Source organism: Balaenoptera acutorostrata, chromosome 4, assembly GCF_949987535.1.
Source record: "Balaenoptera acutorostrata chromosome 4, mBalAcu1.1, whole genome shotgun sequence".
Taxonomy (NCBI): domain Eukaryota; kingdom Metazoa; phylum Chordata; class Mammalia; order Artiodactyla; family Balaenopteridae; genus Balaenoptera; species Balaenoptera acutorostrata.
The window spans coordinates 150614070-150755513 of NC_080067.1; the positions used below are offsets into that span (position 1 = coordinate 150614070).

The following is a 141444-nucleotide window of genomic DNA, read 5'->3' on the forward strand; positions in this document are numbered from 1 at the left end:
CCCCTATCTGCGCCCTTGAGTCCGCCTGGTGGACCACCAGCGCCCCAACTGCATTCAAGAACTAGTTTTCCCTATCCAACCATTTTCTGTCCTGAGTAGAACTGCAGCCTCGAGTTGCTTTTTCTGGTCTTCGATGTTGCATTTCCACAGACGCTTATCATACCGTGTGTAGATGTTCTCGGTGCAACCGCTGAAGAGCCAGTGAATACAGAGAGAGGAGTCCGCTTACTGCCCGGCTGCAAGAGGCTTTGAGTGCTTGCACCACCAAACCCACCGACCCGCCACCACCGTAACCGGTCATCTGGACTCGCTTCTGCTCTCACCCAGGGCGCCCCTCGGGGCCTGGGGGGCGTGACCCCACCCTCTCCTCCCAACACGCCCCGAGCTGGCCCCGCACAGGCCGGACGCACCTTCGCGTCCCGCTCCCGGCGCGCCCTCCAGCGCAGGGACTGTGCGGGCCCCACGCAGCAGGCGGCGGGCGGGGGTCTCGTGGGCGGTCCCCGCCGGGTACCCCCCCTGCCCTATCGCTCTCTGCGCCCCGGCTCCCCGTCCCCGCTCCCCGTCCCCAGCGGGCCGTAGAAGGAGCCCGGAGCACCGTGCGCGCGCGCGCCCGTGCTGCGTCGCGGCGTCGCTCCCCGGCGTGCGCGCGGCCGGCGGCGGGGGGTGCGGGGAGGGCGGAGCCGACACCGAGGGCGGAGGGTGGAGGCTGAGGCGGTGGCTGAGGCGGCGGCCGGTCGGGCCGCGCTCGGGGCCGCGCTCGGGGGCGCGCTCGGGGCCGCGCCAGGCCACGGCCAGCGCGCCGCAGCCCCGGGCGGCCGAGCGAAGCTCCGCAGACTCGCGGTCCGAGCCTCGGTGCGGCGCGGCGCGGAGCGGCCCGCGGCTGAGGTGAGGCGGCGCGGCGGGGGCGGCGGGGGCGGCGGGGGCGGCGAGGCTCTGACACCGCGGCCCGACCACGCCGCCCAGCAGCGCGGGGCAGCGCCGCGCAGCGCCGTGGCCGCGTTTATGTAAGCGCCGCCGGGCAGGTGGTGAGGCCGCGCCGGGCGCGCGGCTCGAGCGGGACCAGTGCTGCCCGGAGCGCTGTCCGGAGGGGCTGTCCGGAGGGGCTGCGGGCCGCCTGGCGACGGGCGGTTGCGCCCGGGACGGCCCCGCGTCTGCTCCCCGGGCGCCGCATCTGCGCGGGATGCTCTGCGCCGCGGGAGAGCGAGGCTGCGCCCCGGGATGAAGCTGCGCCCCGGGGCGCGTACGGGGAGTCCGGGGATGAAAGGGAGGCTGCGCCCCGGGAGGGGACACTGCCCCTCGGGATGAGGCTGCGCCCCCGGTAGGGGAGCCTGCGCTGGGGACAGCCCTGTCCCCTCCCCGGGAGTGCCGCTTCTGCTCCGGATGCGCTGCGCCCTACGGAGGGAAGGCTGCGCCCCGGCCACGAGGCTGCCCCCGGGACGGCCCCCCCGCCCCCGTCCCCTTCGGGAGGGCACCGTGTCCGCGCGGGGTGCCCTCCTCTGCGGATAGTGCACCCCCGGGGGGAGGCTGCGCCCACGGTGAGGCTGCGCCAGGCACGGCCCCGCGTCCCTTCCCGAGGGCGCAGTGTCCGCGTGGGATGCTCTTCGCCGCGGGCGTCCCGGGGCGGGGAAGTTCCCGCGGGTGCCGGCCGTCTGGAGCGATCCGGAACAGTCTGGGGCGACTGGGGGCTCGAGGTGAACTCTGACGTGTTCAGATCTGCGGTAGGAAAATTACCGGGTGGTGAATGGGTCTGGGGGAAGGTGTCAGAGTGGGCTGTGGACGCTAAAACGGGTTGGAGTCCCAGTTGACAAGCTGGGGAACCTGAAATGTGTTCGAATTCCTATTTATATGTCGGAGACCCGCAGCGCCGTGTTTGGTTCGCGCTTCGTATTTTTGGCCAGCTGGTTTGGGTTGTTACTTCTGATAAGGTGACTTTCTGATAGTGGTTAGCTTTCAGCCCTCGAAGTATAAGGAAAAGTGGCTTGGTGTCAGACTTGCTTCTCTACTCTTAGTGCCCTAATCAATTGATGACCAGTAAGTTTTGAGATTAGAAATATTTAATTAATCCTCTTTGTTCTCTCTTAAATTTGCCGTATGTTTTATTCCTCTGAAAGGTGCCATCTAGAGCTGCATTTTCCGAAGACACCGGGCTGTGCTAAGAGCAGTCCTGGGCAGTGTCTTTTGATTGCCAGCTTTTCTTTGAGGCTGAGATTCTTTTACCTTTTTGCTGAGGGTTTCCCTGAGGGGAAAGGGAGAAGGCAAATGCAGAGGTTGGCTGGTACCCTTCCTCCTGGGTGTGAGAGTTAGCTGCCCTCCTTGCAGGGTCCCTCCAGGGACAGGGTCCCCTCCGCAGGGTCACCCCCAACAGGGCTCCTAAGTATCGCTGAGACTCACTGGAGCTGTCTGGCGATCCTGCCCTGCCCAGGTGAAGGCAGGGACTCACTCGGGCTCTGCAAGGAAAGCATTGTCTGTGAGCAGTGCCCCGTTTGATGTCTGAAGGTTCCTGGGACTGAATAGATCCAGCTACACCTTCAACAAAATTTGAAGCTGTAGTTGGAAAAAAAAAAAAAAAAAGGCCTTTCTGCAGGGGGCAGTGGTGAAAAGAAAATTGGTCCAGCTCTGAGAAATTGATGACACATGTATCTCGAGATGCTGCGTGCTCATGAGGTCAGTCCTGGGAGGTGAAGAAAGGATAATTAGCGAATAACAGCTTCCACAAAAAACTTACTGGCTTGTAGGCTACTTTAGTCCTCTGTGAATTTACATGTCTTAAAAGCATTTCAACTGCTTTTAGATTGGAATAAGAAAATTTTTAAAATTTATATTTGTCTGGTGAATGAACAAAGCAAACTAATTCATTTGGCAAGTACTGAATCCATGTCGTGCTGTGCTGGGCCCTCCCTGTTTTTGGCTCCTGGGATACAGTGCTGAACAAATTAGGCAGAGTTCAAAAAAGTTCAAAAGCTGGCAGTTTGTTTTATTAAACACTGTTATAGCATTACATTTTAAAAATAAAATTTATACTTTCAGTTATAATATTTAAAAATGTATACCACTGAAATTTTTATTTATAGATTTGAAAGTATAAGCGTGCACACTGTACACTCAAAAGGTACAAACACATAAGAAAACCTCGTTTCACTCCATCCCTAGCTGATCAGTTCCCTGTAACTGCTGTGACCAGTTGACTATGTATTGTCCCAGCAGTAGTCAAAATATATACACTGTTATATATATGTTTTAATATAGTTTTTAATATTTGCTGTAAGAAACAGTGCTGCAGTGAATATTTTTTTATACATGGGTGCAAGCAAAACCCACTAATCATTTTTTATTAATCATCAAAATTCATTAGCTGTAAGCTGTATTTAAGTGCTGGGTTTTATTCTCTTGAATGCTCTGCTGAGCTATGTAAGTACTTAGTACCAAGGAATTTATTTAAATAGGTTGGAGATAGTTAGAAAGTACATTTTGGAGATTAATAGGTGAAGTTATACATTTACCAGCCTATAAAAAACTTGTTTAAGAAAAATTGTCAGGGGAATTCCCTGGTGGTCCAGTGGTTGGGACTTGGTGCTTTCACTACCGGGGCCCTGGGTTCGCTCCCTGGTTCGGGAACTAAGATCCTATAAGCTGCGTGGTGCGCCAAAAAAAAAAAAAAAAGAGTCGATCTTAGTATGAAACTGAAGCGCTTAAAGAGGTCCCGTTTATTGGAAAACTTGATTTTTTTGTGTCAATTTTCTAAACCACAGATTTCCAAACCTACAATTCGGTGTGATAGAAATGCTGCTGTTTAAAAACAAAACAAAACAAAACAAAAAAACTTTTAGAAAGTATGTTCATAATACGTGAGGTAGGAAAGGCAAACAGTGAGACTTTCGTTTAAAAATTGTACGTTAAAGTCATTACGATGTCCTTGTTCCTCGAGTGCCTTTCTTTGGAGTTGCGCTTTGTTTGGAGTGTGGACCGAGGTATTCCCCTGGCCTTGCTGCCTTGCTTGACAACAGTTGGTCCCAGGCCATTAGTACCAAATTATCACATTTTTTTGGTGGTCTCATGAGTACTGCCGGCTGCTCTCCTCCTGTATGTGTGTGCAGTGTTCTAGGAGTGTGCCAATAAACGACTTTGGTTTTCAGTTTGTCTTTGTGGTGGATTTAAAATGTGAAGACGGGGCAGAGATTGGGGCGGAAGTAGCTCGGAGGGGCCTGGTATTTTTATGGGAAGTGCAGTGACACTGTTTGCATCTAGGGCAGACTTGTTTCGCTCATGTGGTCGCCCCACAGGTATTGGTATTTACCATGTGCCAGGTACTGTTCTAGGTGCTGGAGACGGGAGTGAACACAGCAAGGGTAGTTCCTACCCTCTGGGGGTTCACATTATGGGGGAGATGAGGATCATAAACCCCAGCTAAAGTCCTAAGTGCTGGCCAGAGAAAACCGTAATTTGAAAAGATAGATGTACCCCAATGTCCATCGACAGATGAATGGATAAAGTAGATGTGGTATATATACACAATGGAATACTACTCAGCCATAAAAAGAATGAAATAATGCCATTTGCAGCAACATGGATGGACCTAGAGATTATCACACTAAGTGAAGTAAGTCAAAGAAAGACAAATATCATATGATATTGCTTGTATGTGGAATCTAAAAAAAAAAAAAAAAATACAAATGAGCTTATTTCCAAAACAGAAATAGACCCATAGACATAGAAAACAAACTTATGGATACCGAAGGGGAAAGGTGGTGGGGAGGGATAAATTAGGATTTTGGGATTAATGTATACACACTACTATGTATAAAATATATAACCAACAAGGACCTACTGTATAGCACAGGGAACTCTACTCAATATTCTGCAATAACCTGTATGGGAAAAGAATCTAAAAAAGAATAGATATGTGTATATGTATGAATGAATCACTTTCCTGTACTCATCTGTACTCCAATATAAAATAAAAATTAAAAAAAAGTCCTAAGTCCCAAGAGGGGCAAATCGATCTAGCAGGTCGTGAGGTCTGAGGAAGCTGGGCGCCACCTGGCTGGGTGCTGGCTCAGGGAACTCTAGAGTCACAGCCTCAGGCCCAGGGTCCAAGCTTCCTGTCCTGGGCTGCTAATAGGCCGGAGCCCAGTGTGGCCTAGGGGTGGGCGGGAGGGTGGCAGGGAGTGAGCCCAGAGGCTGGAGGGCTGCAGCTTGTGGGAGCACCCTGCTGGGGTATGGAATTTAGATGGTGATCTCAGCCTTCCTAGGGCTGCCTGCCTGCCTGCCTGCCTTCCGAGTTGACTTTAGAGTTTTGGACAACAGAATGACATGATCTGATTCCTCTCTGAGAAGAATCACTCCAGCTGTTTCGCAGCTACCGTTTATCGGGAGCTTGTGGTGTGCCAGGCCACTGAAGCGCTCCACATATATTAATTAAAATCTCATGGCTGTCTATAAGGCAAGCGTGACTCTTAGTCTCCTGCCTTACATGTGGGTAAAGCTAGGTGCAGAGAGGCCACAGATAAGCGGCAGAGGGAGTACTGCCCTGAGTGTCCGCGCCGCAGGGACTCTCCCCCTCCCCTGCCCTACGCAGGAGGGGAGCATCGGGGGCCCACGGTGATCCGCTGGGGCCTGGCACCAGGGCAGGGGTGGGGAGATCAAATCCGGCTTCGTTTGTAAGTTGCGGCAGTATGTTTTGTACTGTTAACAGGAAAATGTTGCCAGTTTGCCTGTGACACAATGCTTTCCTCTCACTTAGGTGTCATTTATTGAAAGAGCTCTTAGACTTTAAGCATAGACTTTTAAAATCATGCCAGTCTTGTGCTTTCATGAAAAAGGAAGATGTGAGTGAAATAAAGTAATTATAAAATGTCTTCCCCTTTAGAATTTGGTTCCTCCAAATCAGCCCCACGGCATGGTCCGCTGTGCTGTCACCGTCTCTTGCCGAGGTGGCATTTCTCACGACTGCACCACTGCTGTCTCTGGGACGCGTCCAAGCTGCGGATATACGATCCGCGAGTTTGGACGCTTTCTTGATCCTACCGGCAGGTGTTAAGGAGAGGTTTCCGGTCCTTAAAGGATTTGTGGACTGACCTGTTGATGGGTCACATTGCCCTGTCAGTCATGCGTCCTAGAGGGACGGCTGAGTTTGAGTGATTACTCAGAGTTCCTGCCCGATTTCAGAGTCGTGAAGATGTGGGAAAACGCGGGTCTTAGAACTGAGGCACTGTGGTGTGTTTTGCAGGCGGCCCATCGGGATTGCCAGTAGTCTCTGCAAGACAGAACAGCCCAGAGCGACCCCCAGGTCGTTGGCTGAGGAGCAGGCTGGCGAGGCTGTGAGGTGGGGAGGTGGGCCCACGGGTGGGTCTCTGTCCCACGCGCACCAGGCGTGTGAGCTTGCGCGCTGTGATCCTCCTGTGCTTCAGTTTTCTCTCCCGTAAATTAGGAGGAAGAGCAGCACATGGTCTTCTGGGGTCGGTGGGTCGATAGCTGAGCTAATGTAAAGGGCCTAAAATAGTACTTCACTAACGGTGCTTAAGAGGGCTTACTTTGGTTCAAGAAGAGGTTGGGGCCAGATATGTAAATTTGGGGGTCATCTGTGTACTGCTGATGTTTGAAACCGTAGGCCGGGCTGTAGGTGTCCACACAGAAGAGCAGGAGGGTGCAGACTGAGCCTGGGGGCTTTGGGCAAGGGGTCCACAAGAGGGGGAGGGTCCTGGATTTGATAAGAGGCGGATGGCCTTGCAGTGGGGAGGGCTGTGTGGAGGGAGGGGTGGAGAGCATCGAGTGTGGAGGATCCTCTGGAGGAGGACAGGGTAACGGGACAGAAGCCGGAGGGTTGTGGGCTCAAGGGAGTTTTTATTTTTGTTTTTTAAGTGAGAGTGATTGTCATGTGTTTTGGGCTGACAGGGATGATCCAGTGGAGAAGGACAGAGTTCTAGCGCGTTGGGAAGGGACAGTTGCAGGGGCACAGTCCTTGGGCCGGTGAGAGGGGGTGGCCGGAGGGAGGAGCAGGGGCAGTTCAGCCCCCGGAGCGAGGCAGGACTTCTGTGCATGAGAGCCTTGACGCACTTTGAAAATATTTCTAAGAGACATGCTGCCCCTTTGAAAGGAGGGCATAAAATAAAATATAATTTTGTGCTCAGTCCAGGAAACTTGGGAATTGTGCTGTAGGACTTAGGATCTAGTTTCTTATTAGCTTCTGGTGCTAAACACACTTTGGGACATCCTTACAGAAGGATTCATGTGGAAATAGCGTTTTTCTTTATTAAAAAAAACTCACTCGTCTCTAGAAGTATCATCAGCTTCACTAGAAGTTGGCACCTTTATTCACCAAAAATTTAGTACTACTCAGAGGACTCAGCAGACTTGGCTCCTGATTCGTGCTGCATTTGTCTTAAAGCTCTGGAGGGAAATGCCAGTTTTGCATCCAGGACGGCTGCCCCCACCTCCTGGGAGGTGGGTGGTGTTGCTTTGGGCCCCCGTAGGCTTAAGCCCCACTGGGGCAGCAGCACTGGCTTCTAGTTGCCTGGTAAAATGGTAAAACATCTTCCCTGCATGTCAGTTTGTACTGCTTGTGGTTATTTGTTTTTTTTTTTCGGGTTTGGAGTTTCAAACCATCAACCTTCTCTGTAGTTGAATCAGCAGGATGAAACGCACGAGGCCCCGGACCCCTTGCGCTCCAGCCGCGGGGTGGCCTGGGGGGAGCTGGTTCCCACTGCTCTGCCTGATCACGTCCCCCTGCCCTGCGTGGATATGGACAGGTTTGGCTGAGGGCCTTCCCCGGCTGGATGCGGGAGGCGGGAGAGGTCTCTGCCCCTGGGAGCCAGCCTTCCCTCAGGGCGACCCGGCCAGGTGGGGCGCCCACGTACTGAGCCAGCGTGGATGCTGCTTATTGGAGTGGCCTCTGTCAGGGCATCCGTGGGGATGCCAGCTGTGCGGGCTCTCCTGAGCCCAGGAAGGGCTGGCAGCGAGGGGACGAGGGGCCCCGGAGTGAGATGGGAGGCCCTGGCGGAGGACAGAGGCCTGGTCGGAGCTGTGCAGGGCGGCTGGGAGGAGAGAGCAGAGGTGTCGGCTGACGGGTGGGGTCCAGGAGAGGGGGGGCCTGGAGGGTTAAGAAGGGCTCTTCGAGCTGTGGATGCTGAGACCAGAGGGATCTGAGGTGGGGATTCTTATCCCCTGGCGTGTGGTGTGCAGAGTATTTATTTTGATGCATACTTATGTGTGATCTGTCAGATATATCATGTATTGTTTGTGAAGCACAGGCACACGTGTGCTTGAACTTCTGTTGGGTAGGACTTCGCTTCTATCCGTCGTTCCTCACAGTCCTCACAATAGACATTTCATTGCACCTATTTTTCAGATCAGGAACTGACGGAAGAGGTTCAGTAACTTCCTGGGAAAGTGGGATGATATTTAGCTGACATTTATTAAGCTCTTACTATGTGTCAGCCATGGTGGAATCAGTTTAATCTAGTTTACTCCTGATGATAATCTTAGGATTATCCGTCTTGTGGAACCATCCTCATCCCCTCTTACCTGGCTTACCTGAGTAGCTGCCTCACAGCCCCTCCCTGCTCCTGTCTGTTCAGATCCAAGCCTTAACTGGAGGATAGATCAGAGCCCTGTACCTGCCCTCATCTCAGAGGTGTCCTCTCCCACTGCCCCTCTGGCCACCCCCTCCAGCCAGGCCCTTGGGGCCTTGCCTCCGGCTTTCTGGTGGGCTTCGCTCCTCCATACCCTCACCTCCTCCCCACTGAGTGCCCTGTTGTCCGTTCTGTTCATCTGCCCTCTGTACCCACCACTCCCTCCCTTTTGTCAGCCTGCCTGGTAGAGTGGAAGCCTCAGGAAGGCAGGGGTCTTGTTCTGTCTTTATCCTCAGGGCCCAGAACAATGACTGGCAGATAGAAGGCACTTACCACTGTTTGTTGAATGAATGAATAACTTTTTCTTACTTTTAATGTAGGTAGTAGAATCTGAACTGAGGCTGCTTGCCTCTGAAAATGTGTTTTTTCTGCCTGAGCATACTGTACCCCTCCCCCCGCTCCTATTGTACTTGGTGAATCAGTCATATATTTATGCCCCATATGTCTGTGTTATCTCCAGATTTCTGTGCTTTTCTTTGTAGAACAGAAACATTTATAAAACATTCAAAATTGTTCTAAAACTATAAAGTGCAATATAGCAAATTAATCTGTTAAAAACAGAGAGTCCTCAAGTTGAAAAAAGAAATAGCTCTTGTTCTGTTAACTGCTTTTAGGTGACATGTAATTGAAATGCATTGTCTTAAGAAATAACAGTACCTGTTGTAGAGAAGTAATATTCATAACTACATCTTGGTGAAAGTGAGAATACTTTGAATAATTCCAGAAGGTTTCAGAAAAGCAGCCAAATAAAATAAAAAATACTTAATTCACCATGGAGGCTCAGAGGATTTAAAAATTGGAAGGAATGTAGCTTCACAGCTGTTTGGTAGGGGAGCCAACAGAAGAGTTGACTGGAAATTGGGACACTGGGCCCTTCGTCCCAGCCCAGCTCTGACCTGGTGGGCTGTCCGCCGCAGGTTCCTTGAGTGTGAAGGGGGTGGTCTAGTTGGTGATGTCCAAGGTCACTCCATTTCTAGAGGACTGTTGTACGTAGGAGTCGAAAAACAAATTCTAAGTGCTTCGAGGATCATTCAGTCGGATGTCAACAAATATTTAACCTCTGAGCAGCCCTGTGTGAAAAGCACGCGGTGCTGGTCACTGCGGCGGCTTTGGGTGCACAAGAGGCTGGCCTCGGCACAAGGTGTCCTGTCACCTCCCTCTGGACCTGCAGCTTTCCCAGAAGAGGGGAGCAAGGTGGGCCAGCAGGCAGGGCCAGGGGGTAGAGTAATGGGCTCTGGCTTAGTGAGAAAACACCAGACCCCGGGGAGCCCGACGGATCCCTTTCTCTGGTTTCTCACTCTTAGGGGACGAGACTGTGTTAAATGTTGAATTAAATTGGGCGAGGATTGGTTTTTCAGGTTTGCAGGTCTCGAGCTTGTCAGAAATGAGTAAAGGTAACGCAGTAGTAGGTAATATTTCATCAGTCCTCTTGTATCCGGGAAGCGTTAGAAACTGAGGGCATTAACACATGCATTGGGCAGGTTGGAGAGTACGGTTCAAAGTTGCTTTGTGTTTGCGCCTCTTCTCACGGGCCGTGCTCACAAGTCCAGTTTCTTTTCTCGTTTTGGTTGCCAACAGCCCAAGTTCCCTGCTGCTCCAAGTGTTCCCTCGCTTAGGGTGAGTGATCTCCTTGAAGAAGGAGTTTGCTCAAGGACGTAAGGCAGCCTCTCATCACCCGCGTGAGGCCGAGAGATGGCACGGTTCGCAGTTCCCGGTGGGCCGCTGTCACCTCCCGATGCCCAGCTCCCCTTCTCTCAGCGCCATCCTGGCACCTGCTCAGGCTGCTTTGCTTGGGGGTGAGGTTTTGTAGGTGTCAGGAGGGCACAGCCGGCCTTGTCCGCGTGCTGTGGCAGCGCGAGGACAGGGGACTTGATTTCTGGCTTCTGCCTTAGGAAGGGGAACTCACCCAGGGAGATATGCCCGAGAAGGGGTGGGTGGCTGCTGGGCCCCCACAAATGCAACCCCTGAGCGCTACGTGAAGGAGGCTGGAAAGCATAGTTCACGCAGACACTCACCTGGTGTAGCCTGAGCACGAACCGCTTGAAGTCCGTCTATGGAGGTGTAGTTCCAGAGGCTTAGGTGCTCGGGCCACAGTTTAAATAGCAATGGTGTGGCCTGTCATGTCTGCTCTCTTCTAGGTATGAATGAAATTAATTACATCAAATGCACATTTATTCATCTTGATCATTTTGAATTTGATTCCTTTTCAGAATAGGAATCTACCCAAAATAGTAGTCAAAAGGAATTACTGTTCTGAGTTGGTCATCTGTGTTAGGTTTTACCATATGCCTGTTATGATATAGTGTTCTTTTGGCGGGATACTTTGGAGGATTATCCTTTCTTTCTTAATATATTAAAACTTCATCTTCATTAAAAAGCTATCTAAACGTTTAAAGTTCCTCATGTAGTGATTTTTTAAATTAACGGTTCCAGGGAAGTAGCAGCACAAGCAGTAAATAGTGAAGACTCACTTGCTGCAGGTAGAAACTGGTACGGGGGTTGAGGCTGAAACCCTAATCCAGGAAGATGTGGAGTTTGTAGGAATGAATTGTAGGATGTCAGAGCTGCGAGAATTTAGGGCCACAGAGTTCAGCTTAGATTTGACCATCAGTGAAATGCTATGGAAAAAAACCTTTTCCATCAAGTGTCAGCTGGTTTTTAGAAGTGATGAGATGACCACCTCTGTGTCAGGACTGCTGGCTTGTGGTCCTTCTGAACAAGTGGTCCAGTGTCAGCCACATGCAGACCAGGCTTAAATCTACATCTTCTGACGCCTACTCTGGGGTGTTTTCTTCTTTGTTTTTTTTTGGTGTCACGTAGGAGATGGTTTTCACCCACGTGCACATGAATGAGAGACGTATTTGATCATTGCACAGTGACGCTTTCTATTCTTTAATTTTATCCTCTAATGAAACCGAGGGTATTGATGATATTTCCAAAGGAAGAGCAGGTATTGTGTAAACCAGCCCAGTGCCCCTTACATTCTCCCTGAGCGATCTGCCCTGGGCGTGCGCGGCACAAGTAGGAAGGAGCCGAACTTGATGAATTTCAGCGTTTCTCACTGGAAGCCTTGCTATAGGAACCGGAGGCCTTTCCCTTTAGTTAGCCAAGACTTTGAGCCATGCCGTAGCCCGGGAAAGGTGTGCTGGATTTGGATTCGTGGGGCAGAGCTCTGCTGTGAGGGAGCCGTGCTACGTGCCTGCGGCCCTGTCCACGGCAGGCGTGTGCTTTTCACAGGGAGACCCCCCCCGCCCAGGTGCCTGCCCAGCCTCACTGGTGGTGGAGAGAGACTATACAGATGGTGCGGACGGTCAGCCTGCGGTCCGAGCGTCCATCTTTGAGTGATCGGGAAGATGTGGGTAGGAAGTACAGCTGGGGCAGGCACTGGGGGAAGCTTTGTTTTCTCTTGCTTGAGAAGCTACCATGAGATTCACCCTCAGTAAGTAGAGAAGTCAGCGATTTTCATGAATTTCTAAGCTGTGCAACTGTTACCACAGTCCAGGTTTAAATGTTTCCATCACCCCAAAATGCTCCTTGTGTGTGTTTGTGGTAAATTCCCATTCCCACCTCCAGCCACTGGCAACCACCGATCTGCTTTCTGTTTCTCTGAAGTTGCCTTTTCTAGGCATTTCATGTAAATGGAATCATGCAATATGCAGTCTTGGGCTTCCCTGGTGGTGCAGTGGTTGAGAATCTGCCTGCTAATGCAGGGGACACGGGTTTGAGCCCTGGTCTGGGAAGATCCCACAGGCCGTGGAGCGGCTGGGCCTGTGAGCCATAATTACTGAGCCTGCACGTCTGGAGCCTGTGCTCCGCAACAAGAGAGGCCACGATAGTGAGAGGCCTGTGCACCGCGATGAAGAGTGGCCCCCGCTTGCCACAACTAGAGAAAGCCCTTGCACAGAAACGAAGACCCAACACAGCCATAAATAAATAAACAAAAATTAAAAAAATAAAAAAGATATCTTATTAAAAAAAATATGCAGGCTTTTGAGTCAGGCTTCTTTCAGCTCACATAATGTTTTTGGGGTTCGCCCATGCTGTACAATGGATCAGTAGTTATGGAACTGCTAGGTGGTGTTTTGGGGGGAGGCTCCGAGGAGCTTCAGTTCTTCATGTCTCAGCGCAGAAAGAATTCAGCGAGAGGCAAAGTGATAGATAAGAAGTGATTTATTAGAAAAGGACACTTGTGAGTCTTACAGGCGGTTGGGCGAGAGGGTGCCGTGACCCGAGAACTTAGTGGGCTACAGTTTTATAATCAAAGGAAAAGTGGGAGGGGGAAGAGACCACCATCTTCCTCATTCTTGAGTAGATGTCATGCTTCCATCATCAGCTCCTCCTCCTGGTTGCACTGGGGAGTTTTCTTGTCTCTACATGGTCAAGCCAGGACTGTCATGGTGCAATGGAAAAATTATTTCAGGTCTCAGTACAGTGAGGGTCTGAAATGTCACCTTTCCATAAATTACTGTTTTTTACGTGTGCAGAGAGCATGTCTTAGGGGTCATTAACTTACTGAGCTCATTGGGCAGCATGTGGGTCTCATGCCAACATTGTTTTATTGTTTTGAGGCATGGCTCATGCTTCTGTTACATGGTTTTGTGGTTAAGCAAACCTGCTTTCTTGAGTGATCATTAACTTACTGTTGTCTCCCAAAGCCCCCTGAAGTTCCCTGTCTGTCTGCAATCCCCTAATGGCATTTCTGAGCGATTTGATTATCCTCTTCTATCCCTGTCAGTTTGTTCCTTTCAGCGGCTGACTAGGACTCTGTTGTGTGGGGGTCACACACCTTTTTTAGCTCTTCACCAGGGATGGGCGTTTGGATCGTTTCTGCTTTCTGCCTCTGTGCATAGTGCTGCTCTGCGCGTGAGCGAGCACATCTCTGTGTGCACAGGAGCTTGGAGTGGGGCTTAGAATGACAGCACGTGTGACGCTGACAGCACAGCTGCCCGTGGGACCCCTGGGCGCGCTCTCAGGTCTGTCTCCGCGACGTGTCCTGCACGTCTTGAATAGTGTGGACCTGTTACTTCCGGGATGAAATACCGTGGACCTGAGGTCCAGCAGAGGCGACCAGGGTTTCTTGTTGTGATGCCCTCTGTGCTCAGTGTAGGACAGAGGAACTCTTCCCCAGTATTTGGTTTTTCCTTTCACTCATCAGAGGAAGTCAACGAAGAACTATTAGGCATGTTAAAAACCACACTCAGCCTGCAAACTCCATGTGCTCAATGCTTTGCCCCTGCAGTCCCCTTCTAGGGATTCAGCCCGAGGACACGCCTCCAACAAGATGAAAACACAGATGGAAGTGACCTAAATGTCCAGTCAGGGGCCGGTGGATCGACTCTGGGTGACCACGTCACAACGAGCCGTGTGGAGGGGTGGGTCTCTGGCGATTTCCAGAACATGCAGGAAGGGAGCAGGGCTGAGTGCCAGAGGGTATCGAATGAGCTCCCTTCTCATGAGAAAACATGCGTATCTGCGCCTCCGCGCAAAAGGAAAACAGGAAGGAAAATCAAGGACGAAAGGGATTGGGCCCTGCAGGGGCCGGGGCGGTGGGGGCTGGAAAGGAGAGGGGGGCACAGGTGGCTGGAGGTGTGGGCGTGGGGCTTCTCTGAGTGGACGTCTCAGTACAGCCCGACTCTGGGAACCGTGGACCCCAGAACAAAATACATGAACCTCAACCAGGACTGGGGGGACCCAGAATGGGATACAGACAGAACCAAAGCTCAGTGTAGGACAAAACAATAACAGAGCTACAGCAGGGGTGGGGTGGGGAAGAAAAGAATCAGCTGGATTTTGGAAAACAGTACTTTTCTAGATTCTGTAAAGCCACAGACAGAAAGAGCTGCACACAGTAACTGCCCAGAAACTGTTTCTCTGGGGGGTAAGGTTGCGGTGCGGACGTGTTCATAAGGATGGAACAGTGGGTGTGTGGTGGGAAGAAGTTGCGGACGAGGGGAGGGGACAGAGGAGCCCGGGCACTGGGCTGGAGCCAGGTGTCAGTGTGCACTGCAGTTTTGAGTGTTTGTCCATATGCCAGACGGTGCAGAGACACAGATGTTGGTGCTCAGGCCGCACAGCTCCTTATCCAGTCCCCCGAGGGCACCCAGGTGCTTTCTCCGAGCAAAGAAGAAGGGATCCTCCAAGAAGATGCGACTGGACCCCCTCGTGGTACAGGGAAGAGCTCAGAAAGGACGGGGCCACGTGGGCGGGGAGAGGGTCAGAGCTGGTGGCTCTGAGCAAGGGCATGGGTGACGATGGTGTTGGCTTATAACCCGTAGAGTAAAGGAAGCGTCCATCACTCTGCTGATACACATGAATAACAGTCAGTAAGCAGGGAGAAGGGGAGCCGAAGAATTCCAGTTAATCAGCGGGGAAGGAAGGAGGAAATAGACGATCACCCTGAGGCAGACCCCAGGGCAATAGTTACTTTAGACGGGACCCAGGACTGGCGCTAAATTAGTGAATGAAAGTTTGAGGAGAAACAGGATATTTTTCTAGTCTCAAAGTTATCTCTTCCCCACGTTACTTATTTATTGAAAAGGGAAAAGTAGTAACTTTAGAGTGGAGAAAGCCAGCAGACACCACCTCACCCAGGAGATTGATGTGATAAGACAGGTCGCAGTCATAGCCTCTCCCCCACATGGGCATGGGCCCAGCGTAGACACCAGGAAGCGGCAGGCAGGCCCCGGGAGAGGGTGTCCTGAAAACACCTGGCCAGGGCTCTTCACCGTCCACGTCCCGAGAGATGGGCTTGGAGGGGCCTAAGGAGACACGCCAGCGAAATGCAGTATGGGCTTTCGAGGGGGTCCTGGGGCAGAGAGGATGTTAGTGGGAAAACTGGTGAGACTGCGGTAGTGGAGCTCACGGTACTGTCCTGACTTTGATCATTGTTCAGTGATGCCATAGGATGTGACCCTTAGGAGAAGCTGGGTGGGGGCGACGTGGGAACTCTGCGCCGCTGTCCACTGTCCCCACCCCCGCCGCCGCCGTCTGAGCTCTCCTCGACTCTGCCTCGGGAGGGAGGGTTCAGCGCCGTCCCAGGGAGAAACACTCTCTTGCCTTCTTACTGGGAATTCTGGCCACCTCGAGCCCCAGTGCGGAGCATTCTGGAGACATGCGTCCCGTACCCGTGGTGCAGAGGGGCATGCTTCTTCCAAAGGGGGCATCGGAATCTCCTGGACCCGGTGGGAAGTGGCGCTGTGACCAGAGGCGCAGGTTGGGAACCTCGCACATGGCTACAGGGGCTTTCCTAGGTGTCCTTGGTCTTTTGATGTTATTATTTTTTTCCAAAGAGAAATTTAAAATTTTTATATATTCAGATTTATCAGTCTTTTCCTTTACAACTTGGGTTTTGAGTCCTGTCTAAGAACACTTTCCTATGTCAGGAGTCATTCCTCCTTAATTTCTTTCAGCAGTTTTATATTCTGTTTTCCACATTTAGCCTATTAATCTGTGTGAAGTCTGTTTCTATTCAGTTTGAGGCCAGGATCTAATATTTTTTCCTGTTGGCTAGACAGTTGCCTCGGTCACTGCATGGTCTGCCCTTTGCTCAGCGACCAGAAATGCCACTTGTATCCTAGCCTAAATTCCTGCTTCAGAAGGTGTCGTTTCCTCTTGCTTGTCATTGTCGGGTACCAGCTGTGGAGTTTTGCATGTGGATTGTGTCCCCAACTCATCCTGGGGAGAGGATCACGTTGTGCAAGCAATGCCTCTTCCTTTCTAATTTTTGCACCTTCCCCTTATTCACTGGCTGGAACTCGTGGTGCCAGGCCGAGTGGGGTACTGGGACAGTGGTGGCGACCAGCAGTCGCTTCTCTGGTTCCAGCTTCACTGTGGACGCCTCCCATGCTTCCTCACTGAGGGTGACGTTTACTGTAGTCGTTTTGTACATGCCCTTCACGTAGTTAAGCAAGTCGCCGTCCCACTTTGCTGAGAGTTTTATTAAAAATAAACTTTATCATTTACAGCAATAGAATTTTATTGGTTGCTTTTTCTGCATCTGTTGAGATGGTTGTATGGTTTCCCCTCCTATCTGTTAATATAGTAAATTTCATTCATAGATTTCCTGATGTTAAATATTCTTTCATTTGCAGGAAAAACCTTACTTTACTCTTAACACTGACAATTAAATTTGCTATTTATTTTAATGTTTTTTCTTTTTTAGAATGAGTCCCTCCTCTCCCCCTCATCCCATGTGCTTTTTTTGAGACATAGTTTATGTACTATAAGTTACTGCAGTGGTGTGCTGATAAATGCTTAACAAATGGCTTTTTTTGGGGGGGGGGACTGTAAAAAGCCCTGATTTGTAGCATTTGCCAGTTTCCGTGGCATAAGTGTTCTCACCATTACCTGTGTCAAGCTGCTGATGAGCTAGCTGTTGGCTGTGGCCCACAGAATCCCTGAGATGGAACCGTCCTCTCTTGGGTGCTAGGAGCTGGCCCAGCTGCTGAGAGCCCGGTGGGCAGCCTGGGGATGGCCGTGCCTGTGTGGCTCACATGACCATCCGGATGTCCTCCGTGGCCCCCCCTGCCCACCCGCATCAACACCGCACCTCCCAGGGGTCTGCCCTTGGCCACCCTGGGTCCTCACCTCGGTCACGTTGCGTCCTCGCTCTGTCTTTAGACCTAGCGTTCTGTCCTGTGCGTTCCTAGCACCTCATTCCCCCCGAGAACCGCCTCGGCCACCTTGTTTAAAGATGGTAACATATCGAGCTCACAGTGAGTTTTATTGAAAAACGGAGCATCTGACTCGTGATTACTATTGTGGCGCTAACTTTATTAGAAAACAGTGTGGGTTCTGTGATAGTAACTTTCCTTAAATCTGAGGGGCTGCTAGCATCATTATAATCATGTAACTTTTCATCTTCCTTAGTATAAATTAAGGCTTTTTTCATTCATTTATTTGTGCAGTCAGTCAGCAGGCATTTTTTGAGCGTCTACTATGTGTCGTCATTTGGATTCCAAAGGTGTAGCAGTGGGTAAAGAACCCAGTCTCTTACCTCATGGAGCACAGGTTCTGATACACCTTGAAGTTGTGCGTCTTTCTAATCTTACCATCCTTGCCCGTTTTCTCCTTGCTCAGACATCTACTTGTCTTTGCCCCTGGTGTTACCTTAAATCAACCCTGAATTCATCTGATTTCTTCCACTGCTTCAGTTTTGAAACTCCCTGCTTCGATGCTAGTTGACGTTTAGCTTAACTACTTATATAATTATTTCTGCTTTTACCAAATTTTCACAATGAAAAGGCAAAGGTGATTTTGACATTAGGAGAGGTCAGTGTTTTAAAAGGGTTGCGACAGTAGACTAACTGGAGAAGTTTAGTGAGGTGACACGCTTCATGGTGTGTGGCCTGTTGTCCGAGGAGGAGCCAGGGACGAGCTGACATCTTCCGCTGCAGTTCTGGGGGGGTCCGAGGGCTGCTCCCCACCAGCATGGTCTCTTCTAGCTCCCGATGGCGTTAGGGTGTGTGGGGCTGTGCTTCTGGCAGCTGGGCGCTCCGACGGGTGGGAGCCTGGTCACCGAGCGCTCTTCCGTGTTTGCCGCATGCCTTGGAACCGTGTGGGGTGGAGGAGGGGGGGACCCTGTGCCCCTGTGGGCTGCAGTCCAGGGAGAGTGGCAGGCTTCCCTGGGGAGGAAGAGCTTGAGGGCCTCGACCTGGGGTAACTGGCGTGGAGGGCAGGCTGGGGAATCGGGATGCAGGCCAGTGGGCCTGAGAAGTTCACCTGCCCGTAGTTCTGCCAAACTGATCGGGAGTTCTGCCTTTTTAATCCTTTGCAAAATTAGTTTGTTTTTAATTTAAAAGTCAGTATTTTATTTTGATAAGAAAAAATAGTCTAGTTTATTTATTCAAGCAACTTCGAACACCTCAGAGATCAACTTCCCTCCTTCCTCTGGAGAGGCTGAGGAGCAGTCGAGCGCATGAAAGCGCAGCACGAGCGGCTGTTGCGCCTGGCCCTCGCGCAGCCACCTGCGGAGAAGAACCTTCCGAGGAAGGACGGGTCACTGCGCTGCTGGGGCCGCTGGTGCAGAAGGTGTGGCCTGGCCCTCGGTCGAGATCCAAAGCCAGCACCCGTTCTTGTTCCTCGCCCCTTCCCGCTTGACACCTTCGCCCTCTGGGGTCTCCGTTGAGGATGGACAGAAACTCGGGGGTGACTTGTGACCTCTCGGGGATGCTGACCGGGCTGGCCCTCCTTTCTCTTTTGACCATTTTGCAACTGGCTTATGAGGGAGATTTAAAAATGGATGTCAAAGAAAACATTTTTCATGGGAATAAATACCTATTTGGGGGGGTATAGTTATACCTTGGAATTTAGTCTTTGAAAATAACAATTATGGGGATCAAGTCTTAATGTGAAGGTTGAATCCTCATAGGTTACCTTTAAATCTTAGAATCAGAATTCAGGAACCCTCGTCAAAAGTAATTTTCCATTGTTGTGCTCCTACTGGATTTTTAAAAATGGCTACATCTTATTTATTTGTACTTAAATGTATGTCAGACGGATACTAATCGTATCACAGAATAGGAAAAACAAAACATCTTTCTATAAATATTAAAGTAATGAGCAAATTAGGGATTGTACAAAAACACAGTAGATGATGTGGAGGAAATCAGTGAAGCTCTTAATGGCTTAAATCTAACTCTTGAGTAATTATTTAAAAACTTTTAGTAAGTAAAGCCTCTCAATCCTATAAAATAGGAGTAATTCATCATCACACGTTTGTATTTTTAGTTCTTTGTCTTGAAGATAGATCCTGGGTCCTAAAGATACCAAAACTAGTATCACATCTGGTTTTCTAAAGCCAAGGAAATCTTTAACCTGTTTTCTGGAGCCAGCAAGGTAATCTGTTACTAGGCCATTGAACCCCTTTTGGGGAGTCTCAGGTCATCCCCTCCCCCCCACATTTACACAGTCGGCACAGTGAAAACCAGGAAACCCAGGCTCTGAGATAAGCAGAGTCTTGGGAGGACGGAAGCAGCTTGGCTACTGACACACTGTGGGGTCACACCCGCCTGCACGTGACTCCGGCCAGGAGGGGCCTGGCGGGACCCCGGCTAGGAGGCACTGGGCCCCGAGGTGCAGAGTAGCTGCTGGATGCTGGCTTCCTTCGCACTTCCCGGCCGGCTCCGGAACTGGATCCAGGCCGCGGGGTCCCTCTCATGCCCTGGGCACCGCTGTCCCAGCTCAGCTTACACTCCCGTTGGCCGCTTTCCAGAAGCGCCCGCCGGCATCCGTGGCGATCATCGATGATCATCGGAAGAGAGAAGCGGGGATTCTGTGGGCGCCGCCCTCGGAGCCTCCCTGCCGCTGTCCTCTGACTCCGCGGCCCTGGAACCACCTCGTCCTCCTCGGTGAGGCTGTGGTGTGCACGACTGAGGCTGCGGTCTGTCACTGTGGGTGCACGGCTGTGTCTGAGAGGAGCCTCTCCTGGGAGGAGGCCTGGGGGCACAGGGCCTGGGGAGGCACAGGCCGCGCTGGGGGGCTGGAGGGCTGGGGGTGCGGGCGCTGCCGGCGGGCCTCCTGGGTTTCTCAGAGTCCAGAACCCCCTTCCTCCGCGTCCCCCTCCCATCCCCCCCGCCCCCTGCTAAGCACCTTAGGGCTGGGCTTCGTGTCCCCGCAAATGGGAAGCTCAGAAGAGGTTCAGTAAAATCTAATCGAATAACTTGCTTCAGGCATTTCATATTCAGGGTGATTTGTTTAGTTGCCTTCTCAACTTGTGAGTCATCTGATTATTTGTATGGCCCTAGGTGATTGTAACCTTTTTATTCAAAGCGTTTTAAGAGGTGGTTTCTTGTTTTTCATGTTATGTATAATGTCCTCTTTGATAAGATGGGTTTCTAGTGATTTTGTGTATGAAAAGTGAGGCTCTTTTCAGATATAGAATAAATCAAATTATTTGTTCAGAAACGTCCAGAAGTAGATTTCACAGCTCTGTGAACAGCTGGGTTTAAAGCACAGTCTTTAATGTGTATTTCGAGTCTCATTAAAGACCCAGAAGATCAGCTAACGTGAGGCTGCTTGCCTGTCTTTTTATTGAGGGCAGGGCTTCCCAAGTGCTGTGAGCCCACTTTGGACCTAATGCTATTGATAGTTTGTTGTCCAAAATTACCTTTGCATTGGGAAATCTTTAAGTAAAATTTGCAAAGTTTTGGATTCATTCCCTAGGGTGCTTTTTTTTAAAGCTATAGATGTATAAATTTATTTATTTATTTATTTATTTATTTTTGGCTGTGTTGGGTCTTTGTTTCTGTGCGAGGGCTTTCTCTAGTTGTGGCAAGCGGGGGCCACTCTTCATCACGGTGCGCGGGCCTCTCACTGTCGCGGCCTCTCTTGTTGCGGAGCACAAGCTCCAGACGCGCAGGCTCAGTAGTTGTGGCTCACGGGCCCAGTTGCTTCGCGGCATGTGGGATCTTCCCAGACCAGGGCTCGAACCTGTGTCCCCTGCATTGGCAGGCAGATTCTCAACCACTGCGCCACCAGGGAAGCCCCCCTAGGGTGCTTTTGAGGTGGATCTGGTGGAAGATGTCCTTTGGATGTGTTGGCACCAGCAACACCAGGTGCCCTCACTGCTGTCTGGGCTGGTGTGGTCGCCAGTCGGGACACCCCCTCTGCCCGGAGAAGTAGCCCCCGGGCACCCGTGTCTGCCTCGGTGGGCCCTGTTCCCGCCTGGGGCACAGGCGAGCTCATGGTCCTCGGGCGCCAGCCCGGCGGGTTCTCTGTGCGCTTGGCGCCTCCCGCCTCCTGGCCCCACTGTCACCATCTCCTCGTCTGTTGTGGTCATGTGGGCTCGCCATCCCTCCACGTGGCTCTTCCAGCCCCCAGTGACCTGTCTGTGTCAAGGGCAGCGGCCAGTATCCTGTTCCTGTCTTGCTCAGGCCGTGCCAGCCTGGCTTCCCTCCTGCCCCTCCCGCCCTCAGCCCGAGGCCACACTCCCTCCTGCTCTGGGTGCCGGTGCCTCCCCCGCCCCACCCCTGCTGCCCGCAGGCCTGCTGCCCTCAGCCAGGCCTGCCAGCCTCTCCTCCCAACGCTGTTTCCGTCTTCCTGCTAGAGCCCTGCTCGGAGCCACGGGTGCTCCTCCTGGACTTCGCCGGGCCAGGGTTTGCTCTCACGCAGCCCACCCTTCATCTGGTCCCTGTAGGCATCTTCCTGGGGGCACATCCCGTCAGGAAGCCCCGCTGGCCCCCTTCCTGTGACTTCCCATCACACCGGGGGAAGGGCGCTCCCTTAGGAAGGAGTTCACAGTCTGCTCCCCGGCCTGCTCCCCTCCATTTTCGCTGTTTGCTGCTCCGGGCGAACCCAGCCCCACCCCAGGGCCCGGGTGTCTGCTGTTCCTCCCGCGGGCGACAGTTCCTCCCCAGGTGCTCCCCGTTCAGCCGTCCCCTAGTCGCTCCCTGGCCTCCCCCTGTGCCGTTCTTGTCTGTGCCCCGGGGGTGAGCACTCGACAGGCCCTGTTTGTTTGCACGTGTGCTGTCTGTCTCCTGCCCTGGCATGTGAGCTTCTGGAAGCCAGAGGCGGTCCTGGCCACTGGTGTAGCAGGGCACTGGTCCCGGGCCCGGTTTGGCTCATGGTTGGTTTGGCGGCAGGTAGCAGACCACCTGGCTGCTGAGGCTTCCGACTCCTGGGCCTCCCGTCGGGGCTGGGACCCTCCGGCTCGCCACTCTGCTGTTCCATCGTCACGTGTGGCTCCTTGGCCTTGAGGCGGCTGTTCTCAGGGGAAGCAGGGGGACGGGGTCTCTTTCAGGGGAGCATTTCAGGAGCCCTGCCGCCACCTCGCCGGCAGGGAGGGTATCATGCGGGGCACAGACCGTACTCCCCAGAATCAGGCTCTGCGAGGAGGGGTGAGACGGTGCGGGGGAGGCCAGGGCCTGCCTGGCAGGGGCTTTAGAGTATGAGCTCCTGTCGTCCGCACCCATCACTTCCCGGCGCAGGTTCCGGCCAGGAGAGAGCCCCACACCCCATAGATGGGCCGACTTTATGGGAAATAGAGGACGGGGCACTCATCTTTCATCTCAGATTAGACAGACAGACCCACCTGGTGGCGAGCATGGTGGGGGCAAGTGCAGGTGCCCTCGGCAGGGGCGAGCCCCTTCTGCGCAGCGACCCAAGGACACAGTCCCTGGGGTGGGCCGCCCTCCCTCCAGACCCTTGTTGCCCACGCCTCCCTCCTCGGGGACGAGCTGGCGTCTCCCCACAGGGTGACGGGAGCAGGAATGCGGCCCCCTTGTCCCCCGTGGGCTTTGCCGTCTCCCGTGGGGGAAGCCTGGATGCGGGGCGGCCTTGGGGACGGCGGCCCCGGCCCTGTCCTCGGGCAGCCCCCGAGGCAGCCCCCCTGGTACCTCTGCGGGCCCCCCCGGGGGACCTGCTGACCCTCGCCCCCTTCTTGCTGCCTCTCTCTCGGCTTCTGAGGAGAAACCCACCCAGGGTCGATTCCAGGACAGTCATGAGAGCCGAGGGGAGCCTCTGGGGACACTCATCTGGGATTTGGGAAGAGTCCCCCCCACTGTGTTTCCTGCAGGGAAGGGGCTGGAGGACTGGGTTTCCTCCACAGCCCCCAGAGGTGGGCGAGAGCGGGGGGACAGGCCCCTTCAGTTCTTCGGAGAGAGTGTTGTTCACCGCCAGGTGGTCCCAGTACCTTCTCTTTGTTAGTTGATAGCGAAAGAGCATAGCTTTGCTGGAAAAGTGGAGGTGGGAGTGGGAGCTTTGCTGGAAGTCTGGGGTGCAGAAGAGGAGGCCGGCGGAGGGTGTGTGGGCCACCGCGGGTCGTGGTGTCTGTCATGAGAAGTGGGTGAGCCACTGTGGCGGGGGTCTGCACCCAGAGTTGCGGTGTGGAAGTTTCGATGGTGCAGGCTGGAGAACCAGTGTGGGTGGGGCGAGGAGGTGGCCTTCCCGGAGGGAGGTGATGGATTAGGGCAGGTGGAGAGCTTGGGCACGTTTGGGGCTGCGCAGGGTGAAAGGGGGGTGCCTTTGCCTGGACAGAGCTTGCAGGAAGCCAGCTTTGGCGGCGGGAGGGCCAGAGCAGCAGGTCTGTTCTGGACACGCAGCTTGGATGCTCAGGCGGTTTTGCTTTTCCACCTCCAGCTCCCCACCGGTGCTCTGGGCCCCTGGCCTGCCAGGCAGCATTTTGCACCTCCCTCTGCAGGCTGACGTTTCACAGGCGGCCCAAACTGAACATTTGGAACCAATCACTTTATTTTCCTAAATTTTCTACCCTTTTTCCTCCCAGTGAATGTCACAACACCCTCAGTTGCTAGAAACACTTAATTTACCTTTTTCCCCAAACCTTATGTTCAGGGTTTTAAAATATATGTTAAAAAACTCACCTTTAAATTGTAAAAATTATTCAACATACAGAAATAAAGCAGCAGCATTTGAAGGTTCTATGAGACCATGTATGTCTGATCTCTGGGTCATTCGTGGGGTGTGTAGGAAAGCAGAGTGCACAAGTGGGCTTACTCACTGGGCCTGGATTTGGGGATGATCTGCCGTCACTGTGTTGGCCCCTGTCACTTACTGTCCCCAAGTCAAATGTAGCCACCAGCTCTTAAGAGAACTTGCAAGTTACAAGAGATCTGTTGGTGGGAGACCTGGCCACTGCCCATCACCCACAGTACAGAGAAAGGCTTTGCACACCACCCAGTTGTTTTTTGACTTTATAATTTAATGAACCAAAGTAAAGGTAAAATATCTTTTGATTCCCAGGTGCCCAGATTTCCTGAGCCACATCTTCAGTTTGCTGGGATTGTCCCATCCCCTTTCAGTCTGTTCATGGAGTGGTGGGAGGTGTGACCTTGGCGTCCATGTGCTGCACACCGGTGTCCGTGGGGTTCTGCTTTCTGGGTCCGTTTCTGTCCGTGAGGTCGAGGCGTGGAAGCCGGCGAGGCGCGGGCGCTGTGTCCACGCTGGGCAGGCCCTGACGTGGCGCCCCTACCCGAGGACCAGCCGCAGAGCGAGTGGGCCCAGCGGGGCCAGCAGGGCGAGCGGGCCAGGCACAGGGCTCGGGCCGCGGGCTTTGAGCTTGATGCCGGGCAGGGCCCGGCTCTCCGAGGTGTTGCCCTCCGGGGTCGGCGTCGGGGTGGTTGCACTGTCCGTGGGCTCCGTGCAGGTCTGCGCGGGCAGGAGCAGGGCCACCAGCAGTAGCAGCACCGGCGTGGGCGGCGCTGCCATGGCCGTGCTCTTTGGCGCGTCCCCGGTCTGGTCCGGTGGGGCGGTCGCGGCCGGCGCTGGGTGAGTCTGCTCGGCTGAGACCTTCTGGGGGTCCTGTCGGGCGAGGTCTGGGCCGCTTCACCTGGCGAACTCGCTCTGGCTGCTGTTAACGGCGTGCCCCGCGCCGGCTGCGCGCCCTCGCCCTTGCGTTCCGGAGCCGCCGTGCGCGCACCGCACCGTGCCCCGCGCGCCCGGCCCTGGGTCAGGGGCTTATCAAGCCGCCCGCGCCAGGCCCCTCCCACCCGCGCCGCCCCCTCCCGTTTCCTCAGAAACCCCGCTTCAGATATTTTAGGGGATACCGGAAAACCTTACCTCCTAAAGTATACACACAGAGTTTTGGTTTTAAAAACCTTGAAATTATACTTTTTCTTAAGTATGCCTGTGATATAACTAAAACATTTTTTGGCTAATGCTTTGGTTTTGCTAATGTATAACATTTACTTCCTGCCCTGGAGTTTAAGGGGTAACTCATTTCTCAAGTAAATCAGGGATCCTTTCGCTTTGGGGAGTTACGGTGAGCCCCACCATCTTTCCAGCTGTAAAACTTCTCTCCCCAAGCAAAGCGTGTTGTGAAACTTTCCAAATACTGTGTACTCCACAAAAACATTTGAATATTTTGGGTGCTCGTCATGTTAGTAGACCAGAGTCTCTGCTGATTGTTAAATGGGAAAAAGAGCAACTTAAAATTGTGTAAGAGAAAAAGAGTAGACGCAGTGGAATGTCCTTTGCCAGACTCGGTCCACTCTAAAGCGAGCATGCTTTGTGTTTATTTCTAGTTTAAATCAGAATTGTTAGTATTCTTTTTCTTACTTAGATTTGGTCTCTACTTGTTGACAACACAAGGGTTTAATTTTTTTTACATTTTTAAAAATTATGGAAATAATCCACACCCTTGGAAGTAATTATGCAGGCAGTTTAAAATGAAAAGCTTAGGCTTCCTCCCGCATCTCGCTCCCTGCAGGCAACCCTTTCCACAGGACCACCCAGTCAGTGTCCAGCGGGGGGAAGCCAGTCCCCCAGAACAGAGTTGGGGTGCTGTTACCACAAGGAGGAAGATGGATTCAAGGTAGGCTCAGCTAGCTGTCTGCCAAGTGTATTTTTTAATGTGTAACTGCATGCTCCATAAACGAGCATATAAAAAATAGTGAGGGTTCCTTTCTAAGACTGCAGGAAACACCCAACATGATCCTGGAGCCCCTGATAGTGCCAGGAAGTATGGAAGTGCAAAAAAATACCAGCCCCCATGGATGGGTGTAGCAGGGGGACAGCGGAGCCAACCGAGGGAGCTGCCAAGGGCCAGAGCTGGAGCCGGTTCAGCAACAGAACACAGTCGTATTGGATCATGGCCCGAAGTATAAAGCAAACACCCACGGGTCCAAACAGACATAACTAAGTGATTGATAAGGAAACGGGGGAAGAGGAATCTGCTCTGCGAGAGAATCCACGTGGTTCTGCAGACACTCCGTCCTCGGGGAGGGGAGCGGAGCGTCCCCCCTCCTTGGGTGCGGGGTGTGCACGGCGACCTCCTTCCAGAGGACAGTGGGGAAGGGGGGAGCAGCTGCACAGCGGAGAGACCTGACAGACACACCTGCGCCAGGTGACCAAGGTCAGCGTCCACAGTGTAGGTCACGTGACAGCACGCACCCCGGACGGGACGTGATGAGAAAGGCCCTTCCCCTCTGTGGACTTCACTGAGGGACGTCCTGAAAAATGTCTGACTGGCCCTCAAAACTGTCAAGGTCATTAAAGGCAAGAGGTCTGAGAGACTGTCAGAGCCCAGAGGAGCTCTGAGGGGACACATGACTACATGTCACGTGGGGACCTGGATGGGGTCCTGGGACAGCAGAAGGACACTAAGGAAAACTGAGGAAGTCTGAATAAACTACGACTTATTAGTTTCCTCGATAATAGTTTATTAATATTGGTTCATCAAGTGTAACAAACACAGCATACTAATGTAAGATGTTAACAATAGGGGAAAACGCGGTGGGTATGTGGGAAATTGCTGTGTTGTCATCTTAGCTTTTCTTTAAAATTGTTCTCAAAAATAAAGTCTTTAAAAAGTGTTTTTTAAAAAAGCTAATAATTCTGTAGAAACTCCTTTTGTGTCCTCACCCTCTGCCCTAAGTATCAGCCCAACTTTTTTTTTTTTTCTTTTTGGCTGCGTTGGGTCTTTGTTGCGGCATGGGGGCTTCTCTCTAGTTGAGGTGTGCGAGCTTAGTTGCCCCACGGCATGTGGGATCTTAGTTCCCCGACCAGGGCTCGAACCCGCATCCCCTGCGTTGGAAGGCGGATTCTTTACCACTGGACCACCAGGGAAGTCCCTCAGCCCGACTTCCGTGGCAACTGTCCGCTTGGTTTTCTCGTAGATTCATCACCTTTGTTTGTTGCCCTGGACAGTGTATCTTGTGGTTTTGCCATTGCAAACTGCGCTCAGCAGGGAAGGGTCAGATCGCCAGCGAGGACTCCTGGGCGAGGCCAGGGTCTTAGTGACTGTGGGTTTCCAGGGACTTCACTTGCAGGCGTCCCTCCGGCAGTGTCTTCACTAAGTCACACAGGTTTATACATTTTTCAAAAGTGAGACTTTCAGTCAGTTGGGACTGCGGCCAGCCCCTTCCACTGGCTCCCCCCCCCCCCCCTCCTGTGCTGGGAGGCCTTGGATGGCCTTGGACATCTGTTGCGAATCCGCCCAGAGGAAGCCGCACTGGGGGTGTGTGTAGTTGGATTTAATGGGACACAGGTGTGTGGGGCTGGTGGCTTCTGTGAGGAGTTAAGGGCGTCCAGGTGCCGTCAGCTTGGATGTTGGAGTCGTTCTGTGCAGCTCGGGGTGTGAAGGACCAGGGCCAGTGGAAGGGGCTGGTGCCCGCTGCACCCAGTGACCTCAGGACCCCAGAAAGGAGAGGACAGATGGGGGCAGCGGAGGCCCAGCTGGGGTCTGGACAGGGACCGCTTGACTGCGGCTTGGAGAGGGCGGGAGCGTGGAGGCTGGGGCAGGAGGGGGAGGTGTTGGAGGACAGGGTCCCCGGAGCTGGGAGCTGAAACCCTGTCCTGCTTGCCGGCAGTGGCCTCCAGCTAAGGCGAGGTGTCCGTTTTGCCAAGTGGGACGCTGTGAGGGGCTGGAAGCACAGGAGTGTCGGAGGGACAAGGGGGCTCTGCCTCGCCGGGCGGGCAGCCCGTGGGGCGCAGATGCCACACTCGGCCCTGGCGAGCATCCTGACAGCGGCCCAGGAGCTCTGCTCGGAGCTTCGCCTCCACACACGCTCCCCTGAGAGGCTTTCTGGGGTGACTGCCGGCCGCGAGGGGTCTCGGGTTTGATGACCTTAACACGCAGGCTGCATTTCCCCCAGGGGGACATCCTCCCAAATGAAGGGCACGGGTTCCGAGTGTAGGGTCGGCGGGCAGGGTGGAGTGGGAGAAACTCGCCTCCCAGCTCAGGGTGAGGTGCCGGGGCGGGCGATGTCTGTGAGCTTGCTGTGTCACCTCCTGTGTGGTTCTTCTGCTGCCTCAGGTGCATCGTTGAGCCTGCGATTTTCAACTTCTGACTGTGTCGTTTGTGTCATTTGTGTTTTTCGAGGAACGTTCGGTTTCATTTTGGCCCTTTGGGTGTGATAACCTAAGGTGGAAGGCCAGGTCTCTCATGCTGGTCACCTCGAGGCTCTCAGAGGACAATTAACTGAACACATTCTAAACGAGAGAACCCCTGAGAGTTAGCCCTAAGGAAACAGGGAAGTATTTTGAACGTTGTGCAGAATAAAGCACCCGAACGTTGTGTTGGTTCTGTGCTCTCTGGTACACCAGCTTTACAGGAACCTGTGTAAGTGGGTATATTTCAGTAACTGACCACCTTTATGAAGACCCCCTGGGGCCTGTGGGAGGATGCGGGACCGACCAGCCTCGGAAGTGCTGAGACCCTTGCCCTGGCCAGGCTTTCTGGACCTGTCGGGTGCGTTCTCTTTTCACAGTAGGCCCTGTCTAGAAATTTTGGCTGAAATCAGCTTCTTTGCTTTTTCAGTCTGTTTTGCTAGTGATACTGTTGCTTTTGTTCTGTAAAACAGCTGCGGGGGAACATCAACAGTCTGGTGTCCATTCTTTCCTGAGGAGAAAGCTACGTGCCATTTCACGTTTCAAGATTCTTTACTTCTCAGCTTGCTGACAGAGTTGTTCTTAGATTTTCAGCCGTTGTCAATAGTGTTTCAAGCTTTCAAAGCTGGTTGCTTTTTTTTTTTGCTTTTTCACAGCAGTATTAATTCCTTTCTTTGTCTTAATTGCAATTGTATCCTGTAAAAACGGGCTTATTAAATTCCTTGGGAGGTTTTTTTTATAGGTCCCTTTCTCCACTTGCCTATGATGCCTGCTGAGTTTAAAGCCCTTTTCTGGGGTTTAACAAAGCTCTCTGTGTTCAGGGCGGGTTTTGGGCCTGTTTCATGTTGCAGCCTAGACTAGTATATTAAGTACACATGTAGTCTGTCAGTTAACTCATCATTCTAAGTGTTTTCACGATCATTTCTCTACAGCCGTCCTGATGCGTGAACTCGCACAGACCTGACCGATGCGGGGCCTAGATTAAGTTTCCTGGGTGTGGTCTCCATGGTAACCCCTGGAGAGCACCCGGGAGGCCGTGGACCTTTGGCATGTTTGCTGACCCCTTTTCTCTTATTCTTCTAATAATGAGTGACTTGGGAATTAGAACAACAAATTAATAAAAAATGAATTTTCCCAGCAACATAAAAAAGTTCAGCCCACTTCCCTTTTACAGACCGGGTTACTGCGTCTGCGGTGGACATGGGTCCTCCCAGGGGAAGGTGCCCCGAGCCAGGGAGCAGCAGGATGAAGGAACCCCACGTCCCCCGAGAGTGAGCGTGGAGCCGTGGCTCAGTGTAGGGTTGGTGAGGTGTAGAATTGCTGGAGTACTGCAGTCGTGGAATGGGAGTCAGAAATGTGTTTTCTCTTTATTTCAAATTCTAATAGAAGTAGCATTTAGAAATCTAAAACGATCTCTTTTTCAGGGTCCACAAATACCAGTCATTCAGTTTGTCCCACATGGCAGTTTTGTTTTTCTCTATGAAAAAGTCTTAGCAAAGGTTTAAATAAGAGCCAGAAAAGTAAAGAAGGTTTTATTGAAAATGAATTCTAGGTGCTCATTGGCCCTCCCCCCTCCACTTGTGCTCCCCACAGCGGAGTGGGGCTGGCGGTGGACCACAGGGAGGGCGGGAGGCGGAAGCTGCAGGAAGCACGGGTGTGCAGTGTGACTACTAATCACAGTGTTCCTACCGGCCAGGCTGCGAAAAGAACAGGAGGACACAGAGGCGTGGAGTTTGGACGAGAGGACGTTAGCCGTCCCTGTTTGCAGCTCCCCCAGCAAACCCGGGCGGTACTGTCCAGCAGAACCTTCCGCAGCGCTGGGGTGGGCTCCGTCCTCACCCCAGCACTGTTTGTGCAGAGGCCACCACGCGGAGAGAATGGCCCAGAGGATCAGTGAGGAGAGCAAGTCACATAACAAAGGAACCTGCCAGGGTAGCAGGAACACAGAGCTACTGCGCAGACGTGAGTAGTGCTGTTCACATACACAGAGCTAACCGCTTAGAAGTTATTGGGGAGGGGACAGCCCCTGTACCACAGCAGAATACTTAGGAGTAAACGGAATAAGCACTGCTCGAAACTTGAGTGGAGAACATTCCACAGATCCTCCAAGTCACAAAAGTAGCCTTGAGCAGACAGAAGGACATACCTTATTCTTGGTTTGGACGTCGCAGTATCACTGAGGTAGCGGTGCTAAGTAAGTTTACAAATTTAATGTGATTCCAATAAAAATACAAACTCCAGAGTCGTTTTTTTCCCTTGGGCTGGACACGTTGATTCTAAAATTGACAGAAAAAGAAGCATGCATGAATACCTAGAAAACTCAGAACAGAAAGGGCTAAGAAAAGGGCATTAACGTGTCCTGGAAAGCCTCTCTAAGAGCGGTAATGTGGTGATGGTGCAGGACAGACACAAACAGACAGAACAGGCAGACCAGTGGACCAGAAGCCCAAGTACAGATGGAGATCTAGTGTGTGATTAAGAGTGCTGGGTCGGGATGAACTTTTGAAAAAGTGATTTGGGTACAATTGGACACCATTTTGTAAAAGACAACATTAGATTTATGCCTTAGACCATGTACCAATGGATCCGAGAGCTGAATGTGAAGAGGAAACTATTCGAGTGTAAGAAACATTTGTTAGTGTAACCTAAGTGTGGGAAAGGCTGTTAAAAGTATAACTCAGAGTTTAGGGTCCACAAAAGAAACGATGGTGAAACTGATGACATTAAAATACTAGAGCGATGCCAAGCCTCTGCCTGACCAAAACAGCAACACTGTCAGTAAGGTCAGATGACAAAAGGTCATTTGTGAGAAAAATCTACACAACATGTCATTAATATTTTAAAATTGTGGGAAGTGAAAGGCCAAAATCCTGTAGGAAGATAGGCAAAAGGCATGAACAGACAAGACACACACACACACACACGCGTGTAAAAATGGCCCTTCAGCTTCACTGAGGTACCGTTTCTCACACATCAGATTAGCAGAAATTCCAAAGCCCTTTTGAAAGCTGTCACAATGTACGTGCTTAGTGGTGGTGAAGGGGCCTCTTCGGCTCCACAGAGAGCGCTGAAGTTCACGGTGGTTGATTCTGAGCTAACCCGCGGTTGGCTGTGAAATGGACTTTATGATGAAAGTGACAACTGTGCCCCTAGATTTCGTCGTTGTTAGGTGCTGACCACAGAGTGGGCGTTTGGGAAGCTGTGTGCACGAGCTGCTGGGCCCCTGGGCCCCCTCACGGGCGCCGTCGGTCGCTCCAGGCCGTTTGTCCTTCCGTCATCCCCACACTCGGGAGTCCTGCAGCTTAGCAGCTGCTGCTCTGCTGCCCTTTGCCTTCGCGTGGCTCTGTGTTCGTTGTGGATTTCACACTCTGCTTGGCAGGAGGCATCCGCCGTGGGTGTGCAGATTCGGCGGCAGGGCGGTGCCCTGTCTGTGCAGTGCGGCCCCCCGGCCGTCCACGAGCCGGGTCACGCCAGGGGGCCCGCCCGCTCAGGTGGCCAGTGCGGAGAGCGTTGGTCTGTCTCAGGAACTTGACCTGAAGAAGTCAGACGGAGAGGAGGAGAGGCCCGTCTGCAGGTCAGAACCTCGTCTCGGGCTGGGCTGGAACCTTTCGTCCTGAGCCACAGGCCCGGCCCTCCAGCCGCCGTCTCACCGCAGACCCCCGCTGCTGGCAGTGGACTGCCTTCTCTGCTCCTGGGTTTTGGTTAAAGGCCGACGTGTTTTGATTTAAAAGCTGATTTTGTGTTCCAAGTGTGGACCTGAGAACACACGGCCTTTTCACGCAGTCTGGCGGGGCCCCATGACGCTGAGCTGCACCGGTGCTGCCTCCAGCCCTCCTGTGCCCAGTGGGCGGTGGCAGTGCGGGGAGCAGGTCCCGGGCCAAGGCCCCTTCCAGGCCGGGAGCCGCGCCCCTCTCCGTACGGGGGACGTGGGGGGCAGTGTCCGTCCTGCCAGCCGCCCGTGGGGCCGAGGCCTGCTTCTCACTGGGGGTCCAGCATGGCCCTGGGCCGCTTCCAGCAGTGGGACAGCAGCCTCCCCGCCCCACGCGGTGAGACCATACCAGGGGTCAGCAGTGGGAGAGGGTGACAGGGCCCACCCTGCAGTGGGCCCTTCCTCCCCCCGGCACCGGGCCGTCTCAGCCCGCCCCTGTTGGCCACAGCCCAGCCCGGACCCCGGACGATGCATTTGCAGGGGAGAAAGCGGTGATTTGGGTGGATGAGGGGCCTGGCAGGTGTGCCTGTGCCCCCTCCGTCCCCCTCGTCCTCGCCGCTGCAGTGCGGGGCGGCCTGCCGTCCTTTACAGGCTGCGTGGCACTGCCCGTCAGAAGCTCCCGTCCCTGGCGTCTTCCAGCTCTACGTGCCAGGCCCTGAAACTTCGTTTCATTTGGGGACCGTCTGGAGGGGAGGAGAGATGCCTCATCATGAGTAGGTGCCTCGTCCCTGGGGCCACCTCCCCAAGTGGCTCTAAGAATTAAGGGGACGTTTAAAGCAGCGCCACTAGCCACACGTGGCTGTGTACATTTACGTTAAATAGAAACAAAAGTTGGTCGGCTCAGGCACACTGGCCAGGGAGGGGTGGAGTGGGGGCAGCAGGGGGCAGCAGGGGGCAGCAGGGGGCAGCAGGGGGCAGCTGGGGGCAGCAGGGGGCAGCTGGGGACAGCAGGCGGCAGCAGGGGGCAGCAGGCGGCAGCAGGGGGCAGCAGGCGGCAGCTGGCGGGGGTGAAGGAGCAGAGCCTGGTGCGTAGGTCCCGGGCGCAGTGGCGGGCCTGGCTGCTCAGCCTCCCTCTCCTGTGGGGCGTTGCCCCCGTCACCCACAGGCTTTTTCTCCTGTGAGAATCCTGTGCTTCGCTGTAGAAAATCCAGACCATAGAGACGAGCAGAAGAAAACAAAAGAGGTCATCTTGCCACCCCGAGGAGACCGCAGTGACCTTCTGGGGCGGGGCCTCCTCGCGGGCTCACGTGGGCTCACGGACGGGCGTGCCTTGTACCCGAGACCCGGCTGGCGTGTGCACGGCCGTGGGGCACACGTGGCGCGGCTGCTCTGCTCTCATCACAGATCAGGGAGCTGAGGGGGACTAAGCGGCTGCCGGGGGCACGGCTCTGGGGCAGAGTCTGGGCCCCGGGCTCACATGTGTGTCACTGCACAGCCACGCCTGACCGCGTGTGTGTACATCCGAGCACGCTCACACGGGAGGACGGTGGCACCGCTGGCCTGTCGAGCGCTGTTTCCGTGTCGTGAGCCGCTCTCTTGGCCGGGTGGGTGGTGTTCCTCCTCGCCCCTCCCTCTGGGTGCTGGTTTGTGCTCCTTCCTCGCACCCTTCTAGCACCTGGCCTCCTGGGACGGGGCCCTCCGGTTGTTGAAGAGTGCGGAGGTGGCCACAGTATTTTAACCCAATCGTGCGCCTTTTGCTTGTTTCCGGGTTTGCTGTTCAGACCAGTGTTTTGCTGTAGCTCTTAGTGTGCTTTCGGCTGTAAGTATAGAAAAGCCGCCTCAATCTGAGTTTCAGCAAAAATAGTCAGTTTACTCCTGAGGTTTCCTTGAGAGTCCTATAGCAGATCATTCCAGAGCCGCTCGCCAGCCGCACAGTGAGGAGTTTCTCCTTCGAGCTGCGCAGTGCAAACGCAAGGCTCACGACCCAGCCCGGAGTCAGATGTGAGCGTGTATTTATATCCTCAGCCTTTCTCCAAAAAGCTCAGACGCTTTTCTTTCCAACTCTAGCTTTCTGCTCTATTAGCTAGTGCAGGGAGAAAAGAAGCTCAAATTAGTCAGTTTGCTTTGTATTTATTTTTACTTGGCCTTTTCACTTCCAGATTTTGAGAAGAAAATGTGAGATTCTTTTCTCTGCATAATTTTCTTCCTTGATGAGAAGCCACTTTGAGCAGTAGACTCTCTGAAAGTGGTGGAATTAACCTCAGGGTGACGTGTGCATTTTCCGTTCAGGAAACAAACTTTAAAATGTCGATCTGTTTACTTTATGAAGTAATTATTAATTCTTTTTTCAGTAAATTGGAAAACAGCGCACTTGCATCCCGAGTAGCGCTGGTGTTTTCCACACAGTCCGGCAGGTTTCCAAGACAGAGGGACGTGGGGTGGTTGCTCGTGAGGACCATTTTGTCAAAGAGCCAGATGAGGCGAGAGTGCGTGGGATTTGTTTACTATTTGGTTTTTATTTATTTGTTCTTCAGGAATTGAACTAAATACTTGTCACTGGCAAGAATCTATTTTAATTCAAGTCCTCACCTATAGCACTTTGAGGGGTCATCCTAATCTATTTAAGCACTCAGCCATCCCTTTGGAAATTCTAACAGTCAAGGAGTTGCTAGCATTTATTGCACCATTGATATTTCTATTTACAGTTGCTGTCAGGATTCATTTTATTTTGAATAGGTGACAAAATTTTGACCATTGTTAAAAAAAGGTAATAAACAAACACGTTGAATCTCATGGTATGTGTTATGAAAACAAAGATTCCTGTCCTGCTTCACAGAAGCAAGGCAGGCGCCTCTGTCCCTCTCTGTCCGGGAGGACACCCGCCGTGCCCTGCTGACACCTCCGCTCTCCGCCTGCTGTCCGCACTCTCGTGTGAGATGAGGGCGCTCCCGTCTCCTCAGGAGCCTTTGTGCTCTCACTCTCCTTCCTCTTCCACCTCATCAGCAGTGACTTTTAAAATGATTTGTGTTTGAACTGTTGTTGAGAAGCATCGCACACGGGAACGTGCACAGGCCATGGATACGCAGCTCAGGGTGTTATCACAGAGCAGACTTCCACCCAGGCCAAGACCCTGAGCGCTGGAAACGGAGCCCTGCCACCCGCAGCCTCCCCCGGCCCCCCGCCTCAGGCAGCCCCGCCCCAGGTGGAGCCCCCGGGCCCCCCGTGGGTGCGTCTGCCGAGGCTCTGGGCTGTAGGTCTGCTTCCTTGCTTGCTTGTTTTATACAAATGCAGTCAAAGCACGCACTTTCGTGTCTGTTTCCTTCTGTTCAGCGTTATATGCGAGGCTCCCTGTGCTGTTGGAGTTTATGGCCATGTGTAACATTCCACCGTTTGACCATCATTCTACTGACGATGGATCGTCAGGCATTTGGGGGCAGTCACGAGTAAAACTGCTGTGGCTGTTCTGAGGGCGGTGGACGTGCTGACCCGCGGCCCCGGGCGGCTCTCCTGTCCCCGCGCTCCCCGGGCCTGGCTCCTCTCCTGTTCCCGCCTTGTTACACTCTCCCGCTCCGCTAGGCGTGAGTGCCCGGGGAGGTGGTGGAGGGGGCAGTGCTCCGACACCGCTCGTGGTACACCTTCCCCTTTGCTCTAAAAAACAAAAGACACTTTTTTTCCTGTGGAAGTTGTAGAAATTGGCCCATCATTTTCCAGTTCTGTCTTGGGTGTCTTTTCCGGAGTTGCCTGTTCTATTTAGTTTTTCAAAGGCGTAAGCAGGTCATCACTTTACCGTAAGTGAGGCAGGTGCCCAGGAGCCACGTGGAGGCTTTGGGCGGCCCGGGACCTGCCGGGACGCCTGCGGGGAGGGGAGCCGCTCTCCCTGGTCATCGTGCGGAGCTGCGCAGGAGACACGGCCCCCTCGTGGCCCATCTCTCTGGGCGAGGTGGGAGCGAGGAGCAGCCGGCAGGCGTCTGCAGACCTCCCTCTCACCTCCCGGCTGGGGACGGGGGCTTGCGCTAAGAACGGTGACCGGGCAGTGACCGCCAGAACGGGGACACCTGCGGTTCGTAACTCCTGGAAGATGGCATGGGGAGTGGGCGTCCTGGGCAGATGGGGTCAGATCCCAGAGCAAGGCCGAGGGGGTTGCCGGAGGATGAAGGGTGCACTGGAGTCGTGGGGGCCAGAGGGGCCGTGGGAAGGTCGCCGGGGCTGGAGGCCGGGGTGTCTGAATGCCGCACGCCCTTGGACTCTGCGTAGTTTACATCCGTGAAGAGGGAAATCTACTCGCCTCGCTTGAATGCTTCCCAGGGCTATTTGGGGGGACAAGATGTGCAAATAAAATTTTAAAATATTTTATGAGACGTTAATTGTTCACCTTGCCCTCAACTCCTCTTGTTTACTTTTGATGGGCACTGAAAGGAAGTGCTTGGAGAACTTCCTCTCTTAAAACTACCAGGAAATGGCCTGGGACAGTGGAATTTATCTAACAGAGCGTCTGAAACGTGGTCCGTGGGTGACACCTCAGAGGGTCCTGCCTGGAGGTGCCTCTGAACTACTGAGAGTTCTTTAATATTAGCCACTGTTGAAATAACTCCTTACGACTGACACAGTTACATCCCAGTCAGCCCTTCCTTGACAAGTGCAAAGGTCAGTTTAGCTTAGCCACTTCATAACTTTCTCAGAGATTTCAAGTTGGAAGTCACAATTGGCTATTACTTTTGTGAGCTTAATCTTTACTGTTAAGATTAGTCATATATACATATCACATGTATGAAGATTAATATTTAGTTAAAAATACCTTCAAACACCTGTTAAAGCACCAGAATTCTTTTATAAATTGAGGAAAACCATGTGATCTAACACGGTTAGTGGCATAAAGTTTTCTTTTAACGAATCCCAGGATTAGTAGACATCGCCTGTGTATCGGTCAGAGGTTACCACACTCAGTAAAAAATACTGAGCACGTTCTTACTAGGCAGTGGCTTGGGCCTGAGAATACCTGGAGGTGTTCTTGGCTCCTGCCCTCAAAGGCTCCGGCCTGTTAGATGGCACCCAGATAAAACACAGATCGGAACAGGAGGCAGGCAGGGTTCACCAGGTACGGCAGGTGTTGGAGATCCATGTGGCATGCTTTCCCATGAGACCACAGATCACCCCCAGGATGCACCTCAGGGGCTTGGAGCGGGGAGGCCTTCCACCCTCGTGGGGCAGAGGGGCCTCTGGGCGGCGGGAGGGCTTCGCAGTTGCCGGGTCTTCACGGAGGAGGTAGTACTTGAGCGGAACATTCTTTTGGGGTTTGATTGTACTGAATCAAATATTAAAACTATTCAACATCACTTAATTTTTGTAGATTACGAGCATGTCGGGGTTTGTTAACAGGTGGTTTCTGTCCTCACCTGGTCGTCCTCGTCCCCCACTCCGTCCGCAGTGCGTGAACCCTGCGGAGTCCCCTGCCTGGATTGTTGTATTCACTCCCTGTGCAGCCCCGGGAGGTGGGCATCTGGGAGGGAAAGCCTGGAGCCTCTAGGCCTGGGGAGCTAGATTTTCCAGCAGGCACGACGCCAGCTCTGTTCCTAACCCGGCACGCGGGTCACACCGATCCGCACGGAGGCCCTGTGCTGGCTCGCTGGGGAGAGGGTCCAGTCACAGCAAAGCAGGATCTTGGGGAGGTTAGCTTCTTCCAGCTCCCAGGTCGCTTACCCAGCTGTGCAGGCTCAGGAGAAAAGTAAAGTGACCGGCCATCTGGTGACAAACAACATTTTGAACTGAGTTCCATTTCTTCATCCCAGAAATGCAAAAATACATGTTTTTGGATATTCGATCTCATGTGTTGGTGCTCAGGGAGAGGTGGTCCGCTCTCGTCCTCTGGCTGGTCACAGAGTGAGTGACAGGTGGGCCCGTTATCGAGTGTGAAAACGGAGTAGCAGCGGTGCCCTCGCTGGAGCTCACGGTTGGGCGGTGGGCGTTCCCACGTGTGCGTTTCCTGAGTTCCCTTGTTATGAGGGTGCTGACTTGCTGTGCCTGCGCGCCTTTGACTTCAGCACGATCCCCCTTCTCCTGAAGCCTTGGGTTTTGAACTTCACATGTTTAAGAGTTGAGACATCTTTTTTTATTTGTGTCAGTTAAACCCGAGGATTCTTGCAGAAGTCATCAGCTTTGTCTGGTAGGTGAGGACAGTTCATTTGCTCTGAAACTCCAGTGTTGGTCTGCAGTGCTGTTGTGTAACATGTATGTCTTGGGGCTGAGCCCAGAGCCGTGGCCTTGTCCGGAGTGTCTAGTGCCTCACCTGAACTCCAGGGCAAGGGCATCCCCTGACCTAAGTATTAGGGACGCAGACTTATCCATTAAGGGAATTTATCTCGTCATTTTCTGCAAATCCAAAAGCTGAGGAGATAGGTATCTGTTAACTAAATGACTTGTCCATTGTCACCTCTTTATGCGAGGACCCGTGCTCTGCATTTTTACTGTGGAGACTCAGCCCTTTTGCGTGAGGGTGGATACCTGGGGGAGAGATGCTGGTGAGGGTGTCCCCAGGGCGAGGCTTCTCCCAGTTCAGCACAGGAACAGCTGCTTGTTTGAGCCAGTTTTGTCATATAAACAGGGTCAGACTGAGACTTGGCCTTGTCCGAGGGCGGGGGCTGGCGGGACCGGTGTCTGTGCTCTCACGCAGCCACTGTCCCTTTGCCTCAGCTGCTGTCTTTGAAGAACACTTCTTGCATTTCCGAGTTTCTTTTACGTAAGATTTTATATTTTATTCAAAAACAAAATATGCTCATTGTGGACTCTGTGTACTTTGCAGAGATGCGAAACTAGGAAGAAGGAGGCACGTTAATCCCATTGCCCAACAGCAGCTGTTGCTACTAACATTTGTCTGTGTCCTTTGAGCTTCTTTCGTATGTGTTTTATTTTTTCCCTAAACACAGTTGATAGGCTGTTGCTCCTCTACGTATGTCTGCGGGCCTCTTAGATCACTGGAGCAAGATGTGGTACAAATTAACAGCAACAACTGGAGAAGTGGTTTATATTTTCGTTTTCAGGGTATAACAACATTTAGTAAGGACTTTACTGAAGATGTTTTCTGTCCCTGCTCTTTTGATCCCATGTGGAATGGACAGCATTATGCTTCTGGGATTTCCTCCTCTAAGGACGGGGGCGCAGCAGAGAGGACGCGGCCTCGATGCAGCGCTGCTTCTGGCCACGTTCTTCTCCCAGGACGCTTTGCCCGCTGCCCTTTTGAGTTTCCAGGGAGGTCGTCTCCAAGCGCCGTGGCGTCTTCCCGCCACAGCTGCTCACCCTCCGGGCCGGCGTGTCGGGCGTGTGAAAGTGTGTGTGGCGGGGACACGCAGGAGAAATGCAGAAGGAGGCAACTGAACAGCGCTTGTCAGCACCGACTTCTGTGCTGTGTGTGGCTCTTGCATCGTAGACGTGGGGGATTTGTGTTATGTATGTGGCATTTCCATGATGTGCATGGGACGTCTGTTGCATACGTGGGATTTCTGAGATATATGTACATACTTACCATATAGGTGTGATTCGTATGTGGAGGTTCTCTGTGAAATCCTGGTTTAGTCTCTGCACCATTTTGTCATATACCTTCGTCATTACACCATGGACGTGTTAGTACAGAGGTACCTCCCTCTTCTTAGGACTGACACATTTTATCTTTTTGCTTTCACGGTAAAAAATAGTTTTAAAAGCATTCAATTTTATGTAACTAATATAGTGCTCATAACTACTTCACTTGTTACAAGGAGAGCTTATTATTCTGTCCTACAGATGCACTGCAGTTGTTTAATACACCCTGATGGATAAGGGTGTCCTTTCAGTTTAACTGTTTAAAAAAAAACCTGAAGTGATATCTGCACGTGGTATAAGAGTGTACTCAATTTATAAAAGAACTCTGGTGCTTTAACAGGTGTTTAAAGGTATTTTTAACTAAATATTTATCTTCTTACATGCGGCACAGCCTTTGAGTGAGAATGAAGTTACACGTTCCCTCTTCCTCTGTGCTCTCCCCAGAGGTGAACAGCTGATGGTGTGCGTCTTCTCCCTCTGCTTTCATGTCCTTCTCATCTTTACCCCTGTCACTTTGTCTCGCTTCTGTTCACGTGGGGAGCCAGCAAGCAGTGCCTCTCTAGTTCTTGGCTTTTATGGGTTATATTTTTAGATTTATATTGACAAAACTTAAAACATTTGTAGTCTGTTTCTCATCTGTCATTAAGCTTTCTGTGCTTTTTCTACAGCTTTAGTCCAGAAATGTTAACGTAAGGAAAGCAAAGTGTATAGTATTATGATAATATAAATATATTTTACTGCAGAGCCAAATAGCTTGACTGGAGAAGGCAGAAAACGTAATTCTGCGTCACAAAGCTGTTGCCCAGGAAAGAGGATGTGCAGACGGAGCCTCCTGATTTCTTTTCGGGCTTCGGGGCTGCCTCTGGCTGCTTCAGCTGCTGTGGTTTCTCACATCCCATGATGTTCGTTTCTTAAATTCCGTTTTTGTTTTGCTGGCGCACCTCCTTAATCCACTTTTTTTTTTTTAAATAGATCTTTATTGGGGTATAATTGCTTCACAATACTGTGTTAGTTTCTGTTGCACAACAGAGTGAATCAGCCATATGCATACACATGTCCCCATATCCCCTCCCTCTTGAGCCTCCTTCCCATCCTCCCTATCCCACCCCTCTAGGTCATTGCAAAGCACTGAGCGGATCTCCCTGTGCTATGCTGCTGCTTCCCACCAGCCAACTATTTTACGTTTGGTAGTGTATGTATGTCAGTGCTACTCTCTCACTTCACCCCAGCTTAATCCACTTCTTTATGGAACGCATGGCTGAGAGACTTCTTGGGTTCCTGCATGCAGTGTTCAAACGTGGTTTATTTGTTCCCATACTTGATTGGTAATTTGGCTGGGTCTAGAATTCTCGGTTCATACAGTTTTCCCTTGGAACTCCGAAAGTATGCTCTAGTGTTTTCCAGAGTCTGGTGTTGCTGGTGAGAAGTCAGATGGCAGCTCGATGCTCGCTCTTTTGCAGGTAGATCTCTCCTGCTCTCTCCTTCTCTCCCTGCCCGTGGCCTCCAGTGCTGATTATTTGACTCAGAATTGCTCTTCGCCCTGATCCACTTCTCTTCCAGGTCCAAGTGACCATACTTGGACCCCCACCCCCACCCCCGCCGCCTTGGAAACCTCAGACTGTCTTTGGAGAGTATTGTCAAGCTGTGGCCCGGGGGTCATACTCCTGCCCTTGGCTCCTTGCTCTTGGGAAGCCCTGCGCTGCTGTCTTGCAACGGCTCCTTCCACTCCAGCGAGTCAGCCTGGGTCCACCTGCTTTCTGCCATGAGCGACCATCCCAGCTTCCTGGGCTGCGAGCCCCCTTTGTCATTTTTCAGCACTATTACGGCTCCTTCACGGCCAGAAAGTACCTCTTCTGACCTTTCAACAGGGCCTTGGGAAGAAAGGAAGGAAGATGTGGACTTTGTCACTATTTACAATGAAAAGTCTTTAGATCACTGTTAGTGGCAAGGTTCTGTACCTTTGAACGTCTTGAACGGGGGGGTTTTTTCTTTCCCCTGGAAAAATTGCTCAACATTATCAAAGAATTGGGAAGAAATTAAATGAGCCAGTTCCAGTAAATTTGTCAGCAGCATATATAAATCTTTTAAGAAACGTGTTGTACTTTCACTTGTCACTTTGTATTATGTAAGAGTGCCCCATAAACTTAAAAATAGCTGGGTAAAAAAAAAAAAAAAATAGCTGGGTAATTTTGTTACACTTACCTTGATAGTGTGTTGCAAGTTAGTTAAATTTCGTATACTGGGAGTCAACACATTGCCAGTAAATGAGACATCTCTACCTCATTGTACCCCTACAATTCAGAGGGGTTCTATGCATGTGTTTTGCAGTAAAGTTGGAGTTGATTTATGATACTGGTAAGTTTAGTTTTTGAAAAATTATCGTTCCAAAAAGCTGACAAAATTTTCATCCCTGTGTATACAAACAACCCATATTAAACTAATGTGAAATGATAAAAGAAAGCTAAAGTTATAACGATAAAAATAACAATAGTAGCCATTGAAATCCATGGTAAATTAAAGCTATTGTCGAAAATGAAGTGTTCTTTCTGAACGTGGGGCGCGTGGCCCTCTGCGGGCACCTGTGCTGGGTGTGGGGACCACACTTCTGTCTGCAAACTCGGGGACACCCCAGGTGTGGGTTAGGAATTACAAATTTGAGTGCTCCTTAATAATTCACTTTATAGGTTACCATCAACTAGTACTGAAAAAAGAGAGGCTCTGATGTTTTGTTGGTTCAGTGCCAAAGAGAGGACCGGGTTTGGGTTCAGGCACAGCCAGTGGTTAGATCCTCGCCCGAAACGGGATGCAGGCTGGGGCTCTTTGGGCGTCTGACTGAAGCCCTGTCTGTTTTCACTGGAAAGATGCACCTGGACACACAGACACACCGTTTTGTGTCTCATTTCACTCTTGCCACGGACTTGGGGACCCTCTGCACCCCTGCTCTAGGAACAGGCGCCCAGCGGAGGCCGTGCCACGTGTGGAAAACAGGGGACAGGGGCTGCATGGCCGGCTGGCTGTCCCCCCGCCTCACCCTGTGGCTCTTCTCACAACTTCCTGACGGACACACTGGGATCTTCCGAGGACGCCGAGCCCTGTCACCCTTCCTCCTCCCCAGGGGAGAAAGCGGGGGGCGGGGGCTTTTATGTGCTTGGTCTTTATTTTCATGATTGGCAGAAATACTGTTTTTCATCCTCTCAGCTTCTTTATTCCTTCTCTCCTTGTTTTCAGTTCTCTTCCACAGTGGAGTTCATCACACTAATGGACGTTGAGGGAAATGCCAATTTGGGTTACTGAGGAGTCCGAGTGAAAGCGCTCTTGAGTAGAAATGTCACTGGCGACGTGGAATATTGATTTATTTTCAAAATTCAGCCAACCGCCCTTTCTTGGTATGGACACGTCCAACTTGGTTGTGATGTGCTCTTTTCCATACGTGCGTGGGTTTGAATTTGCTTGTATTTTGGTTACGGTTTTTGTGTCTCTGTTTGTAAGAGAAGTTGGCAGTAGTTTTTAATTCCTGCAGTGTCCTTGATGGGTTTCCAGCCAAGGTCACAGCGGCTGTGAGGACAGTCAGGAAGCGTGGCCTCCTTTCCCTCCTCTGAGGGTCTGTGAGGTTCACGGCCGCCTGTTCCCACCTTTCTTCTTTCCCGCTACTCTCCGCGACCCCCTCCTCCTCCTTCTGAGATGGACCCTCGTGTGGCGCTGCTGGCAGAGGCCCGAGGTGCCGTTCGAGACGTCTTGGCTTTTCTCACCGTGGAAGGGGATCTGCCCCCTCCCCTCCCACTGGCGGGGGTCTTACCATCCCTCCCGGGCCCCGGGCCTCCTGCTCTCTGGGGGCTAAGTTTATAATAGTTAACTTTCATTTTATTTGCCCGGGGAGGCTGGTCTCCCCACCAAGGGAGGTTCTTTCCTTCTAGGGACCTGCCCTTTTCTCCTCTCTGTTCCCTAACCAAAGGGCATTTTCTGGTTAAAAACTTATATTTAGTTCATCTTATGGAAGAGCAAGGAGACAGATTTGAGAACTTTCTATCAGAAATGATTAAAGGCTTTTTCCTATTTAGGCAGCTCATCTCCTTGCAATGGATAATAGAATATATTAATTTTCAGTATTTGATAAATAACCTGACCGAATACTTTTAAAATTATAACATTACTTAAGAAATACAGAGATCACATTTGTTTGGATTTTAGTTAAGAGCTTCTGAGAACGTGTTAGTTTGACATGAACCTGATCGAAGTGTGGCTGGTGGATGTCCCAAGTTTATGTAACGCAGGGATGTGACGGTAGAAGCTGGCGCTGTTGTCACCCAGGGACACGAGTCCCTAGGGAAGTTTCCGCGTTATTGGTATTTTTAGACCTTGAAGTGTATGGTCGGTCTCAGCGCTCCCCCGCCCCAGGCCGCTGCCCCTAACATCTCTCCTCACCTGCTCTGGCCTATGCGGGTCTCGGGTCCTTGTTCTTTCGGTTACGGGAAGCCTCCTGAGTGTTCCTTTGCATTTAATTCTTCCTTTCACTCTCCTCTGTATACTGGGCTCGTGCATTTCAGTCTGGAGGGCTTTTCGTTTTCTCCAGCTGTTCTCTTCATGATCCAGTCCAGGTTTCTGGGGGGAGGTGGGCGGGGCCGTCTTGGTGGGTTTCCTGGCATCTGCGGGCAGCGGCTGTGGCCCTGGGGCGGGCGGGCATCCTCTGGGCCAGGCCCCCCTCGTCCGCTGCTCTGGGTCCTCCTCACGTTTCTCTTGGTCGTGTGCTTTGTCGGCTGGGATGGGGGCGTCTAGGCCGGCATGCCTTTGGGCTCCCCTTGGCAAAGACCCCTCTTCTGCTCACCCACTGGCCTTGCTGGTTTGTCCTGAAGGGAACAGGAGCCGAGGACAGGGAGGGCTCAGAGCGCCTGTCTCTCCCCACCTGCCGCACCTGCCGTCCTGGAGACTCAGGCAGTCCCCGCTGTGCCCGGGACTGAGTCGCTCCTTTTCTGTGCTGGGTGATGCCGGTGCTGCCTTCATTGTGTGTCTGCATCGTCCTGGGCCTGAGCGCGGGAGAGGCAGGGGGAAGCTGTGCTCTGGGCCCTGCGGTGACGGCGCCCTGCTCGCCCGCTCTGTTCCCGCCTCTGTCTCTGTTCCTCTCTCCCCTTCTCTCTGTGACTCTCTGTCCCTCTCTCTGTGTGTCTCTCTGTGTTTCTCCCTCTCTCTTTGTCTGTCTCTGTCTCTCTCCTCCCCACTCCATCCCTGCTTTCTTCCTGTGGAGACGCAGGGCTCATTCCTACTGGTGGGAACATTGGGTTTCTCTAAAAACCATCATAAAACAATAAGATATATAGAGATAGGGAGAAGTCTCCCACCTATTTAATGAATTGTTTTAATGTTTGCAACACGCTTTAATTTCCCATGAAGTATTTGATTGTTGAAAGTTTGAAAAAATAACATTTCCTTCAGGTCATAAAAATATTTCCAGTAATGTTACCAATTCACTTCAAAAAATAGGAAGAGGGGTTTTAAAATTCAGAACAAAGTAGTCTTTTTTATTTTATTTATTTATTTATTTATTTATTTATTTATTTATTTAACATCTTTATTGGATTATAATTGCTTTACAATGGTGTGTTAGTTTCTGCTGTATAACAAAGTGAATCAGCTATACATATACATATATCCCCATATCTCCTCCCTCTTGCGTCTCTCTCCCACCCTCCCCATCCCACCCCTCTAGGTGGACACAAAGCACCCAGCTGATCTCCCAAAGTAGTCTCTTTTAGAAACAGCTTTTTTTGAGGTGCAGTTGACACGTGCCCAGACCCTGTACGCTGTACCCTGTAACGTGTACAAATGGATGAGTCTCGAGACCCTGTGGGAGCGCTGCCCTGTGAAGGTCATGAACACGACCCCACCTGCCCACTTCCTGCCACAGTGGATCATTTGCACCTTCTGGAGTTGACGTGGATGGGTCAGGCAGCTCGTCCCTTTTTGGTCTGGCTTGTTTCACTCGGCGTGATGACTCAGAGACCCAGCCACATTGTTGCAGTGCTTCATTCCAAAGGAATCTTGCTTACGAGGGAAAGTACGTTATTCTTATTTGCTCAGAACCTGGAATGTATTTAATTCACTGAGTAGAACAAATGACAAAGTCCATTTTGGTTGGTCTGTTAAGCCCAAAATGCAGGGGAAATAAAAGGTTGGTAAACTGAGGCCCTATTGGGAGGTACCAAGGTCATGTGAGAAACATGCGTTTGGTTGAGCCTTCAGGACGAGGTGGATCCAGTGTTCTTGACCTGGACCCAGTCCCGTTGACTCAGACCAAAGTGGGCCCTGCGTGGGAGCAGTGACAAGTGCGGTTCTCGGATGTCATGGAACAAAATGTGCCGTGTGGAGCATTTCCTAAATGGACTTTATTTATTTAGGCTGCGCTGCGTGGCTTGCAGGATCTTAGTTCCCCAACCAGGATGTGAACCCGGGCCCTGGCAGTGAACGCACCGAGTCCTAATCACTGGCCCGCCAGGGAACTCCAAATGGAGTTTAAATCATACAAAAAAGATTAAATCAGGGGCTTCCCTGGTGGCGCAGTGGTTGAGAAGCTGCCTGCCAATACAGGCGACGTGGGTTCGAGCCCTGGTCCGGAAAGATCCCACATGCTACGGAGCACCTAAGCCCATGCGCCACAGCTACTGAGCCTGCGAGCCACAACTACTGAAGCCCGCACGCCTAGAGCCTGTGCTCCGCAGCAAGAGAAGCCACTGCAGTGAGAAGCCCGTGCACCACAACGAAGACCCAACGCAGCCAAAAATAAATAAATACATTTAAAAAAAAGATTAAATCAAACCAAGACCTCTGGACTAGACTACCATTTCCTTGGGCATTTCTTTCTTCATAGAAGTATCAGAGGAACTGAGTGCTCCCCCCCACCCCATTTATCAAGCCCTGACTGCGTGATATTTGTCCAATGGCGGTTCCCCTTCCTTGGGATTTGTACCGATTATTTGAACGTTCTTGTATTTAAGTGTTCATTGCAGTTTTACCACGTGAAGCTTTCACTTCTCTCCATAGTAGTTCACATACTAGAATTGACTTTATTCTTATGAAATCTCAGCCAGGAAAGGTTTTGTCTCTGTTGAAGCTGAAATATCAATGACCACAGTTAATGTACTTCAGAGGTTTTAATAGTTCAGAACAATTGAAAAACACCTATCTTCTAAAATTTCCTGTTTTCCTTTGACTTTCTCACATTGGTTATTGAAAAGCCTCTCTGCCCCTTTGAAGGAACCGGGATCCTTGGAGTCACTCCGGCTTCGTTTCATTCCTCCACCCGTAGGCCTCATTCCCAAGGCCTGTCCATGGCACCTGTGAGATGAGATACCTCTGATGTTTTCCATCTCTGTAATCCCTCTGCCCCCTAACTGTCCCAGCCTCACCCTCCGGCCTTTGCCCACAGAGCTGTCAGCGTGATCTTTCTGAAAACACAGTCTGGACTCCTCTTTCTCCTGCAGCTTCTCCTGAGAGGCCTCCCCTCTCCCTCTCACCAAAAGCATCTTGATGGACTCCTCCTGCTTTCTGTCTCAGCTGAGGGGCGTCGGTGCCCTCCCTGCCCTGGCTCCGTGACTCGGGCCCCACCTGCAGCCTCTCTTCCCGGTGCCCGTCTGCTCGCCATCCTTCTCTGGTGGGTACCTGTTCGTAGGGCTAGTTAAGCACTTAAAACCGTGGCCGCTGTCAGTGACGAGGAAGAGCGCTCCTTGTCTCAGCATCCCTCAGGTGATCGTTTACCTGTTCACTTGCCTTGAGCGTAGCAAGCCTTGTATCTTGAATAATCGGTGTCTCTAAACATCGGAGAATCTGCTTTGTTTAACTGCACGCTCATGTAACAGGTTTACACACCTACAAGGTAGAAAATGAGAGCACTTATTTTGTGGCAGAGTTAAGCCCTAATTTCCAGTCTCATTAAATTATAACGATAAATATCACTTTAAAAGGAAATGCAATTGCTTCATTTAATCAATGTGATTCTCAGGGGCACAGCAATCCCATCAAGTGCTGAGTGAGGCATTTATCTCAATACAACTAGTTCTGGACTTGCAGTTGGTACTAGGTGCGCTAAATCTTACGTGACCCCTGTTTTATCATCATTGCTGTGGCATCTGAACTCCTCTTGTCAGCAGAGAGGCGGCTGGAACCTGCCGTAGAAACCCCTCCAGCCTAACTAATTTGGGGTCACGCCGCTGTCAGAGGAGGGTGTCCCGAGCCAGGCGCAGTCACCAGGGGAAGGCTCCAGAAGGCGGTGGTGCCTGAACGTGTCAGGGCCGAGGCCACGCAGCCACCAGCTGGCGGGGCTCCTCTGTGTGCCCCACCCCCCCCACCCCGTTTGGGGGTTTTAGGGTGTCCCGTGCCCTGCCCGTTTCCTATGGTGGATCCAGGCAAACGAGACGGGGCAGGATTCTGAGTCAGCCCTGTTTCACCAGCTGGCCTCTTCTCCCCAGAGCCCGGCTCCCCAAGCTCGCTCTCCTTTCCCCACGGGGTCTTCCTTCTTCTCTTCCGCAGGAAATAGGAAACCTCTAGCTGCCTCTCCTGACTTTTCTCACGGTCTTGCCACCATAGCCCTCTTTGCTAGTGCAGGTGGTTGGCCGGTTGCCGCTGCCACTGGCTTCATCTGGCTCGTTGTATGGCAGCTGCAGTTGGCCCCGGAACAGCGTGGGTGTGAACCGCTCGGACTTCGATCAGCAGTCCGCTCTACAGCGCTGCGCGACCTGCGGACGCAGAGGCCCCGCGGGTACTGAGGGGCCGCGCACGGACGTGGCAGCCCAGCCTGACTGCGGGCGGTCGGTGCCGCTCGCCCGCGTGGTTCCCGGGTCGGCCGTGCTGGGCTCCGTCATTATCAACGATGCCCCTGGACACCGTGGGCACTGCAGGCGTGCTTTGTTCTCAGTGCCTGGTTGTCTCAAGCATCCGTGTTGTGAGCCGTGTGGTTCCTGCGGAAGAGTGCGGGTGCAAGAGAGTAGTTCTCATGACACGTCCGTGCAGCCGCTCCCCGGGGTAAAAACAGACGCTGTGTCTCCGTCTCCTTGACCACGGCCCCTCCCTCCCTGTCCATATGGCCGCTGTCCTGTGTTTCAGAGTAACGCTGTCCTTGCCGTTCTTTTTAGTTTACCACGGAGCGTGCACCCCTCAGAGTCCAGCTTAGCCGTGCCTGTGATTGGGCGTCACGTATGGAGTCGTGGGTGTATTCTCTTACATCCCTCTTGATTTATTAACGTGGTGGATTACATCAATTGATTTTCACGCACGCAGTCATTTTCGTGCCAACTTGATCATGCTGTATCAGCCTTTAAAAATATTGCTGGATTGCGTTTGCTGACGTTTTGTTGAGGATTTTTACATCTGTCTTCAGGAGTGAGTGGCCCATACTTTTTCTTCATGTTCTTCACAGATGTGTTCCTGTTGAACGCTGGGTGGGACTTTCTGGAGAAGCCATCTATGCGTGGAGTGTTCTTTGTACACTGATTTTTCTTTCTTGATTCTAATTCCTTAACGTTGGTAGTTTAGTCAGATTTTCTGTTTCTTCCTGAGTCAGCTCTGATGAGTTGCATTTTTCTTGGAATTTGCTCATTTTGCCTCAGTTTACCAGATTTTTGGAATAAAGTTCCTAGTACCCTCTTACTCTACGTTAGTGCTGTCAGGGTTTGCAGAGAGAGTTCCATTTCGGTGGTCTCTTGCTGCCTGACTTGGGGGCTGAGAACAGCCACAGATTTGTTACGCTTGTGATGTCGTGGGTCAGGGATTTGGCAGGGTGTGAGGGAATGGCCTGTCTGTGCTCCACGGTGGCCGGAACCTCAGCTGGGGTCACCCAAATGGCTGGAGGGGGCCGTGGGTCTGGAGCGTGTTGTCCGGGGACCTGGAGAGGCCGAGTCACCGCTCGCAGAGCCAGGGTGTCCGCCCAGGGCCCTGCTCCGAAGCCCGTCCTTACGGCCCTGCAGTCCCCCTGGGAGCATGGCAGTCTCCATCACCCCGTTCCAGTACTTTGTATTTAAAGGTCTCCGTTTACAAACTCCTCTGTGTGTCCGAGTGCGGCTCTGCACCTCTTGTCGTGCTGCTCCTGCCGTGTTTTCCTTGCTCTGCTTAGTCTGTGGACTTCCGCTTTGTGAAGCTCCTGGAGTGGCACTTCGCCCCTTCGTGGTTCGCACTTGGTCCTTCCTCTTTCTCCTTGGAGTGCGGGGGGTCGTGTCCCGGCCGCTGCGACCCACTCCCACCTGCCGCGGAAGTGGGCACCGAGGCAGCGCCCCTTTACTGTCTTCGCCCGGGCGTGGAGGTGGGCCGCCGGGTGGTGATAGGGTGGGTGGCGCTGTGGGTGGGTGACGGGAGGAGCCCAGCACAGACGTCATTTGGATATCAGTTTGTTTTTCGAAAGGAAAATAGAGATGTCCCATGTTCAGGTTCTGTAGGTGTTTTAGCGCGTTGCGGTCGTGCTGCCGGTCGGCGGGGAGATGACATGGAGGTGCGGACGCAGGGCTGGCCTCAGCTCCTGCGCCTGGGCGGGAGGGGGCGGGGAGGATGCCGGATGTGCAGCTCTGGGTCTGTCTGCACTCACGCGCGTGCGCGGGCCCGTGCATGTGACGTTCCCTTTTTCGGAAGATAGGTCCATACAGGACTTTGCCTGGGGCCCCACTCCTTAGCGCGTGGGTCGGTGCTCGTTTGCGTTGGTACGTCCGCCAGCAGAGATCTGGTGGTGCGTGTCATGTGCGCGTCTGCCTATCGTCGCGAGGCTGAAGGCGTGATTGATCATTGGGTTTCTGCTTTAAAAATCATAAGAGTACAGTAAAAGTAAGTGAAACAGGTTTAGGAGAGGGCTTTTTTTTTTTTTTTTTTTTGCCTCTGCTGTGTGGCCTGCAGGATCATCTCCCAAGGAGAGGACTTTTAATTAACAATATTTATTATTAGAGTTAGCTCCTGCACTGGTGAAAAAGCTTTACTTTTGAGTTAAATTAATGCAAAGTAATGGAATGCTTCTGTTACAGAGGGAAGGCTTTCAGGTTGGGCACAGAGAGCTGGAGAGGGGCCTGAAGGAAGCTCGCCAACCGGACTCCACACTTAGATCTTCTCAGCCCCGCCTGCACCGAAGGGCCGAGGAAACAGAAACACGTTGAGTGCGAGGTAAGAGCAAAACACCTGTACATCTCTGCTAACGTTTGACTAATAAGAGTGCCTCTGGCTTGCCGTAAACTGATTAGTTAAGCCTTTGGCTTGCTGTTTAAAATGCGTGTGATGGGCTGGCTTCCAGCAGAGACCGTTTTTTTAATTGTCCCCGCGGTCTCTCGGCCGGTGCTCTGCTGCCCCCCAGCGGCCGGCGCGGTCCCTGCAGAGGGGACGCCACGCTGGACTTGCTGTAAAGCCTTTGCTGCAGATTATTTTCCTTGAGGTGATTAAAAGAAAATTTCGTTAGTACTTATTTTTGTGGCTATTACATGATTCAGCGTCTGCTTTTGAGAGGAGTTGAGACAAGTGTTAAAATCCCGGTAGTGTGATGTAAGGTTAATTTGCGGCCTGCAGAAGGTCTAGCGTTGAACTTTCAAGGAGGTCTTTTCACAGGGAAGAAGTATACGGAAGTGGCCGCCAGAGGCTGCTGAGTGCAGCAAGAGCGTGTTCTGTGTACGTTCACTCCCCCGGTGGGGGCTGAGGAGTGTCTGCCACATCACAGCACCCTCTGGGCCTGGGGGACGTTGGACGGGGCAGATGTGGAGCCCACGGGGTCGGGTGGGGGAGGAGAGGTGCGTCTGGAAAGGCCCCACCTGCCATTTCTGTGTCTGTAAACGTCAAGGATGTCAGGCACCTGGTTCCCAGGGAGACCTTTAAAAGAGGTTTTGCTTACTCTTCGACTGATGCTTCTTTTCTTTCTTTTTTTTTTGCACATGGGGAGGGCAAAACCAAGGTTACTTTCACCGCTGCTTGTGCCAGAGGGGTGGAGTTTTATGTTCAGCCCCAGCTCATCTTTCAGCTCGGTTAGCGACCTTAAATCAGTGTCTCTGTAGCTGGAGTTTATTGAGAGACGGCGAGAATCCCGGAGTGAGACGCGCTTTAGTGCTGCAAGTGAAGCGTGATTTATGGCCACCTACATCCAAGGTGCCATGGACCTAAACTGCCTCATTAATTATACCGTTTCAGTGGAATGGAAAGTGTTTTTTTATGTAATGTAAGCATGCACCGGAGAAGCGAGTTATTTATGCTCCTTTGCACAAGTAAATTGTCCTTGAAGGCATAGAAAAAATAACCAAGGACAAAGGTGGCATCTGAAGCAGAACGGAGGGCTGGGAATGATCAAATACCACAACGTTGTGAATCATGTCTCCTACTGATAGATGTTAGTTGCAGAATAGACATTTTGTATTTGTTTCATAAAATGAGAGCTAATTCTGGCAACAATAATCTGATGTATTAGTCTTTTTTTCAGAGTGGTTTGAAAAAGAAAAAAAAAACCCATGGAAGTGGCCAGAAAAAGTCTCTACGGGTGGAAGCGCTCCTGTCAGTAGCCTCGTTTGCCATCTGACGGTGACGCTGGAGGGAGCCTGTATTTTTAGTTTCAGGCACAGTTGCCGCTTTTGCCTCTCTTGCTCCTTAAAAAGATTGAAGTTGCTTCTTGTGTCTTACAGGTGAGAACATCTTCCGAGGTTGGGGCATCTCGGGGGTCGCGCTGTGGAACCTCTGCAGCATTTACTCAGCTGCACACATTTGAGGGAGGCCCAGGGAAGCCCTGAGTCAGCTCAGATGCCGAGGCTTTTCCTTGGTGTGTCTCACTGCCACCAACCCCAGCATTCTGCTTAGAGCAAATGTTGATTAACTCCCCTTTTTATTCTGAAATGAAATCATGGAAGGTACCACTTTATATAATTATAACCGTATTTAAATGTAATAAAAGAGAAATTAAGAACGTACCACGAAATAGTTCTCGTGTTGACATGTGAACGCCGGGCACCGCCGCTCCTAGGAGGACCCTGTGCATGCACACCTGTAAATGCAGAGACGCAGGCGCTGCGAGGGTGACACAGACCGAGGGTGTAGACCTGAGTGGAATGGTGTTCAGCTCATGGATTCACTCTCGGAGAAGCGCGACGCAGTTCTCCCTGCTTTTCGCTTGGCAGTTACACTTCTGGATGGTTGGGTGTGTTGAAAGTTGTGATTATATGTGAAACAGGGGTCTTGGGAAACCATGAACCTCTTTGTCGCCTGCATGTTGGTCCTTCAGGCAGGACAGTTCTTTGTTTCTGGGCAGTCCTGCTGTCCCACACGCTCCCTCTCCCTGCACGGTGCCGAGTGCCCCAGACCTGCAACGACCAGGCCACGTCCACACGTGGCCACCACCGCCACCCCCCGCGGCCCCTGACAGAAGGCTTGGCCGAGAGGAGGATGTGGCAGGGAGGGGCTGTCGGGGACAGAGTGGCGTCGAGGTCCTCACAGGCCTGCAGGGTGTCCTGAAGGCTGGAGCCGCCGTGGGCCGGGGAGGAGCCCCCGCGGCCTCAGGCGTGGGCCCCCGCGAGTGCAAGCGACTCCAGGGCTCCTAGTGCCCGAGGTGGAGAGAGGCGGCGCTGCAGGGACACCCAATGCTTATGCAGGGGCTGAATCCTTACACGGGGGCAAAAACTTGACATTTTTCCCCTTTCATGTGATTTACTGGCTAACATAACCTATTTAACACAGATGACACTTCAGTTTATAAACGTTCCTGAAGGTCAGCGAAATAAAGCAAAATTTGGCTGAGAACGAAGAGTGATTCTCAGTGAGTTTCTGGCATGAGTCACTGCCACTGAGAAAGTGTCCTTGTGTCATCCGGACTGACTCATCGGCGTCAGCTCCACAAAGCACGTCCAGGAAGAAGCGCCCCTGGTTGTGAGGTCACGGGTCTGCAGCAGTGTTCAAGAAAGATGTGTATTGCATCCCCCACTCTTTGATTCACCCAGCAAATAGGTGCCTTGCATCTGTGAGCAGGCACTGACCAAGGCCCTTGGAACCAGGGTGGGACGGGACGGACAGCACCCGCTGATGCTGGTGGGAGTGGAGAAGAGTCATTGTCGCTCCAGGCAGCGTCGGCCGTGAGGGGGACCCTCAGGACAGGAGTAGGGACCTCTCCCGGGGGTGGTGTCGCAGAGAGGACCCAGGAGGGACCCTCACATGGCTTCTCTCCACGCCCCTGCCCGAGGGTGGCTGCAAGCAAAATAGTGAACAGTTAAACTCAAAAGTGTGACTCTAGTGAATAAAAATTCAATTGCCTTTGCAGTGTTAGATGCAGAGTAGTATCTGTTGTTCTTAGTAGTAGGTTGCTGATTTTCTTGTAGCTGTTTTGTGCTCTGGTCATGACTAAATACAAAATAATGGATCCAGATACTTAAGACTCACGTGTAAAAGAAAAATGGGAGATTCATTTACAGATACAGGAAAGGTCTGGTATTCTTTCCTTGTTTCCTCATGGGGGGGCTTGTAGACATACAGCAGTGCCCTCTTGTGGACAGATTCGTTGTGTAGTCACCCCTCTGTAAAATTCGAAATGCTGAATTTATCAGAGAACCCCTGCCCCTCCTGTGCAGATGGAGAATTCTGGAAGGCTTATGTCTCCTGACCGCCTTATTACCAGGATGCTGTGGGCCGTTGCTGGTCTTACGGTCTACGGATGACATTTTGGACGTGGGCTAGGGCATTCGATGTGGTCTCTCCATCACTCCCTCAAGTTTGTGGGGCAGCAGCTGGCAGCGGCGATGAGAGCTCCGTGGGGCCCGTTCTGGAAGAGCAAAGCCCAGAGCTGCTTAGAGGAAGGGGTGGGTCTCTTGAATCACGGTGGAACTCAGGCCTCTGCAGCGCTGCCCAGGCGGGCACTGGGGCGGGGACGTGGCCGGGGGGAAGGGAAGTGAGCAGGTGACGACAGTGGTGTCTACTGCTGCTGTGACAGAAGTAGGGGCCAGAGGCAGGTGGCCTGTTCTCCCCCCTGCGGTAGGGGTCGCAGGCTTCGTGGGGGCGGGGGGAGTCTTGAAGGGTGTGTATTTCCCAGGCAGATGGCATGGGGAGGTGGGCAGGGGGCAGGGGGGCAGGGGCAGGAGAGGACCCCAGCAGCCTGGTGGGCCCAAGAGGGACTGTGACTGTGGTGGGTGGGGGCATGCAGGGGTAGGGCCAAGGCCGGCTGGGCACAGGCACGTGGGGGTGCGGGAGAGGAGACCAGGCCTGCTTGGGTTTTGTTTTTCAGTTTTTACCAGCGATGTCTTCAAAGTCAGACAAGTCACGTAATTTAGAAGGACTTTTGGTGGAAAGCAGGGGTCCACAGTCCTCGCCCTCCCCAGAGGCAGCCCTGATTGTTCCGGAGAGTTGTAGATACTTGTGTTTCTGGATTGGCCAGTGTGAGGGGACACACTGCGGGGACAGAGGCATAGCGTGAGGAGCTTCACCAGGAGGAAGGTGAAGCAGCAGCGCCTGTCCAGGCAGACAGGCCCGTCCAGGCCCAGACCGTCTGTCCTGGTGTTCGGTCTGCTGTGTGTGGACCCACCCATAGTTGGGGCAGGTGCTGGAGGGGGTGTGATAAAGGACACCTGTGTGCTGTCTCTTGGGGAGGTTCCCAGAACCTTCCACGTGACGCTTCTGTTTCCATCCCAGTGGGTAGAACTGTCGTCACGTGACCATGACCAATGAATGGCAAGAGGGCTGGAAAGGTCGTCCGTCCTCCGTGGCTGGCTGGGCGGGTGCTCTGCTGTTGACGCAGATGGCAGTCACTGCCATGCTTCCTGTTTCTTAATAATACACTTGCAATTATTTGATTTGTTAATTTTGGACAATATCTATGACTTTCAGTTTAGATACAGGAGGATTTAGCTCACTTACACTTCTGCCTTCCCTTCTTTTCCTGTGTCATTTAGGAGTGCTTTCGGCTGAAAGTAACAGAAAACATGACCTATGGTATCTTAAACAACTGGGGATTTATTCATTTACTTATTTCGTAAGTAAAGCAAAAGTAGGTTTTTGCTAGAGTTGGCTCAGAGCACAACCAAATCAGGAGTCTGGTTCAGTGTCTCTGCAGTTCTCCTAACCATTCATGTTTGCAGTGTGGCTGCTGCAGCTCCAGCCATCACATCTATGTTCAAGGCAATAACAACTGGGAAGGAAGGAGCAAGCAGTGCAGCCCATTTCTGTCATTTTCATCAGGGGCATTCCAGAAGCCTCTGCATATTTTCATTTATATCTCGTTGGCCAGAACCGTGTTGTGTGGCCAGCTGTAGTCACAAAGGAGACTGAGAAAACGAGTATTTAACTCTTGTAACATCTCTGCAAAAGGGGGCAGGAGAAAGGGGGCTTGGGGAGGAGCATTGGGTCAGCCAGCCAGGTTGGCAGCCATGTTCCCTGCTGGTTGTCTTAGGAACTGCGGATTCTTAGCCAGCTTCTTGGACCTTGGACCGTCTGCTGGCTCCCCACCGTGTCAGGTGTACCTGGCCACTTACCCTACCCTGCCCATCACCTCCTCCTCACTCTCCACTGTTCAACTTCTGTCAGGTTTGGTTTTCTGGGTTTTTTAATGTTATCAAAGCAGAAAATTTTATTTTCTGTTTTGTAACCATGGTTCACTCAGTTTCAAATCCGTACATGGCATTTACATTATTATGATTAGCAAACGGTGTTCACTACAGAGCCAGGTAAGATGCAGGTGATAGTTCCTCCTCCGTCACACTTGTGCGTGCAAAGGACACTTTTCTCTTTTAGGACACTACACTAATTGCCAAAAGTCATGCCACATTTTAACTTGCTTTATAGTTGGGTCGTATCTTTTTTGCTCAGTGCTGCCTTTTTCCTGCATTCTTGCATCGCCTGAGGTGGTAGAGCGGGGTGGTGAGACGTGGCTGCAGCCTGAGTTTGGGGCAGTTTGCTCGCTTCCCCCCTCCGGTCTCCTCATGAGTCAGCCGGTGGCAGCAAGAGCTGCTGTAAGCCTTCCTCTGCAGTCCTGTTGAGAGACCCATGTGCTTTCTCGTCTTTTCCAACTGATTCATTCTGTGTTTGGAATCCATTCATTCCTTCTTCTTGAAATCTACGTATTTTCCATTTTATTTCAAATTGAGACTATGTCTTCTACTATTTGTGTTTTTTTTTTTTCTGGGGTTTTTTTAAAGCTGCCTTTATTGAAGTACAGTTTACATGCAATAAAAATCACCCTTTGTATGTGTTCAGTTAGATGTGCTCTGGCAGTGTGTGCAGTTAGCACAGCACCACCCGCGTGTTCTTCGTCCCAAAGGTTCCCTCTTGCCCACTCTGCTGTCCTGATCCATCCTGACCCCAGAGTGGCCTTGTCCGGCGTTGGCGTTCTGTGTCATTGCCTACTTTGTACAGGGCACCAGGACGCAGCGGTGAGGGGTGAGGGCAGGCCACGGGGCTCCCACGCCATCAGGCGTCCACACGGCTAGCGTGCCACGAGCCCCGGGCGGACGCCTTCAGGCGGTAGGTAGGGCTGTGAGGTCACGCTGAGACGGCAAGAAAAAGCCCGTCTCACACCCTGAGGATGGTTGTCCTGCGTTTCTACCCCGAGCCCAGATAGCAACTTCCCGCAGAAAACTTTCTGTTCACTGGCTTTGCTTTAGCCATTTTAAAGGACCCGTGAGGCAGTGGTATGGGATACTTACAGCTGGTTTAGTTCAGTGAGTGACCTGATTTGTAAATTAAATTTTATCAAATAATTTATAAACTTAATTCTAATAAGTTGAGTTCCTGTTATGGAATTGGAAAGCACAGTTTCATACATCTGTTCCAGTCTTTAAAAAATTATTGCTTTGCTTATTTATGTGTAATACAATTATACAGTTTCATTATTTTAACTTAATATTTCAAATAGGTTTTATAATTAAGATAAAATACAGAAGCAAAAAAACCCCCAATAGTTTATACTATCAAGTTCTGAATGTGTGGTGACAGATTGCTAATTTTAATAAGACTAAATTATCCCGAATTTGTATATGTGTGTTTGATCTTTAGTGAAGAGTGGCCAACATAAAGTGAAGAAATAATGTGAATATTTGAGGTTTAAAATTTCTCTTCCATGAACCCTTGTCTTGCAGCTGCTCAGCCCTATGGCCATGTTGACCCACACGCCCACTCTGGTGTCCCGTCCCTGCCGCCACTTGCTCTCCCCAGGCTGACTGTGCAGCAGTGTGCGCTGGGACAGGGTCCCGGGGTGGGGGGGGTGGGTCTGGCCAGGCGGCGGCCGGGATCAGTGATGGAATCCAGGGGCTGAAAGCCCTGGCTCAGACTCTGCCCGCAAGGCACCAGAGAGCTAGACTTTTAGAGTGAAGGTAGACTTTGGCCAGCAGGGTTCTCTGCGGCCCGGGTAGAGTGAGGGACCTGTCCCCACACGTCCCTCTGAGCATCCGCCCAGGACAGCACCCACCTCTCCTGGGAGCCTCCCAGCAGTTTGGGGATACAGATCTGGGGTGGGGGTGTACCCTCCAGCCCCTGTGCCCTCGGGTCTGTGGAGGTGAGGCCTGGGGGCTGCCCTGCACCGGGACTCAAGATTTTATAGGCCCCCCACCTTTGTAGTTGACCAGCTTGATGGGACCCGAGCTGGGATCGTACCCCCGTCTCAGGCTGGGGGATATCCCGTCGCTGCCCTCCGGCCCGGCTTCATCGCCTCAGTAACCAGATTGCTCTGGGCTAGACTTCCTTCGAATTCTCTAGTCATGAATTTCAGCGATATTGCTGACAAAAATGTGAGTTTTCGTTGCTTTTTATTACCTTCTTGGTGCACACGGTGTCCGCTTGGTGGCAGATTCAGACCTTCATTTCTGGGGAGTTCTCTCACAGCTCTGGTGTGTTCCCTGGTCATGTGTCTGGTCCTTAGACCCACGAGTCCTGTGCCTTTGGCTCTCCACCCTGCAGGTCCAGGCTGTGATGCCTCTGATATTTTTTAAAGTTTTTTCTTTTCCATTCAGTCTTGTTTGAGTTTTTAGTCAGATCTGACCATTTTTGTCCTTTTGTACATTGCTTGTACATATGCATGTTTATGTTGGTTCTTTCATCTACACATACCCGGTTTAAAAAAAAAAACAACCCTGGAATCAAGTATACATAGGTTAACTGGGTCAGAGGTTTTTCTACTCTAGACTGAGCAAAATCACTCTGTCTTCTTTGAAGGCCCAACCAGATTTACTTTATACTTCATAAAGTGTATGTTCTAATTTGTTTTTAATAATCAGTAGTAGAAAACATTGTTTTTAAAGGATGGTTCAAAAATAATCTTGAAAGAAATACCTGTCTAAACCATGGCTATCAATTGTATACCCAGTTCAGTTTCAAATTTACGTTCAGACTTGATGACACTATTTGTTTCAAACTTTCCTTCAGTCTGTAACTAGGAATCAGAGCTCTCTGTGCGCAGCCCAGGCCTCTCAGATTTGAGATGGCCTCTGCTGCCGGCATTACTCCATGGGCCACCTGAGCCATCTGGGGCTATTTTGTCATCCGTGGGTCACCCCAGCCGTTCGTGGGCCACCTGAGCCATCTGTGGGTCACCTTAGGCCTCCGTGGGCCACCTCTAGTCATCGTGGGCCACCCGAGCCATCTGTGGGTCACCTTAGGCCTCCGTGGGCCACCTCTAGTCATCGTGGGCCACCTGAGCCATCTGCGTCCATCGTCTGTGGCTGCTTCCTTGTTTTGGGTGGCTTTAGGTTATTGGAACTAATTTTAGGGCCTTCAATTCAAGTGTCTCCCCCCCTTTTTTTCAAATCCAACACCTGCTCTACTTATCTGATCAATGTAAATTTTTATTTTACTCCAAGGTTCCTTGGTAAAGTCACTTCAAAAGAAAATGGAAAAAGCTTACTTTAGTTCGTGATCTTAATTGAGTGGAGGAGACTTGCAGGTGCAATGCAGACTACACTCCCCCTAATCTGCTCGGAACTGTCCTGCCTTAGAAAGTAGAAATGTGCTTAGTTGAAGAAATACGTGCGTGTTACTTTGACCTAACATTGTGAGGAATCTTAACATATTGAAAAAGTAAACTTGAGTGGCCGTGCTTTTGCTGCGATGGCAGCATTGCGGAGGGTGAAGAGCTTGGGTCCCGAGCTGGGAGTGTCCTGGGTTCTCAACAGTGTCCTGCCGCCTGCCCAGTTGTGACCTCGGACAGGTCACCTCGCCTCTCCAGCTGGCTGCTCCTCTTCAGAAGGTGGTGGTCCCGATGATACGGCAGCAGCTGAAGCCAGGGCGGCCCCTAACTGTGCCCTGCACACTGTCCTCACTGGGTCTCCCCAGCAAGCCTGGGGGGAGCCGTCGCTGTCACCTCGGAGCCAAGAGGTGAGAACTTGCCGTGGCCCCAGGCTCGAAGGAGGTAGAGCAGGGCTTCAGCGGGGAGACCTGCTCTGGGCTTTGTGCTGATGACCCCTGTGCTGTAACCATGGCCATGCTGTACGGTTGTGCAGGTTTCACACTGCACAGCTCCACTCACAAACGCTTGAATGGCATCCCTGCCGGTTGTAAAACAAGTGGTGGTTGTGTCCAGCCCGCCCCTCGTGTGGTCATTGCAGAGTCTCCTTTACTAAGATTTGGTGACATTTAACTGGAGTGACCGGCAGGTGATGGTCACTCAGTACACTCGTCCTGTGCACACCGCCTCAGTGGCTGTTCCCTCCCCCAACCGCCCAGCCGCAGTGCCTTTCCTGGCTCTGTCTACACTCAATTCTCAGGACTCACCCGCTCTCACCTCTGTGCAGGTGAGTCCCACACCTGAGTCTCCAGCCCAGACCTTTCTCCTGCTCTCCAGGCTCAGACCCCAGGTCCCCCAGCATCTTCTGGGGAATCACCTCATCTCCAACTTGGGACATCAGATTGACCTCCCGGTGGCCCCCCCCCCCCCCCCCGATCCACAGGCCTCCAATCTCAGCAGCTCTGTCCTTCCAGGCTCTCAGGCCAAAAGCTGGGGCCGTCCTTTCCCTTCTGCCCCAGATCCAAGCTATCAGGAGAGCCTGCCTACTGTGCCACTAGGGTGCATCGAGTCTGGTTATTTCTCACCTTGTCCACGGCCGTCAGGCTCTGACCATCGGATCTGTTTGCACTGGTCTCCTAACCTGTCCCCTCGCCTCAGCCCTGCCCCACACCCGTCCTTCCCCAGAGGCCAGAGGCCAGGCAGAGTGAGCCGACCCTCCAGTACTTCCAGCCTCCTGGCTGTTCCTGGGCCACGTGGGCTCTGCCTTGGGGTCTTCGCCCTCTGTCTTCTTGGAACACTCTTCCCCGGGGCCTCACGTCAGCCTCCTCAGCGCCTTAGTCTTGGCTTCATTACCGTCTTTCTGGAGCCGTGCACCGTCCTCTGACGCGAGTCCTTTAACTGCTGGTGACGCTCACTGCTGACTGGGTTTCTTTTCCTGTTGGACGTGAGCCCCATGCGAGCCTGTGAATGTCCTCTGTTCACCGACAGAGCCCTGGCCCCGAGGATGGTCCCGACACATAGTAGGTGCTTGCTCCCAGTTGGATGAGTGAGTGAATGTTTGCTGTGTTTCTTATTAAGAGATATTTCTGAGGCACCATGGTATTAAATCAAGTACCATTACAGTTTCCTGTGTGTTGATTGTATGTGAATAACTAATGAGGAACTGACTCATTTAGAGACTGTAGAATTCTAATGGAATAAACTCCTTGTTTCCTTCTTGAAAGAGTAGAAAAACAGTTGTCAAGAGTCTTATCCTAAATTAATAGTCCAGGAACATTAAATGTTGGAGTCTTTACTCTAGGACATAGATAAATAAAATTAATTAGGTACCAGGAATGTCAGATGCTAAATGGTGTACAACTATTTCTGACATTCTCCTAGAATTCAGTAGTTATTAACTTGCAAAGATGTGACAGCTGAAGTCCGAAATTGGTGTACTTTTGAAATTGGAAAAAGCTTTAAAGTGTTTTTTTAGATTATTAACTGTCAATTTAATGGTTCTAGAAACCATATCTGATGCAGCAAATCATTGCCATTCTGCTGTGAATTTCTTGATTCCAATGAATACAGGTATTCTATTTTTATGCTCCTCTTAAATAATCCTAAAGGTAGCAGAAAGAAATGGGAAGAAAAAAGAAGAGCATGATAGATGCAGAGAGAGGAAGTTACTTCACCTTTGGGAACTTCTCGTGGAATGGCTGTAAGTTAAGACGTGCTGAGAAAGGTGGTGCTCCGTTAGGGCCCCTCCCGTCCGCGGCCACAGACGCTGCATCAGGGCACCACTTGCCTTGTCATTCCGGTGGGTTCTGCCTCACTCTGATTTTCAAGAAAGCGGAAAACATGGCATTTATTACGTGAGGAAGATTAGCTGTGCGTTCGGTCGTGTCATCTGACAAGAAAAAACAAATTATCACTTTATGAAGTGAAGGCTATATGCACATAACTGCCACTTCTACCTGACTTTTTATATGACTGTAGAGCGAATGTGAAATTGGGTTGTACGATGTGATAGCAGGAAGCCAGCTTGTCCTTGTGTTTCATAGACTGTTCGGTGCCCTTTAGTTAGAAGGAACCTAAATAGACTCGATGTTGTCAAACCAGGCGTCTTGAGAACCGTCCTGCACCCGCGGGGTCGTCGTGAGCGGAGGTGCTGCAGGCGCCGTGGAGACGCCGCGCCACATGCCCCACCCCGCAGGACATGGAGCACCCGTTTGGGTCAGGAGGGAGAAGGGAGTGAGGAGGCCTCTTTGGGGGTTTCCATGAGAAGAGCAAGGCAGGGCAGAGTAAACCACTTAGGATTGGCCAGTTTGAGTCACCCTGGCAGGCTCTGGGCTGTAGCAGTGGTTTCTGGTTGCCTGGTCCCTGCCTGAGTGATCTGGGGCAGGGGCGGGGCAGCAGGGGCCTGGTGGGAAGTTAGATCGCAGTGTGGGCTGTGGTTTGCATTGCTCCTGGCCGAGCCCTCTGCTGTCTCTGCAAATCAGCCCATCCAGGAGGGGGAGTCTCTCCTTCCCAGGGTCTGCAAGGCTCCCAAATGCCAGAGCATCAACAAAAAGAAAATATAGTTAAAATAATTTGCAGTGTGATGTGTGGATGCCACACAGACAACTACTGTACAGAAGCCAGGAAAGCAGAGTCAGAACGACTGCCGGTAAGAGCTGAGCTGCACCTGCAGCTGGGGACGGGGTCAGGGGGCATGCTCTCAGGGTTGCACTCTGGTCCCTCCCCAGGGCGAGTGGTGGGTTCTGTCCCACCAGTGCCCACTGCCTGGAGCCCTGGGGAGGGGGGTTCTGCAGGGTCACGTCTTCTGTGGAGCATGTCCGGATGGGCACACACACAAATATAAGAGTAATGGGAGCTGCTTGATGTGACAAAACATGGCTCAGGCTCCACGTGCAATCGTGGTGAAGCCGGCGTTAATTCGTGTGCACCTTTGGAATAATAAGTTGGAAAAACAATGCTGGCATTACCAGGAAAGGAACACTTTTTATTCAAGACACGGTCAGTTGTGTGGAGAGAAAGATTTTGACACGTCGATTAACTTTTCTTTTGCTGAAGGGCTCTACTACTCACATCCTCCCTGCACACTGACTCCCCCGCGAGACACCCCCGTCCTCAGGGCTCTCGGATGCAGTTGCCTTTTGTTCCAAGGACAGGGCCCCCAAGATGTGGGAGAGCATCTACGCAGCGTGTCTGGATGAGGGGGGCTGAGGGCTGTGGGTTGTGCTGGGCCAGTCCAAGTGCGGGTCCCGCGCCCTGAGATGTGTGTGTGTGTGTGCGCGTGTGTGCGTGCGTGCATGTGTCTGTGTGCGTGTGTGTGCATGTCTGTGTGCGTGTGCGTGTCTGTGTGCATATGCGTGTGTGTGCATATGCGTGTGCATGTGTGTGTGCGCATGTGTGTGTGCATGCGTGTGTGTGTGCGTGTGTGTGCGTGTGTGTGTGCCCTGCTCTGCACCCCCCAGCGAGCCAGGCTGGGTGGGAAGGGGAGGGTCGTGCCTGCCTGGCCCCAGGTGCCCACGTGCAGGTGGGGCCAGCGATGTCCCCAGGCCATGGGGCCCTGGGCCCCTGAGCAGTGCTGCGTGGGAGCGTTACTTTGGGCAGTGTTATTTTGTGAACTGGACTCTTGGTGGTTCTACTTCATTATTTGAGGAATTGTGTATATTCTGGAGACGTTGGGGTTTTTTAGGCAGGACTCTGTTTGCTGGGGAGATGGTGTCGTCACCCCCGCCGCCCCCGGAGTCATGTCCCTGCCCACTTTGAAGGGCTGAGGGCCCCTCCATCTGTGCTTTGAAGAGTGAGCCTGGGGCAGGGGAGGAGCCGCCCTCCCACGTGTCCACGAGGGCCGTCGCAGGCGCGCGGCGCGGATGGTTGACTGAGCGCCCACCCCAGTGGCCGGGGGCTGGGACGGGGCCGGGCTGGCCAGGGCTGGCCCCGCTCATTGCGGGGACCCTGGCCATGGGGACTGTCCTCAGCATCCGCCGGTGTAAAAGGAGGCGCAGGAGACGCTCTGAGAGGAAAGGTAACTCCTTTGTCTTTCATCCTGAAGTGCAAATACTGGGCTTCCAACGTGGTGCGCTGCGGGAACGTGTTCTGACCTGCCTGTGAGTTTATCTTGTTGATGCCGGTTACTTCTGCTTTCCCTCTAGAGTGCCTCTCTTTTCTTCTGTTGGCATTTCGTAGAGTTTTAGCTAGGGACTCACTTACAAAGGTAGATTTTAAAAACATGGCTCTAAACATGTCTAGGAATCACGTCAGCTTCAAGGTTTAAAGTATTTCTTAGGAAGACATTTATGAAATCTTTGAAGTGTGTAGCTTTGAGTCCCAGGAGCTTTTCCCTCTAGAGACAGATGCTTTGTAATTTCTCCTTTGCTGCCACTCTTCCTTACTGACTGACTTTTCTAACGTCAAAACTACTCTTCATGCTGTGGTAAGACTGGCTGCCGGTGTTACAGTGTTTTCCTTTTAAAAACACGGAGAGCAAATTCCTTCCATTCAACACTCCATATAATTTCAGTCTTTAATTCAACTTGATGTGTTAAGATCAATATTCTTTTCTTAACACCAGATTTAAAAGTTGCCTGTGACTATAAAAATCACAAACTACTGGCTTTGGGGTGAATTGTTGCTTTAAGAGGTGTTGAGAGTTTGCTGTCTCCACGTACTATAAGTTAACTAACAGAAAATGTCTGAGGTGCAGAGATACTCCTGCTGAGGCAATAGCCAGTTGTCTTCCGGGCGCCACCGCGTTACCCAGCAGCTGATAGGGCTGGAACGGGGTCTTTCTCCAGCACCGCATCTTTGGGGTCTTCTGCGGCAGGAGACAGTCATCTCTCCAGGAAATAAAATGAGCCACGGTTCTTTAGTGTGGCTTCCCAAGAAGAGGAAGAAGAAATTCATTTTGGAGTCAGCAATCTGTGATAAGAGCATCTTGCTCACTGTAACACAGACGCTTGTACTAACGGAGCTCTGTGTCTAGGAGCGGCGGGGCCTTGTGATGTGTGACCTCTGCAGGCACCATGCCCACCGTGTGTGTCCAGGACAGAGGCACCGTCCCCAGGGCACGCGGGCGTAGCCTTCTCCGTGTCCCCGCTGCTCCCGACCTGCACCTGGTTACGGCGTCGGTGTGTTTGCTCTCCTCGGTCAGGCATGAAAGAGCAAGATGGCATTAAGACAAGCAGTAGGAAATTAAGACAAAGGCAAAAGCCAAAACTGCAAGAAATTTTCATCCACATACCCTAAATTTAGACTTGCCACTATTTTTTCTCCACGGCCCCTCATCACTAAACGTATAAATTCGGGAAAATTTTGAGAAGCGTAAGAACAATTCTGTCATCATTCTTTTGGAACTTATTGTAATTCACATGGTTTGTATTAGTCCCACTGTATACAAATTCTAAATGTCTTCACACATTCTAGAATCTTATTCTTCAGTAGGAAAACCATTCCCAAGTATGTTGCGGTTTCAGACCAACATCTTGAGAAATTGGGTGTTACAAGATGTAGCAATGCAGTGTATTAAGTGAGTCGTGCTCGCTGGACATTCCTGTGTGTGTAGATTCATTGTGAACACTGCTAAACAGCATTAGGTATGTGTTAATACCTGTTCCTATTTATAACATGCCCTATATTTGAAACTAATAATAATGCCTTTAAAAATTATGAGTATTATTAAGACTGGCCATCCCATTTATACCAAATTGGGAAAGTTTTACAAGATGTGAAATGTAGTCTTTTAGTATTGTATAATTTTAAAGTGCTCCAAATCGTGTGTAAAGACTGGTATAACGTGTGCCTCTTCGAATTTAGTTATTTGTCAGTACAGTGTAGCAGCAGGTTCCGTGGTTTCAGTAGCAATGCGATTTCAGTGATTTTTCACTGCTCCTGTGGAAGGGTCACTCCCTTCCACAAGGCAGGGTATTGGCTGTTTACTCTGGATGAGAGGCACATGGCTTAGTTTAGTTGTCAGAAAATTACGGTTAGAAGAGGACAATGTGCAATTTAAATACTGACCAGGACCCCCATACAGCAGACACTGCTGTCTTGGTAGGTGCTGCCCCCTGAGGCCCGAGGTGGGTCTGGAGCCCAGGTCACACTCCCGGGGACTGTTAGACCAGCCCTCCCCGGGCCCGACCAGTGCAGACGCTGTCGCCTTCTCTCCACTCACGGCAGTGGGAGGGGCGGGGTGGAGAACTCAGAGGGCTCCTTCACCCTCCGCCCCCCACCTTATGAACGCCCGCCTGTATTCTGCGACGCAGGGCGTTCTCAGCGAGTACTTCGTCCTGAGTGTGGCAGCACCCTTGTCTGTGCCCCGTCACTCTGCACACCCTGTGACGGCCACTGTCACCGTGCTTGTGCTGCAGTCCAGCTGGGCTCCCCGCGTTTCCAGGATGGAGAAGTGAATGGGGGGTGGGGGCCTTTTATAGAAAAGGAGGCCCAGACCTGTAGAGGTGAGCCACCTCTGATAGTGCTGGAGGACGGGGCATGGGCACTCTGTGCCGTCGAGGAGATGCAGGCAGTACCTGAGGGAGCAGGCAGCTGTCATGCCAGGCTTCTTCCCTGCTTCCACCTGGCTGAGAGGCTGCCTCTTTGTGAGGGGCAGGGTGCTGTGGCAGCTGGAGGCTTAGGGCGGGAGGGCATCTGTCCACCCAGCCACCCAGCCACCCATCCACCTAGCCACCCACCTAGCCATTCACCCACCCACCCACCCATCCACCCACCCGTCCACCCACCTAGCCGTTCACCCACCCACCCGTCCATCCACCCACCCAGCCACCCAGCCACCCACCCACCTAGCCATTCACCCACCCACCCATCCATCTGTTCATCCACCCACCCATCCATCCACCCGTCCACCCACCTAGCCATTCACCCACCCAGCCACCCATCCACCCACCCATCCACCCGTCCACCCACCTAGCTGTTCATCCACCCACCCATCCACCTGTCCACCCACCCACCCACCCATCCATCCACCCGTCCACCCACCTAGCCATCCACCCACCCACCCATCCATCCACCCGTCCACCCACCCATCCATCCACCCGTCCACCCACCTAGCCATCCACCCACCCACCCATCCATCTGTTCATCCACCCACCCACCCAGCCACCCACCCATCCATCCACCCGTCCACCCACCTAGCCATCCACCCACCCACCCACCCATCCACCCACCTAGCCATTCACCCACCCACCCATCCACCCATCCATCTGTTCATCCACCCACCCATCCATCTACCCACCCGTCCACCCACCCAGCCACCCACCCATCCATCCACCCGTCCACCTAGCCATTCACCCACCCACCCACCCATCCATCTGTTCATCCACCCACCCACCCATCCACCCACCCGTCCACCCACCTAGCCATCCACCCACCCACCCACCCACCCATCCATCCACCCGTCCACCCATCCACCCATCCACCCACCTAGCCATCCACCCACCCACCCATCCATCCACCCATCCACCCACCCACCCATCCATCCACCCGTCCACCCACCCAGCCACCCAGCCACCCACCCACCCATCCACCCGTCCACCCACCTAGCTGTTCATCCACCCACCCACCTAGCCATTCACCCACCCACCCACCCATCTGTTCATCCACCCACCCACCCATCTACCCACCCATCCATCCATCCATCCACCTAGCCATTCACCCACCCACCCATCCATCTGTTCATCCACCCACCCACCCATCTACCCACCCATCCATCCATCCATCCATCCACCTAGCCATTCACCCACCCACCCATCCATCTGTCCACCCACCCACCCACCCATCCATCCACCCATCCACCCACCCACCCACCCATCCATCCACCCATCCACCCACCTAGCCATTCACCCACCCACCCATCCATCTGTTCATCCACCCACCCACCCACCCAGCCACCCATCCACCCACCCAGCCACCCAGCCACCCACCCGTCCACCCACCTAGCCATTCACCCACCCACCCATCCATCTGTTCATCCACCCACCCACCCATCCATCCACCCGTCCACCCACCTAGCCATTCACCCACCCACCCATCCATCTGTTCATCCACCCACCCACCCATCTACCCACCCATCCATCCATCCATCCATCTAGCCATTCACCCACCCACCCATTCATCTGTTCATCCACCCACCCTCCCACCCATCCACCCATCCACCCATCCATCCATCCACCTAGCCATTCACCCACCCACCCACCCATTCATCTGTTCATCCACCCACCTACCCATCTACCCACCCATCCATCCATCCATCCCCCTAGCCATTCACCCACCCACCCATCCATCTGTCCACCCACCCACCCACCCATCCATCCACCCATCCACCCGCCTAGCCATTCACCCACCCACCCATTCATCTGTTCATCCACCCACCCACCCATCTACCCACCCATCCATCCATCCATCCCCCTAGCCATTCACCCACCCACCCACTCATCTGTTCATCCACCCACCCATCCATCCATCCATCCATCCATCCATTCATGCAACAAGTAGCCATTAGAGCCTTCTGTGTGCCAGCACCAGGGATTTGGGCACCCATGGGACAGGTGTGGGTGTCAGGATGGCAGTGGCAGAGGGATAGCTTCAGCTTTCAGGCCTGGAGTTCGCTCTGGAATGGGCCACCTGAAGTACCATTCGGTGGGTGAGGAGGGGGATTTCTGTGATGCATTGCTGCTGTGCTGTGTATATCAGGAAGGAAGGGATCTTAACCAATCTCTGGCAAGAGTGGGAGACACCGTGTCTACCAGGAGAGGGGTACAAGTAAGGGAAGTTGCTGACCCCTGGTGGACAGCAGTTATGGATGAAAGGCCCAGGGCTCCCAGAATCTCTTGTGACAGATGTGTGGGCACATTTCATTGCACTTGTACAGATGGGCTTCCCAGCACAAGTGGGGGCCGTGCTCCCTGGGAAGGAGCTCCTTCAGCTGGGGGTGTATTCCAGGGATGGGCAGAGTCACCCAGGTTTGACAGTTGAGATTCTAAAGCAAATGTGTGGAGTTAGATTTGTGGAATGTACTTGAAATACTATGGGAACTGGATCAAATCTTAACAGTGCCTATTCTTAGTGTAATTATTAGTGTTCATATTGAAAATACAGCTCACAGTATTCTCTTTTCTCCCTTTCATTCCAGAAAATAAAGTGTAATTTTCAGATAAACGGGATTTTAATTAGGCCGTGATGAACACAGCAAGCATGGACCGTATTTCAAATGTGTTGTTACTCTTCATTCATCTCGAAGGACAGAGTGTGGTTATAAAAATAATGGAGTTTCTGTTTATTAATCTTCACCATAGTGTCCTACAGAGTAGTTTCACTGCTCTAAACAATGTCTGCGCCCCACCTGTGTATCCCTTCCCTCTTCCCACCCCATGGCAGCCACTGATCTTTTTACTGTCTCCATAGTTGTGCCTTTTCCAGAATGTCATATGGTTGGAATCATACAGTCAGTCCGTAGCCTTTTCAGATTGGCTTCTTTCACTTAGGAGTATGCATTCAAGTTTCCTGCATATCTTTTCTTGACTTGATAGCTCATTTCTCTTTAGCTCTGAATACTATTCCATTGTCTGGATGAGCCACAGTTTATTTGTTCACCTACTGAAGGATAACTTGGTTGCTTCCAGGTTTTGTCAACTGTGGATAAAGCTGCTATAAATATCCACATGCAGGTTTTTGTGTGGACATAAGTTTTCAGCTCCTTTAGGTAAATACCAAGAAAAGCGATTGCTGGATCCTATGGTAAGAGTCTGTTTAGTTTTGTAAGAAACCACTGGACTGTCTTCCAAAGCAGCTACACCATTCTGCATTCCCACCAGCAGTAAATGAGAGTTCCCGTTTCTCTGCAATCTTGCCAGCGTTTGCTGTTGTCTGTGTTCTAGATTTTCACCATTCTAATAGGTGTGTAGGGGCATCTGATTGTTGTTTTAATTTTCATTTCCCTGATGACAGCTGATGTGAAGCATCTTTACTTATTTGCCATGTGTATATCTTCTTTGGTGTGGTGTCTGTTCAGGTCTTTGGCCTATTTTTTAATCAGGTTGTTGTCTTCTCATTGTTGAGTTTTAAGAGTTCTTTGTATATTTTGGATAACAGTCCTTTATCAGCTATTTCTTTTGCAAAAATGTTCTCCCTGTCTGTGGCTTGTCTTCTTGTTCTCTTGACATTGTTTTTCATAGAACAGAAGTTTTTAATTTTAATGAAGTCCAGCTTAGTGATTCTTTTTTTTCGTGGCTCATGCCTATGATGTTGTATCTAAACAGTCATTGCCAAACCCAGGGTCATCTAGGTTTTCTCCTATGTTATCTTCTAGGAGTTTTACATTTTACATTTAGGTCTGTGATCCATTTTGAGTTAATTTTTATGTAGTTCGTAAGATCTGTGTCTAGATTCATTTTTTTGCATGTGGATGACCAGTTGTTCCCGCACCATTTGTTGAAGAGACTATCTTTGCCCTATTGTATTGCCTTAGCTCCTTTGTCAAGGAACAGTTGACAGTATTTATGTGGGTGTGCTTCTGGGCTCTCTATCCTGTTCCATCGATCTATTTGGCTCTTCTTTCACCAATACCACACTGTCTTGATTACCATAGCTTTATAGTAAGTCTTGAAGTCAGATACTGTCAGTCCTCCAAATTTGTTCTTCTCCTTCAATATTGTGTTGGCTACTCTGGGTCTTTGCCTTTTCATATAAACATTAGAATCAGTTAGTTGATTTCCACAAAATACCTTGCTGGGATTTTGATTGGGATTGCATTGAATCTGTAGATAGAGTTGGGAAGAGCCAAAATCAGCATTATTGAGTCTTTCTATCCATGTATATGGATTTTCTCTCCATTTATTTAGTTCTCTGATTTCGTTCATCAGAATTTTGCACTTTTCCTCATATAGGTCTTGTACAAATTTTGTTAAATTTATACCTAAGTATTTCATTTGGGGGGGTACTAATGTAAATGGTATTGTGTTTTTTATGTCAGATTCCAGTTCATTGCTTGCATGTAGGAAAGCAATTGACTTTTGTATATTAACCTTGTATTCTGCAACCTTTCTATAATTGCTTATTAGTTCCAAGAGTTTTTTTGTCGATTGCTATGGTTGTTTTAATTATTCCATGTTGCATTTCACTAGAAAAAAACATGTGTTTTAAAAGTAATGCTTGAACCTTATTTGCTATGCACAGTCTGCTGTATCTAGTTCAATGTGTACAAAATCTCTAAAGGATAACTGAACATCTATTATTTGGATGGTTTCCTAAGAATGAAACTGTTTCTTTGTAAAATATTATAAATTGAATGGTTTGAATATTTTAATGATATTAGTTTGTTTAGAAAGCAAAATATTGGAAGCAAAATACAGATCATGAATGCATTCTCTAAACATGCATGATTAAGTTGTTGAATTTCAGATTATTTTTCTTCAAATTATGTAAGAATTGTATACTTCAGTTATCTTTGTTAAATAAATAATAAAATCATCATTCAGTTTTTTGCTATAGCTGCGAAATTAGTCTAGCCTTTAGCAACTTGCTTGATTTATAGTAGAGAATTAACATGAAAAATCTTCATTTTAACACTTCGCTCTTTAAAAATTTGTAGTGTATGGCTATTAAAACTGAAACCCTTAACAGTCATTAAGAATATGTAAAACTTTTCTCAAAACCATCCTGTTCGGAGAGTAACATGGATAATACCCAGTAATAATAGCTAGTAACTTTTGTCAAGTTACTGCTTGTCTTAAACATTTTTTAATCTATAAATTTCTAGTGAATTCCTAAAGATAGCATTTTTCACCAGCACAATAGAGAATTCATGTTCTGATGCATCCTGAATATTAATAAGTTATGTTCTGTGTATTTGATTCCGGAAAACCTTTTTGTCACCAAGGGAAGGGGAGGGAATGTGTGCAGGTTGACGTTTCCACAGTGAGGATAAGGGTGCTGTCAGAAGCGGATAGGAATGTTGTATTTTACATATATATCTACACCTTGGCTTCCATCATGAACATCTACAGTGTATGAGGAATCACACAACAGGTGACCATTTACCCACCACCCACTTAGAAAATAAAGCATTGCCTGTCGGATCATGTTATTGGAAGTCAGACGCGAACCCATGGGGAACCGAAACCGACACTGACCGAGTGGCCCTGGTGGGTCCAGCTTCCTCTTCCTCCCGGGCTTACCCCGTTTCCAGGCCCACGTGTTAGAAAGCGCGTTGGTCGGTGGTGTGGGAAGCCGCTCTGTCCTGAGTCCGTCTCCCTGCTCCACAGTCCATGAGCCGCGGGCATGCTTTGGGTGCTGGCAGCCCATCCTTCCCAGTCTGAGAGGACCAGCCCCACCTAACTGCTCCTTAGTTCAGAGTCTTCCTGACTATTCAAACCTGATTATTTGTCCACATAAGATCAGCTTTTCTAGTTCTATTTAAAAAAAGAAAATTTGAAATTATAACTGGAATCAAGTTAAACTTAAGTCCCCGGTCTTTCGATGCCAAGTTTAATGGTCTTTTCACGCCTCCCTGCCCCCCCAGTTCTGCTTACTTCTTAATGCTTAGGGGACCCTGAAAAATGAAGAAGGCATTCGAATACTGCTGTCAAGTAAAGCTTTCCTTTACCTGGCCATTCCTGGAATTTTGTTCCATATGGGATTTTGGATGGGGTTTTAATTCTTACGTGTTTGTAGTCCAGGCCATATGAGGTGCTTTTCAGAATGAAAGAAAAATGTTATGCAAAATGCTCTAAAGTGCTTGCATTTGCTATTTTGCTTTGTTTTATAACCTTCAGTACGAGGGTTGGCATTTGTAGAAGCTGAAAATACTGGCTTCTGCTCTGCAAGAGATTTCTGGCTTCCACTTTTAATTTACACGTACCCACCCACACTGTGCACAGCCTGATTATTTTCTACTGTGAGACATTTTCCCTGTCCTTTTTTAGAACTTTAATATGAAAGAGCAGGAAAACGAGGCACGTCCTCCAAACGAGGTGAGCTCTGGCGGCGCAGGGTTCTCCTGTGCTCCGACTGCCCGTCACCGTCGCGGCAGGCGTGGCCTCCTCGTCCGGGACCTCCAGGGAAGCCAGGCTCCCAGCGCGCCGGCCACTATACTGTGTGCCTTCTGCCCGCGTTAAATTGACGGTCTTATTTTGAGAGAACGTACATTCACGTGTAGCTGTAAGAAACAGTACGGGGAGGATGGTGTGCTCTTTACACGGCGCACTGTCACAGCCGGGGTGCCGACCTCAGGACAGTCAAGATCCGGAGCATCCGTCGCCCCCGCTTTGTGCTTTTATAGCCACACCCGCGCCCTCCCCACCCGCAGCCACTGCTCTGCTCTCCATTTCTACAGTTTTCTCGTTTCAAGAATGTTATACGGTTGACCCTCGAACAGCACAGGGGTTGGGGTGCCGACCCGAGGTGCAGTCGGAAACCCGTGTAACTGATAGTCGGCCCTCTGTGTCCTCATCCTTGGACTCAGCCAACCTCAGGCCGTGCAGTGGGGTAGGTCGTGCTTAGTGAAAACAAATCTGTGTCTCAGGGACCCATGCAGTTCAGACCCGTGCTGCTCAAGGACCGCCTCTGTATAAACAGGCTGTCCCGTGTGTAACCTTTGGGACTGGCTTTTTCCCTCAGCCTCGTTCTCTGGGGCTTCATCCAGGTAGTTGCGTGCGTCAGTAGTTTGTTCCTTTTCATTGTCGCGTGGTGCTGCGTGGTGCGGGTGGTCCACAGTGTGTTCAGCCGGTCACCTGCTGAAGGGCGCGGGGTTGTCTCCGGCTTGGGGCTGTTATGAATAAAGTTGCTATAAACGTTCCTGTACACGTTTTTTATGTGAACGTAAGTCTTCATTTCTCTGGAATAAATGCCCACGCGTAGTTTTAAGAAACCACCAGACTGGTTCCCAGAGTGGCTGTACCATGTTACATCCCCACCAGCAGCGTGTGAGTGACCCAGTTTCTCCCCTTCCTCGCCGGCCCTTGCGTTGTCATTATTTTAGCCCTTCTCGTAGGTGTGTGGTGGAATCTCACGTGGTTTTAAGTCCCACTTCCCTCGTGCTAATGATGATGAACGTCATTTCCCGTGTGAACATCCGTCGTGTGCGTTCTTTGGTGAAGTGTCTCTGTAATGGGAGCGTGCGTTTCATTGTTGAGAGCCTCTTGTGTATTTTGTGTGTTGGTGTGTGGTTTTCAGATACTTGCTCACAGTCTATAGCTTGTCTTTTCATCTTCTCAACAGGGTCTTTAGCAGAGCAAACGTTTTTTCATTTCGATGGGCTCCAGTTCATCATTTTTTCCTTTTATGGATCGTGCTTTCAGTGGCTAATCTGCACACTCTTTGCCGAGTCCTAGATCCCACGGATGTTCTCCTGTGATTTTTGTAAACGTCTTGTAGTTTCATGCTTTACGTTTAATAAGCCCATGGTCCATTCCAGGTGAATGTGTGTGGGGGGTGGGGGGTGTGAGCTCTAGGTGCCCGGCTGCCCAGCACTGTCTGTTGACAAGGCTGTCCTTCCTTCTTTGCGTTGCTTGTGCACCTTTGTCAACAATGAGCGGGTGTTTTGTGGGGGCCTGTCTCTGGGTCCTCTGTTTTGTTCCACGTGGTCTGCCTGTCTGTCTTGACGACTCGGACTGTATAGGCAGTGTTGAGATCAGTTACTGATTCCTCCCACTTCTTTTTTATGATGGCTGCTTTAAAATTTTCTCAGATAACGCTGAGGTCTCTGGGTCGGCATCGATTGTCTTTTTCCATTCGGTTTGAGATCTTCCTGGCTCTCAGTGTGATGAGTGATCTTTGATTGAAACCTGGACATACTATGTTACAAGCACCTGAGTCTTACTTGGACCTCTGCTTCAGCTGGCTTTCTCTCCCAGCCCTCTGTTGGGGAGGGGAGACGCCGCCTCATCGCTGCCGGACGGGGGTGCATGCCCAGGTTCCCTGGCCTCCACTGGCACTGCTGGGTGGCGGCCTCCTGTGACACCCGCAGTGGGGAGGGGGCAGGCACCTGGGTACCGCCAGGGTGGGTGGAAGTCCAGGCTCCCCGCCTGTTCTCCCTGACTCTGCATCGCTGGGGGGAAGGGGGAGGGGGTCGTCACAGCCCAGAGGGAATGAGACGCGAGACTCCCCCACCCCACGTCGTTGCTGGGTGGGAGGCTGGGGTCTGGCTGAATAGGGCGGTTTGGTCTGTCAGGTTCCTGTCCTGCTGGGAGGTCCTCTCCTGGTCCCTTGGCCAGAGAGACAGTTTTCGTTGGGTGTTTTGGTCTGCCCATTGGTGTTTCCAGGTTGCCGGCTTCTTCAGCTCCAAGCCTGGGATAATGATGCAAAAAGAAGACGTAAGGGACTCGCCGCCACACCGTCCCCGGGTCCCCTGCTGCTCTGCCGTCTCCCCTCTGCCCTCCCGAGCCTCCTCGTGCTTGCTGTGTCTGTGCCGTCCAGGGTTTTCAGTTGGGCTAAACGGGGGACGTGCCCTCCGTCGTCCCACCACACGAGCCCCTGTGCCTGCTTTGAGTCCAGCTCTCAGCCAGTGAGAACAGAGTGGTCTGGACAGCTTGTGTGGTTGCTTCCAGAACTGATAACTGAGTTTCTCAGAAGCGCTTTCTAAGGGCCTTTCTCACACAGCCTCTGTGCTTCCCGCATGCTACCCGTTCATAGCCTTCACGTTGTGTCCCACCGCCCTCTCCTCCAGGATCAGCTTAACCACCACACTCCCTGACTGTGGCCGAGAGGACCCTTGGAGCACCTGCATCTCACTGAGGGCATGGGCGGTCTGGCACTCGTGCCCATTCCAGACCTCAAGGAAATTACTTCCACTGAAACTATTCCATAGTGGAAATATTAACACACACACCGATACAGAATTGTGTGGCGAGCCCGAGTGCCCGTCAGGCAGCACCGGCATCACCAGCCGTGGCCCCTCAGGTTCATCCGTATCTACCTTTTCCCACCACGTGGGATCATTTTATAATAATAAATCCCAGGTATCATTTCGTCTGTAAATATTTCAGTATATATCACTAAAAGATAAGCACTATTTCCACACCTAAAATGACTGAAACTTACTCCTTAATACAATCAGCTATCCAGACAATATTTTTATTTAAATTTCTCAATTGCAGAGTCTGTCTGATTCATTTTAGGTTCTTGTAATATCCAGTACTGTGCTTTTCATATAATAAACTTTCAGAAATTTATGCTGAAGTAATTCATGAGTATAAAATGTTAATGCTTTAAAATCTATCTGGAACACTTTCTTGAATAAAGGAGTCTAAATAAAAACTCATTTAACTTTTAACTCATTTAACTGTATGTTTACCAGATATACAGTGAGAGTTAATGTCATTAACAAATGGTTGTCATGGAAACTATTTTACATATATGTTACATGAGAGAGATGTATAAGGTATAAGCATGATTTAGCACATTTTAGTCACTATTTCCTTAAAAGCAATAAATTTGCCTCTTAACTGATTTATAATATAAATTTAATTTGTATAAAAAATGTGACTACAAAATTTGCAGATCTTTTTCCTCAATGGCAATTTGATGGGATTCTTTATTACAGATTATATGTTAGTACAGTCCTGCAAAGTATAGCCAAGGTATTTAGGAAGAGGAAACTCTTAAATTTGTTAATAATTATATAATTGGAATAATTGTTCTTTGAGGATTTCTTGTGGTTTCTCCTGACAACAGAATAATAAGTTATACATGGCTAAGAAATTAGATCAGATTCGAACAGTTATGTGCTTTTTAGTTCCGTCCGTGCGATGCTTCTCAGTCAAGGTGAAGGGGAGGAGTAGGGTGAACGCTGCGGCATGTTCTTGCTCCACAGCTTTATTTTATAACCCAAACCAAAGTCCCCCCAGAACAGAGGTCAAGTGGCAGATGGGCTGGAGTTCTGTTTGGGGTTTGTCTTGACGAGGCGTCTTTCTGAGATTTAAACGTGTCACCCTTCCCTTGGTTCGGAGCTCTCCATGGTCCTGACCCCTGGAATCCAGGCGGTCCTCCGCAGCGTGGCCCGAAATCTTCCCTGCCATGGTACCCGCCCCCTGCCCAACAGCAGAGTCCTGGCCAGGATCCTGGGGGGGGGGGGGGACGCTGGAGATCCTGGACCATGCTGAAGAGGCAGGAGCATCAGAATGTTCTGTCCAGAGGGCAGACCTAACCGTCCTTGTTCTGCGACTTTTTCCACAGAGGAGACTTTACCTCATATGACTGGTACACTCAATGTCATTTTCTTGCTGTCTTTCAGACAGAAACAGTCTCCGCCAGTCAAGAAACCCTCAAAAGTATTTTGCCATGGATGTAGAAGATGAAGAAAACATGAGTAAGATCTAGGCCTATCACGTAGTATCAAGTGGCTAATTTTCTATGAAAATCTTAGTGTTGTAAATGTATTGAATGGGACCAACTTGGGGAAGGTGATTGTCTTCCTTTGATACAGACTGCTAACGGTGGCATGTGTTTAATTTTTATATAATCTCTACAGTAGGTATCGGTGTCTACTGTGGGCATTTCCTTACAGCTGTTTGTCTGGATTTTCATTCCTTGCTGTCCTCCTGGGGTCCTGATGCACATGCCTGGAAGGGGGAGGCCTGCCTCCAGGTGCACGTGTCATAAAGCCGCATGGCTTCGTGCTCTGTCACTGCGTGGTTCTCATGATCATGGTCCAATTTCCATCTGTGTAAATCTGAGATAACCTTTGAGATTGGTCATTTGAGGTGACAGTGTATAAAATCTTCCCTTCAAATACGGTGGGTTGTCCGTGCGTTTTGAAGGAAGGGGACTCGCGTGAGTCTGTTGATCTTGTTTCCAAAGACTTTGATGGGCCTTCAGGCTGCCGTGGCCTGAAACCCCTTTCCACACTGCCCTCTGGGATGGAGGGGACGGAGGGGCAGAGAGCCTCAGCTTTCCCGCTCTCGACATTGTTCATAGATATTCATAGATGAAGAGTTCAGTGAATATACTTCTCTATTCTGTTTTGTCTTTAATCCCGGAGAGCAGAGCCTTTGCATAAGGTTAAATGCTCCCACAGAAGTTGGGAGCTTTCAGTAGGGAAATCACAACAGAGACATCAGTGTTCTGGTATGTGTGTAATGTGCATTGTTACTTGTCCATGTTGAGAGGTCCCAGGAAGAACCCGCAGGCGTGAGTGACGAACGGTCACCGCGGATGAGGATACAGTCCACCGCTTTCCCTCGGCCTCACCCAGAACCCACAGCCGAGGCCTCGGAGTTGGCTTGTCTGCATGCAGAAGCCAGGGGTTCTGCTCCACGAGTGCAGTGGGCGCCGTGGAGTTGCTGGGTGACCCCGCAGTCGTGTGCCCTCAGGCTAGAGGCCATTCCCGGGACGCAAGCGTGAGAAGACGTGACCAGGCGCGGTTTCAATCTATGTGGCAGCACCTCCTCCCGCGGCCTCCGGCTGCCCGTGGCGCTGCCCCCAGCACAGCTGCTCTCGGGGTCTTTGGAACCCAGCCTGTGTTCTCAGGGGTCAGCCCACTCCCCACTCCCACTGTCACCCATGGCGCTGGTCATCAGGTATGGGAGGAAATGTCCCAGTGTGTGTAGGGATATAACTATCCCAGACTGATCCGGTAGTCTCTTACCGAGATAAAGAATCCTTCTGAATTCATTTTCTGGAAAGATAAACTGTTGGTTCTAGCGCTGAAACTTTGAAATGCCAGTCCTGTATTTTCTATCATTTTGAAAGCGATGAAGAATTTTTATCATGGTTAATATTCACATTTATGAAATAAAGTAGCATGATATGGAAAGAGAAAGCATCTATTTAAGAAGAGTTATGATAGTGGGAGGTCTTTCTCTAATTTTAGTGTTTTATTTTCCTTTACATAGTAGCCTTTTTAGTAAAGTAGAACATGAGCAGTATTTCCATGCTTCTGAAGCAAATAAGAACTCAGAATCTATGTGAACTATCTTATGGAAAGTGTATTTTTCTATAATCAATACTGATTATTTTTATTTTTTAAAAGAAAGCATTTGTTTGTTCCAGAGATTATAAACATTGGATTAAATGCATGTCAGGATACATTTCTCATGATCTGACTTCTGTAGTGATAATTCCGTTCAGCGGTAACGTCAGAACGTAAGCCGTCATGTCGCATGTGATATTCTTGCTCGTTTGTTAATCTCAATTCTGTCCTGCCCCACCCTTTCTAACCTTTTGTTTCCCTGGAGCACCGAAAGGAGTAACCTATTGAGCTTTTGCTGGAGGATGTTATAAATGAAAATTTAGTGTCCATTCCGTCAGCTTTGTCAACTGGGAGAAGTGGTGTGTGTCAGGAGTACGTAGGAGGCATGAAGTCTGTAGGGAAAGCTTGGCCATCTCCCAATCTCTGCCACGGTGTGGGAGCAGTCTTCCCGTGGCCTGTGTTTAAACCAGGGCTGTTCTCACATCTCAGCTGGGTGGTGACAGCCCTGGGAATCTAAGAGCTTGAACTGTGGGGACTGCCAGCCTGTGACCCAGACTTGCTGCCACGTTAAGCCCCCCCCCGTGGGCAGGGCCGATGAGCATTTTCACTGTTTCTCAGTTTCCTTAGCATAGTCAGAATCTACTTTCACGTTATGTAGTAGAAACGGACCGAGGGCCACCGTATTCGGGTACTTGTAAACAGGCTTACAATTGTGAAGAATATTTCCGTTGCTTAAAAGACTTACGTGGATTCTCAAAAACTAGTGGTAGGTCTTCAAGTACATTCATGTCAACAGTATTGTAAAGCCCTGTGATAGCTACCCCTGAGCTTCCTGCGGCCAACAACGTGTGCAAACGAACCAGGAAAACAAGGAGTTACTTCTTTTTCTTTTTAAAAAAGCTTTATCTGATAAACTTAAAGGGGAGAGTGAATGCTTTTTTATTCCCCTTTTTGAAATTAAAATCTTATTTTGCCATGAACTTTTAGAGTTCTAAAATTATCTTTATTAATTGTAAAAATAAACTACCTTTAAAAGGTAGGATAACAATTATTCTGTAAATCCATCAAATACTTGTTTTTCTAAAAAAGACAAAGATGCCACCTTCAGTTGGGAAGTTAGGGAGCTGTGGCCGTCTGCAGTGTCAGTCTTCCTATCTTGCCTTATATATTTTTTTCTATCATGGGATGTATTAAGGATTCAGAGGCAAATCAGTCCCCATACATAATGAAACAATGTTAAATGAATACTAGAAGTGAAGCTATATCCTTCAAAATAATTTCTAAAAGGCCAGAATACTTTGCATAAGCAGTTTTCTAATATCCATGAACCAAACCAAATAACTGCACATATTAATTGCATATTTTAAACCAGAAAAACTAAGTAACTTGTGAATGCATGTTTTAAATAATGTCTTCTTTTCGGGGAAAGGCTGCAATTGAAAGCCCAACATGAGTATAGTATGAGAGTAGATGGCATTGAAAAGGAGGAAAATGCTAAAATAAAGTGTACATTTGTCAATACTGATATTAGATTTATTAATGTAAGGTCTTTCTGGGTTAGTTCATCATCCCACATTTTGATAAACTTCAATAAAATTCCTCTAGATGCTTCGGAATATTCTCGTAGAAAAAGATGATTTAAAAATTCACCTTTCAATGCAAAAGCAGTCCATGATACTAAATAGAAACAGGATTAGTGATTGTTTCTCAGAACGTCAAATTACTCCAATTATTCCAACTTAGGTGGATAGATAGCTCTGTGGTTAAATGCACAGCTCCACACGTCTGCAGCCAGGAACAAAATGTATAAGCACACATCACTTAACCAGTTACAAAGGGCGATAAAGGAATCTATAAATTTTGCATTTACAAGATCCTGCAACGAAGGCGTTGTAAGTTACTCTTTCTGGGCACCGCAGGTTCGAGCAGCACAGATGTTAAGGAAAACTGCGGTATGGACGGCGCGCCCCCCAAGGACGGCAGCGCCCCGGGGCCTGGCGAGGGCGCCCCGCTCTCCAACGGGGGCGGCGGGGGCGCCGGCAGGAAGCGGGCCCTGGACGAGAGCAGCAATGGCCACTCCAAGTTCCGCCTGAAGAAGCGGAGGAGGGCGCCGGGGCCCGCGCTGCCCAAAAACGCGCTGATGCAGCTCAACGAGATCAAGCCCGGCCTGCAGTACACGCTGCTGTCGCAGACGGGACCCGTGCATGCGCCCCTCTTCGTCATGTCCGTCGAGGTCAACGGGCAGGTCTTCGAGGGCTCCGGCCCCACGAAGAAGAAGGCCAAGCTGCACGCGGCCGAGAAGGCCTTGCGCTCCTTCGTCCAGTTTCCCAACGCCTCCGAGGCCCACCTGGCCATGGGCCGGAGCCTGTCCGCCAACGCAGACTTCACGTCCGACCAGGCTGACTTCCCCGACGCGCTCTTCAATGGCTTCGAGACCCCGGACAGGCCGGACATGCCCTTCTACCTGGGCGCCAATGGCGACGACTCCTTCAGCTCGAGTGGGGACCTCAGCCTGGCCGCGTCTCCCATGCCCGCCAGCCTGGCCCAGCTGCCCCTCCCCGTGCCCCCGCCGTTCCCACCCCCGAGCGGGAAGAACCCCGTGATGATCCTGAACGAGCTGCGCCCGGGACTGAAGTACGACTTCCTCTCGGAGAGCGGGGAGAGCCACGCCAAAAACTTCGTCCTGTCCGTGGTCGTGGACGGGCAGTTCTTTGAGGGCTCGGGGAGGAGCAAAAAGCTCGCCAAGGCCCGGGCCGCGCAGTCTGCCCTGGCCACTGTCTTTAACTTGCGCCTGGACCAGACCCCGTCTCGCCAGCCCGTCCCCAGCGAGGGCCTCCAGCTGCACTCGCCACAGGTGAGGACAGCCGCCTGAGCGCGGCCGCGTCTTGCTCATGCTTTTAGACGGGGTGCGGTTGCCATGGTCACTGGTGTCTTCTCGCCGCTCTGTCCTCAGCATGGGGAGGTCCTGGTAAGTCCGGCTGCCGGGCGGCCTTCCCGTGACTGTGCCAGTTGTGGGGCCGCCGCGAAGCCCGGCCAGGGCCGTCAGGTGCAGCGTGGTCAGTGCCGCCCACGGCGGGTGGGCCGAGGTGCCCTCCCTGTGCTGCCTGCCCCTGTGGCTACCACAGCCCACGGCGGCCTGTCGCGGAGGAGACGGGAGGGGAGGGGAGGGCCGGAGCCCTGGCACCTTGCCCCAGCTCAGTGGGGCCCCCCCTCCGTGTCTCACCTGGGACCCAGGTACAGGACAGGTGGGGCTGGCTGGTCAGCAGCTGAAACCCAAGTCTGGGTCAAGTGCCAGCGCCCCGCGGATCCTGTCCAGGCCGAGGCCGAGCCGCAGCGCTGGCGAGCACGCGTCAGAAGGGCCGGGGCGTCGGGGCCTCTGCGAGTGCTCCAGAGCCCCCCGGCTGCCTGGGGGTCTCGGCACCTGCAGCTCCCCGAGGGGTCCCTGTAGCTCCCCTGCTCAGCCGGAGGTGGGCACCCCTCTTAGTCTGGTCTTGGACAGGGCGAGAAGGGGGACTATCAGGGTGAATTTTCAGGGTGAAGAGAGGGGACATTTCAGGGTGGGCTCTGAGGAGAGGGAAGGAGGAAGTGACGTTTAGTTGTCATCTCAACACCCTAGAACTCTTCGGTTATTTATTGCTTCTTTTCCTGGAAATCCAAAATTATTCTGGTCTATTGTAAAAATGTTTCTTTCAGGGAGGAAGTCTGACCCTCTTCTCTATTCCTTTCTGTCAAAATATTATTCACTTTGAAGATAAAATACACACTGATCTGAGGAGAAAATATGAAGGACTCCAAATTGACGGGACAGCCCACATTCCCTCAGGAAACTCGGCTTCCATCTTACCTTTCTGTGACCTCTGTACAGTTGTCACCCTAGAGGACCAATAGTTCTCAGTTTTAAAAAAGGAAATTTATTTTCTTTCGCTTAAAGCCACCAAATACAGCATCAGTATAAAGTAACATATTCAAAGTATTTCGCTGATTTTTTATGAGCCAAGTAACCGCTTCCCGTGTATTAACTTCTTGTTAATATTATTCATAAGCACCATTAGTCCATTTATCATTTTACACGTCGGTGGCACTAGTTCCCAAGGGATTTTTTATTTCCAGGTTTACTGTTTGATAGAGTGTTTCAGCCTGAGCTGCGGTGGCCCTGTCTTCCCTTAGCACCGGCAGTCACGTGAAGAGACTGGACTCATCAAATGCTGTGACCCCCGGTGCTTGGTTCTGCGTGGGTGACACCTCGGTGGGGGGGCAGGGAGGCGGGCGGAGGTCTGCGTGTGGGTGTGCGTGTGCGTGTGGGTGTGCGTGTGCGCGGGTGTGTGCGTGTGCGCTGGCAGCCTGCCGCTGCCCTGGCTGCGATGTCAGTGGAGAGCAGTGACCAGAGCCCCTGGATGGTGGAGCCTTGCTCGGGAGGGGCCGTCTCCGCCCTGCCCAGGTGGCCTCTGTGGCCCAGGCCAGCCAGGCTGGGGCAGTGGAGCTGTCCCTCCCCCGCCCGAGCCCGCCCCGCTCACAGGGCCCCCAGGGTGGCTCCCAGCCCCCGAGCGGTACCTCAGGAAGTAGTCGTGTCCTCCTCGCAGGACGTGCCGGCCTCCAGAGGGTCAGTCCTTACACTCGCTCCCCTGGGAGTCTCCAGACATACGGTCTAGAGGGGGTGAAACGTCCTACTGTCTTGCGGGTGGAACCCTTGAAGGACGTGGGTTGGCCATCCCTGGTCTCAGGACTTTTTGCCTCCATGGCGTTCATGGCGGCATCAGAGGGTTTAAAATCAGACAGCGTTGCCCACGTGGTATGTGCAGGGCGGTCTGTCAGTGAACTTGGTGGACGTGGCCGGACCGAGCCGTCCCGTGGGGCCCAGCCTCGAGCTGACTTTGAGAGCATGTTCCCTTTGTTATCACATCTGCCCCGAACCTAGAGGGAGATTGCTTCACGCCTAGTCTTCGGGGGACGGGAGGGCTGGCCTGGGCAGAGGCTGTCCGTGCAGGTGCCCAACTCCACGCTTTTCTGCTTTTCTCTGAGAGTTCGGAGCCCCGCCTCACCTTGCATGGAGCGGGCCTTTGTTTCCTCTGGCTTCCCTTCCCCTCCTGCTGTTCTTCTCTTCCCACTGGAGGGTATCATCGCCATCGTGTGATTGCACATCCTGCCTTTCTGTCCGTGGCCTCGCTACCTTTCCTGCCCGCACACCTCCGCCCTCGGTGCCTCTGTCTAGGGTGCAGAGTAGGGCCCCGTCTCCTGCTCTTCTGGCCACACTCCGTGCCTTTGGCCTTGAGCACCGCCTTCTGGGGCTCGTTGCTGGTGCAGTGGCCAGTGGAAACATCCTGATGACGCTTCTTCCCAGAGAAGCCACCATTTAGGACAGGTGGCTTTTCTGTTCATTTGGGAGTATTTTATTGAGGGCCCAGCTGGGGACTCCAGACCAGTGTGAGCTGGTGGGACGTGGGTCCCACGCGGCTCCTGGCACACACCTCCCATCAGGCATCGTTTCCCAAAACACCGAGGGTCCGTTCTATCCAAAATGAATCGTAAGCTGTGAAAGTAGGACCATGTCCAAAATCTCACCGGTGCATTTGCTTCTGAGAAGCACTCCCTGCAGTCCAGCGGCTCCCTGACCTGGAAACGCACCACTGGAAGTCTTCTGAAATCACATTACACTCGCCCTGCACAGGTGTAGCCTCCGGTGCATTCTGGTGTCATTCGGTCTAAGTGACAAATGCCCTTACAGGCTCTAAGCGGTGCTGGTTTCTGAGTGACTGGGCCACGGTAATTACTTTTAGATGTTGAAATCACTGAGACACACACGGACCGGGCGCCTTTGGGAGGGAGGTGCTGTGAGCTTAGTGATCCTGCAATGTGACCGCCCTTCAGACCTCCCCTTTCTCTTCCCATGTGTCCCCCATGGGGCCTCGCCAGCCCTGAGCTGACTGGGCCGCACCTCCTGTGGTCTCACTTCTTCCAGAAGCCCTGCTGCTCGGGGACTGTGGCTGCAGGACTCGGAGCCCTGGCTCGGAGCTGCAGAGGGGGGAGGGGGGTGACCGGGCAGGCGCTCTCGCCTCTGGGCCTGGGTCCCTCCCCCGGGGCAGGGCTGGTGTGAGGAGGCCTCACCTGCTCAGGTGCTGGCTCCCATGCGGTCGGGCTCCAGACGGTCCTCCTGCAGAGACCCTCGCATGCCCCTTGGGCGTCTGTTTCCCAGGAATGTCTGGGAGGAAAAAATGTGCATGCACGCGCACACACACACACACACTCGTTTGCCAGACTTACCTGTGTGGTTCCAGAGGAGAGGCCCCAGAACGTGGCCCCGAGGGGAGCGCTAACCCCCTGCTTGGTCCGCAGGTCTTAGCCGATGCCGTGGCTCGCCTGGTTCTGGAGAAGTTTGGGGACCTGACGGACAACTTCGCCGCCCCCCACGCGCGCAGGAAAGTTCTTGCTGGAATTGTCATGACAACAGGTAACCGTGTTGGCGGTGTGTCCCCCTGCCTGTTTTCATGCTTTATGAAGGTGAAATGCTTTCAGCCTAGAAAAATCTCTGTGACACCAGCAGGAGGTCACTTTTTCATTCTCCTTCACAATGTTTACCATGTGCAAATAGAGGAACTGCGCTTATATTTTTCCCCTACAGGTTCATCTTTTTAACCTAAGTTTTTCATTTGGAGAAAGAGTCCTGTATTAATATTTGATTCCTATAATCTTATGTGAATGGTCTTGATCGACTCTGGAAACCTGCAGGAGAGCTGTTAGTTCTTACTTCACTTGAAAGTAGGACATAATCTGATTTATCAGTTAATGTTAATGCTGCCATATAAGTTTCTGTGTGACTTTTACAGAGGAGAGAGGAAGCCCTAGCAAGAGTAGGAAATCTGTGGGGGTAAAACACACTTTGGGATAGCAGAAGAAACCCTATTAAATTTGTGTCTAAGTTCCCAGCAGCGAAGGGAACCCTCCCTGAGTTCTCTTCCCACATCCCAGGAGTGAGCCCGCCAGGCAACGTCTCTGTGGATCCCTCCTGGGAACAGGAAAGCATGGCCTTGGCCAGTGCCTGCATCCCTGGGGTGGCCGGGAGGACCCTCTGCTCCTTGGGGCCGAGTCTGGGGCTGTCATGGGGGGGCCCTTTCTTCTCGGAGCATCTGCTCTGCCCAGCTGGCCAAGCCTGGCCTGCCGCGTGCAGGAAGCCACCAAGAGGCCAGAGAGGGGGGTGGCGGGGGGTGGTTGGTCTGTCTACACCTGGCGGGCAGGGGCAACCCCGGTTCCCATGGGGCGACTGCCCGTCCCCTTCTCCTGAGGCGTGGTTCACCTCTGATCACGGACAGGACCTGATTCTGTGACCCTCAGCGCTGATCGCCCCCCATGCCCTAGAGGACAGGATCTCATTTCCTTGCTGTGTCTTTACCTTGGCACAGCTGAGAGCTGTCTGACGGGTAGGAGGAATGCTCTGAACAGTAACTTGGGTTTCAGTGTTTATTCTGATGTGTGCTGCCTGTGTTTTCTCCCTCTTCTCCCTCCATCTCCTTGCTGTCATCTTGTACACACGTAAAGGTGAACGCGTATGCTGCTGGATGACGTAGTTTCCTAAGCAAGGCGCTGCCCTTCCTGGCGATGGGAGTGAGCGAGCCTGTGGTTTTTCATCCAGGTGTTTTAACCGCCTCAGAAGGGGCGCGTTACCTCGTGGGTGTATTTTGCCCCATAGTGTGTGTTGCACTTGGGACCCTCCGCTCGAAGCCACGGTTTACGCCTGAAGGCAGCACCACACTGCACGTGGCATGTGGTCCTGACGTCAGGAGACCTGGTTCAAATCCCCAGGCCGACTTTAATGGCCCTGTGCCTCAGTCCCCTCATCTGCAAATGGAGACAATGGTAGGATGGGCCTCGGAGGACATGGGAGGGAAGTGAGGTACCTTCCCCGACAGGCTGCGCGCAGGGCCTGCACCCTGTCGTACGTGGTCTGTCTGTCGACACCTGCATATCAGAGTGATGGCTCCCGAGGTTTCCCCAGTGCTGTTGGCTGCACTCACTCCCTGTGCAGTTAACGGTGCCAGACCGCTAGACAGCCCACTGCATGACTCCTGGGCCCCCGGGGTGAGTGTCAGGCAGTCCTCCCAGCCTCTGCAGTGCTTTGATGTTACTTCCAGGATTCATTACCAGGCCAGTCTGTCTACCTCTACACAGTGCTCCCCCGTGTCCACTGGGGAATGTTCAAGAAAGGACTAGTGCGTTCCAGGGGAAGTAACTTTCCAAGTAGAATCTTGACACGCAAGAGTGGGGAGGGCTACCCTCCCAGAATGTGCAAAGCAAGGCTCGGGGGGCCCGTTAGCAGCACCCAGGTGAGGGTCAGTAGCAGGGTGTGAAAATGAGCTGACGTCTCCCAGGTCAGTCCCTGGGAATGCGGGTCCAGCCCGGGCGTGGCAAGGAATAGCGAGGAACGATTTCTCTTCTGTTTTTCAGGCACAGATGTGAAGGATGCCAAGGTGATCAGCGTTTCCACAGGAACAAAGTGTATTAACGGCGAGTACATGAGTGATCGCGGCCTTGCGCTGAACGACTGCCACGCAGAAATCATATCTCGAAGATCCTTGCTTAGATTTCTTTACACACAACTTGAGCTTTACTTAAAGTAAGTTTAGCAAGTAAATAAGTAAAGGAAGCTGTTTTTTGTTTTTTTTTTTTAATTGTCCTCTCATCAGAATGTATTGCAAAACTCTCCACTGCTTCTGTAAGCACTGAAAAATTCTCAACCTAGTAACTTTCTGGGTAACAGTGAGGTTGGATCCCATTTCCCCGTGAAGCTGAATTATAACACACACACTCGCATGTACATACACGCCACACGTGTAGTCAGAGGGGCCATGTCTGTGTTTCAGACCCCAAGCTTTCGTTTTATGCAGAAGTAAGTGCCGGGAAGGTGGGCAGTGCTGCCCCAGCCACTGTGCCCGGAACGGCCGACCGTGGACCTGACTGCCTCTCACCACAGGCCGCGTCTGACATGCTTCCTTTCTGTTCTGAGGTCATGAATGAGGAGGAGAGGTCACTTGGGTATTGATGGCTTGTCCCATTGGTGAGCAGACAGGAGCTGTGCTAATTATCATTAACATATAAAATAAGTACCCCAGTCCAAGCTTGTCTTACCCCGTTGAAAACACTGGCCTTTGAAAATCATCGTAAGCTATGACAGACTAAATTTTGACTGTATTCAGCTTTAAAGTTTATCTTTGCAACTCGTTTCCTTTCAGTAGCAAAGATGATCAAAAAAGGTCCATCTTTGAGAAATCCGAGCGGGGAGGATTTAAGCTGAAGGAGAACGTCCGGTTCCATCTGTACATCAGCACCTCCCCCTGTGGAGATGCCAGGATCTTCTCACCACACGAGCCCGTCCTGGAAGGTATGGCATCAGGCTCGTCCACGGCCACAGTGTCTCAAGAAAATTCACGACTGTGCTATAACAGAGAAAAGGATAAACCTACATTAATATCCTTTCTTCTTTAAAAATTTCAACCTTGGATGTGGACCTGGTAGGAATATATAAAAACATGAGGTTTTTCTTCTCAGTAAGTTGACCTTTTAATGAATGAAAATGTGGATTCTCATGAGAAATTAGAATAGAGTGAGGATATTAGATGAAAATTGTTTTCAGTTTTTAAATTTGGGTGATACCTGTGTCTGAATGGGAAGTGTACGTCATCGTCCGTGTTTCTGGGGAGCCGTAGTTTAATGAGTGTGTAATCGAATTAGAAAAGCAGGTGCAGGCTGGTGGCCACCACGCGCCCTCCGTCCTCCCTTGTGCTCACTCTTGTTTCATAGGAGTTTGTACCCACATCCCTTCTCACAAGCTTAAGCGTTATTTATTCCAAATAGAACATTTGATTACATTATTTTTCTTGATTATAAAAGCAACCTATACCCACTGTAGAAAGTTGCTAAATATTTTTAAAACATAAAAAAGAAAATTTAAATCACTCCATATTCATATAACCCGGAGATAATCACTCTGGATGTTTGTGAATGCTTCCTATGAATTTATTTCTGCATCGTTATAGATTTATTTTTGAAAATTTAAATATACAGCAAAGAAATATAGCAAATACCCAAATATCCATCACCTAGAATTAGCAAATGTTAGCATTTTGTCCTGTCTGCTTCAGCTCGTTTCTAATGATAGAAATAAATCATTTTGATTAAAATGGAAGCCCTCTTTTCTCCCAACCACTAAGGAGACCACCTTCATGAATTTGGTTTGTAGTATACCCTCCTGTCCAATTTTATGTACTTACATTGTACACACATATCTTATGTGTATATAGCATAAACATATGCACACATAAGTGTAAAGTGTATTTTGAATTGATAAGGTGTTGTTAGACGTGCTTTTCAGTGAGTTAAGTATATGGTCAACTTAACCACCTTGAGAGATGGACCCTCTCAAGAGGATCTTATGTTTCTGTCTTAGAACCAGCAGACAGGCATCCGAATCGTAAAGCCCGAGGACAGCTGCGGACGAAAATAGAGTCTGGTGAGGGGACGATCCCAGTCCGCTCGAATGCCAGCATCCAGACGTGGGATGGGGTGCTGCAAGGGGAGCGGCTGCTCACCATGTCCTGCAGTGACAAGATGGCGCGGTAAGCACCCCCCCACCCTGCCGAGTACCTGGGGTGCATGCTGCCGTTTCCAGAAACACCTGCACCCATTTCCTACCTCATGTGTTCCACAGATTCTCTGAAGGACTGAGGTTCTAAACAGGTGCTTCGGGTGCCACCTTGAGGGGATAAAGGTGGGGTCTCCGTGGGCAGAGGCTCTTGAGCCCTGTCCTTTTGGGTTTTTATGGAGGTTTCACTACAAAGGCACTGTTGATTAAAATCATGGGCAATTGGTATTTGAACTCAACCTCCAGCCCCCTCCCCTCCCAGGAGATCAGGGGGGCAGGACTGAAAGTTCCCACCTTCTATAATCACGTAGTTGGCTCGACAGACAACCAGCCCCCATCCTTAGGTGGGTGACAGAATTCACCTCATTAACATAAGACACCTTCATGGCTCTAATCACTTAGGAAATGCCAAGGGTTTGGGAACTATGAGCCAGGAACCCCAGAAGAAGACCAAATACATATAAGAAAAATATATTTTTGGTCATCTGAATGACCAAGTATACTTTTCTGATGAATCACAATATCACAATTACTGTAGCTTCATAGTAAGTCTTGAGGTCAGATAGTCTCAGTTCTCCAACTTTGTTCTCGAGTGTTGTATTGGCTGTTCTGGGTCTTTTGCTCCTTCATATAAACTTTAGAATCAGTTTGTCAACATCCACAAAATACTGTGCTGGGATTTTGATTGGGTTTGTGTTGAATCCATAGATCAGGTTGGGAAGAACTGACATCTTGACACTATTGAGTCTTCCTATCCATGAACATGGACTATCTCTCCATTTACTTAGTTCTTTGATTTTTTTGTCAGTTTTATAGTTTTTCTCATATAGGTCTTGAATATATTTTGTTAGATTTGTACCTAAATATTTAATTTTGGGAGGTGTTACTGTAAATGGTATTGTGTTTTTAATTTCAAGTTCTACATGTTTATTGTCGGTCACAAATGATTTTTGACCAAGGTTCAAAGCCAATTCAGTAGAGAAAGAACAGTCTTTTTAACAAATGGTGCTGGGACAATTGGACATCCCTATGTAAAAACAAAAAAAATGAACCTGATATTTTGCACCATATACAAAAATTAACTGAAAATGTGTCATAGACCTAAATGTGTAAAAGTTCTAGAAGAAAACAAGAGAAAATCCTGGCAACTGGGATAGGCAATTTCCTAGACACAATACCAGAAGCACTCTCCATGAAAGGAAAAAGTGATAAGTTGGACCTCATCAAATTAAAAATTACTTCTTTGAAAGACACTGTTAAAAGAATGAGAAATAAAGTCACCAACTGGAAGAAAATATTTACAAATCATATATCTGATAAAGGACCTGTATCCACAATATATAAAGACCCTCTAAACCCAACAAGGGGAAAAAACAATTTTTAAAATGGGCAAAATATTTTAATGGGCACTTCACCAAAAAAGATGTCAAATTAGCACATGAGAAGACGCTCCACGTCGTTAATCACGGGGAGTGCAGGAGGGCTGTGAAGGCACATGCTTGACTCTAAGGCTAGACCCCTGCCCAGCATGGCGGGGACCCCAGGAGCTGGAGCACCATCCCCCCAGGCTGGGGGCCGATGCTGCAACCACTTCTGAGGACAGCTTGGCAGCCGTGTGCCCCAGCCACTCTACTCCTGCTTCCCGAGAGAAAGGGAAGCAGTGTCCACAGAGACTCCCACAGGAGTGCTCCCAGCAGCTTCCCTGTACAAGTCAAAAGCTGGAAGCAGCCCGAACTGCTGTCAGTCTATAAACAGGGGTAAGCAGGGGGTGTGTCTGTGCCGCGGGGCCCTGCTCAGGCGAGGGACAGAATAAACCGTGATGTACGGTCAGTGCAACGTGGGCACATCACAGAATAGCTCTGCAGAGTACGGGAAACCAAAGGAGTGCTTACTGTGTGATTCCCTGTCTGTAAATTTCAAGACAGTGACAGAAAGCAGATCAGTGGTTGCCCAGGGATAGGGGGCCAGAGCAGGAGGGGGCAGGAGGAAGGCCTAGAGCAAGGTGTGAGGAGACTCTGGGGTGGTCTCAGGCGTGTATAAACATCAGGACTCCCCAGATCCTGTGCTTGAACCACGTGCAGGGCACTGTGTGTTAGCTACCCCTCAGCAGCTCACGGAAGAGGAGGTCGCAGTGGAAGTTAGGAAATGGTCGTAAGTAAGTGACAGAAAGCCCCACAGCTACTGAGTCAGAAAGAGAACAATGAACAAATCCACATAAGTAGAAAAAAAGAAAACGATAAAGACCAGAAATTATTATTAGATGCAACAGAGATGAGCAGCGAGGAGCAACGAAACCCAGTGCTGCTTCTTTGAAAAAGATAGTGAGATCGACAGAACTTGGGCAAGTGTGACCAAGATACAAGGCCCAGCCAAGCCAGATTAGGGGAAGAAAAGCGGGTGGTCAGGGATTCAGCAGGAACGGAAATGTGCTCAGGTAGTTACAGTGAGAATTACGGACACTGCGTTACCAATATCTTTTACAACTGAGATGAAATGAAAACTTTTTAGAAAAGTGTACATTCGTAAAATTGACTCAAGCATAGGTAGAAAATTTGAATGGAATTCTAGCCATTAATTAAACCAGTCACCCCCCACTCCCAAGAAGTAGATAAATTGAAGCAAGTCAAAGAGGTGGCTGTGGAAAAGAGGACGCAGGTCTCCCAGGAGGCTTTTCTGTGAGAGGCTCTGCATTTGGAGGGCGGCGGGGGGCAGCAATCCCTGTTTATATAATCATTTCTACAGATTAGGAAAGCAGGGGAAGAACCCCAGCTCATTTTGTGGGCTGCCTACCACCTGTATCCCCAAACCAGACCAGGAAGGAAAACAAAATGACAAGCCATTCTCAATTATAAACACACTCACATTTACACCGAATCCAATCGTACTTCTAATAGTTTGATCGTTTTTTTCCAAATCTATAACTTCAATCAAAATCTCATCGTTTTTCATAGCACTTGACACTCAAGTGGAAAAGTAACCGCGTCAAGCTGAGTGGTAAAGGCAGCAGGAGGTGTCGTAGAGCACAGACCTGGAGAGGGACATCTGGGTACGTGGTGCCCCAGTGGTGAGCAGGTTTGCCTACACTGAGGAGAAAACGTAACTGGATAGAAGTTTATTGATCTCTCATGGAAATCAAGTTTGGGAACAGGTCACCCGGAGCTGCTGTGGTCGGCTGGTCACCCCCAGGCCAGGTTCCGTCCTCCTGCGCCGCCACTGTGTCGCCTGTCCTCAGGGTCTTCCCGGTGCCCAGAGATGGCCAAATCCCCAGCAGCAGGAGGGCCAGACGGGCAGGCCTCCAGCGGCTCGGGATGGCAGGGCAGCTGCGTTTCACCACCGAGGACCTGGCGTGCGGCCGCGTCTCCTTGCAGAGGAGCCTGGGTTAGCTGCCGTCTGGAGGGGGATGGAGGCCCTGTTGCTCAGAAGGGAAGGGACGCGGGGCTGCAGCTGCGGTCTGTGCCACGTGGGGGACTCGTGGACGAGGTGACCCGGCTGGCGTCCATCCTGAGCCAGGGCCATGTGCGCAGAGGCACCTGCTGACAGATAAAGACCCGGGGCTGCACCGTGGTGCCCGGCATTGCTGGCGGGCCTCCGCCTCAGCGGGCTTCTTCAACAGGGCACAGAAAGCCCAAATGAGAAAGAAAAACATGAATCAATTTGACCATATTGACATTTTAAAACTTATTTACCAAAACCCCCATAGATACATTGGAAAGAAAAGCCACACACTGGGAAAAGAGATCTGACTCACGTAACCAGCAAAAGGTTTGTAAAGATAATTCCCACAGCTCAGCAAGTCAGAGGCATACACTGGAAGGGCCTTTGCTGGGGGGCTGTGAACGTTCCATCTCACTGAAATGGGGGTTCCACCCATGCACATAAAAGTCAAAACGGGGGGACCCGAACCCTTAAGATCTGTGCCTTTCACTGTGTACGATGGTCGTCATCTCGAAGAATAAGCAGACGCAAGGCAGGAGGAAAGGGACAGCGTGGGGACAAGTGCCCTGGCCCGCCCCCTTCCCGACCCTGTGGCCCCCCCACCCAGGGTTAGCGCTCGGCAGGCCCGTGAAGCTGCGCCCTCTCAGACACGGGGCTGGGGTTGGGCGGCAGGTTCCCACACACACCTGAGTTGGCTGCAAACCGAGGGTCCCAGATCGACCGTCCGTGGGTTCAGTAGGTTGCTAGGAAGGCTCACGGATCAGCCAGGTGGAAAGGGTGCGTGGGAGGAGGGGCCCACGCCTCAGCCTGGGGAGCTTCCAGCCCTGTCCTCAGGGGTCTCTGTGCAGACGGATTGAACCCTTGGTCCTTGGTGATTAACTCAACCCCAGCCCCTCTCCCCTCCCGGAACCACCCTCTAATCTTGTGGTTGGTCCCCCTGGCCACCAGCCCCTTCCTCGAGTCACCTGGTCAGCACGAGCCCCACGTGGCTGAAAGGCGCTAGTCGCTCAGTGTCACACCAGCAAATGGCCGGGTGGCGCCACGAGGCGGCCGGCTCCCCACACGCCCCTCCCGCCGCTGCCGTGGGGGACTGAAGAGTCCCTGGGCCGCCCCGTCCCTACGGAAGTCCCACAGCGGGTGCGGGGAGGGCTGACCTGGGTCTTGCAGAGGGGCAGGGCCACCTCCCCCAGATGGTTCCAGATGGGGACAGGGCAGTGGGCGGGCTTTGGAGTGAGGCCACGGCGGGCTGGGGTGGGGGAGGTGAGCCCTGCTGCCGGGGTCCATCTGGAGGGCAGTCCCGGGAGCAGCGTGGGGCGCGGGGTGGGAGGGGCCCGCGGGGGGCTCCCCGCCTCTGGGTGAGTTCTGTCGGCTGGGCCGGGCGTGGGAGGGAGGGAGGGAGGGAGGTCTCGGCACTGCTGAGCCCGGAGGTGGGGGGAGCAGAGACCACCTGCCCGAGGGCAGCAGCTCGACTGTTCAGAGCGCTGGGGGTCCGCCACCTTCACTGTGTGGGCGCAGACTCAGAAGTGGGCCAGGAGGGCGAAGGGGGGTTTTGGCTGTGCCCCCCCAGATCGGGGGACGTGACAGCACGACCATGCTCTGAAGCCCGTCCTCCGAGAAGGGACAGAGCAGGAGGGATTGCCTGTGTGCAGACGCCTGTGTGCAGGGGCACCAGCACTGCAGCCCCTGTGAGGCGGGGTCGTGGGGTGGGGCCCGTTTCCAGTCTTCACAGGGGGCTGCCCTGGGGCGGCGGGCTGCAGGGCGCACACCCTACGCGTGCACGTCCTCGCTGTTCCCTGGGAGGCTCACTGGCGAGAGCTGCAGCGGAGTGGCCGGTGTGCCAGGCCATTGCCCACCAGCCAGACCACTGCCCACCAGGGCCTCCGCAGAGCAGTCGCACGCCCAGAGTTCTCCGCGAAGCATGTGTTCAGAGCTAATGGCTTGTAACGAGTATAGGTTTCCGCAGGATTGCTGTTTTCAAGTTTGCCCCAGGGGTCTGAATTCAGCTTAGTACGGCCTAAACCCACAAAGAAGCTTCTGATTTACATAAGAAAGGGTGCCCTGTGGTTTTTGTAAGCACCGAATCTTTCAGGCTTTTCCTCGCTAGATAGGAAAACCTGTGTTTTCATTTCCGCTTTAGAGGGTGGGAGGGCTGGGATGTAGGAATCTGAGGATTTGTCCATTCAGCACGTATTGATCTGTGTATGCCAGGCGTGTAGGTTAAGTGCTGGGGTATTTCCAGTGAACTAAACAGACCAGTCCCCCGCCACATGGAGTGCATGCACGGGAGGGCGGGTGGCGGCACACGTAAGTGCTGCAGGAAGCTGGGGGGGGGCCAGGTGGGCTCCGGTGGCGGCTGAGGGAGGGCCGCCACAAGAGGGACTCTGCAGAGACCAAGGTGGGGGCACTGCGGCCGCACAGCCTAGCACGGGGAGTGGTGGGGGGAGGTACCAGGCCAGAGAGGCTGGCGGGCACTGGAAAGGTGGCACTTCCTGGGGAGAAGATGGGGTGGGTGGGAGGGTTTGCGCTGAGGAGTGGCCTGGCCTGGGTTTCCACAGGGTCACGTGCGACTGTCCGGGAGGGGCCCCGGGGGTGGGGGCCGTGTTTGCTGGCTCCCCGTGGGAGGGGGCGGTGAGGTGGGCAGGGAGGTGACCTGACCCGGGTCCAGCTGCGGCTGTGACGGCGGCCCCTGATCTGTTCCGAGAGGAGGTCCCGCAGGTTTGCTGGCCACAGGCCGGTGACAGGTTTGGCCTGAGCCGCGGAGCACGGGCTGGGCAGCTCAGAAGTTTGGGCCGTCCGCCCCGCTTACTGGCGCGGATCCACCGGGCACCGCGGTGCAGCTGGTGAGAGTGGACCCGGGCAGGGCCGGCCGGGGCTCTGAGGGCGGAGCCTGGGCCTTGCCTTCACGCCCCCAGTCCTGTCAGGGTCTGCCGGCCCCCAGGCCTCAGCCCCGTCCCCACGTACTGCCGACACGTGCCGTGTGGGGGCAGCTCCCCTGCGGTCTGGGGTGCGGACCTGGTGGGCCCTGTGCTGGGCTCCCCGCCTGAGATGCAAGAGCCCCCGCTGCCCCTCCCCCAGGACCACCCGGCCTCCCCGTCGCTTGCTCCCTGCCTGGCCGTGTCCCCTCCGGGACCCTCCCTGAAGTCGGCACCCACCGTCTTCCTCGGGGACTCTGCCTTCCCTCACGATGATTTCCCTCAGTTTTTAATTCTTGGTTCACCTGTTTGCCTTCTTGCTGCTTGTCCCCATAGGACGGCCCGCTGGCTCCAGGGGCGCGTGGGCTGCGCCCCTCAGCTGCCCGGACTCAGTGCCCGGCAGCGCGGGTGCTTGGACGTGGACTGCCACGGCCGGGAGAGCGGCCCTCCTGCTGTGTGGAGGGACTCGGGCAGCGGCGTGTCTGTGAGGTGGCGTCAGAGCGAAGCCCTGGAGGGTTGGTGGTGTGAGCGGGGGGCCTCACACACGCCAGCCAAACGCAGGGTCAGGGCGGTCGGCCCCGCCTCCAGGGAGCAGGAAAGAATCAGTTCCCGGCCTCCGGGGGCTCCTCTACAGCTACCTCTGTATTTATTAGAAGTAATAAAATAAAGATTTATTTTTCCTTTTGATTTTTCTCGCCAGAAACGTGGCTGGTTGATACCTTTTCAGAGCTAATCTTTAGTAAATGTGTCATCATGGGAAACATAAAGGCAAAGATCGTGCCTGCAGAAGATAGTTTTTAAGCAGATTTTTAAAAATTTCAAGCTGCGAAGTGGGTTATTTTTAACCGCTGCCCTCTTGCGGTTGGCTGACACTTGCACAGAGCGCGCGGGCCGCGTGGCGCGCCGCGGTGGAGGGCGCGGGCCGGGGCGCCGCACTCAGGGGCCTGTCCCTCTGCCTTCAGGTGGAACGTGGTGGGCATCCAGGGCGCCCTGCTCAGCGTCTTTGTGGAGCCGATCTACGTCTCCAGCATCATCCTGGGCAGCCTCTACCACGGGGACCACCTCTCCAGGGCCATGTACCAGCGCATCTCCAACATAGAGGACCTGCCCGCCCTGTACACCCTCAACAAGCCTCTGCTCAGCGGCAAGTATCTCCGGGGCGGCCGCCTTCCTCTGTCCCACGCACCGATTTTGCAGCCTCTGAGTCTTAGGAGGGAAGCACCAGAGAGAGGCTGCCCTGAGGCTATGGGGGAGGCTGGGCCGGAGTGGAAGGCGATGGGTCATTTGAGTGAGTCCCTCGAGATTACTCTCTCTAGCTGATTGAAAACCTTGCCGTTTATGGGGAAACTAGAGCCCAGGCTCGGCACCTGCGTGCTTTCCTTTCACCCGTACTGGCGTGTTCAAGTCCTGTGTCGGTAGCAGAGGCTCACAGATGCTGTGAAGGTCCCGCAGGCAGCGGCCACCCGAGGTGAAGCTGGGCCAGGCCCGCAGGGTACGTCAGCACAGCGATGAGCCCTGCAGGCGGCCAGCGCTGCACTCCCGGGCCTGCTCGCAGAGGTTGGCGGTGGGGTGTGTGTGCCCGTGACGAGCGGTGATGTCTCTCGGTGGGGACTTGCCCCTGCCCAGCGTGCCCTGTGCTACCAGTTGTTTGTTATTTCTCTTTTAGAGTGTCAGTGGCTAACAGTAAAGTGAACAAGAGCTTTTGAATTCAAGGGTCCTAACTTCTCAGGTCACCTTTATTTAAAAGGACACAGTTAAGGTATTTTTATCCTTTTGGAAATATCGCTTTACCTACTTTTTTAAGCTAGAACTAAAACCGTAACCCTGAACTAGAATGCCTGTTGGTGTGCGTGTGTTTTGCCGTGGTCTGTGGTCTTGCTACTAGCCCATCTCTAACTAAGCAAAGCAACGTGGAACTTTATTTGAAAGCATATCTCTTAGAGCACATGAATTACACAGGAACGGAGAAAAACAAAAGTTGTTTTGGATCAAATTTTACTCTCTAACTTTAACCGTCATCTTTTAAGAAAAAGAAAACAGACTGATAAAATTTGATGGTTGAAATTGTAGCATCCACACCCATTGAACTTCCACTGGTAGATACGACGTAAGAGTACTTTGGTGTGTGTTGGCGTGTAAATTTCTCACGAGTCAGAAAATAATTTTCCCTGCTTAGTCTGTGTTCTACATTTGAGGAGAGAGTGCTTTGTTTCATTACAGCCGTCACTTGTCTCTTACGTTCATAGCCACTGAAAACATCGTGTGTGAAACACGCAGCGTGCAGGAGGTGCTCAGAAATCGTTGCTGGCTAGTGCCCTGTTGCGTGGTACTTACTAAGCACTGTCGCTCCACCACTGCAGCCTAAACAGACAGGACCATTTCGCTAAAGGAATATTCCAAGGTGTTGAAAGGATAGCTCACCTGTGAAAGTCAAATGTGTTTTATCACATCATAGGTATATGAAGTGCATCTGTATCTGTGAAAACATGTGGAAAAATAGTGTTTCAGTTGGCGCTACTCCACATATATTTGTTAAAAACGTGAAATTATAAATAAGGAAAGAATCTGCTCTTCCTTCTTCCTCCCCGGTATCATCTCTGACCCCAAAGCCTGGGGCCCACAGGTACCACGGCGGGTGTCGTCACAGACGAAAGGATTCGAACAGCAGAAGTCTGGAGGGGGGGGGGTGTCAGTGTCTTAAGGTCTTGGGAGGCCACACTCCTTTGAAATGGGCCCCACAGCAAAGCCCTCAAAACTTTCTCACAGCGGGTCCCGCAGTTAGTAAGTGCCCGGGACAGGGGAGCACCCAGCACGTGTGGGTGGTCCCATTCTGGTCCTCCGGCTGTGCACACGTGGTGCGCATCTGCGTGTTTAACAGTTTGCGTCGTGTTTGTCGTTCCTTTTTCGCTTCACGGTTTATCACAGATCATTCCCACGTTGAAAAGAGAACGATATGTGACTGCAGCGAGAGAACCATAGTGTCGGAAGGGAGCAAGGAAAATGGACCTGAACGCCGTGCAGAGAGGCTGACGTAACTAAACAAGGTTTCCTGGAAACCAGAGCAAATCTAGGTAGACTTATTTAAAGATTTAGCAGTGGGCTGTTTTTGAAGATGCTGTCAAGGTTAAAATGAGAATTTTATTTTAATTTCAGCATAAACAGCGTGCGTTTACTTTCAGAAAGAATTTCTTGGTGGTGAGCCTTTGCCTTGGACGCTCACGTGATGCTCTTCCCTGGCCTCCTGAGCTCTCTCGTTTCTCCTTTTCAGATTAGTTTCAAATCCAGCACCTGCACGTTTCAGGACAGTTCTGGCTTCTCCACTGGACCCCTGAGTCTGAGCTTCTCGACTAGCCCAGTTTGCTGTCCGTGGGCACTGGGAGAACTCAAGAAGAAAGACCAAGGTGCTGGACTGGCCCGGTGCGCCAGCTCCAGGGGCCGTGGTCACAGCCAGGCTGCCCGGGGTCACGGGGTCACAGCCAGGCTGCCCGGGGTCACGGGGTGAGACTCCCCACAATGCTGGTTTTACTGCCAGCGATGTCACAAAACAGGAGCACACAGAGGAAGAGGCCAAGATGGGGAAGCAAGGGTGTGAGCTCACCTCCCTGTGAGCTCCACAAAGAAACCTCCACACATGGAGCAGTCCTCACTGAACACTAGCTGGAAACTGGCAGGAGGATGGCTGTACAACCAAGGCTGCAAGAAGGAGACACACGCAATTGGGTGGGACGTGAAGAAGAGCAGCGGGTCGGGACCTGTGCCCCTGGGAGGGGACTCAGAGGAAAAGGGAGATCGCGGGGCCGACACCAGCCCTGGGGAGTGAGTCGTGAGAGCCACAGACAGGGCGTCCTAGTCCTGGGGTCCTGCCTGTAGGAGACAAGCCTCTTGTTCCTTGGAGAGCCGCTGGGACAGATGGAAAGGCTGGAGAAGCCTGGACTCCCCGCTGGTGAGGAGCACGGGTGCTGGCTGACCCCAGGCAGGGAGGGGAGAGGTCTGGTCTGCCTTAGCGTCTGCTTCTGTTCTGCGCTCCCCAGCCTGAGCTGAGCGACCACTCTGGCCCTGCCCACTCCACACCACACCTCGGCACTGGACCTAGGGCGGCCAGGACCTGGGAAAAGACTTGATCTGAGGATGCACAGGTGACCCAGAGGCCTGGGGTGTGGTCTGGGTGGGGTGATGTCAGCCACTGTTGGTGCTTACTCAGGTGGCCACCTGAATTCCCATGACCGCCTCGGCACAGGCCGCAGCCCAAGCTGAGTGAACACCCCGGCCCTGCCCACTCCACAGCACAGCACTAGACAGGGGAAAAGATGTGACCATGGGCTGTGTCTGAGCAGAGCTGCAGACGCCTACACAGGCAGCGCATCAGACCTCTAAGCACACGAGCCCCTTTGGCTTCAGCACCCCCCTCCCTTGGGGCAAAGTACTCAGGGCAGGAGACAGAAAAACACACACTTCAAGGGCACAGAGCCAACTCGAGCCCAACCCTCAGGGCTTCCGCTCCAGCAGCTTGGTTGCTGACCTCACCCCTGACAGTGTGGCGATGGCCACTGAGCAGAGAGGAAGTCCCACCTCATACCCCGCCCCGCACAGGCTCTAGCCCCTCCATCTCCAGCCACATCCCCTACCAAGGTGACAGTGGCCAGCATACCCTGAGGAAAGATGTGACTGGTGTCCACATCAAATCCAGCTCTCACAGCAAAGACACTGGGCAAACAGTCTGCATAGTGATGCCCCCACATGGAATCATCCCTTGAGGACCACCATAGGTAACTGCTTCAGGTAAATGCATAGAGACAGGGAAAGTTAAATAAAATGAACAGGCAGAGGAACTACTCTCCATTGGAAAAAAGAAAAAACCCCAGGAAAAATAAATAATGTAACAGAAATAAGCAATTTACCAAAGAATTCAAAACATTGGTAACAAAAATCCTAACTGAGTTAGGGAAGAGGATTGCTCTAAACACAGATCTTCTTAATAAGGAACTAGAAAATATAACAAAGACCCAATCAAAAATAGATAATTCAATATCTGAGATTAAAAAGCACTGTAGAAGCCACGAGTAATAGACTAAATGCCACAGAAGAACACATAAGTGATCTGGAAGATAGAATAATGGAAATCACCCAATCAGAACAGTACACAGAAAGACAAATGAAAACAAAACAAAACCAAAAAACGAACATACGAGATCTCTGGGATAACATCAAACATGCCAACACTCGCATTTTAGGGGTTCTAGAAGGAGGAGAGAGAGAGAAGGGTATCGAAATTATGGCTGAAACTTCCTAAACCTAAGGAAGGAAACAGATATCCAGGTACAGGAAGTACAGAGGGTCCCAAACAAAATGAACCCAATCAGACCCACACCAAGATATATAATTAAAATGGCAAAAGTTCAAGATAATGAATTCTAAAGGCAGCAAGAGAAAAACAAGGAGTCAGTTACATGGGAACCCTGATAGGTCTGTCAGCTGATTTCCCTGCAGAAACTTTGCAGGCCAGAAGGGAGTGGCATGATATATTCAAAGTGCTGAAACCTGGGATACTCTAACCAAAAAGGTTATCGTTTAGAAGAAGAGATAAAGGATTTCTTAGACAAGCCAAAACTAAAAGAATTTGACAATGCTAAACTTACCCTAAAAGAAATGTTGAAGGGTTTTCTCTAAATGGAAAAGAAAAAAGAATATATAGGAAAGAGGAGATCCCAATAGGAAAGGCAAATATATAGTAAGGATTGAAGATCACTTAAATAATCCAGTATGTAGTTAAAAGACAAATGTAAAAGCAGCTGTGACTACAATAAACAGTAAAGGGATAAACATGAAGATGTAAAATATATCAAAAATACAAAATGTGGGGGAGGAGAGTAAAAATTGTAGCTCTTTTAGAATGCAGTTGAACTTAAATAACTCAGTTTAAATCAAGTAGTTATGATTATGGGTCAACATATAGGAACCCCAAGGTAACCACAAATCTAAAACCTACAATAGGTACACAAAAACCAAAAAGAAAGGAACCCAAGCATACTACTAAAGAAAATCATCAAACCACACAAGGGAAATGAAAAGAAGAAATGAACAGAGAAGAACTACAAAAACAACTGGAAAACAAGTAATAAAATGGCAATAAGTACATACCTATCAATATTTATAGTTTAAATGTCAATGGACTGAATGCTCTGATCCAAGGACATAGAGTGGCTGATTGGATACTAAACAAGACCCTTCAATATGCTGCCAACAAGAGACTCACTTCAGGGTAAAAGACACACACAGAAAGTGAGGAGATGGAAAAAGATATTCCATGCAAACAGAAACGACAAGAAAGAGGAGATAGCAATACTCATATCAGACAAAATAGTCTAGAACAAAGGCTATAACAAAGACAAAGAAGGGCATTATATAGTGATAAAGGGACTTAATACAAGAAAAGGATATACTGTTCCTTAACATATACACACCCAATACAGGAGCACCTAAATGTATAAAGGAAATACTAACAGACATAAAGGGACAAATTGACAATAATACAATAACAGTAGGGGGCTTTAACACTCCCCTCACATCAATGGACAGATCAGACAGAAATCAATAAGGCAACAGTGGTCTTAAATGACACAATAGACCAGACTTGGTCCTGGACTTGATTGATATCTATAGGACACTACATCCAAAACCAGCAGAATACACATTCTTCTCAAGTGCACATGGAATGTTCTCCAGGATTGCATACTCGGTCACAAGAAAAGCCTTAACAAATTTAAGAGGATAGAAATTATACCAAGTGTTGTTTCTGACCACAGTGTTGTTTCTGAAATAACTGTTGAAAGAAAAACAGGAAACGAAGAAACATGTGGAGACTAAACAACATGCTACTAAAAAACCAGTGGGTCAATGAGGAAATCAGAAAATACTTCAAGACAGATGAAAATGGAAACACAACTTCCCAAAACCTATGGAATGCAGCAAAAGTGATTTGAGAGGGAAGTTCATGGCAATACAGGCTTTCCTCAGGTAACAAGAAAAATTTCAAGTAAACAACCTAGGCTACCATCTAAAAAAATTACAAAAAGAAGAACAAACAAAGCCCAAAGTCAGCAGAAGGAAGGAAATAATAAAGATCAGAGAAGAAATAAAAAGAGATTAAAAAAAAACAATTGAAAATATAAATGAAACCAAGAGCTGGTGTTTTGTGCAGATAAAAAAAATTGATAAACCTTTAGCCAGGCTTATCAAGAAAAAAAAAAGAGGATCCAAATAAACAAATTAAGAAATGAAAGAGAAATACCAACCGATACCACAGAAATACAAAAAAAATCATGAGAGTATTATGAATAGTTATATGCCAAAAAATTGGACAATCTAGTGAGAAATGGTATGCCAACAAATTGGACAATAGTGAGAAATGGACAAATTTCTAGAAACATACAGCCTGGCAAGATGGAGTCAAGAAGAAACAGATAATTTGAGCAGAGCAATCACTAGAAGTGAAATTGAATTTGTAATTAAAAAAAAAAAAACTCCCAGAAAACAAAAGTCTAAGACTGGACAGCTTCACAGGGGAATTCTACCAAACATACAAAGAACATACACCTATCCTTCTTAAACTATTCCTAAAAATTGAAGAGGATGGAACATTCCCAATTTCATTCTACGAGGCCACCATTACCTGATACCAAAACAGACAAGATACCACAAGAAAAGAAAATTATGGGCCAATATCTTTTTTAAAAAAATTTTTTTTCTTTTAATTAATTATTTTATTTTTGGCTGCATTGGGTCTTCATTTCTGTGCGAGGGCTTCCTCCAGCCGCGGCGTGCGGGGGCCACTCCTCATCGCGGTGTGCGGGTCTCTCAGCATCGCGGCCTCTCTCGTTGCGGAGCACAAGCTTCAGACGCGCAGGCTCCAGACGCGCAGGCTCAGCAGCTGTGGCTCACGGGCCTAGTTGCTCCGCGGCATGTGGGATCCTCCCAGACCAGGGCTCAAACCCGTGTCCCCTGCACTGGCAGGCAGACTCCCAACCACTGCGCCACCAGGGAAGCCCCGGGCCAATATCTTTGATGAATATAGATGCAAATATCCTCAACAAAATATTAGCAAACCAAATCCAACAATACATAAAAAGGATCATGTACCATGATCAAATTGGATTTATTCCAGGGTCACAAGGATGATTTAAAGGTCACAAGTCAGTCAGTGCGATACACCACACACCACATCAAAAAAATGAAGGATAAAAATCACATGATCATCTCAATAGATGCAGGAAAAGCATTTGACAAAATTCACCATCCATCATGACAAAACCTCTCATTAAAGTAGGTATAGAGGGAATATACTTCAACATAATAAAGGCCATTTATGACAAGCCCACAGCCAACGTAATACTCAGTGTTGAAAAGCTAAAAACCTTCCTGCTAAATGCAGAAACAAGACAATGATGCCCACTCTTGCCATTTCTATTTAATATAGTATTGGAAGTTCTAGCCACAGCAATCAGACAAGAAAAAGGAATAAAAGGTATCCAGATTGGAAGGGAAGAGGTACAACTGTCACTATTTGCAGATGATGTGATAATTTTTATAGAGAACCCTAAAGTCTCCACCCAAATATTATTAGAACTAATAAGTGAATTCAGCAAGGTTGCAGGATACAAGATTACTATACCGAAATCATTTGTGTTTCTGTACACTAATAATGAAATACCAGAAAGAGAAAATTTTTTTAAATCCCATTTAAAAATCACATCAAAAAGAATAAAATACCTAGGAATATACTTAACCAAGGAGGTGAAAGACCTGAAAACTATAAAATATTGATGAAGGAAATTGAAGGTGATACAAAGAAATGGAAAGATATCCCATGCTTTTGGATTGGAAGAATTAATATTGTTAAAATGGCCATTCTACCCAAAGAAATCTACAGATATAATGCAATCTCTATCAAAATACCCATGACATTTTTTCACAGAACTAGATCAAATAGTCCTAAAATTCTTATGGAACCACAAAAGACCCTGAATTGCCAAAGCAATCCTGAGAAAAAAGAACAAAGCTGGAGGAATCACGTGCCCTGACTTCAGACTATATTACAAAGCTACAGAAATCAAAACAGTGTGGTGTTGGTGCAAAAACAGATACATAGATCAGTGGAACAGAATAGAGAGCCCAGAAATTAACCCACACACCTACAGTTAATTAATCTTCAACAAAGGAGGCAAGAATATACAATGGAGAAAAGACAGTCTCTACAGCAAGTGGTGTTGGAAAAGCTGGGCAGCCGCATGTAAATCAATGAAGTTAGAACACACCCTCACACCACACACAAGAATAAACTCAAAATGGTTTAAGGACCTAAATGTAAGGCCTGAAACCAAAAAACTCCTGGAAGAGAACATAGGTGGAACACCCTTTTTTTTTTTTAATAAATTTATTTATTTTATTTATTTGTGGCTGCGTTGGGTCTTCGTTGCTGTGCGCGGGCTTTCTCTAGTTGTGGCAAGCGGGGACTACTCTTTGTTGCAGTGTGCGGGCTTCTCATGGCGGTGGCTTCTTTTGCTGCAGAGCACGGGCTCTAGGTGCGCGGGCTTCAGTAGTTGCAGCACACGGGCTCAGTAGTTGTGGCTTGTGGGCTCTAGAGTGCAGGCTCAGTAGTTGTGGTGCACAGGCTTAGTTGCTCCGTGGCATGTGGGATCTTCCTGGACCAGGGCTCGAACCTGTGTCCCCTGCATTGGCAGGCAGATTCTTAACCACCATGCCACCAGGGAAGCCCAGTGGAACACTCTTTGACATAAATTATATGGTATTTTCTTGGATCAGTCTCCTAAGGCAAAAGAAATAAATGCAAAAATACTTAATGGTACCTAATTAAACTTAAAAGCTTTTGCATAGCAAAGGAAACCATCAACAAAGTGAAAAGACAACCTACGGGCTGGGAGAAAGTATTTGCAAATGATATGACTGACAAGGGGCTAATAGCCAAAATATATAAACAGCTCATACAACTCAATATCAAAAAAAAAACAAACAACCCAAACAAAAAATGGGCAGAAGACCTGAATAGACATTTTTCTAAAGAAGACATACAGATGGCTAACAGGAAAAAATGCTCAGCATCACTAGTTTTTAGAGAAATGCAAATCAAAACCATAATGAGGTATTACCTCACACCTGTCAGAATGGCTGTTACCAAAGTCTACCCATACCGAATGTTGGCAAGGATGTGGAGAAAAGGGAACCCTCCTACACTGCTGGTGGGAATGTAAATTGGTGCAGCCACTATGGAGAACAGTATGGAGGTTTCTCAAAAAACTAAAAAAAATAGAACTAACATATGATCCAGCAATTCCACTCCTGGGTATATATAAAAAAAACCCAAAACACTAATTCAAGAAGATATATACACCCCAGTGTTCATAGCAGCACTATTTACAGTAGCCAAGACATGGAAGCAACCTAAATGTCCATTGACAGATGAATGGATAAACAAGATGTGCTATATATACATATATATGTCTATACATGCACACACACACATACACACAATGTAATATTACTCAGCCATAAAAAGAAATAATGCCATTTGCAGCAACATGGATGGACCTAGAGATTATCACACTAAGTGAAGTAAGTCAAAGACAAATATTATATGATATCACTTATATGTGAACTCTAAAAAATAATACAAATGGATCTGTACACAAACAGAAATAGACTCACAGACATAGCTAACAAACTTATGGTTACCAAAGGGGAAAGGGGTGGGGAGATAAATTAGGAGTATGGGATTAACAGATGCATACTACTATGTATTAAATAGATGAACAACAAGGATTTACTGTATAGCACAGGGAACTATGCCCAATATCCTGTAGTAACCTATAATGGAGTATAATCTGCAAAAATACCAAATCACTATGCTGTACACCTGAAACTAACATAATATTGTAAATCAACTATGCTTCAACTAAATAAATAAATAAAAGTAATCTATAAAAAATTTTTTAGAGTTAAAAATAAGAGCTAACATCTTTCTTAAATAAACCAAATACATGTTTTTAAAAAAACAGTAACAAACAAGGCAGCGTCGGGGAGCGAATCCTGACGGATCTGGTCTGAGTTCCGAGGGTCTCTGGGGAGACGGTATGGGAGTCGGGTTGCGGGGCGTGGTGCTGTCAGACCAGGACAGAAAGCTGCACCGCCTGCCAGGGGAAAGCACGTGACTATTTATGATAATTGGTGAAAAGAGCTGATTTTGTGTCAAGACGGTGAAGCCTTAAACGAGAGAGAGAATATAAATACGAATAAGAATGAGTGTGTATGTGTTTTCCAGGCAGGAATAGGTGTGGATGTTTTTCTCCTTGCCCCGGTGTCTAGAATAGGGGTCCCCATGCTACATACGCATCTTTCTAGGACAGAAGGACCCCCTGAGGAAACAGGAGGGACCAGGTTTGGACCCGGGGTGTGAATTCTTCATTCTTCCTTTTGTCTCATATACTTTCTGGCCATTATACCTTCTCATTATTATTTTCTTCCCCTTACTTTTGCTGAGTTGATTAAATTGTCTTTTTCTCTTTTTTTGTGCTTGTGGTTTGGAAGTTTTAAAGCTTATTTTGTTTTCCCCAGTGATTACCCTTAAATTTTTATTTATTTTTTTAAATTTATTTATTTTATTTATTTTTGGCTGCATTGGGTCTTTGTTGCTGCGCGCGGGCTTTCTCTAGTTGCAGCGAGCGGGGGGCTACTCTTCGTTGTGGTGCTTCTCATTGCAGTGGCTTCTCTTGTTGCTGAGCATGGGCTCTAGGCACGCGGGCTCAGTAGTTGTGGCTCACGGGCTCTAGGTGCATGGGCTCAGTAGTTGTGGTGCACAGACTTAGTTGCTCCGCAGCATGTGGGATCTTACCGGACCAGGGCTAGAACCCGTGTCCCCTGCATTGGCAGGCGGATTCTTAACCACTGCGCCACCAGGGAAGCCCACTCTTAAATTTTTAAAAGTGGTTTAAATATATTTGATTAAAATTTAGCATGAAGAATTAATCAGTATTTGTAAAGGTCACAGCTGGAGAAGAACTACAACCTCAGGGTTGTTTTCACTCCACGTCCTTCTCACCCTCATCCTTCTAGATTCTGATGTCATCTTGAATTTTAGAAACTTTCAAAAAGCCCTTCTTAATAAGCCCCCCAGACCTATTATCAACAGTTGTTTGGACAGAAAGAGAAGGGATACACGTCCTCCTCTAATCACTGTTTCCTGTATCTGTGGGCTCCCCTCTCTTTAATCCCACACTCAGGTTTATTTTTCATTTTGCTGAAATATGTCCTTAATTTAGTGGACAGAGTAGAGTTGTTTGTTGATTGCTTCCTGTTTGATTTTTGGGAAAATGCCTGCGCGGGCGGTGCTCTGCGTCGGGTCACACCTTCATCCGCTTGTCTGAGGACCGCAGACATCTCGAGCCTGGCCCTGCCCTGAGAACCCCAGCCATCCTCCTGTCTCCTGTGTCACTGAGCCACCTCGATTTTCTTTCCTTCCTGGGACCCCCTTTTGTTTTACCCTTGGAGCATTAAATTTATCGCTTTCCCCTAAAATTCACAGGTTTCAACAGATAAAGCCTAGGTGTGTGGCCGGTTTTCCTTTTTCCTGCTGACGACTGTGAACGCTTTGATCTGGGTAATGGAGTCTTCAGGTCAGAGAGATTTTCTTCCGTTTTATCCTTTGCCGTTGTCTCCATCCTCTCCTGGGGCAGAGCTCACAGGTCTCGTCCCGAGCCTCCTGCTTCACTGTGTCCTTTGGTCTGCCCTGCTAGAGACCCCCCGATTTGCTCGCTTACGGCCATGCCAGGAGCCTCGTGCTCTGAGGGACCAGCCTTTGATGGGGGTCGCTGTCGAGACCGCGTGGAGGCCGGTGCCCCGGGACCCACCGGGCATTGTCACAGCTGTTCATTCACAGTTGCCTTCTCCTGGCTCTGATCCCCATTCTGGGAGAAGGCGCCACGTCTCCAATTAGGTTTGCAGTTTGTGGCCAAAGAGAGAAACCTTCCGGTGACTGCACTGTCTAGGGACGCTTCCTGAGAGGGACGAGGTGTCCCAGGTGGAGAGGACAGCCACTGCCTGTTGTGGATGCACATGACCTCAAAGTGTGTTCTGAACACTTGAGAGCCTATGGGATGTGATTGGCCTGTTGCTTTTTAAAATCCTCTCTGTGTGGGTGTCTACCTATTTTATTGATGACACTTTTGAGGATTTTTCAGAAATAATTGTTGGCTTCACTGCGCATCGTCTTCAAATCGTATCTCGGGGCAGACCCATCCTCCTTCCTGTCACGGAACCCGGCCCCTCACACCTGCCCTTGGATCCTCCCCACCCCGTGCGGTGTGGTCCCTGTCACCCCTGCCCACCCGCTTCCAGGTGCTGCTGCGGCAGGGCCCCCGGACGGTCATGCGCTGCTCAGAACATGAACCTGGCCCAAAGTGCCGCCCGCAGGACGCAAGCGCCGCGTGTCCCTCTGGGCGTCTGCCGCCCCCACCCCGCCCAGGTGTCCCCCTTTCCCTGCGTGTGCACCAGCAGTTGGAGTCCCCCTCTGGCTCCCCCAGGCACATTGGTGGGGAAGGGGCTTTCCCTTCCGCGCACCAGCCCTGTGCGGTTCTCGGGGCGAGGCCGGCTTGACCCCCTGTCCGTGTGATGGGCCCGCCTTCCGGCCAGCTCGCCAGCAGCACACATGTCACCTTCTGGACCAGAGCGCCTGGATTCCTTCCCGGAGTGGGTGTTTTCGCCACCCCACCCTGGGCTCGTGTAAGAAGGGGGTCTGATTCGGCCCGAGGTCCCCTGTGCAGAGCCGTGGCCCATGTGGGATTGGGGAGCAGGAGGCCAGCAGGACAGGTGTGTGTGGCCACCTCGCCCTCACAGACTCGCGCTGCCCGCTGCTTCCACCCCCGCTCCGTCAGCTCAGGGGGCCTTTTTAAACGTAAATCAGAATGGAAGTCTCGAAGGTGCTCTGCTCCAGGGGCTGCAGGCTCGGGGCTCACGGCCCCGGCTACACGGCCCGTGTCACCATCACTGTCGGGTGCTGTGTACTCAGTTTCCTTCCACTTCAGCTCGACTCGGGTCTTTGTGTATGTGCAGAACAAAGACCACTTTCAGTCCAGATTGTAACTACACATTTTCCTGACCATCTAGCGAGTGACTGGCAGTTTCTGTAACGGGAACCCATAGTCACCCTGGATATCTGTTACTCTTCGTTATATATGTAATGCATTTGATTACATGTTACTCTGTGAGGAATGTAGGAAGTATCTTTACAAGGGAAGTAAGAAAAATATCAGTGCCAGCTGAGTTTTCTAAGTTTTTACTTGTATCAGTTATTAGGCCAATTCACAATTTCTCTGTACTTTTGCTCGAAAAGTTCTGATTCAGCACACTTAATTTACAGCAACAGAGGGACTCTCATTACCAGACAAAGTTGTTCTTCTTTTATTGTTTTGTGCACCGTGGTCTGTGACTAACTCATTACCCTGGTTCTTGCTTTGCAGCCCCGGGAAGATAAGCTCCTTCTTGGTGTCCGTCCTACAGTAATGTTGGCCCCAGAGACTCAGAGAAATAAGCTCTTGGGCCCATCTCGGGCTCTCTGCTCCAGGAAAAGTGTGTGGTTAGTGTTGGAACCTTGGGCTAGCTATTTTCTTTTTGCCTTATTTTCTCCATTCTTGCTAAAGATGGTAGTTTACTCAGCTTAAAATTTTAAAAAAAATTTGAACAATTAGTTAATTGACCATTTCTAGTTTTAATGCAAAATGTTGTAATTCTAAGGTTTAAGTATCATTCAACAGTAACCCTTGATTTTGACCTTGTTGTAGAAAAGTAATGGAATTGCAAAGGAACATAATATAAGCATTATCCATTTATTCATGAAAGATTCAATTCCCTTATGGTCACAGATTCCCCCACCAATTGTACCTAAACAGATTCCCCCCCTTTCCCCCCAAACCCCTCCCTGACTCCGTACTTGAAAGGCTGTGGCCTTGAATAAGCTCAGCGGCAGCTCGGTGACCTGCAGGAACTGACTGCACGCCAGGCAGGTGTGCTAGTGACAGCCGCGCAAGACCCAGACACCTGACAGAACTGCCGGTGGAAAACCGCAGAGCTCAGGGCAGGAGTATCCTGGCAGCAGAGTGAAACGAGGAGATGCTGAAATCAGGACTGCATCTAACTCCTAACAGGCTGGCTGTCCCATGCCCTGGGGACATCTAGGAGGAGGCCAGAGCTTCCTCCACTGGGGTCCTGCCCACGGTGAGGCTTCCAGCCGAGGGCCAGGCTGCACTCTGGGCTCTTGGTCAGAAGGGCCTTGGGTCCTGGCTTTTCCTCCAGGCTCTCGCTGGAATTGGAGACCCATCCCAGAAAGACGCACAAGGGGCCATGCCGACTGCCTCTATTAATCAGCCAAGATGTTTACTCACAAACACGAATGAACAGCCGCTGTCAAACTTTTGAGGAAAGTAAACACAAAAGAGGTGATCTATGTAAGAAAATAGAACAACTAAGAGGAAGTGACTCCGAGAACAGAAGAGGATAGAAAGAATAAACCTTACTAATTTGTGGAGAGTATTTAGTAAGTATAGAACTCAAATATTAATTTGAAGGTCTGGGAAATACTCATTTAATGAATATCGAGGCAGGCAGCACCGGTCAGTGCTGTGGGGGGGTGGGGGGGGCACGGTGGCTGCCACGGGGGAGGGGCGGTGACAAGGAGAGGGCGCGGGGGGCCCCTCTGGGGCCAGAGGCTCAGTTTACTGAGCAGATGCTGATTACGGGTTGCTCACTCTGTGAAAAGTTGCACACTTTGTTATACTTCAGGTAAAACATTCATGGAAGGTGAAATAACTCAGCGCTCACGTCTTGGAATGAAAAAATGATTCAGCAGTTTAATGGAAAAGGCAGAAACCTTGCAGGAACCCTGAAGCTTTTCTCAGGACTGGGTCTGTCTCCCTAGGGGGCAGTTTCTAAATTGTCAGCCAGGTAGCAAGTCCCTGCGCTGAGCCCCGAGGCTGGCTGCTGGGGAAGGGGCAGCCCCGGGGCACGGATAGAGGGGCTGCGCCCGGTGCTGGCTTTGCTCTGAGGAGGATTCCCGTGGGCGGGCGTCGTGTACATCTGAGAAGGCAGGCGAATAGCCGGGCCTGGAGTCCGGAGGAGAGGCCAGCCAGAGGTCGGGACTGGCGGGGGGACCTGCACTCCCTGCTCTGTCCACGAGGTGTGCGCTCCACCCGGCCTCACTGGGGGGACTCCGACCCCTTCCACGTTCAGACTCTTCTCTGTCTTTCGGGGGATGGTGTGAAGCCAGTCGGTAGCGGGCTTTGCCAGCTGGACCGCCTCCATGGCGCTCGGAGGAAGACCTCAGAGGTGGCCGGTGTGGCCAGGAGGACTTAGGTGTCTGAACAAAAGATTAGTAGGGACCAGGCAGTTCTGTGGTTGAATGAATAGAGGGCAGTGCACCTCTTTTTTTTTATAAATTTATTTTATTTTTGTTTATTATTTTTGCCTGTGTTGGGTCTTCGTTGCTGCGCACAGGCTTTCTCTAGTTGCGGCGAGCGGGGTCTTCTCTTCGTTGTGGTGCACGGGCTTCTTGTTGCAGTGGCTTCTCTTGTTGCGAGCGTGGGCTCTAGAGCGTGTGGGCTTCAGTAGATGCAACGCGTGGGCTCAGTAGTTGTGGTGCACAGGCTTAGTTGCTCCGCGGCATGTGGGATCTTCCCGGACCAGGGCTCGAACCCGTGTCCCCTGCATTGGCAGGCGGATTCTTAACCACCGCGACACCAGGGAAGAGTGCACCTCTTAATCTGCACTCCTTTTGTGGACAAATCATCATTTTTTAAGTGTCCATTTAGTGACCCGAAGTCACCCCGCGATTCACGTCAGAAGCAGGTGAAGCAGGTGTGTTGTAGAGCAGGGGATCCAGGGTGTGGTCCTCCCGGCCTGAGCGAGCTCCGCTCTGTGCCCGAGGCTTGTCCCCTGCGTGGGAGCCCCCCACCTCCGCCTGCCCCTGGGAGAAGCCCTGGGCGACCATCCGCGGGTCCCCCCGTGGGGCAGCAGCTCCCCGCCGTGTCCGTGGGGGTGGAGTCTGTGTTGAATGCCAGGGCCCTTTAAGAAGCCCCGGCCAGCGCTGCTAACGAGAAGCTTCTCCATCACGTCCGGATGTTAGTTCAGAACCAACCACCCCCTCCTCCTGCGACCAGCCAGTGAAGGGGTAAAGGGGCGGCCGGACAGAGCGGGTGCCCACTCCCTCCCGCGCACGCCCTGGGGGGAGGGGAGCATGGACATCCCATTAAGCGTGTATCGTCCCTTTAAGTGAATTTCCCCGAGGTTGGTGGCCTGTAAACATGAATTTTCTTTATTGTCTTTTCGTGCTGCTTTCAGATGAGCTGCTGTTTTGCCCTGAAGAAGTGAGGCTTCTGAGCAAGGCCTGGGCGCCAAGTGTGGGCTGCCTGGACCTGCTGTCCCGGCTTTAACGTTCTGTGCGAGGGAGGAGTAGATGGTCACCAAGAGCGAGGGCCGGGCTGAAGCCCCCGGGAGGGTCCAGGTGCGGGCCAGCTGCTGTCGTAGGCGCCGTGGCCTTGTGTCTGCCGTCTGCGGGGTTGAATGACCGGGCTCTACACGCAAGGGGGTCGGGGAGGTGTGCATTCAGTCCCCGACGGCGACCTGAGTGTGTCCAACTTTCAGCCCCAGGCCATGAGCCTCGGTTGGTCAAGACAGGAGGGTTGAACCCTGCTGAGAAAGCACCAGCACGCTCGTACACGCTCCTTGAGAGTCGGGTCTCCTGGATCGTTCGCGTCTTGCGTGTGAGGCGGGGGCCTGAACGCGCCTGGCCCCGGCGGGCGGCGTCTGAGCGCCAGGCACGCTAACAAGGAGCATGGTCGTGTGAGACCCTGAATCAATCCCGGAAGTGGGGCCCCTCTACGCCCAGGAGCTAGAGATTTGGCCCCGAGTGAGCTCGGGCGTGCGTGAAGTCTCGGGGTTAGGGGTTTCTGCGGGCCCACCCGCCTCCCTGCACAGACGGGTGTGCTCCTGGGCGGCAGGGACTGGGTGAGCTGCTGGGAGGGCAGACGCGCCCGGCCGGCCACTGTCGGGCCGTGTCCCCGCAGCACCCACGCCGGGCCCCGCGTCACCCGCCCCTGTCTCGTTGCAGGCATCAGCAACGCGGAGGCGCGGCAGCCGGGGAAGGCCCCCAACTTCAGTGTCAACTGGACGGTGGGCGACTCGGCCATCGAGGTCATCAACGCCACCACAGGGAAGGACGAGCTGGGCCGCGCCTCTCGCCTGTGTAAGCACGCGTTGTACTGTCGCTGGATGCGCGTGCACGGCAAGGTACTGAGGCGCCCTTCCCCACCAGCCTGCCCGGGCGGCCGCCCCACACCGTGTCTCTTCCGGGTGCTCTTGGCTGACAGTCTGGCCCTGGCTCCTCAGATTCAAAGCAGGCTCAGCCCCCCTCCCCCCAGGCTCCCCCCGACCCCCGCCGGAACCCGGGACTCGGCGCCCCCGCGGAGTCCGCCTCGGGGCCCGCAGCTCTGGGGCGCCCGGGTTCAGACCTGTGTGTTTAGACGGCTCTGGTTGGGGGCTGGGGGTTTTGCAGCGGCATGGCCCTTCTTCCCCAGGTAAACTCTCCTCTAGCGAGTCGGAATGTTGCCGGTTTCCATTTACTTGTAAGTCAGCTCAGTAGCTTTTGTTTGTGATGGGCAGAGGTTGCTGCGTCCCTGTGGCGGGACCCTCACCCGCGCGGGGGGCCTTGGGTAGCTGCCCTGCTGATTCTAAGATCTGCACAAAAATGGGTGGGAGGAGGTGGGGGGGGCCTCGAGCTCTGCCCGTGACCAAACGGCAGAGGTGTTGTTTGTTAAAGACCTGCCGGTGTGAAACCCGACCTTGGGGTCCGCTGCTGGCCAGCAGCCCCTGTCTGTTTAACCTGGAAGCTGCCACTTGGGGCTGAGGATGCAGGCCCTCAGGGGGTGTCCAGCGTGGCTCTGTGTGACACGGTCCCCGGGGATGGCACTGTCCCTTGGTTCCCCCCAGAAGCAGCACCATTTGAAACGCCGTTTTTTGAACATCATACTGAGTTTCATTTTCTACCGTTATTGCTTAAACAGTTGCACTTGTTTTTTTTTAATCTTTTTACAGGTTCCCTCCAACTTACTGCGCTCCAAGATCACTAAACCCAACGTGTACCACGAGTCCAAGCTGGTGGCCAAGGAGTACCAGGCCGCCAAGGCCTGTCTGTTCAGAGCCTTCATCAAGGCCGGGCTGGGCGCCTGGGTGGAGAAGCCCACGGAACAGGACCAGTTCTCACTCACACCCTGACGGGCGTGCAGCGCGGCCCCAAACCTCGCAGCTGAAGCGGGGCAGGTGTGGGATGTGTGGGAGCTGGGCGCGCGGCACCGTCCCCAGGGGCAGGCGCACGGGGCGCGGGGCGCGGGGTCTGGCGTCAGGGTCCCGTGTCACCACCTGGCATCTCTCTACAGCAGCGTTCCCCTTTTTGAGTCACCCAGTGACTGCTTTCAACCTCAGTTTACATTTAGAAGTTGAGTTCTACTGAGTAGGGCTTCCTGAAGTTTAGGAAAAATAGAAATTACTTTTTGTGAAATTCTTGAATAATTAATTTATTCAGAACTAGGAATATGGTTTATAAAATAAGAAATAACTATGTCAGGTCACTCTTATGCCACATTCTTTTAATTGCAAAGAAGCATTTATATACGGAGGGAGTGAGGAAATAGATAGGAAGCAGCAACCTAAAGAGACTGTACCGCTGTCCACACGTAGGTCCCTGTTCCCCGTAGGCCCCTCCCTGGGAGAGGACTCTCCGCACGGAGCCCAAGTCCACGGCGCAGCGACCCGTGGTGTGGCGCATGGGGTCGCGGCCGGGTCCCTGCAGCCTCCAGTGTCCTCTAGAAGTTTCTGTGCTCCTCGTAGGACCATATCATGGAAAATCGTCTCTCGGTTGACTTCTAAATAATCAGAGGTCAAACATGGTCAGTAAGCCTGGCCATTCATTTGGGTTTTTTAAGCAGTATTTAGTTTTTAGGGACTAGAAGGGGTCCACGGGGGCTACTGCACAATAGATAACCTCGAATTCCCTCTGGGCCTTCCTCTGAACTTCCTGGATGTGAATGACTGTCCCAAGATCTCCACAGGATGGAAATAGAGCTAAGTAAGTCGGTATTCATTCTTGGAAAATGCCACTTAAGGCGTATTTTCTAATTATTCTTTCCAGCTTTATCAAGGACATGTTTGAAGTGTAAGTGTTCAGGCTGAGAGCTGGCGAGACAGCGTGTTGCTGGTGGGGTCTCGACCAGGTTGGGATGTTGATGTCACGGCAGGGAAAGGGGTGGTCTGGAGTCGGGGGTGCCCGGGACCCTGCTCAGCACCCCACAGCACACAGGCCAGTCCCAGGCGGGCTGAGCGAGCCGGGGGTCAGGGCAGGCGGGCAGGTGGGGACCCTGGGAGGCCGCCCCACCCTGATGCAAAGGTCCACACCACGCTCCTCCCGCTTCCATTCAGGATCGGAGAGGAGCTTCGTGCCCTTCGCTGAGTTAGCACCAGTTCCTGGTTCTGGGGGGTCTTGGGGGTGCTATAGGCAGAGAGGGCCCTCCAGCCAAGTCCAGGCATCAAGCTGTGTGCCTGGGTGTCCCGTGTCCTTTATGGGCTCAGAAAACTCAGAGCAGGAGCAGGACGGCCACTGGCACTTTGGCCCAGACCCCGGGCGCTCAGAGTGGGAGACGTGGTCTCAGAAGGTCATGTCTCCAGGTGTCTCCTCGCGTCTGCACGGAGACTTGAGGTGCTGCGCCCCGTGGGCGCGTGCAGGGCAGGGGGCAGGGGGCCACACTGCCGGGGCCTGGCCGGGTCAGAGGACGAGGGTTGCGCACACCACCATCTCTGCAGGGCGTTTCCTTGTCCCGACCCCGTCGGCACAGGGCTCGGGCCCGCGTGGCCCGGCGGGGCCTGCTGTGGTTTTACCCGAGAAAGGAAAGGTGTCTAGTGCCGGCCCCCGGCCACAGCAGTCTCCTGCACACTCAGAAAAGACCTCTGTGAGTCCCTGCATTTTTATTCTTATCTCTATAAATGGTATTTTTTCTAATGGGGATTGGGAGATGGACTTAGTTTTTAAAAAATATGTGGATTTTGGTGACAAAGTCCAGAGGAATGATGCTGTACTGCACATGCACACAAGCAATCCAGGATGCCCGGCCCCCCCTCTGTCAGCCGACTGTGGACCTGAGCACGATCCCCCCGCCATGCCCCCAGCCCAGGTAAACGAATGCCTTCCCGTGTGGGTCCGTGCCGCGTGGCTGTGCCCTGCTGCCTTTCCCGGCTCACACGTGTGCGACCGTCCAGGACGGCCCTGACGCGGGGCTCCTGCCCCGAGAGCACCCGGACCTGAGGAGGATTCTGGGGAGGAAGGCAGCCAAGGTTCGCGGGCGAGGGGGGCTTGGGGACCCCTGGGCGGCAGGACCAGGCGGGGCTGCGGGGAGTCGGGCTGGGGCAGGAGGCCTGCACAGCTCCTGCTCCCGGGACAGGGCAACTGGCACATGCCTCTGTAAGCAGGAAAAAGGAGGAAACGCACACCCCGCAAAAGACAAATCAGGGAGCACAGCCCGCCGTGCATCACCACGTGGGCATTTCCTTGGGGTGTCGTTTTTGCATCCAGGGTCCTTAATCTGGGTTTTAGAAACTTTGGAAATCTGACACAACCAAGCCCTTGATCTTTTGAGAAAATTCTTAAACTTTGAGGACATTGTGAACGGTGGGGTTTGGGAGGGTTTCTGTTCTGTCTCGTCGGCTGAGCCTGTAGTACGTATTCCGCAGAGACACTGGCCCTGCTGCAGTGCCTGGGCCCGCTGGGCAGCTGTCCTGCTGGCAGGAAGGTCCGCCACAGAGAAGTCTCATTTTGTGACCCGAGCCAGGGCTTGTGGAGAGGGTGGCCAAGGTGGGGGCCGTGATCGCTGGTTCCCCAGCCCTCACCCCTGCTTGGGGTCGGGAGGCCTCACCTCCTCCCTGCAGTTTGACTCTTGAGTCTTAATGGGGCTTTTCATCATCTTTTTCTATTTGGAGCTTTTTAGTATAATCAAAAACAGTTATTTTATTTTAAAATGTACAAGCCCACATTTCACAAGGTATTAACTTCTCTGGAATTTATTTTTGTTGAATAATTTTGTCGCTTTCCAGGCTATAGAATCCCTGCTTTCCTTGTAATTTCACGTGGCCGAGCCTCCCAGTCTCCTGGGTTAGGCAGGTCCCAGAATGGAATGGGTGGGTGCTGGGAGGGGGGAGCACGCCCTGCCCCTTTTCTCCAGAAACAGACAAAAAAGACAGATGGGTTTTTTCCATTTCCAAAATATTTTACACCAAAATGTAAGGTCTGCCCCAACCAGAAATTTGATCCAGCACGAGAAGTAAAATCAGCTGGCATTCCCATCTCTAAATTCTGTGAAATTAGTGAATCTCTCAAAAGGTTTTCTTTTTATCAAAACTGTACGAATGGAAAGAGCGGAGTGTTTGTGATTGTGTGAGTCTGGCTTTGCGTGTCCTCGTCCCCGGCGTGTCCTGCGACCGTCTCTCCCTGGCCAGAGGCCGGCCCGGGGCACTGGGGTTCTGTGTCCACATGGCTGGGAGGGAGCGGCTCTGACTTGATCTGACTCTGAGCTCCTATTTCTGGCAGCACGTCTGCGCGTCCTCTCGTTCAGGGTTTGGGGGTACACGCCCCCAGCCCCGAGAACTCTCATTTTGGCCACGGCTTGGGCTGGCGTTGCATCACGGACCCAGTCGTGAACAGTTAAAGGCGGTCTGTGGAATGTTCATGGAATGAGCTCCAAAAGCTGTTTGCTTCTCCAACTTTGGGTTATATGCTTTTAATTTTATCCTAGAATTCGGACACTTCATATGAATGTAATTCAGCCAAGAACGCTGTCACTAAGGCACACTCCTCGGTGTCCCCTGTGTGTCCAGTGATGTACAGGCCACACGTGACCCCCTGCATGAGCTTCCTCCTGCACCAAGACCAGCCAGAACCGAGCATGAGACCCTGTCACTCAGACAGAGGACTTGAGATGTTCTCAATAAAACCATGTTTCACTACCGCAGCCTCGCTGAGATTCTCTCTCCTCCCTGGTTATTTCCCTCCTTGGTCCGGAGCAGGGTTTGGGAAGGTGTGGATGGGCGCCAGCCGAAGGCACTGGGCCGACGCTCCACTCCTGTCGTCTGTGCGTGGCTCTGAGCACCTCCCCTGGGGCTTGGGCCCTCTGATTCCCACCCCCCCACACGTGGGGTCCTGGCACACGCCGGCCACTCCCACATGTTAGGCGGAGGAGTGGAACTTGCACAGCTGGCCCTGCTCCTGCCCGGCTATAGAGAGGGAGGATGGCGTGAGCCCACGTGGCGTGAGGCGTGTGGAGGGCCGTGGATGGGACAGCAGAGGGGGAGCCCACACCAGCTCGTCGCTGGCCAGACTGTCTGCCAGGGTGTCGGCCACGGTGAGGCAGCTACCTGGTGACAGGGTAGAGCGGCAGTGTTCAGGGCTGGCGTTCTGGAGGGCCGTTCACAGTACAGTGGAAACCTGGCTGCAAAGCAGTGTTGAAGTTCGCGGTTGTAGAGAAATTAGGATGCTTTATGTAAGAAGGGTACAAGCACACACGGAACAATCTGGAAGAGGCCACGTCTGGTCACCGTGTGTGAATGATGGGATTGGGAGTCATTTTAATTTTATTTTCCTTTTTAAAAATTTTATCTCTTTGTCCAACATTTCTATATCAACATGAAAAACAAACAGGAAAACCTTTTGAAAAGTCAAAAGTCCCGTACAAATAAAAAGCAGCACTGTTGTAGACAAGTGATTTACTGTCTTTTGCATCCATTTTGATTCCGTTTTCATTTCTTTCCCCACAATAAAAGCAACATTCAAATGAGAATATGTGTCATCAAAAAGGGCAGATTAAGCTTCAGAGGAAAGGTTGGGAGCAGCCTCTTCTTTACGAGCTGGGTCTGTAGAAGGGCTTTTCCTCGTGGGGTCTTCCTGTGGCCCCATTGAGGGGGCGGGCAGGACCCCGTGTTCTGTGACGGGGCTGACGTGACACGGAGCTCTTGTTCTCCCGCAGGAAAGGCTACAGATCCACTCCTGGGATGGGACGGGGGTCGGGTGGGTGTCGTGGTGGAGAGAGGAGGAGGGGAGGGGGCAGGGGGGCTGCAGCCGGGGGATGGGGGGGAAGCAGCTACTTCATAAACTGCAGTCATTTAATTGTTAATTAACATTTAGTTAGTCATGGTATTAATAATTTCTTTAGTAAAGGCAGGGCGACCAGCCGAGTGAACCTGGCAAGTTGGGGCGCTGGCCCAGCAGCGAAGGTGCAGGAATTTGGGGAGAGGTTGAACCCAGCCGTTATTTAAAATCACACCGTGTGAGCTCCCAGTCATCGAGATCAAGGTGCTGGACCCCTGGAGCCCCTCACTCGCCGTGTCGCATTGTTGTGCTGGGCCCTGGTGTTGGCCTGCAGGGGAGTTGTGTACGCTGGACGCCCCCGCTCGGGCCCCCTCCACTGCCCTGCTGTCCCCAGGCCCGAGAAAGGGGCGCAGACTGTGCAGATGGTACCTGGAACGCGCCTGCCAGGTTGTGAGGGCGCCGGAAGTTGAGAACGTGTTGGTGCCGCCTCTGAGAACTGTCACGCCCGTGACGAGAGACATCGCCATTGCTTCCCACGCCAGACACACGGGTGACAGCGACCCCGCTCTGGGCTGGCCCTGGGTGCGAGGGCGCAACGAGAACCCACCGGGCGTCCGCTGGGGCAGCGGGCCCTGGGACTTGCCAGAGTATCGTGTGTTTTATTATTATCTGTTATATGCAGCGTGGGCTGCAGTCCTCACAGCCATAAAGTTGACCGTCAGCTCATGGACACCTGTGCACACAGGACAGGGAGGGGGTGCATGGCTAAGCATCGACCGGCACCGCTGGCCTGGGTCCGTAGGGCAGCTCCGGGCGGTGCAAAGGCCCTGTTCTCGGAGCGTCTGCCACAGCCCAGAGCGGCAGGGCTGCAGGGGCCGGGGCTCCCCACCTCTCCCCGCCCCTCAGCTCCCTGGGGCCGAGGCCTCTGAGCCCAGCTGACCAAGTAGCCAACACCCGCCGAAAATGACCTCCTGAGGAGAAAGAAGACATCTGAGGAGTACAACTATTTGACAATTAGAATACTGAATTAGAGATTCCGTCAGAATATGTGCTAATATTTTAGAACAGAGCCCAAGAATTTAAAATTAGCTTAATGAACATTCTAAAAGAGATAAAAAAGAAACCAAGAGAGCCAAGCAGAATTTGAAATAGTGAACACAATAGACAAGCTAAATAATAGAATGAATTTACAATCAGAAAACCAGATGGAAAGAGGAAGAGACAAAAAGAAAAACTAAAATATCTGGACACTAGCAGTAAAGTGTCACATCTGGCAAATGGGGCGTCCGTGCCATTTGTTACCCTCACAAGGGCGCCGTTAGGATGCACAGTGAAGCCCTTGCAGATGAAATGGTAAGTCTGGGGCTTCCTTAAAAGAAAAAACGAAAACAAAAAAAAAAGGACTATAAATGGAGAAAAGGTCTAGTTGAAACAATATTGGCCGAGTGTAGGAAATTGTTGGAGCCAGCACATAGGAATGCAATATACTCTTCTCTCTACTTTTATGTCTTTAAAATTTTTCATAAGGAATTTTAAAAGTTCAAACGTAGACTTTTAAAACTACCATTTTATGGTACTCTAAGTGCTCTGGGAGTTTTTACACAAAAGCAGGTAATGCACACACAAAAAATTTTACCACTGTAAAATGTGAATTTTCCAAGTTTTAAAAATGGAGGCGGGGCATAAAACGGTTTTTAAATCGCAATCACTTCCTTGGAGAGCCGTTTTAAGGGTATCTTCATGGAAATAAGGACTTTATGCATCCGCTGAATCTTCTGTCGCCGCTCACCCTGCCTGATTTTTCTTCCTGACACTTACTGCTCTGACATAACTTGGGTTTGTTTATTTGTCCCCAACGAAACCTAAACACTGTAGGTCAGAGGCATCAGTTCACAGCTGTTCCCCGTCACTTAGGACAGCCCTGCCATGCTGCAGACAATTAATAAACACCCACTGAATTAACAAAAGCAAATGATTGTTAAAAATGGTGCCTCAGAGCTTTGACACAGAAAAATAGGCACTGAAAGCAGTTTTGATGAAATGCTTAAATGAAGAAACAACATTTAAGAAATCTTGCAAGAGGTCTACAATGTAAAAATTATCAGTACAGTGGTAAGTCTATGGTGGTTGTAAAAGCTAAGCTGAAAGTAAGAGAACGCATACCCCTGAAAACCCAGAGTTTAAGGTCTGGGTTGTGTCAACGTGGCAAAGCCTGCAGTGATGGGAAGGCTAGGGGGTGTGAATACATTTAGGTCTTTGTCTTACTGGGGTGGAACTCAAGCATCCATTATCTTTATATGGACACATGACAAAGATTTTAGTTAACTCTAGTTAATGACAAGACTAATAACATGTTAAACCCGATTCCACTGGGAGTTTGAGTTACGCTGCTAGATAAAATGCATCCGGCCTTTTATCTGCTTGCCTCGGGCAGGAAACGCTGGGGCCGAACTGGAAGTCAGCTATGGGTGGGTAATGTCTGGCCTCGTGAAGACGAGTGTCTTGTGAATACCGGTACCTCCCCACGTCCGGCTGACCTGTAAACGGTTTCACGAGTCAAATAGACCACTTGCTTCTCTACTCATTTCTTGTTTTATATGGAGGAATTGAATATTCTTAAATACTGCAAACACACATTGCAAAGTGCCAGCTATGAGACTGATTTCGTTTTTTGCCTTTTCATTAAGCCTTCATACCTTTCCTACCTTTCTTTTTCATTAAACACAAAGGAGGCTTTGATCATGCTTACCAGAATTAGTGAGGAAGGGCTTTTTCAAATGACTTTTATACTTAATTCTTATTTAGTCTTTAGCTCCTGGGAATAATGATCATGACATGCATATACACATATTTTTTATCATCATTCTCCTCACTCAGTATATAACCTGAACATTTGCCTACATACTTCATTAAATTGTTACAAATTAAGTTAGAAAAGCAGTGTATAGACTCATTTTCTTTTAAAGGCATATTATAAAGTGGGTCAATTAGTTATATCTGTATGTTTCAAATCTTGACTTCACTGTCTTCAGCCATTTATCTTATAAAGGTGTGTCCTATAATTTTATTTCTCATGATTTTCTTTCTGAAAATCCATGGAAAATCATGTTAACACTTCTATTTCAATGGAAAAGTGGGTCAGACCTTGTCTGACAGAAAATAAGTCTAATTGGTTCACTGGTTTGACAAGGAGGGTCAGACTACATGGAGGACACTGGCCATAAGTGGAATGAACTAAATCTGCAACTCCAAGCTTTGATGAAAATATATTTAAAAAAACAGTATGACAAGAGCATTTTATTAAAAAATATTGAAGGGGCTAAGAAGCAATGAAATGAACATTTCAACGTTCCCAACCCTCTCAGAATATATCAGGTTAAACAAGGTACTGCTAGGTGACGGAGAATCAGGGATAAACCATAGTCCCTTGCTAAGTCGATGTGAGGCCTCTCCAGTAATGTCCCAACAGGATAACACATCCTCCTCCAAGTACATAGTTTCTAATCCTTTGCTTTCAGAAAAATTTGAATGAAAGTGTAATATTGTTGACAGTTGATAAAACATTTTAAAATTTTTATAATTTTTATTACAGATCACCTTCTGATTAAAGGGTGTTGTGTAGGAGTTCAATAAACAATTGGGGGACATTGCTGTAATATACCTCCTTACCTATGTATTCTGCAAACAATGTGTCCTGGATGTACCTCTATTTTAAGAAGACTAGAAACAGAACTAAGATGAAGCTGGTCTCGTTGCAGCAGACTGTCCCTGATCCTTGCATATGGGAGCCATCTAGTTGGAAGAACAGTCTTCCTCATCTCATTAGGAGAAGCATTTTCACTAAAATGTTGCTTTTGTGTGTAATAGTTACCTATCAATGTTCTTATATATTTATGTTTTTGAATAATTGTGAACTGAGAGTATTTGAAAAAAATAACAATCCAGGAGATATTATTAACAAGTAAAGTCTGTTGGTCACAGAGGGAATGAAAAGGAAGGATAAGTGAAGGAGGATGAAAGATGCTGGAAGGTGGAAAGTAGAAGGTGGCGGGTGGAGGGTGGGTGGTGGATGGTTAAGGAGGATGGAGGAGGGTGGATGGTGGAAGGTGGAAATGGATAATGGATGGCGATGGCGGCTGGTGAATGGTGGGAAGTAGATGGTGGATGGAATGTAATAGGTACGTGATGGATGGTGTGTGGTAGGAAGCGGATGGTGGGCGGTTGGGCTGGATGATGTAAGATAAATGGTGTTTGGTGGAAGGTGGCAGGAGGCACGTGGATGGTAGAACGTGGCGGGTGGATGGCAGGTTGTGGATAGTCGAGGAGGATGGTGGAAGGTGGGTAGTGAGGGGTCACAGGTGGTTGGTGGAAGGTGGATTCTGATGCTTGGAAGTGGAAGGTGGTGTGTGGGTGGTGAATGGTGACTGCTGTGTGATGGATGGTGAAAGATGGGTTTGGGAAGGTGGAACATGAGCCATGGAAGGTGAAAGCTGTAGGTGAAAAGTGGAAGGTGGAAGGTGGATGGTACCAGGTGGATAGAAGATGGTGGATGGTGTACACTGAGTGTCGGATGGTGAGTGGGGGATGGTGCACAGTGGGCAGTGAGTGGTGAAATGTGGGTGGTGGGAGATGGAAGGTGGTTGGAGGATGGAGAACAGTGGACGGTGAAAAGTGAATGGTGGAGGGTAGAAGGGAATGGTGGATGGTAGTAATGGAAGTTGGGAGGGGGAAAGTGAAGACTAAGGGTAGAAGGCAGGGGATGGAAGGATTGGAGGAAAACATTGTTATGAGGTCAGCTCTCTTCCAATTTACATATAGAAGAAATGCAATCCCAATCTAAACCCCCTAAAAAGCTTATCAAAAAATGTATATGGAAATTCAAAGGAGCCTAGGTCAGAGCCCCCTGCTGGTGTTGGAGAGTCTCCCGGTGAGGCCGGAGCTCATCCGGGGTGGGGTGGGGGGGGGTGGGGCAGGGGTGGTGGCAGAAGGGCCGTTCCCACTGCCTCGTCCTCCTGGAGTTGCTGATTCCGGGCGCTTCCCACACACAGCAACTGCGTGTCTCACACTCTGTCTGGAGACTCCATGTCTTCTTCATCACAAACGCCCTTGACCTGAGCGAACAGATGAATCTATTGTCCATGGTTCCCCGGAACGTTGCATCCCAGGAACTTGGCATCAGAGGGGCTCTGGTGGAAAGATTTTCAGGTTTAATGTTTTCCAGGTCTGCAGTCACAGGAGGGGGCTTGTCTTTAACCCAAGGACACTGGAGTTATGTTTATCCCATGGATTACTCGGATTTTATGGGATCTTCTCAAGTCTAAGGTGGCTTCTATTTGAAGCCTTCAAGAATGTGGATCATCTCAACGAAAAAAGTACTGTCCTCACGTTGGTTAAATTGGCAAAAGTGAGGTGTGTCTTCCACTGTCCGAGGCTGCACTTACGGTTCAATACCTCGTGTTTTCTTTCTTATTAGGAGAGTATATATATTTTTTTAATGCTGCGTTTTCTCTGGGAATTGTGAACGCAGGTGGCCCATTAATTTTGTGACCATATAATATATTGCCCTAACTTGAACAATTTTTTGAGTGAAAAGGGACCATCAGTAACAGGCAGGCTCACACCAGGCACCACCAGAGTGTCCTGGGCCCACAGGGGCGATGTTAACTCTTGCTGTTGCTGACCCAGAGCCAGGACACCGTGGCCGAGGGCAGGGGTCAGCTGACCTTCACCCCAGGCGTGCCCAGGCCCAGGTTTCCTTCTTGCCTTGCTCGGGTCGTGGGACGCAGTGTCCTCTCTGGCTGCCAGGAGGAGATGGACAGGAGGAAGCCTGGTGAAGTGGGGTCAGTAGGAGGGTCGGTCACCAGAGGGACAGGGACCCAGGGGACAGAGGGGGTGGTCTGCCCTGGAGGCTGGTGGCTGAGATGAGAGAAAACGGGGAGTTTGAAGGATAATCTATGCACTGGGTGATGGGTCGGATGGAGGGGGAGGGACCAGGACAGGCCAGGAGGGGTCCTGGGGGACTGGGCCGAGCGAGCCAGTGGACCTGGTCCGTCTGCTGACCACGGGGATCTGGAGGGAAGTGGGCATCCATGGCCGAGTTCCCCAAGGGTGACCAGGGGTCTGAGGTTCACTGAGCTGCTCTGAGACAGGCCGTGTCCTCAGGACCATGTTGGTCCAGGGTAGAGGGGAGCTTCTGGGAGGACCTGACCTGCACACGTTACGCACCTGCTCTGCCAGGCTCCCCCTGCCTCGAGTCTGTGCCTGGGCTGCCCTCGGACAGAGATGTCCCAGGTCCTCCACTTCCCCCTCCTGGCCCATCACCCGCTAAGACCCTTGTCATTCCTGCCTGGTCCCAGCCTGGGCGTCAGCAGGGAGCAGTACAGGGTCAGACCCAGCCCAGAACCTGTGAATCAGGAGCTGCTTGGTAGCAAGTTCTCCAGGCGATCCCTGTGCCCCTAAGGGGTGAAAAGCCCTGCAGAGAACTCCTGCTTCTCCTTCAGTGCTCAGTTCAGGGCCACCTCCTCCAGGGAGCCCTCCCTGACCTCCTGCTCGGCCCAGCCTGCTGCAGGGACAGGGAGAGAGACGGGCAGGCCCAGCAATGAGGGTACAGGCCCTGCTCGTGGGCACCTGTGCTCCCTGAGTCTGTCTCTCCCATGGCTGTGCACGTGCTGGAGGACACCTGGCCCGTCTTGTGTCCCACAAGCAGCGTCACCCGCTACACTCGGGGGGCAAGGGCATCACCACGGGAGTCCTCACCCTGCACTCCAGTCCCTCCTTCCTGCCCTGGGAGGCCCCTGTGGTGGGAGCTCCTGGGAGGGGAGACCCTGATGCCAGGGATGCAGGGCGGGAGGAACCACGTGGAGTCCAGATGGATGCGTCCTGCTCCACATCTGCCCCAGGGGAGCAGCTCTCACGGGGTCACGCTCCTGCTCCCTGGGCTTCCCCGGCTCTCCTGCAGAGATGTCACCGCAGGTTACTTAGGGCCCGATGACAACAGGGTCATTGAAAGCTCTGAGTCATTTCCCCTCTTCTCTGACCCCACAACCGCCCCACACAGCCCACCCTTCCTCTTCCTCCATCCAGACGACCACCCCAGGGCTGCCCCAGAGCTCCCCGAAGACCCCTGAGCGGCCCCTCCCCCCCCACATTCCACTCTGCCCACAGCCAGGGGGACCTGCAAAGAACACCCATCACCCCACCTCCCCCCAACCCCCTCCCTCTGGGTCTGCACCCTCCATGGTGTCAGTCACCGCAATAGAGGGACATCAGTGCAGAGGCCCTGCCCCGCCCCCCTCCCTCCGGGTCACCTTTGCCCCATTTCCCTGCCCCTGACACTGGATCCCAGGAATTCCTACTGCCTGTGCTCTCTTGCCTGGCATACTGTGCCCCGACTTTCCAGGCAAACTCCTCCGACCTCAGACAGCAGCACACATGTCCCTCCTGGTGTGAGCCTGTCACCCCAGCCGTCACCCTGCTGCAATTGTGTGCAGAGCAGATATGACCGTCTTTACCCCTTGTAAAGGTCCTATTACCTGACCTTGTCCTTCACTGGAGCGTGACCTCTGGGTCCCCAGGACTATTCAGCTTGGGTGATGTTTCCATCTCTGGATCCAAACATCCAGAACAGTGCTGAGGACATCGTAGGAACCCATAGATGTTAACTAAACAAATGGATGGAAACAAAGGCAACAAACCACACACACACACACACACACAAACACACTTTGGATCCAAGAGAGTCAAGTGTGCTGGTCATGCCCCGCATGATGTAGGGGTCCTTTTCGGGCCAGCTCTGTCCCCAAGGCTCCCTCTGCCGGCACTACCCAGGCCTCGGGGGCTGCCCGCTGGTCCTGCGTCAATGCGGGGACAGCACCCAGGGTGGCGGCACTTCCCCTGCTCCTGAGAAGCCCGTCCGTGGCTCCGAGGACACCTCGTCCCCTCCTCCCTCCAGGCCCAGGGAAGGGGACAGCCCCGCTGTGCTGGCACCTGGGGCCCCGTCCTTGGTCCTTCCCTTCTTCCTGACACTGCTCAGGCAGGGCCCTCAGGTCAGTGTCTCCATCTGCACCATTTGGGGGGAAGTGTTTACACTTGGTATCAGGTCACTGTCACAGGGAACCCTCCCTCTCTACATATCAGAGAGGAGACTTATCTCTACAAACTTACATGCACACAATTGTTTCTTCCCATACACGTATTTATTTTAAAATTTCTTTGAAACTTGCAACTCGTATTTTTCATTTTTCAGGTACACGAAACAGCTTAAAGGGTCTAATATCTGCCGGGTGGGGTGTACATGTGTGTGTGTGTGTGTGTTTGGCATCAAAAGAAGACTTTAATTTTGACTGCATATCTTCAGAAAAACTAAACAAAAACAGTATCTTAAACAAAACAACAAAGGTTAACAAAAAATTACAAACCATGAAATGGTGGTTGCAAAACCCTAACTTTCTCTAGTCTATGAATCTAGGACTAAACTATGAATTAAGACTACACTAATGCAAATATTAAGTAGTTTGCATGGGGTTTGTTTTCCTTAAGTTTGTTTTTTTGTTTTTTGTTTTTTGCTTTGGTTTTAAAACCCACCAAAATTTATTCAGGTCAATTTTAGTACCAGCCATAGTGCACAAAAGAGTTCACATCGTCTGAAACATCTCTCTCTATTCAGGCCAAACTTAGAGAACTCTTAACTCAGAGCGGGCATCTCATTTAAACCAAAAAACAAGACTCTAGAATACATCTCTAAAGGTTTCAGTGGGGAAATTATGTCATCACGAGAACTCTATGAACGAATCCATACCTCAATCCCACTACCCTCGAGTTATCACGCTACACTAGCCAGAGTCACTGTGGCGTCGTCTCAGTCCCAGGAGCTCCACAGAGGGAGAGGTGCACGTTTCCTAAACAGACCCACACGCGGGTGTTGTGCATGGTGGTGGTGGGGGGTTGGGCCCGGCTGCTGGGAGCCCAGTCACCCCTGCAGGTCACCCGGGACCCCCGAGCCTCCTCCTTCCCCGGGGGGCCCGAGGAGCTGGGGGGAGCCGTGGGCGGAGCGGCGGGGGCTCCGGGGCATGGTGGGGGGGCGCAGGGCTGGGAGGGGGCTGGGTCACCGGCCAGCACCTGCCTGCGGCTGGCGTTTTCTCTCCTGAGCTCCTGGCGCTCCCCCTCCGTCAGCATGGCCGCCATCCAGCTCTCCCGGACCCTCATCTCCTGGAAGAGGGTCTCCTTCCGATGGAAGGAGGCGTTGGCCTCCATCTCCTGGCCCAGTTGCTCGGCCATCTCCCGGGAGAGGCTGCGGGTCTGCTGCGCGGAGGCCGGGTCTCCACGTGAGGCGGGCAGCCTCCTCTCCAGCTCTAAGCGGTGCCTCTCCTCCTGCAGCACGTCTCCTGCAGCCACGCCAAGTGACGCCCGTGCAGCCTCGGCAGCACCTGCAGCTTCTGCTTCAGCAGCCGAGTCTCCTTCTCCAGCCGGGAGGTCACACCCTGCACAGCTGCCTCTTCCACAGCACAGGCTGGCCACACCCGGACTGGGTGCCTGGGCAGGGAGGGTGCTGGGCCCAGGGGAACGCCTGAGGCCCCCACCCCAGGTGCCCAGGGCGGAGGGAGCAGCTTCTGTCCTGAGGACTCCTGCCCGAGCGTGTGCGTGTGCGTGCGTGCATGTGCGTGTGTGTATGTGTGTGTGCATGTGCGTATGTGTGGCATTGGGGGGCATGAAAAGGGCTTCCCAGATTATCGCCCGGGACCATTTGCAGGACTAAGTGCCGAGCCCCGGGGCGCAGAGCCCACCTGCTCAGGTAGAGGGGGCTGGCCTCCCCTCTCCACTCCTAGCTGGCCTGGGAGGGGCTCCACCCACCTGTGGGGGCTGAGCTGACCCCCCCACACAGGCCATGTTCGGGGTCAGGTGTGATGGATGCTTGCGGGGCATCCAGAAGGTAACACTCTCACCCACTGGATGTGGAAATGGGACATGAGACATTGTCCATCTTGTCGCTGTGATGGGGGCCCTGCGGAGACTGGGGTCACCAGCAGACAGCAGAATGGGGAGCAGGAATGGACCAGAGCCCAGCAAGGCTGCCCAGGCCCCTGGATCCAGCTGTGCCTGATGGCAGTCACCCCTGGCCTTTTGAGTGGTGGGACTTGTATGTACTCGAACTGTTTAAGAAGTCTGGCTGGGTTTCTGTTCTCTTGATTGATGCCCGGCCTTGAGAAGAGAATCCCATCTGGAGAGGGCCCAGGCACAGCTGTCTGCTACCCCTCCCCTGGGACGTCTTCAGGGCCAAGAGACACGCTCCTTCAGCAGAGATCTGTTCCCTCCGGGACAAGCTCAGCCCCTGGTTCTTTCTCCCAAATATGTCACCCAGGGTGGGATGCCTGGATGGGAGTCCCCTGTCTCCAGCTCTCAGTCCACAGAGGGGCTCCTACTCTCCCCAGATCCACACCAGAGCATTATCAGTGTCGACCTCCAGGGCATCCATGGCCAGAAGGAGGTACACGAGCTGAGACAGAAGAATTTCTGGAAGTCAGTCTTTTTTTTTTTAATTTATTATTATTATTATTATTATTATTATTATTATACAGCAGGTTCTCATTATTTATCTATTTTATACACATTAGTGTATACATGTCAATCCCAATCTCCCAATTCATCCCACCACGACCACCACCCCTGCCACTTTCTCCCTGTGGTGTCCATATGTTTGTTCTCTACATCTGTGTCTCAATTTCTGCCCTGCAAACTGGTTCATCTGTACCATTTTTCTAGGTTCCTCACATATGCGTTAATATACGATATTTGTTTTTCTCTTTCTGACTTACTTCACTCTGTATGACAGTCTCTAGATCCAACCACGTCTCTACAAATGACCCAATTTCATTCCTTTTTATGGCCGAGTAATATTCCATGGTATATATGTACCACAACTTCTTTATCCACTTGTCTGTCGATGGGCATTTAGGTTACTTCCATGACTTGGCTATTGTAAATAGTGCTGCAATGAACATTGGGGTGCGTGTGTCTTTTTGAATTATGGTTTTCTCTGGGTATATGCCCAGTAGTGGGATTGCTGGGTCATGTGGTAATTCTATTTTTAGTTTTTTAAGGAACCTCCATACTGTTCTCCATAGTGGCTGTAGCAATTTACATTCCCACCAACAGTGCAAGATGGTTCCCTTCTCTCCACACCCTCTCCAGCATTTGTTGTTTGTAGATTTTCTGATGATGCCCATTCTAAATGGTGTGAGGTGATACCTCATTGTAGTTTTGATTTGCATTTCTCTAATAATTAGTGATGTTGAGCAGCTTTTCATGTGCTTTTGGCCATCTGTATGTCTTCCTTGGAGAAATGTCTATTTAGGTCTTCTGCCCATTTGTGGATTGGGTTGTTTGTTTTTTTTAATATTGAGCTGCATGAGCTGTTTATATATTTTGGAGATTAATCCTTTGTCTGTTGATTCGTTTGCAAATATTTTCCCCCAATCTGAGGGTTGTCTTTTCGTCTTGTTTGTAGTTTCCTTTGCTGTGCAAAAGCTTTTAAGTTTCATGAGGTCCCATTTGTTTATTTTTGATTTTATTTCCATTACTCTAGGAGGTGGATCAAAAAAGATCTTGCTGTGATTTATGTCAAAGAGTGTTCTTCCTATGTTTTCCTCTAAGAGTTTTATAGTGTCTGGTCTTACATTTAGGTCTCTAATCCATTTGGAGTTTATTTTTTTAAATTAATTAATTAATTAATTAATTAATTTATGGCTGTGTTGGGTCTTTGTTTCTGTGCAAGGGCTTTCTCTAGTTGTGGCAAGCGGGGCCACTCTTCATCGTGGTGCGCGGGCCTCTCACTATCGCGGCCTCTCTTGTTGCAGAGCACAGGCTCCAGATGCTCAGGCTCAGCAACTGTGGCTCACAGGCCCAGCCACTCTGCGGCATGTGGGATCTTCCCAGACCAGGGCTCGAACCCGTGTCCCCTGCATTGGCAGGCAGACTCTCAACCACTGCGCCACCAGGGAAGCTCCTGGAGTTTATTTTTGTTTATGGTGTTAGGGAGTGTTCTAATTTCATTCTTTTACATGTAGCTGTCCAGTTTTCCCAGCACCACTTATTGAAAAGACTGTCTTTTCTCCATTGTACTTCCTTGCCTCCTTTGTCATAGATTAGTTGACCATAGGTGCGTGGGTTTATCTCTGGGCTTTCTGTCCTGTTCCATTGATCTATATTTCTGTTTTTGTGCTAGTACCATATTGTCTTGATTACTGTAGCTTTGTAGTATAGTCTGAAGTCAGGGCATCTGATTCCTCCAGCTTTGTTTTTTTCAATCAAGACCGCTTTGGCTATTTGGGGTCTTTTGTGTCTCCATACAAATTTTAAGATTTTTGTTCTAGTTCTGTAAAACATGCCACTGGTAATTTGATAGGGATTGCATTGAATCTGTAGATTGCTTGGGGTAGTATAGTCATTTTCACAATATTGATTTTTCCAATCCAAGAACATGGTATATCTCCCCATCTGTTTGTATCATCTTTAATTTCTTTCATCAGTGTCTTATAGTTTTCTGCATACAGGTCTTTTGTCTCCCTAGATAGGTTTATTCCTAGGTATTTTATTCTTTTTGTTGCAACGGTAAATGGGAGTGTTTCCTTAATTTCCCTTTCAGATTTTTCATCATTAGTGTATAGGAATGCAAGAGATTTCTGTGCATTAATTTTGTATCCTGCAACTTTACCAAATTCATTGATTAGCTCTAGTAGTTTTCTGGTGGCATCTTTAGGATTTTCTATGTATAGTATCATGTCATCTGCAAACAGTGATAGTTTTACTTCTTCTTTTCCAATTTGTATTCCTTTTATTTCTTTTTCTTCTCTGATTGCTGAGGCTAGGATTTCCAAAACTATGTTGAATAATAGTGGTGAGAGTGGACAACCTTGTCTTGTTCCTGATCTTAGAGGAAATGCATTCAGTTTTTCACCATTGAGAATGATGTTTGCTGTGGGTTTGTCATATACGGCCTTTATTATGTTGAGGTAGGTTCCTTCTATGCCCACTTTCTGGAGAGTTTTTATCATAAATGGGTGTTGAATTTTTTCAAATGCTTTTTCTGTGTCTATTGAGATGATCATATGGTTTTCCTGCTTCAATTTGTTAATATGGTGTATCACATTGACTGATTTGCATATGTTGAAGAATCCTTGCATCCCTGGGATAAATCCCACTTGATCATGGTGTATGAGCCTTTTAATGTGTTGTTGGATTCTGTTTGCTAGTATTTTGTTGAGGATTTTTGCATCTATATTCATCAGTGATATTGGTCTGTAATTTTCTTTTTTTGTAGTATCTTTGTCTGGTTTTGGTATCAGGGTGATGGTGGCCTCATAGAATGAGTTTGGGAGTGTTCCTTCCTCTGCAATTTTTTGGAAGAGTTTGAGAAGGATGGGTGTTAGCTCTTCTCTAAATGTCTGATAGAATTCATCTGTGAAGCCATCTGGTCCTGGACTTCTGTTTGTTGGAAGATTTTTAATCACAGTTTCGATTTCATTACTTGTGATTGGTCTGTTCATATTTTCTATTTCATCCTGGTTCAGTCTTGGGAGGTTATACCTTTCTAAGAATTTGTCAATTTCTTCCAGGTTGTCCATTTTATTGACATAGAGTTGCTTGTAGTAGTCTCTTAGGATGCTTTGTATTTCTGCGGTGTCTGTTGTAACTTCTCCCTTTTCATTTCTAATTTTATTGATTTGAGTCCTCTCCTTTTTCTTGATGAGTCTGGCTAATGGTTTATCAATTTTGTTTATCTTCTCAAAGAACCAGCTTTTAGTTTTATTGATCTTTGCTATTGTTTTCTTTGTTTCTACTTCATTTATTTCTGCTCTGATCTTTATGATTTCTTTCCTTCTACTAACTTCGGGTTTTGTTTGTTCTTCTTTCTCTAGTTCCTTTAGGTGTAAGGTTAGATTGTTTATTTGAGATGTTTGTTGTTTCTTGAGGTAGGATTGTATTGCTATAAACTTCCCTCTTAGAACTACTTTTGCTGCATCTCATAGGTTGTGGATCGTCGTGTTTTCATTGTCATTTGTCTCTAGGTATTTGATTTCTTCAGTGATCGCTTTGTTATTTAGTAACTTATTGTTTAGCCTCCATGTGTTTGTGTTTTTTTCCCTGTAATTGATTTCTAATTTCATAGCGTTGTGGTCAGAAAAGATGCTTGATATGATTTCAATTTTCTTAAATTTACTGAGGCTTGATTTGTGACCCAAGATGGGATCTATCCTGGAGAATGTTCCGTGTGCACTTGAGAAGAAAGTGTAATCTGCTTTTTTTGGATGGAATGTCCTATAAATATCAATTAAATCTATCTGGTCTATTGTGTCATTTAAAGCTTGTGTTTCCTTATTAATTTTCTGTTTGGATAATCTGTCCATTGGTGTTAGTGGGGTGTTAAAGTTCCCCATTATTATTGTGTTACTGTCGATTTCCTCTCTTAGAGCTGTTAGCAGTTGCCTTATGTATTGAGGTGCTCCTAGGTTGGGTATATATATAATTGTTATATCTTCTTCTTGGATTGATCCCTTGATCATTATGTAGTATCCTTCCTTGTCTCTTGTAACATTCTTTATTTTAAAGTCTATTTTATCTGATATGAGAATTGCTACTCCAGCTTTCTTTTGATTTCCATTTGCATGGAATATCTTTTTCCATCCCCTCACTTTCAATCTGTATGTGTCCCTAGGTCTGAAGTGGGTCTCTTGTAGACAGCATATATATGGGTCTTGTTTTTGTATCCATTCAGCGAGCCTGTGTCTTTTGGGTGGAGCATTTAATCCATTCACGTTTAAGGTAATTATCGATATGTATGTTCCTATTACCATTTCCTTAATTGTTTTGGGTTTTTTTTTTTGTAGGTCCTTTTCTTCTCTTGTGTTTCCTACTTAGAGAAGTTCCTTTAGCATTTGTTGTAGAGCTGGTTTGGTGGTGCTCAATTCTCTTAGTTTTTGCTTGTCTGTAAAACTTTTGATTTCTCCATCGAATCTGAATGAGATCCTTGCTGGGTAGAGTAATCTTGGTTGTAGGTTCTTCCCTTTCATCACCTTAAATATGTCATGCCACTCCCTTCTGGCTTGTAGAGTTTCTGCCGAGAAATCAGCTGTTAACCTTTTGGGAGTTCCCTTGTATGTTATTTGTTGTCTTTCCCTTGCTGCTTTCAAGAATTTTTCTTTGTCTTTAATTTTGGCCAATTTGATTACTTTGTGTCTCAGCGTGTTTCTCCTTGGGTTTATCCTGTATGGGACTCTCTGCACTTCCTGGACTTGGGTGGCTGTTTCCTTTCCCATGTTAGGGAAGTTTTCAACTATAATCTCTTTGAATATTTTCTCTGGTCTTTTCTCTCTCTCGTCTCCTTCTGGGACCCCTATAATGTGAATGTTGTTGCGTTTAATATTGTCCCAGAGGTCTCTTAGGCTGTCTTCATTTCTTTTCATTCTTTTTTCTTTATTCTTTTCTGCAACAGTGAATTCCACCATTCTGTCTTCCAGGTCACTTATCCGTTCTTCTGCCTCAGTTATTCTGCTATTGATTCCTTCTAGTGTATTTTTCATTTCAGTTATTGTATTGTTCATCTCTGTTTGTTTGTTCTTTAATTCTTCTAGGTGTTTGTTCTTTAATTCTTCTATGCCTTTGTTAAACATTTCTTCCATCTTCTTTTTTTTTTTTTTAAATGAATTTTTTATTTTTTATTTTTTTATTTTTTTAATTTTTGGCTGTGTGGGGTCTTCGTTTCTGTGCGAGGGCTTTCTCTAGTTGCGGCAAGTGGGGGCCACTCTTCATCGCGGTGCGCGGGCCTCTCACTATCGTGGCCTCTCTTGTTGCGGAGCACAGGCTCCAGACGCGCAGGCTCAGTAATTGTGGCTCACGGGCCTAGTTGCTCCGCGGCATGTGGGATCTTCCCAGACCAGGGCTCGAACCCGTGTCCCCTGCATTAGCAGGCAGATTCTCAACCACTGCGCCACCAGGGAAGCCCTCTTCCATCTTCTTGATCTTTGCCTCCATTCTTTTTCCGAGGTCCTGGCTCATCTTCACTATCATTATTCTGAATTTTTTTTCTGGAAGGTTGACTATCTCCACTTCATTTAGTTGTTCTTCTGGGGTTTTATCTTGTTCCTTCATCTGGTACATAGCCCTCTGCCTTTTTATCTCATCTATCTTCCTGTGAACGTGGTTTTAGTTTCAGAGGCTGCAGGATTGTAGTTCTTCTTGCTTCTGCTGTCTGCCCTCTCGTGGATGAGGCTATTTAAGAGGCTTGTGCAAGGTTCCTGATGGGAGGAACTGGTGGTGGGTAGAGCTGGCTGTTGCTCTGGTGGGCAGAGCTCAGTAAAACTTTAATCCACTTGTCTGCAGATGGGTGGGATTGGGTTCCCTCCCTGTTGGTTGTTTGGCCTGAGGCGACCCAACACTGGAGCCTACCTGGGCTCTTTGGTGGGGCTAATGGCGGACTCTGGGAAGGCTCACACCAAGGAGTACTTCCCAGAACTTCTGCTGGCAGTGCCCTTGTGCTCATGGTGAGGCACAGCCATCCCCCGCCTCTGCAGGAGACCCTCCAACACTAGCAGGTAGGTCTGGTTCAGTCTCCTATGGGGTCACTGCTCCTTCCCCTGGGTCCTGATGCACACACTACTTTGTGTGTGCCCTCCAAGAGTGGAGTCTCTGTTTCCCCCAGTCCTGTCGAAGTCCTGCAATCAAATCCTGCTAGCCTTCAAAGTCTGATTCTCTAGAAATTCCTCCTCCCATTGCCAGGCCCCCAGGTTGGGAAGCCTGACCTGGGTCTCAGAACCTTCACTCCAGTGGGTAGACTTCTGTGGTATAAGTGTTCTCCAGTCTGTGAGTCACCCACCCAGCAGTTATGGGATTTGATCTTATTGTGATTGCGCCCCTCCTACCATCTCACTGTGCCTTCTCCTTTGTCTTTGGACGTGGGGTGTCTTCTTTGGTGAGTTCCAGTGTCTTCCTGTCGACGATTGTCCAGCAGGTGGTTGTGATTCTGATGCTCTCGCAAGAGGGAGTGAGCACACGTCCTTCTACTCCGCCATCTTGAGCCAATTTCCTTTGGAAGTCAGTCTTTAAATAACATCTTTGAATTTTCCAGTCCCTTACCTTCCTTGCTTGGTTGGAAAGGACCAAGTGACTGTCCTGGGTGTCTCTGAGCGCTGGTGACGGTGTTGCAAGAGTTAATTGGCTGTGTCATCACCTCACTGAACAAGGACCTGGCTTAATCACAGAGATGACAGGCAGGCGGGGCGGGATGTGAATATTTATCTCAGGCCGGGCCTCGCTGCTTGGTTGAGCTGCCGCCTGCCTTCGAGGTCAGGGGAACAATTTTAGAACAGCAGCCACTGTCTCCTGCCCACGTGCCTGCCTCCCTGACCTTCTCCGCAGATGAGGAGATGAATCCCTGAAAGTTCAAACGTCCAGGTTCTACACTTCCCCTTTGTTTTTAAAAGGTTAACGATGAGTGATGAGTGGGTTTGTCAGACATCAGCTGGAGCAGGCCTGAGGGGTCCAGAGGAGAGCTGGGAGGGGCTTTGCTGAGGCCCCGCCTCACCGTGTGACAGCCCCCAAGTCCCTCCAGGAGAGTGGGCCGTGGGCTGGAGCAGCTCAGGGCGGCCGTCAGCCCTGGTCATCTCCCATCTGCTCCTCCCCACCTTCTGACCAGGCCCCTCTGGCATCTGGGTCTCCCTCGCCCTCCACCTGCAAAGGTCTGTCTCGGGGCACCCAGCCTGGCCCGGCCCGTGTGGGGGGTCCTTTCTGCCCCCACCCACACACAGCTGCCCAAGCCCACTCCACAGCAGGAACCTTTGCTGATGGCCTCGGGGCTCCGAGACTTTGGGGCTCCCACCACATTGGGCTGGGACCTGCCTCTGCTTCTCCAACAAGCTAGGCGGGTGCCCCTCCAAACTCCGGGCCTAGCACTGCCGCCCTCCTCCGAGGCTCTCCCGCCAGGCCCAGCACCGGCTGGCCCTGTGCGCTGGACGCGCTCCCTGACCATCACCTAAGGCCCTGGTCTTTCCTCGAGCAGAGGCCTCCCCAGCGCCCACTCTCCCGACTCCATCAGGACACCCAGGCCCGGGGCGGGGGTTTGGGGGGTGCTCAGTGCCCAGGGGGTGAATGAGGGGTCCGCGTGCAGCCCAGAGGGCACCTCGGGATCACGTGGGTGGTCTTACACCAGTGACCCCTCTGTGAAGTAGAAAAGCAGGATGACAGCACCACCACCACCCAGAGAATCAGTCCCCAGGTGAAGCTGGGAATGTTCTGCGACCGCTTTCCTAACCTAGACTGCGTCGTGATGGCGTCCCCAGCCCGGATGGGTGAGGAGCCTTGTGCTGGAAGGCCCGGCCCCCAGGCTGCAGGCTGTCCGCGCCCACTGCACCACCCTCCGTCCTGGGAGGGCCGGGCCGAGACGCAGGGCCCGCGTGGCCCCTCTGGCTCAAGGTCAGACAGCCAGGCTTGCCCTCCCCCATCCACGTCCCCGTCCCCGTCCAGGCGGTCCTGCGAGCGGAGGAGCACCGCCCCGACCCCCCGACAGCTGGACTCACAACAGACCCCGCCGACGAGCGCCTGCTGCCCACAGGAAGCGAGAGACAATTAAGGGTCATCATTCCACAGAGGGGGGCTTCCGTTCTCCTTCAGCTCACGGGGAAGGTTCTCTGCTGAAATGGGGTCTCTGGAGGCCCCTGGGCTTTGAGAGCACAGACTGATCATCATAAGAAAACAATCTCCCACGACACACTCACGCCTCGCCCAGGGATGGGGACAAAGGTGCCACCTCGCAGAAATTCCCCTCGGAGCCCGGAGCCTGGCCCGTGGTGCAGGGGAACCGGCCCCGCACGGCTGGGGTCCCCAGGGAGCCACAGTGGCACGGCTCCCCCACTGTCCCCTGGACCTGATGCCCTGATCTAGCGGGACTGTCCAGGCCAGCGATGCAGGGATGCGCTCTGTGACCAGGCGGTTTATTTATAAGCCCCGGTGCAGCGCCGACCCTGTGACCTCAGAGTCGGGCACGAAATCAGGGCGCAGGGTGGGGCGGCCCCGGATGTAGGGAGGTGGCTCTGCGTCCGGGAACCCCCGGCCTGCAGAGGGCGGCTGCCGTCCCTGGGGGGGCCTCTGGGGCCCTCGGGGGACACTCACCACGCGTGCCCCCGCTGAGGCGGACAGCGACCCCATCCCACCCCCTCCGGCTCGCCTTCCTTCACCCTCGATGTGTTTCGGAAATTCCGACGACGGCACGACGCGCTCCAGACAGGCTCTGACGATGCCCTCCTGCGGCCTGCCCGGTGCCCCGTCAGACACGGCAGAGCCGAGAGCGTGGGCAGGCCTGGGGCCGGGGAGGCCCACGAGGCCACGGCTCCTCCCGTCTCCTCTGTCAGGACGGGGGTGCGATGCCCGGAGGCCGCCTCCTCCTCTGGCCCCGCCCGCGGTCAGGGTCCCCACCGGCTGCCCCTCCCCCTCGGCCCTTCCATGTGGCCAAGACCACAGGCCCCGGCCCCACGTCCTTCCAGCAGCTGAGACGCCACCTCCCGACCACCCACCCCACGTCCGGCGGCCCTGACAGAGCCACCTGGAGCCCGGCTTCCAGGCTGTCCCCCGCTTCTCCACAGACCCCCGGCGGCCCCCACCCTCACTGCCCCTGAGACTCACCCCTGCCCCCTCCGCCGCGTGGCCCGCACCCACTCCCGGAGCTCCCTGCCTTCCCACCACGTGCCCTGCCCTCTAGGGTGGGGTTTCGCTGGCTGGTCTTTCCCAGCAGGATGCAGACCCCAGGGAGGCTCCACTGCTGCCCCCTCGGCACCTAGACGACAGCAGTTCTCAAACCTGTAGAACCGCGCGCTCTTTCCAAACAAGCCTGGCGGCCAACGTGCAAAGAACGAAGAGCCGGCGGGGCAGGCTGGCGCCTCCACGATGCTCACGGCCGTGAACACCGACGACGACACAGCTTTTCTTAAAAAGGAAGGGAGCGGCCAAGTCCAAACGCTTGGACCAGCGCTCAGCCCAAAGAGAATGCACGCTGGGAAAAAGCACCGTTTCTAGAAAACGTATTTTATTAATACTTCATGTACAAACAGACAAAGAATAAATATCTCGCGGTTTCACCCGGCACGGCGGTGACACCGCAGGACCCCGCTGTGTGACCAGGGCCTCTCCAGAGCTCAGGGAGGAGACGCCGGGTGGCCGGGGCCCAGACTCATGGGTTCTGCAGGGCTCCCGGCGCCCACGTCGCCAGTCACCCCAGGTGTCATGGCAAGTTGGGCGCCTAGTCGGAGGGGACGGGGTGGGGCCCCAGCAGTGCCCTCACGGCAGCTCCCTCGTGGCGGCCGTGCTGAAGTCCCAGCACAGGGCTCTGCAGACTGGCCTCCGCCCCGCGTGCAGCAGCTGCTCCCCAAGATACCTTCCGAGGCTGGAGTGACCCCGCTCCTCTCGGCCGCACCCCTGCCCTCGCGCGGGGATCGAGGACGAGCATCCGGCCACCCCTCGTACTGCTGTGGCCGGCACAGACCAGACAGCCTGGACAGCTGGATGGACCCTGCAGACAACCGGGGGGCTCCGTCCCCGTGAGCACACAAGGCACCGGGACTCGCCAGGGAATGTTCCGACGCTCTGGCCCAGGCAGTGGGGGCGGATGGGGCAAGGGCATCACAGGCCCCCAAAGGCCTCAGACCGGCCCCGTGACGTGGCGCTTCGCCCGCCGCCCAGCTGGCACGGGGTCCCACGGGGGGAAGCGCAGGACCAAGGGCCCCGCTCTGTGGCACACGGGGGGCCAGCACTGTGGCTGCCGCCCGGGACAGGAGCGGCCCAGGCGCCAGGCCTGCCCGACGCCGCGGGAAACGCTCCTGACCACGGTCAACGAGGACAAGCCGGCACCTCCGAGGCATCACGGGGGCCTCGCTGGCCGCGGAGACACGGCTCCGGATCCGGAGCCAACAACCCGCATCCCGGGGAAGCGGCGGCTCTGGGTCACGCCCGACAGGTGGGCCTGGGGAAGGCAGGGCGGACGCAGCGCGGCTCCGCAGGGCTCCCGGGCCTGAGACCGGAGAGGGGCCAGCCCGCTGCCCAGCCGGGGGTCCCTGCCCCGGCGGCGCCACCTGTCCTAAGGGCAGCTGCGAGCCCGCGTGTGGGGCGCCCGCGGGCCGGCTCAGTACGCGATCCTCCAGTGCGTGGGCTGCTCGCACGCCTTCTCCTCGTCCCCACAGAACCGGTTGTATGTCGTCTTGGGGTCCAACCCCAGGATTTCTCTCTCCTCATGAATTCGAAAGGAGAACGTGGAGACCGAAGTGCCGATAAAAAACCTGCTGAGAAATGTGAGGTCACCGGGGCTGCGCA

General features: G+C 51.3%; 2 protein-coding genes across 11 annotated transcripts in view; one reads left to right on the forward strand and one right to left on the reverse strand.

Annotated features, from left to right (window-relative positions):
- Nucleotides 1-690: 690 nt before the first annotated feature.
- Nucleotides 691-119019, forward strand: ADARB1 (adenosine deaminase RNA specific B1). 9 transcript variants are annotated; one of them, XR_009008149.1, is made up of 11 exons: nt 691-885; nt 50619-50754; nt 77262-77336; nt 80858-81792; nt 85269-85383; nt 87375-87543; nt 88160-88308; nt 89374-89542; nt 96878-97059; nt 97582-97674; nt 114082-114102. XR_009008149.1 is itself a non-coding variant. In XM_057545397.1 (11 exons), exons 3-11 carry the CDS (start codon nt 77309-77311, stop codon nt 115242-115244), a joined length of 2106 nt encoding a protein of 701 aa, XP_057401380.1. In that variant the 5' UTR covers nt 691-885; nt 50619-50754; nt 77262-77308; the 3' UTR covers nt 115245-115373. The 9 variants fall into 9 exon arrangements, 8 of the variants coding, with proteins under 8 accessions (XP_057401380.1, XP_057401381.1, XP_057401382.1 ...); XM_057545397.1 differs by lacking the exon at nt 97582-97674 and adding an exon at nt 115065-115373 and having other exon boundaries at nt 114082-114260; XM_057545398.1 differs by lacking the exon at nt 97582-97674 and adding an exon at nt 115065-115373 and having other exon boundaries at nt 88163-88308; nt 114082-114260.
- Nucleotides 119020-140144: 21125 nt separating this feature from the next.
- Nucleotides 140145-141444, reverse strand: part of POFUT2 (protein O-fucosyltransferase 2) — an 11956-nt gene continuing 10656 nt past the window's right edge. Inside the window, exon 9 of one of the 2 annotated variants that reach the window (XM_057545914.1) lies at nt 140145-141413. In XM_057545914.1, the coding sequence (XP_057401897.1) occupies nt 141257-141413 (157 nt within the window). In that variant the 3' untranslated portion in view covers nt 140145-141256. The remainder of the gene's footprint in view (nt 141414-141444) is intronic. The other variant, XM_007172648.2, reaches the window with a different exon arrangement.

What these genes read in the sequence shown, in the direction of transcription:
- ADARB1 (XM_057545393.1), top strand. Translation starts at nt 77,309, where the DNA reads ATGGATGTAGAAGATGAAGAAAACATGA. An exon ending in AGAAGATGAAGAAAACATGA is followed by an intron (nt 77,337 to 80,857) that starts GTAAGATCTAGG and finishes TGGGCACCGCAG; the next exon opens with GTTCGAGCAGCACAGATGTT. An exon ending in ACACGAGCCCGTCCTGGAAG is followed by an intron (nt 88,309 to 89,373) that starts GTATGGCATCAG and finishes TTTCTGTCTTAG; the next exon opens with AACCAGCAGACAGGCATCCG.